General features: G+C 43.4%; 5 protein-coding genes and 1 long non-coding RNA gene across 24 annotated transcripts in view; 5 read left to right on the plus strand and 1 right to left on the minus strand.

The window, feature by feature from the left end:
* Positions 1-28436, plus strand: part of kif20ba (kinesin family member 20Ba) — a 39715-nt gene extending 11279 nt beyond the window's left edge. For 2 of the 15 annotated variants that reach the window (XM_090201819.1, XM_090201821.1), the window contains exons 20-33: positions 511-632; positions 711-760; positions 3561-3686; positions 5331-5461; positions 5810-5965; positions 6398-6574; positions 9625-9777; positions 9992-10099; positions 12879-13076; positions 17467-17523; positions 20239-20313; positions 20910-21027; positions 22515-22654; positions 23708-25937. In XM_090201819.1, coding sequence (XP_090057945.1) covers positions 511-632; positions 711-760; positions 3561-3686; positions 5331-5461; positions 5810-5965; positions 6398-6574; positions 9625-9777; positions 9992-10099; positions 12879-13076; positions 17467-17523; positions 20239-20313; positions 20910-21027; positions 22515-22654; positions 23708-23797 — 1701 coding nt within the window. In that variant the 3' untranslated portion in view covers positions 23798-25937. Of the gene's footprint in view, positions 1-510; positions 634-710; positions 761-3560; positions 3687-5330; positions 5462-5809; positions 5966-6397; positions 6575-9624; positions 9778-9991; positions 10100-12878; positions 13077-17466; positions 17524-20238; positions 20314-20909; positions 21028-22514; positions 22655-23707; positions 25938-26598 lie in introns of those variants that run through there. The other 13 variants (XM_090201820.1, XM_090201825.1, XM_090201827.1 and 10 more) reach the window with 13 other exon arrangements.
* A 42117-nt stretch (positions 28437-70553) lies between these two features.
* Positions 70554-73662, minus strand: LOC110491286 (5-hydroxytryptamine receptor 7-like). Its single transcript, XM_021564635.3, has 2 exons — positions 73139-73662; positions 70554-71379 (listed from the first exon to the last, which is right to left on the minus strand). Exons 1-2 carry the CDS (start codon positions 73660-73662, stop codon positions 70581-70583), a joined length of 1323 nt encoding a protein of 440 aa, XP_021420310.3. The 3' UTR covers positions 70554-70580.
* A 4017-nt stretch (positions 73663-77679) lies between these two features.
* On the plus strand, positions 77680-81198 carry zgc:65997 (SDR family oxidoreductase). The gene is made up of 4 exons (XM_021564636.3): positions 77680-77764; positions 78326-78687; positions 79111-79288; positions 80574-81198. Exons 2-4 carry the CDS (start codon positions 78364-78366, stop codon positions 80858-80860), a joined length of 789 nt encoding a protein of 262 aa, XP_021420311.1. The 5' UTR covers positions 77680-77764; positions 78326-78363; the 3' UTR covers positions 80861-81198.
* Positions 81199-83581: 2383 nt separating this feature from the next.
* pank1a (pantothenate kinase 1a) lies at positions 83582-109619 on the plus strand. Of its 4 annotated transcripts, none has more exons than XM_036946061.2 (8): positions 83582-84426; positions 91690-92042; positions 92439-92692; positions 97840-98016; positions 101386-101436; positions 102487-102610; positions 104673-104798; positions 104996-109619. In XM_036946061.2, the coding sequence occupies exons 1-8, from the start codon at positions 84168-84170 to the stop codon at positions 105053-105055; spliced, it is 1404 nt and encodes a 467-aa protein (XP_036801956.2). In that variant the 5' UTR covers positions 83582-84167; the 3' UTR covers positions 105056-109619. The 4 variants fall into 4 exon arrangements, with proteins under 4 accessions (XP_036801956.2, XP_036801958.2, XP_036801959.1 ...); XM_036946064.2 differs by lacking the exon at positions 83582-84426 and adding an exon at positions 85788-86031; XM_036946063.2 differs by lacking the exon at positions 101386-101436.
* Positions 98028-100757, plus strand: LOC149976528 (uncharacterized). 2 transcript variants are annotated; one of them, XR_016487106.1, is made up of 3 exons: positions 98028-99039; positions 99158-99375; positions 99465-100757. It is a non-coding gene; the product is annotated as an uncharacterized LOC149976528 (long non-coding RNA). The 2 variants fall into 2 exon arrangements; XR_016487107.1 differs by having other exon boundaries at positions 98028-98727; positions 98790-99039; positions 99158-100757.
* Positions 109620-112678: 3059 nt separating the features above from the next.
* LOC110491290 (CDGSH iron-sulfur domain-containing protein 1) lies at positions 112679-120991 on the plus strand. Its single transcript, XM_021564640.3, has 3 exons — positions 112679-112911; positions 116080-116282; positions 118183-120991. The coding sequence occupies exons 1-3, from the start codon at positions 112881-112883 to the stop codon at positions 118270-118272; spliced, it is 324 nt and encodes a 107-aa protein (XP_021420315.1). The 5' UTR covers positions 112679-112880; the 3' UTR covers positions 118273-120991.
* Positions 120992-121896: the final 905 nt, after the last annotated feature.

Here is a 121896-nt window from a genome sequence, read left to right on the forward strand (position 1 = left end):
GTATGACTCACTACTAATAATGTATGAATCACTATTAATAATGTATGACTCACTACTAATAATGTATGAATCACTACTAATAATGTATGAATCACTACTAATAACGTATGAATCACTAATGTATGAATAACTATTAATAATGTATGACTCACTACTAATAATGTATGAATCACTTTTTAAAATGTATAAATCACTATAATAACGTATGAATCACTAACGTATGAATCACTAATAATAAAGTATGATTCACTAATAACGTATGAATCACTATTAATAATGTATGAACCACTATACTAACTTATCTCTCCCTATAATAATATATGAATCACTATAATAACATATGAATCACTATTAATAACGTATGAATCACTATTCATAATGTATGAATCACTATTCATAATGTATGAACCACTATACTAATTTATCTCCCTATAATAATATATGAATCACTATTAATAACGTTTCAATCACTATTAATAACATATCGGCCCTTTTGTTTTCCTACCCAAGATCATCTCCATGCGAGAAGAGGCGAAATCTCTCAAACTTAAACTGCAGGACTTGGAGAAAGTGAAGAAACGGCAGCAGGCAGACCTGGCTAATAAAGACAGGACCATACAGCAACTGAAAACGGTATGTTGTTTAAATCTCGGTTGTTTTACTTTAAATGTGTCCTTGTTGTTGACCGGAGTTTGATCTTTCTCTTTCCGGGAACAGTCTGCTGACGAGAACCTCAAGCTCAATCCGAACGCCTGTAAAGGTACATATAAAGCCTGTTGATCCGTACTGTTCTGCTCTGTATTTCTGTGTGCCATACATAGGCTGTGTTCTTGCCTACTACTTAGTAAAATGACATACTGTGTATTTATTGTCCTACATACTGTTTGGTTCAAATGTATGCAGTAAGCAACACATATCAACATACTAGACTCCTCCCACACTGAGAATGTATCATCTAATACTAGACTCCTCCCACGCTGAGAATGTATACTCTAATACTAGACTCCTCCCACACTGAGAATGTATCATCTAATACTAGACTCCTCCCACACTGAGAATGTATACTCTAATACTAGACTCCTCCCACACTGAGAATGTATCATCTAATACTAGACTCCTCCTACACTGAGAATGTATAATCTAATACTAGACTCCTCCCACACTGAGAATGTATAATCTAATACTAGACTCCTCCCACACTGAGAATGTATACTCTAATACTAGACTCCTCCCACACTGAGAATGTATAATCTAATACTAGACTCACCCCATTCTGAGAATGTATAATCTAATACTAGACTCCTCCTACACTGAGAATGTGTAATCTAATACTAGACTCCTCCCACACTGAGAATGTATAATCTAATACTAGACTCCTCCCACACTGAGAATGTATAATCTAATACTAGACTCCTCCCACACTGAGAATGTATCATCTAATACTAGACTCCTCCCACACTGAGAATGTATACTCTAATACTAGACTCCTCCCACACTGAGAATGTATAATCTAATACTAGACTCACCCCATTCTGAGAATGTATAATCTAATACTAGACTCCTCCTACACTGAGAATGTATAATCTAATACTAGACTCCTCCCACACTGAGAATGTGTAATCTAATACTAGACTCCTCCCACACTGAGAATGTATAATCTAATACTAGACTCCCCCATACTGAGAATGTATAATCTAATACTAGACTCCTCCCACACTGAGAATGTATAATCTAATACTAGACTCCTCCCACACTGAGAATGTATCATCTAATACTAGACTCCTCCCACACTGAGAATGTATCATCTAATACTAGACTCCTCCCACACTGAGAATGTATCATCTAATACTAGACTCCTCCCACACTGAGAATGTGTAATCTAATACTAGACTCCCCCATACTGAGAATGTGTAATCTAATACTCCCCCATACTGAGAATGTATAATCTAATACTAGACTCCCCCATACTGAGAATGTATAATCTAATACTAGACTCCCCCCATACTGAGAATGTGTAATCTAATACTAGACTCCCCCATACTGAGAATTTATAATCTAATACTAGACTCCCCCATACTGAGAATGTATAATCTAATACTAGACTCCCCCATACTGAGAATGTATAATCTAATACTAGACTCCCCCATACTGAGAATGTATAATCTAATACTAGACTCCCCCATACTGAGAATGTATAATCTAATACTAGACTCACCCCATACTGAGAATGTATAATCTAATACTAGACTCCCCCATACTGAGAATGTATAATCTAATACTAGACTCCCCCATACTGAGAATGTATAATCTAATACTAGACTCACCCATACTGAGAATGTGTAATCTAATACTAGACTCCCCCATACTGAGAATGTATAATCTAATACTAGACTCACCCATACTGAGAATGTATAATCTAATACTAGACTCACCCATAATGAGAATGTGTAATCTAATACTAGACTCCCCCATACTGAGAATGTGAAATCTAATACTAGACTCCCCCATACTGAGAATGTGAAATCTAATACTAGGCTCCCCCATACTGAGAATGTGAAATCTAATACTAGGCTCCCCCCATACTGAGAATGTAGAATCTAATACTAGACTCCCCCATACTGAGAATGTGTAATCTAATACTGGACTCAAAAATACTGAGAATGTAGAATCTAATACTAGACTCCCCCCATACTGAGAATGTAGAATCTAATACTAGACTCACCCATACTGAGAATGTAGAATCTAATACTAGACTCACCCATACTGAGAATGTATAATCTAATACTAGACTCACCCCATACTGAGAATGTATAATCTAATACTAGACTCACCCCATACTGAGAATGTATAATCTAATACTAGACTCACCCATACTGAGAATGTATAATCTAATACTAGACTCACCCCGTACTGAGAATGTATAATCTAATACAATACTCAAACATACTGAGAATGTGTAATCTAATACTAGACTCCCCCATAATGAGAATGTATAGTCTAATACGGGCTGCTCTTCTCTCTGTCCTGTAATCATAGAGTTGGGCTGCTCTTCTCTCTGTCCTGTAATCATGGAGTTGGGCTGCTCTTCTCTCTGTCCTGTAATCATGGAGTTAGGCTGCTCTTCTCTCTGTCCTGTAATCATGGAGTTAGGCTGCTCTTCTCTCTGTCCTGTAATCATGGAGTTGGGCTGCTCTTCTCTCTGTCCTGTAATCATGGAGTTGGGCTGCTCTTCTCTATTTTTAATTTAAATGTAACCTTTTATTTAACTAGGCAATTCAGCTAAGAACAAATTCTTATTTACAATGACGGCCTACCCCGGTCAAACCCGGACGACGCTGAGCCAATTGTGCGCCACCCTATGGGACTCCCAATCACGGCCGGTTGTAATACATCCTGAATTTGAACCAGGGTGTCTGTAGTGACGCCTCTTGCATTGAGATGCAGTTCCTTAGACCGCTGCGCCACTCAGGAGACACAAAATGTATCTCTGTCTTGTATTCATGGGGTTAGGCTGCTCTTATCTCTGTCGTGTATTCATGGGGTTCATTGTGCTTCCCCAGACCTTCAGGCTAAGGAGCGTATGATGGAGGACATGCGTCTGGCTCTGATTGAACAGGAGGATACCCAGACCCAACAGGAGCTGGTGTTAGAGGCCAAACTGGATGAGATTGACGCCCTCGTTGAAGGTGGGATTATTTCAAGATGTAGTTTTCCATTATGGTGTATATTTGGTGTTTTAAGTTTATTTATTAGTTAGCTTTTCATAGCCGATCATTCAGAGTTAGAGACAGTAGGTGCGTTAGAGTCCAAATCAGCAGGTCTGGGACAAGGTAGCACATCCTGTGAACAGGTCAGGGTTCCATAGCCGCAGGAAGAACAATTGAAGCTGGAGCAGCAGCATGACCAGGTGGACTGGGGACAGCAATGAGTCATCCGGCCAGGTGGTCCTGAGGCATGGTCCTAGGGCTGAGAGAGAGAGAGATCCTAAAACGGAACCTTGAGGAACACTGAAATTTACAGTTGATTTGTCAGAACCAGGCCAGAACTTGTCCGTGTAGACCAATTTGGGTTTCCAATCTCTCCAAAAGAATGTGGTGATCGATGGTATCAAAAGCAGCACTAAGGTCTAGGAGCACGAGGGCAGATGCAGAGCCTTGGTAATTTACCACCTTCACGAGTGCAGTCTCAGTGCTATGATGGTGTCTGCCGCTGAAAAACATCCCCACAGCATGATGCTGCCACCACCATGCTTCACCGTAGGGAGGGTGCCAGGTTTCCGCCAGACGTGACGCTTGGCATTCAGGTCACAGAGTTAAATCTTGGTTTCATCAGACCAGAGAATCTTGTTTCTCATGGTCTGAGAGTCCTTTAGGTGCTTTTTGGCAAACTCCAAGTGGGCTGTCATGTGCCTTTTACTGAGGAGTGAATTCCATCTGACCTCTACCATAAAGGCCTGATTGGTGGAGTGCTGCAGAGATGGTTGTCCTTCTGGCATCTCCACCGAGGAACTCTGGAGCTCTGTCAGAGTGACCACTGTGTTCTTGGGGACCTTCAATGCTGCAGAAATTGTTTGCTACCTTTCCCCAAATCTGTGCCTCGACACAATCCTGTCTCGGAGCTCTAAGGACAATTCCTTCAACCTCATGGCTTGTTTTTTTTGCACTGACATGCACTGTCAACTGTGGGACCTTATATAGACAGGTGTGTGCATTTCCAAATAATGTCCAATCAATTTAATTTACCACAGGTGCACTCCAATCACAGTTGTAGAAACATCTCAAGGACCATCAATGGAAACAGGATGCACTCTTGAGTTCAATTTCGAGTCTCATTGCAAATGGTCTGAATACTTATGTCAATAAGGCATTTCTTCTTTTTTCTTAATGAATTTGCAAAAAAAAATCTAAATCGTTTTTCGGTTTGTCATGATGAGGTATTGTGTGTAGATTAGATTGATGAGGAACATTTATTTCTTTAATCCATTTTAGAGTAAGGCTATAACGTAACAAAATGTGGAAAAAGGGGGAAGGGGTCTGAATACTTTTCCAATGCACTGTAAATATGCGTGTCAATGTATTTGAAGTACTCTAAATAATATTTCACCCCAGATCTGAATGCCGTCGGCGCTGGGCTCGACTGAGATTGACATTGTCTTGAATGTATTGAGGCTCTTCTCACAGCCAAAGGAAGGGGGTGCAACTCAATATTAGGAAGGTGTTCCTAATGTTCTGATACTCGGTATATACAAAACATAGAATGGTAAGTACAACTGAACATGGTGATAGTACTCAAGTGGTGTTGTTGTTTTTTTTGTCGTCCCCCCCCCACAGAGGTGGATAAACTGAAAGGACTGTTACGTTACCAAGACAGCGGGAAAGACACTGGAGCCCTGAGAGACAGCCAATCGGACGAGGCCAAGCTAGCCATACAGGAAGCAGTTCAGGCTCAAGTGACCTTGAAGGTGGACATCTCAATATGTGACTCACCACCTGGATTTGGTCTTATGTAGCCAAATTTGAAATAGTGTTTTTTTTTATTTTTTTTAATTACATTGGATAAAAGTAGAGATTCAGAGCTACAAAATGGTATATCATAAACTGCATTTTTGAGGAACAACGAAAAAGCAATTCTGCTTTGAAAGATGAACTTCACTCTCCTATGAAGTCGCGACATACGCCTAGTTTCCTGAAACGGGTCACACACGTAGTTGTTGATAGTGTGTATTTTCTCTGTTAATTTTTTTTTTACCTTGGATTAGTCGGTGCGTGTAAGTGTACTTCCAAGTATAAGTAATCACGTGTGTTTCTAGCTGTGTACTGAGAAACACCAAGCTGACAAGAGGAAGTGGCTCGAAGAGAAGACGGTTCTGATCCGGCTGGCCAAGGAGGCCGAGGATAAGAGGAACCAGGAGATGAGGAAGTTTGCAGACGGCCGTAAGCGTCACGCCAAGCAGCAAGCCCAAGTGGTAAAACAACTCCCCCCCCCCCCCCCCCCCCCCCAGCTGTTCCACATATGAACTAATTCCACAGTTATCAAACCTAATTCAATTAATCATCAAGCCCAAGTGGTAAAACAACTCTTCCCCCCCCCCCCCCCGGGGACCCCCAGCCGTTCCACATATGAACTAATTCCACAGTTATCAAACCTGATTCAACTAATCATCAAGCCCTTTACAAGGTGAATCAGGTGAGCTAGTTCAACAACATTGTGAAACGTCTGGGGATCCCCTAGGGGAGGTTTTCCTTGGAATAAAAGCTACAATACCCTCTACAGACAGAGCCTACAAAGGCTGCATTTACACAGATCAGATCTTTTGTAATTGGTTAAAGATAATTGGTTTAAAAGGTCAGAATTGGGCTGCCTGTGTAAATGCAAACCACTGTCTGTTACCCTGTAGGAAGGTCTGGTGGCCCAGCTCAGTGAGAAGGAGCAGGACCTACTGAAGTGGAGGAAAGAGAGGGACTCCCTGGTGACAGCTCTGGAGGTCCAGCTAACCAAACTCCTCTCCAGCAACGCAGACAAGGATGAACAGATAGCCAGTCTCCGCTGCCACGCCTCCTCTCAGCCAGCAGAGGTCAGTTCAAACACGCGTTGGACTGTTTAGTCGGTTGGGACTTGGCAGACTATTTTCCTTTGGAACAAATGAGCTCTGTTAACTCCCCCAGTCCCAAAACCCCAACAGAAATGGGCTTTTCATTTATCTGACTGTCATTTATCTCCATGTCCAGCCATTATATTAAGTGTTTTAACATGTTGTTTTCAGGCAAGCAGGGCTACAAGTAGAACACATAACACTTTGACAAACCGTTGCATTCATGTTTTTAAAAAAATAATAATAATCAAATCAAATGTATTTATAAAGCCCTTCGTACATCAACTGATATCTCAAAGTGCTGTACAGAAACCCAGCCTAAAACCCCAAACAGAGAGAAAGAGAGAATTAGAGAGAGCATACTTAAATTCACACAGGACACCGGATAAGACAGGAGAAGTACTCCAGATATAACAGACTGACCCTAGCCCACCGACACATAAACTCCTGCAGCATAAATACTGGAGGCTGAGACAGGAGGGGTCAGGAGACACTGTAGCCCCATAATTTTAAAAATGTAATTAAAAAAATAAGGACTGCCAAAGCAGAAAACCTGATAAAATGTATTTGTATTTATGGGGGTCCAATACATTCATAACAGATTTCACAATATATTAAGTGTGTGTCCTCAGTCTACTACCACATATCTATAACACCATATTCATGTGTACATGTGTGCATAGTGCATATGTTATCTTGTGTTTGTATACGTGTCTATGTGTGTGTGTGTGTGTGTGTGTCATTAATATTTTCTACATTGTAGAATAATAGTGAAGACATCGACACTATAAAATAACACATATGGAATCATGTAGTAACCAAAAAAGTGTTAAACAATGTAGAAAATACTAAAATTAAATAAAAACCCTGGAATGAGTGGGTATTCTAAAACTTTAGACTGGTACTGTATGTGGCAGGGTCTACTGTACAGACTGGTACTGTATGTGGCAGGGTCTACTGTACAGACGGGTACTGTATGTGGCAGGGTCTACTGTTACAGACTGGTACTGTATGTGGCAGGGTCTACTGTTACAGACTGGTACTGTATGTGGCATGGTCTACTGTACAGACTGGTACTGTATGTGGCAGGGTCTACTGTACAGACTGGTACTATATGTGGCAGGGTCTACTGTACAGACTGGTACTGTATGTGGCAGGGTCTACTGTACAGACTGGTACTGTATGTGGCAGGGTCTACTGTACAGACTGGTACTGTATGTGGCAGGGTCTACTGTACAGACTGGTACTGTATGTGGCAGGGTCTACTGTACAGACTGGTACTGTATGTGGCAGGGTCTACTGTACAGACTGGTACTGTATGTGGCAGGGTCTACTGTTACAGACTGGTACTGTATGTGGCAGGGTCTACTGTTACAGACTGGTACTGTATGTGGCAGGGTCTACTGTACAGACTGGTACTGTATGTGGCATGGTCTACTGTACAGACTGGTACTGTATGTGGCAGGGTCTACTGTACAGACTGGTACTGTATGTGGCAGGGTCTACTGTACAGACTGGTACTGTATGTGGCAGGGTCTACTGTACAGACTGGTACTGTATGTGGCAGGGTCTACTGTACAGACTGGTACTGTATGTGGCAGGGTCTACTGTACAGACTGGTACTGTATGTGGCAGGGTCTACTGTATAGACTGGTACTGTATGTGGCAGGGTCTACTGTACAGACTGGTACTGTATGTGGCAGGGTCTACTGTACAGACTGGTACTGTATGTGGCATGGTCTACTGTTACAGACTGGTACTGTATGTGGCAGGGTCTACTGTACAGACTGGTACTGTATGTGGCAGGGTCTACTGTACAGACTGGTACTGTATGTGGCAGGGTCTACTGTTACAGACTGGTACTGTATGTGGCAGGGTCTACTGTACAGACTGGTACTGTATGTGGCAGGGTCTACTGTTACAGACTGGTACTGTATGTGGCAGGGTCTACTGTTACAGACTGGTACTGTATGTGGCAGGGTCTACTGTACAGACTGGTACTGTATGTGGCAGGGTCTACTGTTACAGACTGGTACTGTATGTGGCATGGTCTACTGTTACAGACTGGTACTGTATGTGGCAGGGTCTACTGTACAGACTGGTACTGTATGTGGCATGGTCTACTGTTACAGACTGGTACTGTATGTGGCAGGGTCTACTGTTACAGACTGGTACTGTATGTGGCAGGGTCTACTGTACAGACTGGTACTGTATGTGGCAGGGTCTACTGTACAGACTGGTACTGTATGTGGCAGGGTCTACTGTTACAGACTGGTACTGTATGTGGCAGGGTCTACTGTACAGACTGGTACTGTATGTGGCAGGGTCTACTGTTACAGACTGGTACTGTATGTGGCAGGGTCTACTGTTACAGACTGGTACTGTATGTGGCAGGGTCTACTGTTACAGACTGGTACTGTATGTGGCATGGTCTACTGTTACAGACTGGTACTGTATGTGGCAGGGTCTACTGTACAGACTGGTACTGTATGTGGCATGGTCTACTGTTACAGACTGGACCTGTACATTATCAAGCATTTCACATGTTATCCAGATAGTGACTGTTAGCACTTGATGGTCTATAGCAGCTTCCCACCAGAATGGACTTTAGGTGAGGCAGAGGAACCTGAAGCCAACATTACTTCAACAGTATTTAATATGAATATCCAATACAGGAAGTTGGTGGCACCTTAACTGGGGAGAACGGGCTCGTGGTAATGGCTGGAGCGGTATCTGTGGAATGGTATCAAACACATGGTTTCCATGGGTTGGATGCCATTCCATTCACTCCTTTCCAGCTATTATTATGAGCCGTCCTCCCCTCGGCAGCCTCCACTGATATCCAACTAGTCCGTGACAACTGTGTGGAGTTTGGAGTCTTTGACAGCAAAGGGACCATGTTGATAGATAGCATTATTGGTCCCCTGTTTCCTTACTCTTGTATCCTTCCCCCTCCCCCAGAGGGACCATGTTGATAGATAGCATTATTGGTCCCCTGTTTCCTTACTGTTGTATCCTCCCCCCTCCCCCAGGGGGACCATGGCCAGGTGGAGGTAGTGGAGCTGCAGGGCCTTCTGTCTGACAGAGACACTGAGATTCTTAACCTGAAGGAACAATTGAAAACTGCATTCAAAGCCAGCAGCGATGCCTCGGTCCCTACTAAACACAGAGAGACAGCCAATCAGGTGAGGGAGCAGTCCTCCTTCATAACGAATAAAATCTTAAGTTTATTGGTCTCGTGCAAGGGATACAGGGTGTAAACAGTACAGTGAAACGCTTACTTGCAAGCTCTCCTCAACAGTGCAGTACACATTATCCAAAAATATAACATTGTATTCAATCCCCTATCCATATGTAGTATGTTGGTCTTGTTAATACAATGGATGTTGTTCATGATAGCTCTCACAGACTGAAGCAGAGGAGTGCCCTTCCAAAGTCCGTGAGAGGACTCTCCATGACAACGGTCAACTAGTACGCGACGTAAAGACGTCGAAGAGGACCAGTCAGGTAATCTCCTTTAGACATCTCCTAAAATGTTTCAATCTCTCCGGTTTAACGCGTCTGTGCGTAACAAAACGTCAGTTTGGCATAGAGGAAGTATGTCACTTCTCTATCCGCCTGTTGCTCACGTCCCTCCGACAAAATAGTAGCTATCGAGATGGAGTTCACTGAGGTAATTTTTTTTTTTTAATGAGTGCATTTTACAAGTGGCTAGTTCGCATCAACTACCTTCGCTAAAACCACTGCAAATGTTTAGCCTGCAAACCTTGGTTTCGAGTTGCGACGTTCTGGCATGTCTGCCTCGTGGTTTGTTGGGAGTCACTGCTGTTGCCTAGGGGGTCGGGTTTCCAAGGCTAGGTTGTCATCTGCGTGTCTGCCTCGTGGTTTGTTGGGAGTCACTGCTGTTGCCTAGGGGTTCCGGTTTCCAAGGCTAGGTTCTCATCTGCATGTCTGCCTCGTGGTTTGTTGGGAGTCACTGCTGTTGCCTAGGGGGTCGGGTTTCCAAGGCTAGGTTCTCATCTGCATGTCTGCCTCGTGGTTTGTTGGGAGTCACTGCTGTTGCCTAGGGGGTCAGGTTTCCAAGGCTAGGTTCTCATCTGCATGTCTGCCTCGTGGTTTGTTGGGAGTCACTGCTGTTGCCTAGGGGGTCGGGTTTCCAAGGCTAGGTTGTCATCTGCATGTCTGCCTCGTGGTTTGTTGGGAGTCACTGCTGTTGCCTAGGGGGTCGGGTTTCCAAGGCTAGGTTCTCCTCTGCATGTCTGCCTCGTGGTTTGTTGGGAGTCACTGCTGTTGCCTAGGGGGTCGGGTTTCCAAGGCTAGGTTCTCATCTGCATGTCTGCCTCGTGGTTTGTTGGGAGTCACTGCTGTTGCCTAGGGGTTCCGGTTTCCAAGGCTAGGTTGTCATCTGCATGTCTGCCTCGTGGTTTGTTGGGAGTCACTGCTGTTGCCTAGGGGTTCCGGTTTCCAAGGCTAGGTTCTCATCTACATGTCTGCCTCGTGGTTTGTTGGGAGTCACTGCTGTTGCCTAGGGGGTCAGGTTTCCAAGGCTAGGTTCTCATCTGCATGTCTGCCTCGTGGTTTGTTTGGGAGTCACTGCTGTTGCCTAGGGGGTCGGGTTTCCAAGGCTAGGTTCTCATCTGCATGTCTGCCTCGTGGTTTGTTTGGGAGTCACTGCTGTTGCCTAGGGGTTCCGGTTTCCAAGGCTAGGTTCTCATCTGCATGTCTGCCTCGTGGTTTGTTGGGAGTCGCTGCTGTTGCCTAGGGGGTCGGGTTTCCAAGGCTAGGTTCTCATCTGCATGTCTGCCTCGTGGTTTGTTGGGAGTCACTGCTGTTGCCTAGGGGGTCGGGTTTCCAAGGCTAGGTTGTCATCTGCGTGTCTGCCTCGTGGTTTGTTGGGAGTCACTGCTGTTGCCTAGGGGGTCGGGTTTCCAAGGCTAGGTTGTCATCTGCGTGTCTGCCTCGTGGTTTGTTGGGAGTCACTGCTGTTGCCTAGGGGGTCGGGTTTCCAAGGCTAGGTTGTCATCTGCATGTCTGCCTCGTGGTTTGTTGGGAGTCACTGCTGTTGCCTAGGGGGTCGGGTTTCCAAGGCTAGGTTGTCATCTGCATGTCTGCCTCGTGGTTTGTTGGGAGTCACTGCTGTTGCCTAGGGGTTCCGGTTTCCAAGGCTAGGTTCTCATCTGCATGTCTGCCTCGTGGTTTGTTGGGAGTCACTGCTGTTGCCTAGGGGTTCCGGTTTCCAAGGCTAGGTTCTCATCTGCATGTCTGCCTCGTGGTTTGTTGGGAGTCACTGCTGTTGCCTAGGGGGTCGGGTTTCCAAGGCTAGGTTCTCATCTGCATGTCTGCCTCGTGGTTTGTTGGGAGTCACTGCTGTTGCCTAGGGGGTCGGGTTTCCAAGGCTAGGTTCTCATCTACATGTCTGCCGCGTGGTTTGTTGGGAGTCACTGCTGTTGCCTAGGGGGTCGGGTTTCCAAGGCTAGGTTGTCATCTGCATGTCTTATGTCAATTAGCGCCACGTCCGTCTTGCTCTGATGGAACTGACTAGTAGGTTAACCCAACTGACTAGTAGGTTAACCCAACTGACTAGTAGGTTAACCCAACTGACTAGTCACTCCTGTAGGTTAACCCAAATGACTAGACACTCCTGTAGGTTAACCCAACTGACTAGACACTCCTGTAGGTTAACCCAACTGACTAGTCACTCCTGTAGGTTAACCCAACTGACTAGTCACTCCTGTAGGTTAACCCAACTGACTAGTAGGTTAACCCAACTGACTAGTCACTCCTGTAGGTTAACCCAAATGACCTGACCCTCCTGTAGGTTAACCCAACTGACTAGTAGGTTAACCAAACTGACTAGACATGCCTGTAGGTTAACCCAACTGACTAGTCACTCCTGTAGGTTAACCCAACTGACTAGTAGGTTAACCCAACTGACTAGTCACTCCTGTAGGTTAACCCAACTGACTAGACACTCCTGTAGGTTAACCCAACTGACTAGTAGGTTAACCCAACTGACTAGTAGGTTAACCCAACTGACTAGTAGGTTAACCCAACTGACTAGTAGGTTAACCCAACTGACTAGTAGGTTAACCCAACTAACTAGTCACTCCTGTAGGTTAACCCAACTAACTAGTCACTCCTGTAGGTTAACCCAACTGACTAGACACTCCTGTAGGTTAACCCAACTGACTAGTCACTCCTGTAGGTTAACCCAACTGACTAGACACTCCTGTAGGTTAACTCACCGTCACTGTCATCCTGTGTACCCCTGCCTGTCTGTCTGTAGGGGTCTGGGGGCTACCCGTCGGTGCTAGACTCCTCAGAGATCTCCACAGAAGGAGGCAGGACCAGCCGCTTCCCCAAGCCTGAGCTCGAGATCTCCTTCAGCCCGCTGCAGCCCAACAGGATGGCCCTGAAACGCCAGGGAGGGGCTGTGGTCAACGTCAAAATCACCCGCAAGAGGAAGAGCTCTGAGATCGACAAGGTAGACCGTGTTCACTTGCAGTGAGGTCACGTACTGTAGGTTCAGCCCAGGGTACAACTGTGTGGTCCTTCCGCCACTGCAGACCCTGTCCATCTTGCCATTCGGGTGGTGGTCTCTCTCCTGTCAGTCATCTTAAATACATTTTACAGAGAGAGCATTAGTACTGCAACAGTTCTGTTATCCCATGTCCAAAGTCAGGAGTCACCCACCTAACTAATTGCAATGGCATAAGAAACCATGCAAGAAGCAAACATGTTTAAATAGCCCCAGATAAGCCATAATGAAGTGTTAATTAGGTTCATCTGAAGAGCAAGTTGTACAACATATTAATAGTTTACTGCTCCCATCTTACGTTATGCATTGAACTGAAAGGCTTGTGCCTCTTTTTTATGGAAGTAAATTAGTTTCCTATTACATGTGGTGGGATCTAACACACGCACGGTTGTTGTGTGAATATAATGAGTCGATGTAGTGTAGGGTCTCTGCTGCAGTTACGTAGGAGGAGGAGGGGTGGTCTCTGCTGCAGTTACGTAGGAGGAGGCGTGGTCTCTGCTGCAGCGGCGTAGGAGGAGGAGGCGTGGTCTCTGCTGCAGCGGCGTAGGAGGAGGCGTGGTCTCTGCTGCAGCAGCGTAGGAGGAGGCGTGGTCTCTGCTGCAGCGTAGGGGGAGGCGTGGTCTCTGCTGCAGCAGCGTAGGAGGAGGAGGCGTGGTCTCTGCTGCAGCGGCGTAGGAGGAGGAGGCGTGGTCTCTGCTGCAGTGACGTAGGAGGAGGCGTGGTCTCTGCTGCAGCGGCGTAGGAGGAGGCGTGGTCTCTGCTGCAGCGTAGGGGGAGGCGTGGTCTCTGCTGCAGCAGCGTAGGAGGAGGCGTGGTCTCTGCTGCTGCAGCGTAGGAGGAGGCGTGGTCTCTGCAGCGGCGTAGGAGGAGGAGGAGGCGTGGTCTCTGCTGCAGCGTAGGAGGAGGCGTGGTCTCTGCTGCAGCAGCGTAGGAGGAGGCGTGGTCTCTGCTGAAGCGTAGGAGGAGGCGTGGTCTCTGCTGCAGCGGCGTAGGAGGAGGCGGGTCTCTGCTGCAGCGTAGGAGGAGGAGGCGGGTCTCTGCTGCAGTTACGTAGGAGGAGGCGGGTCTGCTGCAGCGTAGGAGGAGGAGGAGGGTCTCTGCTGCAGCGTAGGAGGAGGAGGAGGGTCTCTGCTGCATTGACGTTGGAGGAGGAGGGTCTCTGCTGCAGTCACGTAGGAGGAGGAGGGTCTCTGCTGCAGTGACGGAGGAGGAGGAGGGTCTCTGCTGCAGTGACGGAGGAGGAGGAGGGTCTCTGCTGAAGTGACGGAGGAGGGTCTCTGCTGCAGCGACGTAGGAGGAGGAGGGTCTATGCTGCAGTCACGTAGGAGGAGGGTCTCTGCTGCAGTGACGGAGGAGGAGGAGGGTCTCTGCTGCAGTCACGTAGGAGGAGGGTCTCTGCTGCAGTGACGGAGGAGGAGGAGGGTCTCTGCTGCAGTGACGGAGGAGGAGGGTCTCTGCTGCAGGGACGTAGGAGGAGGAGGAGGGTCTCTGCTGCAGGGACGTAGGAGGAGGAGGAGGGTCTCTGCTGCAGGGACGTAGGAGGAGGAGGAGGGTCTCTGCTGCAGCATAGGAGGAGGAGGAGGAGGGTCTCTGCTGCAGCATAGGAGGAGGGGTGGTCTCTGCTGCAGAGACGTAGGAGGAGGAGGGTCTCTGCTGCAGAGACGTAGGAGGAGGAGGGTCTCTGCTGCAGCGACGTAGGAGGAGGAGGGTCTCTGCTGCAGCGTAGGAGGAGGGGTGGTCTCTGCTGCAGAGACGTAGGAGGAGGAGGGTCTCTGCTGCAGCGTAGGAGGAGGGGTGGTCTCTGCTGCAGAGTGGGAGGAGGGGGGTCTCTGCTGCAGTGACGTAGGAGGAGGGTCTCTGCTGCAGCGTAGGAGGAGGGGTGGTCTCTGCTGCAGAGTGGGAGGAGGGGGTCTCTGCTGCAGTGACGTAGGAGTGAGTAAAGGCTATGGTGCAGTATTAAGTCCATATAGGAGGAGTATTTATGGGGTTAAACCTCTGCAGTTTGAGACTAAAGTAATTCCATTACTGACTGTCCCAGAGGGGGGAGGAGAGACGACGGAGGAGAGGGGAGGAGTGAATCTGCATTGTATTTACGTGAGTCCTCACCTCCCTAAGAAGTTCTGTGGGGAGGAACTGCCTTTAAACATGGCCTGTACTTAAAAATAAAAATATATTTTATTTAATTAAATTAGGCAAGTCAGTTAAGAACAAATATTTACAATGACGTCCTAGGAACAGTGGGTTAACTGCCTTGTTCAATGACAGATTTTTACCTTGTCAGCTCGGGGATTTAATCTAACAACCTTTCGGCTACCTGCCGTCCCTACACTCTAACCACTAGGCTACCTGCCGTCCCTACACTCTAACCACTAGGCTACCTGCCGTCCCTACACTCTAACCACTAGGCTACCCTGCCGTCCCTACACTCTAACCACTAGGCTACCTGCCGTCCCTACACTCTAACCACTAGGTTACCTGCCGTCCCTACACTCTAACCACTAGGCTACCTGCCGTCCCTACACTCTAACCACTAGGCTACCTGCCGTCCCTACACTCTAACCACTAGGCTACCTGCCGTCCCTACACTCTAGCCACTAGGCTACCTGCCGTCCCTACACTCTAGCCACTAGGCTACCTGCCGTCCCTACACTCTAACCACTAGGCTAACCTGCCGTCCCTACACTCTAACCACTAGGCTACCTGCCGTCCCTACACTCTAACCACTAGTCTACCTGCCGTCCCTACACTCTAACCACTAGGCTACCTGCCGTCCCTACACTCTAACCACTAGTCTACCTGCCGCCCATACACTCTAACCACTAGGCTACCTGCCGTCCCTACACTCTAACCACTAGGCTACCTGCCGTCCCTACACTCTAACCACTATGCTACCTGCCGCCCCTACACTCTAACCACTAGGCTACCTGCCGTCCCTACACTCTAACCACTAAGCTACCTGCCGTCCCTACACTCTAACCACTAGGCTACCTGCCGTCCCTACACTCTAACCACTAGGTTACCTGCCGTCCCTACACTCTAACCACTAGGCTACCTGCCGTCCCTACACTCTAACCACTAGGCTACCTGCCGTCCCTACACTCTAACCACTAGGCTACCTGCCGTCCCTACACTCTTACCACTAGGCTACCTGCCGTCCCTACACTCTAACCACTAGGCTACCTGCCGTCCCTACACTCTAACCACTAGCCTACCTGCCGTCCCTACACTCTAACCACTAGGCTACCTGCCGCCCCTACACTCTAACCACTAGGCTACCTGCCGCCCCTACACTCTAACCACTAGGCTACCTGCCGTCCCTACACTCTAACCACTAGTCTACCTGTCGTCCCTACACTCTAACCACTAGGCTACCTGCCATCCCTACACTCTAACCACTAGGTTACCTGACGTCCCTACACTCTAACCACTAGGCAACCTGCCGCCCCTACACTCTAACCACTAGGCTACCTGCCGTCCCTACACTCTAACCACTAGGTTACCTGACGTCCCTACACTCTAACCACTAGGCAACCTGCCGCCCCTACACTCGAACCACTAGTCTACCTGCCGTCCCTACACTCTAACCACTAGTCTACCTGCCGTCCCTAGTTAACAGCACGGTAACTAACTAAAGCCCACACAACACAGCGGGGGAGTCTTTAGGAGCTCTGATGTTCCTAGTCCTAATCTTTAGTGTTACTCAGTCATTCTGGTATCTGTCACAAAAACAACTCTTTCCCTGAGGTCTGTCTCTCTGACTCCCCACTGTTTTGGAATAAAATGCCAAGCATTTTGTTGAACACGAGACATGAAGAAAGACATGTTGACAGATGACGACAAGGGAAAGTCGAGTTCAATTCAAAATATTTTTCACAATGTTTTCTATTTAGTAATAAGGTATTTTTTTAAATTAATTATGTGGGTATTGTCAGCTTTCTCTCTGCCTTCAGCAGATCCAGGCGTAAAAAAAAACAGCCTCTAAATCTTTTAGACGGTTAATTATTTTATAGAAGATTCACAACAAACACACAAACAGGGCAATGGTTTTTAGCATGAAAGATAAATGCATTTTAAGCACCAGAATTTGAAGCATCTAAACTTTTTTAAATGTGCTGTTGAAGTATTTATCTGCACATTATGACACGCCCCTGTAGCCTTTCAGTCCTGATGTAATTCACGTGTCAATATAATATCAATGTCACATTTTATAGGCGTCTTTGTGGTTGGTTAGTTACCTGGTACATGGTCGACACATATTGCCCTCGGTGTATTAGACTCGGGTTATTCTTGCTAACTTTATAACAAACCTCTTCTTTTTTTAAATATATTTTTTAAGAAGAGCGGATGGCGCAGTCCAGCTAAAAGGAGAGCAACGCATGAGCTCCCGTCTCAGGTACCTCTCCCCTCTCAGGTACCTCTCCCCTCTCAGGTACCTCTCCCCTCTCAGGTACCTCTCCCGTCTCGGGTACCTCTCCCCTCTCGGGTACCTCTCCCCTCTCGGGTACCTCTCCCCTCTCGGGTACCTCTCCCCTCTCGGCTACCTCTCCCCTCTCGGCTACCTCTCCCCTCTCGGGTACCTCTCCCCTCTCGGCTACCTCTCCCCTCTCGGCTACCTCTCCCCTCTCGGCTACCTCTCCCCTCTCGGGTACCTCTCCCCTCTCGGCTACCTCTCCCCTCTCGGCTACCTCTCCCCTCTCGGCTACCTCTCCCCTCTCGGGTACCTCTCCCCTCTCGGCTACCTCTCCCCTCTCGGCTACCTCTCCCCTCTCGGCTACCTCTCCCCTCTCAGGTACCTCTCCCCTCTCAGGTACCTCTCCCCTCTCGGCTACCTCTCCCCTCTCGGCTACCTCTCCCCTCTCGGCTACCTCTCCCCTCTCGGGTACCTCTCCCCTCTCGGGTACCTCTCCCCTCTCGGGTACCTCTCCCCTCTCGGGTACCTCTCCCCTCTCGGGTACCTCTCCCCTCTCGGGTACCTCTCCCCTCTCGGGTACCTCTCCCCTCTCGGGTACCTCTCCCCTCTCGGGTACCTCTCCCCTCTCGGGTACCTCTCCCCTCTCGGGTACCTCTCCCCTCTCGGGTACCTCTCCCCTCTCGGGTACCTCTCCCCTCTCGGGTACCTCTCCCCTCTCGGGTACCTCTCCCCTCTCGGGTACCTCTCCCGTCTCGGGTACCTCTCCCCTCTCAGGTACCTCTCCCCTCTCAAGTACTCAGGTACCTCTCCCCTCTCAGGTACCTCTCCCCTCTCAGGTACCTCTCCCCTCTCAAGTACTCAGGTACCTCTCCCCTCTCAGGTACCTCTCCCCTCTCAGGTACCTCTCCCCTCTCAGGTACCTCTCCCCTCTCAAGTACTCAGGTACCTCTCCCGTCTCGGGTACCTCTCCCGTCTCGGGTACCTCTCCCCTCTCAGGTACCTCTCCCCTCTCAGGTACCTCTCCCGTCTCGGGTACCTCTCCCGTCTCGGGTACCTCTCCCCTCTCAGGTACCTCTCCCCTCTCAGGTACCTCTCCCCTCTCAGGTACCTCTCCCCTCTCAGGTACCTCTCCCCTCTCAGGTACCTCTCCCCTCTCAGGTACCTCTCCCCTCTCAGGTACCTCTCCCCTCTCAGGTACCTCTCCCCTCTCAGGTACCTCTCCCCTCTCAGGTACCTCTCCCCTCTCAAGTACCTCTCCCGTCTCAGGTACCTCTCCCGTCTCAGGTACCTCTCCCCTCTCAGGTACCTCTCCCCTCTCAGGTACCTCTCCCCTCTTCATGCCTGTTGCCCCATCCATCGCCATCCCCTCTCAATGTTCTAATGCTTTGGTCGGTAATAGCTCGGTTGGCGTAATTACAAAGCTATGAAAGTCCTCTGAGAGACGACATGGAATGGTTGTGATTTAAAATGACAGGGTTTGTTTCAGCGTTGGGTATTTCCTGCTGTTCAGTGGTCATTTCTATAAATAATATATACCCATTGATTATTGAAGATTATAAACTGGGTGGTTCCAGCTCTGAATGCTGATTGGCTGACAGCCGTGGTATATCAGACCATATATCGCGGGTATGACAAAACATTTATTTTTACTGCTCTAATTACGTTGGTAACCAGTTTATAATATCAATAAGGTACCTCTGAGTATTGTAGTATATGGCCAATATACCACGGCTAAGGGCTGTGTCCAGGCACTCCGCGTTGCATCGTGCATAAGAATAATCCCTTAGCCGTGGTATATTGCCCATATACCACACCCCCCCATGCCTTATTGCTTAAATATAACATATAAAATACAGAAACACAAAGTCCAGAAGTTTGAAACATGCTTAATGATTCATACAGCATCCTATTTAAAAGCAAAATGCGGAGTTGGACAGATGTTACCAATAAGTTATTGAAGATGCTTTTATTTTGAAGTACACATTTAGATGAGTGTTTCTTTTGCCGTGAGCTGAACAGTTCAAACTAGATGTGTCGGGGGATGGCCTACACTGGAGCTGGGAAACATACATTGTTCATCCACATCATTGGAAACCTAGTGATTTATTCAACCTGAAAGTGCATGGGGACTTTTAAAATGTAAACTGATCTCTCAATGTCGTAACATTCATAAAACTAAATCCTCACCATGGAGTTTTAATTTCTCTTCCTGGTCTCCTCTCTCCCTGGTCTCCTAAATCTCATTTCTCTCTCCCTGGTCTCCTAAATCTCATTTCTCTCTCCCTGGTCTCCTAAATCTCATTTCTATCTCCCTGGTCTCCTAAATCTCATTTCTCTCTCCCTGGTCTCCTAAATCTCATTTATCTCCTCTCCCTGGTCTCCTCTCTCCCTGGTCTCCTAAATCTCATTTCTATCTCCCTGGTCTCCTAAATCTCATTTCTCTCTCCCTGGTCTCCTAAATCTCATTTATCTCCTCTCCCTGGTCTCCTAAATCTCATTTCTCTCTCCCTGGTCTCCTAAATCTCATCTCTCTCTCTCCCTGGTCTCCTAAATCTCATTTCTCTCTCCCTGGTCTCCTAAATCTCATTTCTCTCTCCCTGGTCTCCTAAATCTCACCTCTCTCTCTCCCTGGTCTCCTAAATCTCACCTCTCTCTCCCTGGTCTCCTAACTCTCGTCTCTGCGCTGGTGTTCCTCAGGATGAGGTGCACAAGGAGAACCATAGAAACCCCAGAACCAGACTGGCTCCTAAACTGGCTGTGCATCAAGAGGTGGTGAGACACACATCTTTTATGTTTGAACAGATACAAACATGACTTTGTCCCCCTGTCAATAAGTCTGTTAAATCCGAGGCTGATGATAATGGACTGGAGCCTGGCCTGTAGGGTAGGGTCTCATCATGTGGATGTGTCACCTCGTCACAGCCTTGCCTGGCATGAACTAATGCCAGTTTGTGTGGGTGTGGAGGGGGTGTACATTATGATGACAGTGTTAACAGTGTACGTTGTGTCAGTCGATGTGTTTATGTGGAAGCTCTGTCAGATTTCCCCTCGGGGATAATAAAGTTTATCATCTCACCTTTAGTCTTTATATTACTTATTGGTTTACTTTGGGTCTCCCGAGTGGTGCAGCGGTCTAAAGGCAATGCATCTCAGTGCTAGAGGCGTCACTACAGACCCTGGTTTGAATCCAGGCTGTATCACAACCGGCTGTGATTGGGAGTCCCACAGGGCGGCGCTCAATTGGCCCAGCATCGTCTGGGTTTGGCCTGGGGCAGGCCGTCCTTGTAAATAAGAATTAGTTCTTAACTGACTTGCCTAGTTAAGTTTTTATTTATTTATTTATGTCATGGTTTCTCCTCCATCTACAGCCGTCTCCGGCCTGGGGCAGTAAAGACCCGGGATCCATGAGGCCCCAGGACTCCCAGTCCAGCTTGCATAGCAGGAAAGAAGGAACGATGCAGAAGATCGGAGTCTTCGGTAGCAAAGGTAAGAGTTGACACTAACAGCAGCACGGAATGGCTTTGTGCAACTCTACACTGACAGCATGACCGTCTATCCCACACAGAACAGCACTGCAGAGTAGAGAGCACCGAGCACAGACTACATGATCATCATCATCATCATCATCATCATCAGATCAAAGAGCCAGAAACTGAAACCAAACTGGAGTCAAAGTAACATCTGCAGTGGAACAAAACACACCTTAATGGTCATGTTCAATATAACCGGCCACAATCCCTCTGTCCAGAACTAGTCCATGGATGCTGTCTGGTCTCTCTCAGTCCACAGTTTGTCCATGGATGCTGTCTGGTCTCTCAGTCCACAGTTAGTCCATGAATGCTGTCTGGTCTCTCTCAGTCCACAGTTAGTCCATGGATGTTGTCTGGTCTCTCAGTCCACAGTTAGTCCATGGATGCTGCCCAGTCTCTCTCTGTCCAGAACTAGTCCATGGATGCTGTCTGGTCTCTCAGTCCACAGTTAGTCCATGGATGCAGCTCGGTCTCTCAGTCCACAGTTAGTCCATGGATGCTGCCTGGTCTCTCAGTCCACAGTTAGTCCATGGATGCTGCCCGGTCTCTCAGTCCACAGTTAGTCCATGGATGCTGCCCGGTCTCTCAGTCCACAGTTAGTCCATGGATGCTGCCTGGTCTCTCAGTCCACAGTTAGTCCATGGATGCTGCCCGGTCTCTCTCAGTCCACAGTTAGTCCATGGATGCTGCCCGGTCTCTCTCAGTCCACAGTTAGTCCATGGATGCTGCCTGGTCTCTCAGTCCACAGTTAGTCCATGGATGCAGCCCGGTCTCTCAGTCCACAGTTAGTCCATGGATGCTGCCTGGTCTCTCTCAGTCCACAGTTAGTCCATGGATATTGCCTGGTCTCTCAGTCCACAGTTAGTCCATGGATGCTGCCCGGTCTCTCAGTCCACAGTTAGTCCATGGATGCTGTCTGGTCTCTCTGTCCACAGTTAGTCCATGGATGCTGCCTGGTCTCTCTGTCCACAGTTAGTCCATGGATGCTGCCTGGTCTCTCTCAGTCCACAGTTAGTCCATGGATGCTGCCTGGTCTCTCAGTCCACAGTTAGTCCATGGATGCTGCCCGGTCTCTCAGTCCACAGTTAGTCCATGGATGCTGCCTGGTCTCTCAGTCCACAGTTAGTCCATGGATGCTGCCCGGTCTCTCTGTCCACAGTTAGTCCATGGATACTGCCCGGTCTCTCAGTCCACAGTTAGTCCATGGATGCTGCCTGGTCTCTCTCAGTCCACAGTTAGTCCATGGATGCTGCCCTGTCTCTACTCCATTGTCCTTGTCAAGCATAGCAATTCCATAAGGAGTAGACAAGAGTGCGGAAACAGACTGGCACCCAGGCTAGTTTTTTCTGGCCTACAGTAATGGTTTGCTCTGGCTTTAACTTTTTAATGGCCTATGCTGCTCAGCTTTTTTAAAAGCCCTTATGTCCCTCTTTCTCTCTGCAGCTAAAAAGATAATGGGATTGGTGAGTGGGAAATCCCCAGAGACGGAAGGGGTGTCGTCCATGAGCTTTAGACCCATGAAGTCCAAGTGGAAGCTGTACAGACCAGAGATCTCTTCCGCGATAGACTTCTCCTCCCACCCGGTGAGAACCCACAGCCATCTACACGTCCGTCTGATTAGGCCTGGGTAATATGGCCAAAGTATATCACAATATTTATCTTGTTGTTGATGGTATAGCTGTATTTAATGTTTCTGAATAATACAAGTTTTAAATATGTTTTATGAGTAGCAGGGGTTGAAACCGGTTCAGGTGAACAGAACACCGGAAAATGAAATTTTTCAAGGAACAGAAACAGAACCGGGAATGAAAGTGATCCATAGTGTTCCGGAACAGAACCGTTATTTTAAAAGCATGGGAACCAGCTAATAACGTTCTTTTAGGTTACGGGCATTTTTCTATAGTTGTATCTTGCGCCATAGGCCACACTTGTCTGTCCATCATGCATGTAAACAACTAGCTTGCCTGCTCTATGAAGTCAATTAGTTAACTAAATGTAAACAACTAGCTTGCCTGCTCTATGAAGTCATTTAGTTAATTAAATGTAAACAACTGTCGATTTTTCACAGGTTAATTTAAAAAAAGGAACAGAATGGAACAATATACACCGGTACTTTTTTGGGGGGGGTTCGAACCGGTTCAGAACTTTAGTTTGCCGATTGGAACAATGGAACGGAATTTAAAAAAATAATGGTTCTGTTCAGAACGAAACGATCGGTTCCAACCCCTGATGAGTAGTGCAGGACCCCCTAGGATGGCTACAAATAAATTCTACATGGTTTTAATGAGCTTTCTCTCTTCTGATTGGTTTATACTCAACCAAAACTGACAGTGAAGTAGTCCAATTTGTAGAACTTATTTATGTAATATTGTATCAAGAAGTCGTTATAGACGCTATTGTAAAAAAAAAACATTTTTAAAACATTTATTCATCAGCAGGGTTGTTGATACCCCCCCTAAAAATGTATGTTGTTTATCACAGATGTGTACCCAAATGAAAAGGTATGCACGAAGGCAAACCAATAGGCTCAGGTCCTATCCTGCGGATAGTGATTCCCATTCATTTGAGGTTGATATGGTGGGTGTCATGTAAGAGGTACTTGTTGATTAACTTTGGTTGTAAACCTCTGTCTTCAGATCATCAGTGGAGTTCCAGATGAGAAAGAGAGTGACCGTCTCATCGTCAAGAGAGAACTCTGGACCGAAGTCAAAGACGCTGCTCTTTAATGGTACAGGGAAATGAATGAATAGATTTTTTTTTTTAATGAAGGACATCTTGAAGTTTACTTTATTGTTAAGGCCGTTTTTCTTTCCAGAAGACGTGTATTTTCTTAAGTCACTTCCTCTTCCTCTTATAGCTTCCTGTTTTCTTTCATATAGTCTTCATTCTATTGTATTTCTACATATTTACCGTTGCACATATTATGATTATTTCTCTCCATTCTGTATAATATGATTTAACAGAATATAATCAACTATTATTATTCTCAGTCCAGAACATCATCGTGGTGATGCAGTAATCTGAAGATTTAGTATAGTACTTTATAAAAACACAGTGTAGTACTTTACTGTGATAATCTCAACGATGTTCTTGTAAAAACACAGTATAGTGCTTTGTAAAAACACAGTATAGTGTTTTATAAAAACACAGTATAGTACTTTATAAAAGCACAGTATAGTACTTTACTGTGATCATCTCAACGATGTTCTTGTAAACACAGTATAGTACTTTATAAAAACACAGTATAGTACTTTATAAAAACACAGTATAGTACTTTACTGTGATCATCTCAACGATGTTCTTGTAAACACAGTATAGTACTTTATAAAAACACAGTATAGTACTTTATAAAAACACAGTATAGTACTTTATAAAAACACAGTATAGTACTTTATAAAAGCACAGTATAGTACTTTATAAAAGCACAGTATAGTACTTTATAAAAGCACAGTATAGTACTTTATAAAAGCACAGTATAGTACTTTATAAAAACACAGTATAGTACTTTATAAAAACACAGTATGGTACTTTATAAAAACACAGTATAGTACTTTATAAAAACACAGTATAGTACTTTATAAAAACACAGTATAGTACTTTATAAAAACACAGTATAGTACTTTATAAAAACACAGTATAGTACTTTATAAAAACACAGTATAGTGCCTTATAAAAACACAGTATAGTACTTTATAAAAACACAGTATAGTACTTTATAAAAACACAGTATAGTACTTTATAAAAACACAGTATAGTACTTTATAAAAACACAGTATAGTACTTTATAAAAACACAGTATAGTACTTTATAAAAACACAGTATAGTACTTTATAAAAACACAGTATAGTACTTTATAAAAACACAGTATAGTACTTTATAAAAACACAGTATAGTACTTTATAAAAACACAGTATATCACTTTACTGTGATCATCTCAGATGTTCATATGAAAAAAAACCCATCTGTATGCTGATGACACAATTATTAATTTATGCGTATCTAATATTCAGAAGGCTTTTCAGGACTTACAGTTCAGACTTTTACAGGCTTTTGATGTTATTCAAAGGCAGCTTTTCCAATTGAAACTTAATGCAAGGAAAACAAAAATGCATGGTTTTCTCTTCCCTGAAAGTTAACAGATTGAGTCAACATGCAGATTTTATCTAGAAAATTCCAGCAAATTGATAGGTTCACCTCCTATAAGTATCTTGGGATTTAGTACTTTATTGTGATCATCTCAACAATGTTCATGTATTAAAAAAAAATACACTAGTTTATTTTTGTGGAGCAGAATGAATATCTCACTAGGGACAACCACTACCAAGTCCTATTTTTGTGGTAAACGTGTTGATAAGGCTTGGTGCAACGTAGATATAGGGCCCTATTCAATCAGATCTGCTAATCAGCGTAGTATCTGAGATAAGACAGAACACCATCACAAACTGATCTTTTGGTTTAACTCAGTAAACCTTTTTTTTCTCTTTTTTTTTTACTAAATGAATCTAAATGTCTTTCCCAGTCTCCTTTTCAATACCACCGCTAACATACACCAAGATGGTTGAATAAAACACTACCATTCCTTTGTAATACTGTACTGCTAACATATACCAAGGTGGTTGAATAAAACACTACCATTCCTTTGTAATACTGTACTGCTAACATATACCAAGATGGTTTAATTAAAACACTACCATTCCTTTGTAATACTGTACTGCTAACATATACCAAGATGGTTTAATTAAAACACTACCATTCCTTTGTAATACTGTACTGCTAACATATACCAAGATGGTTGAATAAAACACTACCATTCCTTTGTAATACTGTACTGCTAACATATACCAAGATGGTTTAATTAAAACACTACCATTCCTTTGTAATACTGTACTGCTAACATATACCAAGATGGTTGAATAAAACACTACCATTCCTTTGTAATACTGTACTGCTAACATATACCAAGATGGTTGAATAAAACACTACCATTCCTTTGTAATACTGTACTGATAACATATACCAAGATGGTTGAATAAAACACTACCATTCCTTTGTAATACTGTACTGCTAACATATACCAAGATGGTTGAATAAAACACTACCATTCCTTTGTAATACTGTACTGCTAACATATACCAAGATGGTTTAATTAAAACACTACCATTCCTTTGTAATACTGTACTGCTAATATATACCAAGATGGTTTAATTAAAACACTATAACCTGGTTGAGCCATCCATTGTTTTAAGTGTTGTGCATATAAACCCTTGCCCTACTAAAATCTAACTTTCTAGTTTGCTGAATTATTGCAGTGACTGAGGCTAGCTACAGTAACTAAGTATATACCCAGTGGTGTAAAGTACTTAAGTAAAAATACTTTAAAGTACTACTTAAGTAGTTATGGGTATCTTCACTTTACTATTTATATTTTTGACAACTTCACTACATTCCTAAAGAAATAATGTACTTATTACTCCATACATTTTCCCTGACACCTAAAAGTACTTATTACATTTTGAATGCCAAGCAGGACAGGAAAATTCACGCACTTATCAAGAGAACATCCCTGGTCATCCCTACTGCCTCTGATCTGGTGGACTCACTAAAACAGAGAACATCCCTGGTCATCCCTACTGCCTCTGATCTGGAGGACTCACTAAACAGAGAACATCCCTGGTCATCCCTACTGCCTCTGATCTGGAGGACTCACTAAACAGAGAACATCCCTGGTCATCTCTACTGCCTCTGATCTGGAGGACTCACTAAAACAGAGGACATCCCTGGTCATCCCTACTGCCTCTGATCTGGAGGACTCACTAAACAGAGAACATCCCTGGTCATCCCTACTGCCTCTGATCTGGAGGACTCACTAAACAGAGAACATCCCTGGTCATCCCTACTGCCTCTGATCTGGAGGACTCACTAAACAGAGAACATTCCTGGTCATCTCTACTGCCTCTGATCTGGAGGACTCACTAAAACAGAGGACATCCCTGGTCATCCCTACTGCCTCTGATCTGGAGGACTCACTAAACAGAGAACATCCCTGGTCATCCCTACTGCCTCTGATCTGGAGGACTCACTAAACAGAGAACATCCCTGGTCATCCCTACTGCCTCTGATCTGGAGGACTCACTAAACAGAGAACATCCCTGGTCACCCCTACTGCCTCTGATCTGGAGGACTCACTAAACAGAGAACATCCCTGGTCATCCCTACTGTCTCTGATCTGGAGGACTCACTAAACAGAGAACATCCCTGGTCATCCTCTACCTCTGATCTGGAGGACTCACTAAACAGAGAACATCCCTGGTCATCCTCTACCTCTGATCTGGAGGACTCACTAAACAGAGAACATCCCTGGTCATCCTCTACCTCTGATCTGGAGGACTCACTAAAACAGAGGACATCCCTGGTCATCCCTACTGCCTCTGATCTGGAGGACTCACTAAACAGAGAACATCCCTGGTCATCCCTACTGCCTCTGATCTGGAGGACTCACTGAACAGAGAACATCCCTGGTCATCCCTACTGCCTCTGATCTGGAGGACTCACTAAACAGAGAACATTCCTGGTCATCCCTACTGCCTCTGATCTGGAGGACTCACTAAAACAGAGGACATCCCTGGTCATCCCTACTGCCTCTGATCTGGAGGACTCACTAAACAGAGAACATCCCTGGTCATCTCTACTGCCTCTGATCTGGAGGACTCACTAAACAGAGAACATCCCTGGTCATCCCTACTGCCTCTGATCTGGTGGACTCACTAAACAGAGAACAACCCTGGTCATCCCTACTGCCTCTGATCTGGAGGACTCACTAAACAGAGAACATCCCTGGTCATCTCTACTGCCTCTGATCTGGAGGACTCACTAAACAGAGAACATCCCTGGTCATCCCTACTGCCTCTGATCTGGAGGACTCACTGAACAGAGAACATCCCTGGTCGTCCCTACTGCCTCTGATCTGGAGGACTCACTAAACACACACACTGAGTTTTGCCCCTGGCTATCCGTAAAGAAAAAGGTTTCCGTCTGGTTTACTTAATATAAGGAATTTGAAATTATTTTTACTTTTCATACTTAAGTATATTTTAGCTATTGCATTTACTTTTGATACTTAAAAGTGATTTTAAAAAAACAAATATTTTATTGAAGTAGAATTTTACCGGGTGATTTTTACCCGAGTCATTTTCTATGAAAATACTTTTGCTCAAGTATGACAATTGGGTACTTTTTCCTCCACTGTATTGCATCCAAACCACTCCAAGTATTGTGACCATCTGTTTGTGTACTCTGAAATCAGCTCAGCAATCACTGTTTTGGGACATAATGGATGTTTATTTTTTTTAAATAAATATTCATAGAATATTTGAATTGCATCCGAATACGCTAAATGATTAAGAGACACATGAAGACAAGGCAGCTGCCGGGCTGGCAGTATTGAAACGTTTTTTGTTCTGGGACGGATGTCACAGTTATGGCCGTTCATCTAGCATGGACGGGGGGGGGGGGTTCTTGTGTGTTTTTTTCTTTCTCTGCTAAGCTGTAAATGTGTGGAAGTGATATAATGAGCCTGATTCTCATTCATAGCACAATCATGTTTTGAAATGAGATAGCTATGAGGAAGATAATCATTTGGCAAAAGAGTTCTGGGTTTGGCAGTTGCTTTCAGCTCAGACCCAGAGATGGGCCTTATAGTCAGCTAATTATATATTACGGCACCATCGAATCCAGCTAAAAGATTTTCAGAGTGCTTAGTGCTTCGTAAACCAGGAGAGAAGGGAAGGAGCCTTCATCCAAAGGCCTCACCAGGAAACTTTTGGTATTTTATCATTTATTAGGATCCCCCTTAGCGGTTGCAAAAGCTGCAGCTGATCTTCCTGTGGTCCACACAAAACATGAAATAATACAGAACATTAATCAACAAGAACAGCTCAGACAGAAATACATCAATTGAAATACATGTAAATAAACATATTTAAAAAAGGCACATGTAGCCTACATATCAAGACCAATACATACAAACATACTATCTAGGTCAAATAGGGGAGAGGCGTTGTGCCGTGAGGCGTTGCTTTATCTGTTTTTTTGAAACCAGGTTTGCTGTTTATTTGAGCAATGTGAGATGGGAACGGAGTTCCATGCAATAATGTCTCTCTATATAATACTGTACACTTTCTTGAATTTGTTCTGGATTTGGGGACTGTGAAAAGACCCCGTGATGGCATGTCTGGTGGGGTAACTGTGTGTCAGTTGACAATTTGGGATTTTCAACACATTCATGTTTCTTATGAAAAGAAGAAGTGATGCAGTCAGTCTCTCCTCAACTCTTAGCCAAGAGAGACTGACATGAATAGTATTTATATCAGCCCTCTGATTATGGTTCATCTTGCATTTTTTTTTTACAGAGATTTCAGAAGTTTTAAAGACACTAAAATCTATTGATATTAAGAAAGTGTCTGGTCCGGATGAATTAAACCCTTATTTTCTAAGAATTGGCACAGAGATCATTGCTGTCCCTCACTCGTATATTAAACCTTTCATTGGCGAGGAATACCATTCCTAAAGTCTGGAAAGCAGCCTACGTCACGCCTTCACATAAGGGTGACGATCCGTCCCAGTTGGATAACTGACGTTCCATATCTAAACGGTCTGCACTGGCAAAAGTTTTGGAAAACCTGGTGAACTCGCCAGTTGAAAGACTTTCTTTATAATAACTCAGTGTTATCTCGATTTTAGAGCCAAGCGTAGTACAATTACTGCAGTAAGTAAGGTTATAGGTCATATTCTAGATGCTCAGGACAAGAAAAATCACTGTGTTTCACTTTTTATTGACTTATCGAAGGCCTTTGACACGGTTGACCATGCCCTGTGGTTGTATAGACTAAAAAAAAGATTGGTTTAAGTGGTGATGCATAGGATTGGTTCCAAAACTGCCTTTCTGACAGAACACAGTGTGTAGCTCAGGAGGGTATGGAATCTGAGTTTACAAGGCTTAGAAAAGGAGTTCCCCAGGGCTCAATTTTAGGTCTGATATTTTTTACACTATGTAAATGATATAGGAAAGACTATTGACTCTGCAAATCTCCATCTGTATGCTGATGACACATTTATTTATGCGTATCTAATATTGAGAAGGCTTTTCAAGACTTACATTTGGCTTTTGATGTTATTCAAAGGCAGCCTTTCGAATTGAAACTTGTGCTTAAAATGCAAGGAAAACAAAATGTATGGTTTGAAAGAAAACCGATGGGAGTCACTTGCAGATTTGATCTATAAAATGCCAGAAAATTAATAGGGTCACCTATAACCTTGGGCTTTGGACAAATATTTTTATAGGTTAATGGTCAATAATATCAAAGGCTACACTGAAATCTAACAGTACAGCTCCCACAATCTTCTTATTATCTATTTCTTTCAACCAATCATCAGTAATTTGTGTCAGTGCAGTACATGTTGAGTGCCCTTCTCTATAAGCATGCTGAAAATCTGTTGTTAATTTACGACATGGCAGAAACTTGTGCTTAAAATGCAAGGAAAACAAAATGTATGGTTTGAAAGAAACCCGATGAACCCAAGAAATCTTAGATTTTATCTATAAAATTCCAGAAAATTAATAGGGTCACCTATAACTATCTTGGTATTTGGTAAGATGAAAAGATGACTTTTAAACAGCACATTTATAAGTGAAATTGCGTTTCTATTTTAGGCACAAATCTTGCTTTTCAATGTTAGTCAGAAAGGATAACGTTCAAGGCACTTTTGTGTACAAAACATTGATGGGACAACTCCCTTTGTATCTCTGTTCCTTACTGACCAGATCAGTCACTCAACACAGTCTTCGTTCACAGTCGCCGCTGTCCTTGTCTGTTCCTTACTGACCAGATCAGTCACTCAATACAGTCTTCGTTCACAGTCGCTGCTGTCCTTGTCTGTTCCTTACTGACCAGATCAGTCACTCAGCACAGTCTTCGTTCACAGTCGCCGCTGTCCTTGTCTGTTCTTAAGGCTAGAACTGAGATGGAGAAACAAATAATTTTCCCATAATGCCCCTTCATCCAGGAACATGTTTCAAAAGATATTAACGTTAGGTGAGTTGGTGTCCTCGCCTGTTGTTAAGACTCTGATCGACAACACAGCTGCCGTTTCGAATCTTCAACTGTATCTTTAACTTGTGCCACGCTGTCTTCTGTGTGTATTTCTGTGTTTTTCTGTAGTATTTTATGGGGCGGCAGGGTAGCCTAGTGGTTAAGAGCGTTGGACTAGTAACCGGAAGGTTGCAAGTTCAAATCCCCCCCAGCTGACAAGGTACAGATCTGTCGTTCTGCCCCTGAACAGGCAGTTAGGCCTTCGTTGAAATAAGAATTTGTTCTTAACTGACTTGCCTAGTTAAATAAAGGTTCTTGCCAGGTCGCCCTCACAAAAGACCGTTTTAACCTCAATGGGTTTTACCTGGTTAAATAAAGTTTTTTTTTTTAAACAATGAAGAGCAAAACTTGCCGCTCTGTTCTGGGCCAGCTGGGGTTTAACTAGGTCTTTCCTTGCAGCACTAGACCATATATGACCAATAATCAAGATAAGACAAAACTGGAGCCTGCGGGACTTGCTTTTTGGAATGTGGTGTCAAAAAAGCAGGGTCTCTATCTCTTTATTACTGCCAGACCTCTCCCCATATTTAATCAATTTAATCCAGATTCAGCTGAGGTCTAGAATTTAGGGAATGATTTGTACCAAATCCAATGCTCTTAGTTTTAGAGATGTTCAGGACCAGTTTATTACTGGCCACCCATTCCAAAACAGACTGCAACTCTTTGTTAAGGGTTTCAGAGACTTCATTAGCTGTGGTTGCTGATGCTTATATTGTTGAATCATCAGTATACATGGACACACATGCCTTGTTTAATGCCAGTGGCAGGTCATTGGTAAAAAATAGAAAAGTAGAGGGCCTAGAACGCTGCCCTGCGGTACCCCACACTTTACATGTTTGACATTAGAGAAGCTTCCATTAAAGAAAACCCTCTGAGTTCTATTAGATAGATAGTTGTGAATCTACGACATGGCAGAGGTTGAAAAGCCATAACACTTAAAAAAAAAATCAACAACAGGTTAATGGTCAATAATATCAAAGGCTACACTGAAATCTAATAGTACAGCTCCCACAATCTTCTTATCAATTTCTTTCAACCAATCATCAGTCATTTGTGTCAGTGCAGTACATGTTGAGTGCCCTTCTCTATAAGCATGCTGAAAATCTGTTGTTAATTTGTTTACAGAGAAATAGCATTGTATTTGGCCAAACACAATTATTTCCAACAGTTTGCTAAGAGCTGGCAGCTGATTGTTATATATAATACAAAACGAGGTGAGGGCGATGGAAATGCATTTGGCGGTTGATCTACTTCTGTTCTGTAAATGGCACTGTGTGCTCTTTTCGAAGGATGGTTCCCAGTCTTTTCAGGGCTATGGGATAAGGGGGGTCAGGGGTGGTCTGTCAGGCATTGGGATGACAACCCAACTCGGGATGAGGAGGGCTTTTAGCGGGTGGAATAGTGGGGACCAATTGGAGGTTTACTTAGTAGAAAGGCAAAGATCATGGTACAGCTACATAGACACTCAATCATCATGTTACTTTTTAATGGTACGTTTACAAACATATATTTTGATAAATAGAATTGAAAGTTGTGTCTCATTATGGTAAATGGTGAAATAAGTATAGCCAGTTACAATTGTAATGGCTTAGCAGATAAGAAAAGACGATCAGTATTTACCTGGATAAAAGAGAAGGAATATAATATATTTTGTTTACAGGAAACTCATTCAACAATTTTAGATGACGTTTTTGTGGGAAAAGGACTGGGGGGGGGGGATATATTTGTGGGGCTGGTGTGTTCAGGGTGATGAGCTGTGTTGCTTTTACGCCAAACATAACGTTTTGCATTGTTGCCAAAAAGTTCAATTTTGGTTTCATCTGACCAGAGCACCTTCTTCCACATGGTTGGTGTGTCTCCCAGGTGGCTTGTGGCAAACTTTAAACAACACTTTTTATGGATATCTTTAAGAAATGGCTTTCTTCTTGCCACTCTTCCATAAAGGCCAGATTTGTGCAATATACGACTGATTGTTGTCCTATGGACAGAGTCTCCCACCTCAGCTGTAGATCTCTGCAGTTCATCCAGAGTGATCATGGGCCTCTTGGCTGCATCTCTGATCAGTCTTCTCCTTGTATGAGCTGAAAGTTTAGAGGGACGGCCAGGTCTTGGTAGATTTGCAGTGGTCTGATACTCCTTCCATTTCAATATTATCGCTTGCACAGTGCTCCTTGGGATGTTTAAAGCTTGGGAAATCTTTTTGTATCCAAATTCGGCTTTAAACTTCTTCACAACAGTATCTCGGACCTGCCTGGTGTGTTCCTTGTTCTTCATGATGCTCTCTGCGCTTTTAACGGACCTCTGAGACTATCACAGTGCAAGTGCATTTATACGGAGACTTGATTACACACAGGTGGATTGTATTTATCATCATTAGTCATTTAGGTCAACATTGGATCATTCAGAGATCCTCACTGAACTTCTGGAGAGAGTTTGCTGCACTGAAAGTAAAGGGGCTGAATAATTTTGCACGCCCAATTTTTCAGTTTTTCATTTGTTAAAAAAGTTTGAAATATCCAATAAATGTCGTTCCACTTCATGATTGTGTCCCACTTGTTGATTCTTCACAAAAAAATACAGTTTTATATCTTCATGTTTGAAGCCTGAAATGTGGCAAAAGGTCGCAAAGTTCAAGGGGGCCGAATACTTTCGCAAGGCACTGTATGTGTATGTATGTATGCATTTGTGTATGTATATGTATATATATATTTACCCCCTCCAAAAAAATATATGGGGGATAGGAAATGATGCAGACAATTACATTGATGGAAGCAACAATCTTTCCGCAATATTAAGCTGATCCAACCCTTAAAATGTATAAAAATGTCAAATACATTTTTAAAAAACGTATAGGTCTGCTGTTAGAACCAGTAAAGTCCGCGTTACCACTCTTGGGTAGCAGAATTACTTTGGCTTCCCTCCAGGCCTGAGGACAAAGACTTTCCTCTAGGCTCAGATTAGAGATATGACAGATAGGAGTGGCTATAGAGTCAGCTACCATCCTCAGTAGCTTTCCATCTAAGTTGTCAATGCCAGGAGGTTTGTCATTATTGATCGTTAACAATAATTTTTCCACCTCTCCCACACTAACTTTACACAATTCTAATTTGCGATGCTTTTCTTTCATTATTAGATTTTTTTTATGCGTGAATACGATGACTCACTGCTCGTTGTTGGCATTTCCCACTCAAGTTTTCATGAAAATAATTGGCAATATCAAATGGTTTTGGTGATGAATAAGCCATCTGATTCAATGAAAGATGGAGTTGAATGTGTCTTTCTGCCCCATAATTTCAGTTAATGTACTCCAAAGGTTTTTTCCCCCCCCATCATTCTTCATATCATTGATCTTGGCTTCATAATACAGTTTAGTCACATCATTTCTTCATTTGCAGTAAGTCAGCCAGTCAGATGTGTTTTTAAATTCCTCATTAATCCATGGAGCTCTAACAGGTGCATGTTTATCAATAATTGGAAGAAGCCAGCTTCTGGATCCTCCTTATTATTCACAAATCAGAACAACAAATATTTTTTACATCATCCACATAAGAGTCACAGCTAAATATTTTTGTATGACTAACCACATAACGGCACATAACGGCACTGTAGAACTTAACATAACATACAGATAGGCTACAGCCCTGTAGAGCTAGAGGCTATAGCACTGTAGAGCTAGAGATAACAGATAGGCTACAGCACTGTAGAGCTAGAGATAACAGATAGGTTACAGCCCTGTAGAGCTAGAGGCTATAGCACTGTAGAGCTAGAGATAACAGATAGGCTACAGCACTGTAGAGCTAGCGATAACAGATAGGCTACAGCACTGTAGAGCTAGAGATAACAGATAGACTATAGCACTGTAGAGCTAGAGGCTATAGCACTGTAGAACTTAACATGACATACAGATAGGCTATAGCACTGTAGAGCTAGAGATAACAGATAGGCTATAGCACTGTAGAGCTGGAGATAACAGATAGGCTATAGCACTGTAGAACTTAACATAACATACAGATAGGCTATAGCACTGTAGAGCTAGAGATAACAGATAGGCTATAGCACTGTAGAGCTAGAGATAACAGATAGGCTATAGCACTGTAGAGCTAGAGGCTATAGCACAGTAGAGATAACAGATAGGCTATAGCACTGTAGAGCTAGAGATAACAGATAGGCTACATCCCTGTAGAACTAAAGATAACATACAGATAGATGTGTGACTGGAAGGCCACGCTCCTAAATCAATGTTGCTCCATCTTCCCCATATACAGTGCATTCGGAAAGTATTCTGAAAACTTGACTTTTTCCACATTTTGTTACGTTACAGCCTTATTCTAATATGGATAAAATGATTATAAAATAACAGAAACACCTTATTTACGTAAGTATTCAGACCCTTTGCTATGAGGCTCAGAATAGAGCTCAGGTGCATCACGTTTCCATTGGGATGTTTCTACAACTTGTTTGGAGTCCACCTGTGGTAAATTCAATTGATTGGACATGGGGTACCAAAACATTTCTGCAACATTGAAGGGCCCCAAGAACACAGTGGCCTCCATCATTCTTAAATGGAAGAAGTTTGGAACCACCAAGACTATTCCTAGAGTTGGCTGCCTGGCTAAACTGAGCAATTGGGGGAGAAGGGCCTTGGTCAGGGAGGTGAACAAGAACCCAATGGTCGCTCTGACAGAGCTCCAAAGTTCCTCTGTGGAGATGGGAGAATCTTCTAGAAGGACAACCCTCTCTGTAGCAATCCACCAAACAGGCCTGTATGGTAGAGTGGCCAAATGGAAGCCACTCCTCAGTAAAAGGCCCATAACAGCCCACTTGAAGTTTGCCTAAAGGCACCTAAAGGACTCTCAGACAATGAGAAACAAGATTCTCTGATCTGATGAAACCAAGATTAGACTCTTTGGCCTGAATGCCAAGCGTCACTTCTGGACAAAACCTGGCACCATCCCTATGGTGAAGCATGGTGATGGCAGCATAATGCTGTGGGGATGTTTTTCAATGGCAGGGACTGGGAGACTAGTCAGGATCGAGGGAAAGATGAATGGAGCAAAGTACAGAGAGATCCTTGATGAAAACCTGCTCCAGAGCACTTAGGACTTCACCTTCCAACAGGACAACGACCATAAGCACACAGCCAAGACAACGCAGACGTGGCTTCGGGACAAGTCTCTGAATGTCCTTGAGGGGCCCAGCCAGAGCCCAGACTTGAACCCGATCATACATCTCTGGAGAGACCTGAAAATAGCTGTGCAGCGACACTCCCCATGAAACCTGACAGAGCTTGAGAGGATCTGCATAGAAGAATAGGAGAAACTCCCCAAATACAGGTGTACCAAGCAAGCGTCATATCCAAGAAGACTCAAGGCTGTAATCGCTGCAACAAAGTACTGAGTAAATAGTTTGAATACTTATGTAAATGTGATTTCTGTTTTTTATTTGTAATACATTTTCAAAAATGTCTAAACCTGTTTTTGCTTTGTCATTCTGGGTTATTGTGTGTTGATGGTGGGAGGGGGGGGGGGGGGACTATTTAATCAATTTTAGAATAAAGGCTGTAATGAACAAAATGTGGAAAAAGTCAAGGGGTCTGAATATTTTCCGAATGCACCGTAGCCTACTCAGAGCCAAGTCAAAGTCTTCCCACACAGCTGTACCATTGTACCTTCTGAATGTCAGCTCCAGCTTCTTGTTCTCCGAAGGACAGAGTGAGAGTGTCTGTGTCACACTAGCATGATTCCAAACAGAGAAGTGAGGATAGAAGGAAGATAAGCCACTTCAGACATGTAATACATGTATCACTAGCCACTTTAAACTATGCCACTTAATATAATGTTTACATACCCTACATTATTAATCTCATATATATATATATATATACCATCTACTGCATCTTTATGTAATACATGTATCACTAGCCACTTTAAACTATGCCACTTTGTTTACATACTCATCTCATATGTATATACTGTACTCGATACCATCTACTGCATCTTGCCTATGCCGCTCTGTACCATCACTCATTCATATATCTTTATGTACATATTCTTTATCCCTTTACAGTTATGTGTATAAGGTAGTAGTTTTGGAATTGTTAGGTTAGATTACTCGTTGGTTATTACTGCATTGTCGGAACTAGAAGCACAAGCATTTCGCTACACTCGCATTAACATCTGCTAACCATGTGCATGTGACAAATAAAATTTGATTTGATTTTTTTCATTAACTTACTCACAGTGGAGATGCAGCTTCTGCTCTGAGCTCAAAAGAGGACCTAGGAAAGGAGGGGGGGGAAATCCATTCTAAAGACCATAGGATCTACTGTTATGTTTGCATGGCAGGCTGTCCTGTGTGTGTTGAATCAGAATGGGTTAAAAAGGGGTTAAAATATTTGGAGTCCCAAAATCCCAGCAGGAGATTGACATTCAAGGGCATTAAAGGAAAAATCCACCCAAAACCACTCATTCCTTTAATTTAGTGTTAAATATCACTATGTGAGAATAATATTTTGTTGTGAACAAATGTTTCATATAGGAGTTATAATAAGGTTGATATCAACATGGAAAATCATTGTGGAAACCTGTTGCACCACTAGTCGACTACAAAATCCACAATGCAATGCTCTCTCCATGGGCTTGCTGGCTCCCTAGCTAGGTAGCTAGCTAGCAAACGTAGCTACACACAATAATACCAAAGACAATATCAGCATGTAGTAGCTAGTTAGCTGTAAAATTGCCTAAACAAACTGCACTATAAATTTAGGAGTCTATAATCTCACCATGTTCAACCTGCAGATCGATGTGCCTCACAGAGTGGAGTCTGACATTCACAACAGCAAATAAACTTTTGAGGAGATGGGAAACGTTGCCCATGCTAAGGCAATGGGCCGCGCGGTGCATTCTGGGCGACTCTTGGACAAGGATTGCTCTCCTTCAAGGAGTGAACGGGATGTTTATTGGGCGCTAGCTCAGAACCCTACATTAGCACAAATTTTTGCCAACAATAAGTACAGAATTACAAATCTTTTCCGAGATCTGAGATAATTAACTTGCTATATGTAGTATCGTATAGCTTTGTAATCGTGACATTGCGTATTTTTGAGGAAAATAGGCACGTTTCTCGACATACGCTGACTTTGAGAAGGGATTGCGTGAAAATTAGCTTAGCAACCGCGTGACACAGCTGGGTGTGGCGCTATTTTAAAGTACAAATTTCTTGAGGTAGGAATATCGCAAAAATATGATCAATGGCTCATTCTAGAGAAGACAACCTATTGCGTTATGACACCGGCCAGTATTGTATTCTGACATGTATGATAGATGCTTTAACACGATCTAAAACTCGTATTCCTATACACTTCCAATGTAATGAGAGAGACTTTATCACAGTGCTACGTCATACCGGCCGGATCTCTGCCTGCTTGAACGCCAATAACTCAGATACTCATGAAAACATGAAATGACCCAGGGAATCGATAGAACATCACTCAGATACACATGAAAACATGAAATGACCCAGGGAATCGATAGAACATCACTCAGATACACATGAAAACATGAAATGACCCAGGGAATCGATAGAACATCACTCAGATACACATGAAAACATGAAATGACCCAGGGAATCGATAGAACATCACTCAGATACTCATGAAAACATGAAATGACCCATGGAATCGATAGAACATCACTCAGATACACATGAAAACATGAAATGACCCAGGGAATCGATAGAACATCACTCAGATAAACATGAAATGACCCAGGGAATCGATAGAACATCACTCAGATAAACATGAAATGACCCAGGGAATCGATATAACATCACTCAGAGATGCACAGAAACAACATAACATTCCAAATTGGGTGAAGCTTTTCTTTAAACGGGAAAGAGCGATGTCAGATTCCCTTTTCTCCTTCACTTTGTTTCAGAGTAAGCCACAGCTATCGGTAGCCATCTTTACCCTGGTCCTTTTAATATTCAAGCGTCTGGAGGTGTCTACACTGTTTCCGTAAGAACCAATGACATCCCTGGGATCGGTACCCTCGCTCTGTGTAGTTCAGTTAGTAGAGCACGGTGCTTGCAATGCTAGAGTAGTGGGTTTGATTCCCGGGACCACTCAAACATAAACAATGTATGAATGCGTTACTGTAAGCCACTTTAGAAAGAAGCGTCTACTAAATGGCATATACACGGAACTAAAATATAAACGCAACATGTAAAGTGTTGGTCCCATGTTTCATGAGCTGAAATAAAAGATCCTAGACATTTTCAATACGAACAAAAAAGCTTATTTCTCTAGAATTTCTCACAAATGTGTTTACATCCCTCTTAGTGAGCATTTATGCCTTGCCAAGATAATCCATTCACATGACAGGTGTGGCATATTAAGAAGCTGATTAAACAGCGTGATCATTTCACAGGCTGCTCTAATATTTGCAGTTTTGGCACACAACACAATGCCACAACACCAGATACTGACTGGTTTTCTGATTCACGCTACCCTACCCTTTTTTTTAAAGGTATCAGTGACCAACAGATGTATATCTTTATTCCCAGTCATGTGAAATCCAATGATTTGGGCCTAATTTATTTATTTGAATGGATTGATTTCCTAATGTGAACTGTAACTCAGTAAACTCTTTGAAATTGGTGCATGTCGCGTTTCTATTTTTTCTTTCCAGTGTATTATTGTTTTCCTCGCTCTGGTGATTAATCCACCTTTGAAATGCTTGATTTTTCTGTGCATTTCGTGACATGAGATAATTCGCACAATAGGGATAGTTTTTTTAGTGTGGGGAAAGTGAGGATGGCACCTTCATCCTGAAGAGGCAACATCCTGCTCTGATTGCATCACATTTCCATGGTAACACACCAACACAGACATCCATATGGCAGGTTGTCAACAGTGAATGCCTTTTGTAACTAGATAATGTAGATCCGCAGTGTAGCTGTAGGCCTATTGTGTCAGTAGATGGCTACAAACTGCGGGCTAATTTCACTGAAAAGACCAGAGAGAGAGAGAGAGAGACAGAAAGCAGTTCTCTGAGATGAACCGTGCGTTGGTCTGCCAGATGGCCACAAATGGGCTCTAGTTCTACCACCACAACGATGCAGTTACTGTTTTAAAGATGGATTTAACTAAAAATGACAGTTATCAACAAAAACACATTACCTCTAGCTAAATAAATGTTTTATGGTTGACGACTCTAATTGTGTTTGCATGACAACTAAACTCAATACTGGTTCTCAAGCCTACTGAGACCCGTTTTATGGTGTGTAATTTTCAATTGAATATATTTGGGTAAAAAAAAACATATACAGTAGGATGTACATTGTATTCCCAGAGGATTTTACTGGAAAGTATTCCTTAAAACACGTCTTTCCAAAGTAGTCCTCGATCTATGGTTAAAAATAAATAAAACATCTAATGATTGACAGACAAGACAAGATAACAAACAACCACATTATAATTCAAATTGTCGTACCAAAAAAAGTGCCACTATATATCTGCTGAATCTGATTAATGATAGAGACGTCCCATACACAGACACAATGCTCTCAGCCTTCTGGGTTTCTGAGTGTGATTTATTGGGGATAACACTATTTACAGGGAGGAAAATCACAATGTGTCTTATCAGTGTCCCCAGGCAGTCTGCAGATCGCCTTACAAACCCCATTCATCACACCTGAATGCTGAATACCAATAGAGCGCCTGGCACTTCGATAAATGTACCTCCCTTTTCCTGAAACACATTTTAGGCAGAAACAGAAGAGGAGATTCAGTAAAACGTTGAGTTAAGGTACAATGGGGAATTTGAACAAAGTGCTTAAATTAATGAAGGCCTATATCAGATAAGTTGCTATTTATGGCATTAGTCTCTATAATGTAGATTAGGTGCTAAGGGTAGGTAACAACACATCCGCCACACTGATCCTCACCTAGGGGGCCCCTCAGGGGTGTGTGCTCAGCCCCCTCCTGTACTCCCTGTTCACTCATTACTGCAAGGCCAGGCACGACTCCAACACAATCATTAAGTTTGCCAATGACACAACAGTGGTAGGCCTGATCACCGACACTGATGAGCCTATAGGGAGGAGGTCAGAGACCTGGCCGTGTGGTGCAAAGACAACAACCTCTCCAAATCAACTTTATTTGTCACATACACATGGTTAGCAGATGTTAATGCGAGTGTAGCGAAATGCTTGTGCTTCTAGTTCCGACAATGCAGTAATAACCAACAAGTAATCTAACTAACAATACCAAAACTACTGTCTTATACACAGTGTAGGGGGATAAAGAATATGTACATAAAGATATATGAATGAGTGATGGTACAGAACGGCATAGGCAAGATGCATTAGATGGTATCGAGTACAGTATATACATATGAGATGAGTAATGTAGGGTATGTAAACAAAGTGGCATAGTTTAAAGTGGCTAGTGATACATGTATTACATAAAGATGCAGTAGATGATATAGAGTACAGTATATACGTATGAGATAAGTCATGTAGGGTATGTAAACATTATATTAAGTAGCATTGTTTAAAGTGGCTAGTGATATATTTTACATCAATTTCCATCAATTCCCATTATTAAAGTGGCTGGAGTTGAGTCAGTGTGTTGGCAGCAGCCACTCAATGTTAGTGGTGGCTGTTTAACAGTCTGATGGCCTTGAGATAGAAGCTGTTTTTCAGTCTCTCGGTCCCTGCTTTGATGCACCTGTACTGACCTCGCCTTCTGGATGATAGCAGGGTGAACAGGCAGTGGCTCGGGTGGTCCTTGATGATCTTTATGGCCTTCCTGTGACATCGGATGGTGTAGGTGTCCTGGAGGGCAGGTAGTTTGCCCCCGGTGATGCGTTGTGCAGACCTCACTACCCTCTGGAGAGCCTTACGGTTGTGGGCGGAGCAGTTGCCGTACCAGGCGGTGATACAGCCGGACAGGATGCTCTCGATTGTGCATCTGTAGAAGTTTGTGAGTGCTTTTGGTGACAATACAAATTTCTTCAGCCTCCTGAGGTTGAAGAGGCGCTGCTGCGCCTTCTTCATGACGCTGTCTGTGTGGGTGGACCAATTCAGTTTGTCCGTGATATGTACACCGAGGAACTTAAAACTTACTACCCTCTCCACTACTGTCCATCGATGTGGATAGGGGGGTGCTCCCTCTGCTGTTTCCTGAAGTCCACAATCATCTCCTTTGTTTTGTTGACGTTGAGTGTGAGGTTATTTTCCTGACACCACACTCCGATGGCCCTCACCTCCTCCCTGTAGGCCGTCTCATCGTTGTTGGTAATCAAGCCTACCACTGTAGTGTCGTCCTCAAACTTGATGATTGAGTTGGAGGCGTGCATGGCCACGCAGTCGTGGGTGAACAGGGAGTACAGGAGAGGGCTCAGAACGCACCCTTTTGGGGCCCCAGTGTTGAGGATCAGCGGGGTGTAGATGTTGTTACCTACCCTCACTACCTGGGGGCGGCCCGTCAGGAAGTCCAGTACCCAGTTGCACAGGGCGGGGTCGAGACCCAGGGTCTCGAGCTTGATGACGAGTTTGGAGGGTACTATGGTGTTAAATGCTGAGCTGTAGTCGATGAACAGCATTCTCACATAGGTATTCCTCTTGTCCAGATGGGTTAGGGCAGTGTGCAGTGTGGTTGAGATTGCGTCATCTGTAGACTTATTTGGGCGGTAAGCAAATTGGAGTGGGTCTAGGGTGTCAGGTAGGGTGGAGGTGATATGGTCCTTGACTGGTCTCTCAAAGCACTTCATGATAACGGAAGTGAGTGCTACGGGGCGGTTGTCGTTTAGCTCAGTTACCTTAGCTTTCGTGGGAACAGGGACAATGGTGGCCCTCTTGAAGCATGTGGGAGCAGCCGACTGGGATAAGGATTGATTGAATATGTCCGTAAACACACCAGCCAGCTGGTCTGCGCATGCTCTGAGGACACGGCTGGGGATACCGTCTGGGCCTGCAGCCTTGCGAGAGTTAACACGTTTAAATGTTTTACTCACTTCGGCTGCAGTGAAGGAGAGTCTGCAGGTTTTGGTTGCGGGCTGTGTCAATGGCACTATATTGTCCTCAAAGCGGGCAAAACAGTTATTTAGTCTGCCTGGGAGCAAGACATCCTGGTCCATGACGGGGCTGGTTTTCTTTTTGTAATCCGTGATTGACTGTAGACACTGCCACATACCTCTTGTGTCTGAGCCGTTGAATTAAGATTCTACTTTGTCTCTGTACTGACGCTTAGCTTGTTTGATTGCCTTGCGGAGGGAATAGCTACACTGTTTGTATTCGGTCATGTTTCCGGTCACCTTGCCCTGGTTAAAAGCAGTGGTTTGGCTTTCAGTTTCACTCGAATGCTGCCATCAATCCACGGTTTCTGGTTTGGGAACGTTTTAATCGTTGCTATGGGAATGACATGTCAATGCACTTTCTAATGAACTCGCTCACCGAATCAGCGTATTCGTCAATGTTGTTGTTGGAAGCAATGCGGAACAACATATCCCAATCCACGTGATCGAAGCAATCTTGAAGCGTGGAATCAGATTGGTCAGACCAACGTTGAACAAACCTGAGCGTGGAAGCTTCTTGTTTTAGTTTCTATCTGTAGGCAGGGAGCAACAAAATGGAGTCGTGGTCAGCTTTTCTGAAAGGAGGGTGGGGGAGGGCCTTATATGCATTGCGGAAGTTAGAATAGCAATGATCCAAGGTTTTACCAGCCCTGGTTGCGCAATCGATATGCTGATACAATTTAGGGAGTCTTGTTTTCAGATTAGCCTTGTTAAAATCCCCAGCTACAATTAATGCAGCCTCAGGATATGTGGTTTCCAGTTTTCAAAGAGTCAAATAAAGTTCGTTCAGGGCCATCGTCATGTCTGCTTGGGGGGGAATATATACGGCTGTGATTATAATCGAAGAGAATTCTCTTGGTAGATAATGCGGTTGACATTGAGGAATTCTAAGTCAGGTGAACATGAGGACTTGAGTTCCTGTATGTTGTTGTGATCACACCATGTCTCGTTAATCATAAGGCATACGCCCCCGCCCCCTCAATTTGATCAAGACAAAGGAGATGATTGTGGACTACAGGAAAAGGAGGACCGAGCACGCCCCCATTCTCATCGACGGGGCTGTAGTGGAGCAGGTTCAGAGCTTCAAGTTCCTTGGCGTCCACATCACCAACAAACTAACATGGTCGAAGCACACCAAGCCAGTCGTGAAGAGGGCACGACAAACCTATTCCCCCTCAGGAGACTGAAAAGATTTGGCATGGGTCCTCAGATCCTCAAAAGGTTCTACAGCAGCACCATCGAGAGCATTCTGACGGGTTGCATCACTGCCTGGTACGGCAACTGCTCGGCCTCTGACCGCAAGGCACTACAGAAGGTAGTGCGTACGGCCCAGTACATCACCGGGGCCAAGCTTTCTGCTATCCAAGACCTCTATACCAGGCGGTGTCAGAGGAAGACCCTAAAAATTGTCAAAGACTCCAGCCACCCTAGTCATAGACTGTTCTCTCTGCTACCGCACGGCAAGCGGTACCGGAGCGCCAAGTCTAGCTCCTAGAGGTACCCCCTGTATATAGACCCACTATTGTTATTTACTGCTGTGCCAGGGAAAGAGTCCAAACCCCTCCTCTTGTCCTCTGGTGTACATAATCAGAATTATTCTTGTTGAATCACACAAAATGTTAATAATTATTTTTAGTTTTATGACATGTGGTATGTAGGTTTAAGTGGAAGATTGACATCTCCTCTCCAACTTTACACGTACAGTATGTCTCCCTGGATACGTGTTGCCATGTCGACGTCACTGGTGGTTGAATCTGCATAGCTGACGTCAGACAGACTCTTAACTCTTCCCTTACCTTTACGTTAACTCCCACTGTGGAGGTTGTGGTTTGCACCTTGGGCATAATAATCACTACCCACTGGGCACATACTGTACATCAATTCAACGTCTAATCCACTTTGGTTCAACGTAATTTCATTGAAATGTGACGTGGAAACAATGTTTATTCAACCAGTGGTCAGAGTTAACAATTTGTACAAAATATAAAACTAATAGCTTGATGAGTTGTTTTTGTTGTTCCAGCCGTGCGGGACTTTTCGGGCACTCAGTTGAGGTTAAGTGTGCAAAGGGATTTTTTGTTATTGCTGAGCCTCCCCTTCATTTGCCATGCTCTACCGAGCGTGAATGGGGATACCTATTCGATTACAGACCAGTAAAAGGCTATTTATGCCCTTATATGGTGTTTTCTTAAGGTCAAACCGTAAAAAGCTCATATGGAATTCCTGATATAAGGGGAAGGGCTTAAGGTGCAGACAGGAAGGGGGAGGTGGGGTTGGACTGCACCATGGCAACAGACGTGGGGTCAAAAATGCCCTGTGATATTGCAAACTTCAATTAAATTTGGTTCACTTTTCAAGTGTGATGGTTTTCACGACACTATTGTCACCGCTCTCTTTGCAAAGGCAATAAAACCTCTTAAACCAACCCTCAAAGAAAGCCTTGGTCAACAATGGCAAGGATATCTCATCTAATGAACAGAATAATATATTTTCTCTAACGAATAGAATAATATATCTCATCTAATGAATACAATAGTATATATCCTCTAATGAATAGAAAGGGGGCTCTTGTCTTTGAGTGCTGACAAGAGAACAGGTCCATGAATGTTAAAGGAGATTTTCAGGTGTTGGCTTTTAAGTCATTAACTTCCAGACAGCCACAGCATTCATCCTGCTGTGAAGACTGGAAATTTAATTCTGCACAAGAATCGATATAATATCATTTTAATGCTTAATTGTGTCAAATAAATAAGCTCTTTGTAAATTATCTTTGAACATTTTGCTATTGCAGTCACATCCCCCTTCTGACATATTGGAGAAATAGCCTATTATTGTGCATCGCTTAGCAAACCCACCAACACTTAGCAAACCCACCAACACTTAGCAAACCCACCAACACTTAGCAGACCCATCATCACTTAGCAAACCCACCAACACTTAGCAAACCCACCAACCCTTAGCAAACCCACCAACCCTTAGCAAACCCATCATCACTTAGCAAACCCACCAACCCTTAGCAAACCCACCAACACTTAGCAAACCCACCAACCCTTAGCAAACCCATCATCACTTAGCAAACCCACCATCACTTAGCAAACCCACCAACACTTAGCAGACCCATCATCACTTAGCAAACCCACCAACACCTAGCAAACCCATCATCACTTAGCAAACCCACCATCACTTACCAAACCCACCAACCTTTAGCAAACCCACCAACCTTTAGCAAACCCACCATCACTTAGCAAACCCACCAACACTTAGCAGACCCATCATCACTTAGCAAACCCACCAACACCTAGCAAACCCATCATCACTTAGCAAACCCACCATCACTTACCAAACCCACCAACCTTTAGCAAACCCACCAACCTTTAGCAAACCCACCATCACTTAGCAAACCCACCATCACTTACCAAATCCTCCATCACTTCGCAAACCTACCATCACTTAGCAAACCCACCAACACTTAGCAACCCCACCATCACTTAGCAAACCCACCATCAGTTAGCAAACCCACCATCACTTACCAAATCCACCATCACTTAGCAAACCCACCATCACTTAGCAAACCTACCATCACTTACCAAACCCACCAACCCTTAGCAAACTCACCATCACTTAGCAAACCCACCATCACTTACCAAATCCACCATCACTTAGCAAACCTACCATCACTTAGCAAACCTACCATCACTTAGCAAACCCACCAATCACTTAGCAAACCCACCATCACTTAGCAAACCCACCAACACCTAGCAAACCCACCAACATTTATATTCTTATGTGGATGATGTTAAAAATATTTGTTGGTGTGATGTGATTAATGAGGAGCATCCAGATGCTGCACTTGATGAATTCATGAAATTGCTTCTTCCAATTATTGATAAACATGCACCTGTTAAAAAAAAATGACTTTTAGAACTGTTAAGGCTCCATGGATTGATAAGGAATTGAAAAACTGTATGGTTGAAAGAGATGGGGCAAAAGGAGTGGCTAATAAGTCTGGCTTGCACATCTGACTTACTGCAAATTGAGAAATTATGTGACTAAACTCAACAAAAGGAAGAAGAAACTGTATTATGAAGCCAAGATCAATTATATAAAGAATGATGGAAAAAAAAACTTTGCAGTACTTTAAATGAAATTATGGACAGAAAGACAAATTCAACTCCCATCTTTCAACGAATCAGATGGTTTATTCGTCACAAAACCATTTGATGTTGCCAATTATTTTCATGATTATTTCATAGGCAAAGTGGGCAAACTTAGGCAGGAAATGCCCACGACAAACAATGAGCAATTACATGAATGTATAAAAAAAATCTAATAATGAAAAGAAAATGCAGTGCAAGTTTGAATTTTGTAAAGTTAGTGTGGGAGAGGTGGAAAAATGTGTGTTAACGATCAATAATGACAAACTTCCTGGCATTGACAACTTAGATGGAAAGGTACTGAGGATGGTAGCTGACTCTATAGCCACTCCTATCTGTCATATATTTAATCTGAGCCTAGAGGAAAGTCTTTGTCCTCAGGTCTGGAGGGAAGCCAAAGTCATTCTGCTACTCAAGAGTGGTAAAGCGAACTTGACTGGTTCTAACAGCAGACCTATCAGCATGCTGCCAGCTCTTAGCAAACTGTTGGAAAATATGGTGTTTGACCAAACACAATGCTATTTCTCTGTAAACAAATTAACAACAGATTTTCAGCATGCTTATTGAGAAGGGCGCTCAACATGTACTGCACTGACACAAATGACTGATGATTGGTTGAAAGAAATTGATACTAAGAAGATTGTGGGAGCTGTACTGTTAGATTTCAGTGCAGCCTTTGATATTATTGACCATAACTTGCTGTTGAAAAAACTTAAGTGCTATTGCTTTTCAACCTCTGCCATATCGTGGATTCAGAGCTATCTATCTAATAGAACTCAAAGGGTTTTCTTTAATGGATGCGTCTCTAATGTCAAACATGTAAAGTGTGGTGTACCGCAGGGCAGTTTTCTAGGCCCTCTACTCTTTTCTATTTTTACCAATGACCTGCCACTGGCATTAAACAAAGCATGTGTGTCCATGTATGATGATTCAACCATATACGCATCAGCAACCACAGCTAATGAAGTCACTGAAACCCTTAAAAGAGTTGCAGTCTGTTTTGGAATGGGTGGCCAGTAATAAACTGGCCTTGAACATATCTAAAACTAAGAGCATTGGATTTGGTACAAATCATTCCTTAAGTGCTAGACCTCAGCTGAATCTGGTAATGAATGGTGTGGCTGTTGAACAAGTTGAGGAGACTAAATTACTTGCCGTTACCTTAGATTGTAAACTGTCATGGTCAAAACATATAGAATGAATGGTTGTAAAGATGGGGAGAGGTCTGTCCGTCTTAAAGAGATGCTTTGCTTTTTTGACACCACACTCCAAAAAGCAAGTTCTGCAGGCTTTAGTTTTGTTTAATCTTGATTATTGTCCAGTCGTGTGGTCCAGTGGTGCAAGGAAAGACGTAGTTAAGCTGCAGCTGGCCCAGAACAGAGCGGTACATTTTGCTCTTCATTGTAATCAGAGAGCTAATATTAATACTATTGATGCCAGTTTCTCTTGGCTAAGAGTTGAGGAGAGACCGAGTGCATCACTTCTTCTTTTTAGAAGAAACATTGATGTGTTGAAAATCCCAAACTGTTTACATAGTCAACTTACACACAGCTCTGACACACTTATCCCACCAGACATGCCACCTGGGGTCTTTTCATAGACCCAAATCCAGAAAAGATTCAAGAAAGCGTACAGTATTATATAGAGCCCTTATTGCATGGAACTTCCTTCCATCTCATATTGCTCAGATAAACAGCAAACCTGGTTTCAAAAAACAGATAAAGCAACATGTCACGGTCGTCCTCCTCTTCATCTGAAGAGGAGAGGCGAGAAGGATCAGAGGACCAAAACGCGGCGTGGTATGTGTTCATGGTGAATATTTAATAAAGAAAGTACTGAACACTGCATACAAAACAATAAACAAATTAGACCTGTGCTGCTGACACAAGCCACTAACATAGACAATCACCCACAAACAAACAGTGGCAACCCAGGCTACCTAAGTATGATTCTCAATCAGAGACAACTAATGACACCTGCCTCTGATTGAGAACCATACTAGGCCGAAACATAGAAATGCCCCAAAACATAGAAAAACAAACATAGACTGCCCACCCCAACTCACACCCTGACCATACTAAATACATACAAATCAAAGGAAATAAAGGTCAGAACATGACACAACACCTCACGGCACAACGCCTCTCCCCTAGACCTAGATAGTTTGTGTGTATGCATCAATATGTAGGCTACTTGTGCCTTTTTAAAAATGTATGTAGTTCTGTCCTCGAGCTGTTCTTGTCTAATGATGTTCTGTATTATGTTTCATGTTTTGTGTTGGACCCCAGGAAGTGTAGCTGCTGCTTTTGCATCAGCTAATGGCGATCCTAATAAAATACCAAACACTTAGCAAAACCACCATCACTTAGCACACCCACCAACTCTTAGCAAACCCACAATCACCTAGCAAACCCACCAACACCTAGCAAACCCAGCAAAATGCAAACATAACAAAAGTAAGACCCATGACATAGACGGACCAGGTGAATCCAGGTAAAAGATATGATCCCTTATTGATGTCACTTGTTAAACCCACTTCAATCAGTGTAGATGAAGGGGAAGAGACAGGTTAAAGAGGTTAAATGGGGAAGACAAACCATTGAAGTGCCTTTGAACGGGGGTATGGTAGTAGGTGCCAGGTGCACCGGTTTGTTTCAAGAACTGCATCGCAGCTGGGTTTTTCACGTTCAAAAGTTTCCCGTGTTTATCGAGAATGGTCCACCACCCAAAGGACATCCAGCCAACTTGACACAACTGTGGGAAGCATTGGAGTCCACAATGGCCAGAATCCCTTTGGAACGTAGACTCCAATGCCCTGACAAATTGAGGCTGTTCTGAGGGCAAAAGGGAGGTGTGCAACTCAATATTATAAAGGTGCTCCTAATGTTTTGTACACTCAGTGTATAGGCTACATATAAAATATTATTGAAAGAATTTCCTATCATGTTCCCACTAGCAAGAGTTTCCGATATGGCGGTGGGGTGATGTGTGTACGCTTAGATAAAATATTATAGCGGTGAACAAACCTACGCTGTTATTGGTAATGGTGTGATGTCAGCAGGTTTTTAAGGGTATGATATTTGTGCATCTGTCACTTTCTCACTCATCATTATTCACAATTAATTTATGATTAAAACTTTTTGAAAAAATTGAAACTGTCATGTACTGTCATGTTGTCTTGTCTCTGTCCTTTCCCTTCACCCTGTCTCCCTCTGCTGGTCGTGTTAGGTTACCTTTTCTCCCCCGCTTTCCCCCAGCTGTCCCTTGTTTCCTCTAACTACCCATTCACCCCGTTCCCCACCTGTTCCCTTTTTTCCCTCTGATTAGGTCCCAATATCTCTCTCTGTTTCTGCTCCTGTCCTTGTCGGATTCTTGTTTGTTTGTGTCATTCATGCCTGAACCAGACTGTCGTCATGTTTGCTGTAACCTTGTCCTGTCCTGTCGGAATCTGCCGGTCCATCTGAGCCTACCTATGTTTGGTAATTAAAGAAGCTCTGTTTAAGTTGATTCGCTTTTGGGTCCTCATTCACGCACCGTAACAGAAGAATCCGACCAAGAATGGACCCAGCGACTTCGGATCCTCTCCACTCAGCCGTCGAGATCCAGGGAGCGATGCTAGGCAGACACAAGCAGGAATTGTCTGCTGCTCGACATGCCGTTGAGACCCTGGCCACCCAAGTCTCCAACCTCACAGAACAGGTTCACCATCTCCGCCTCGATCCACCGGCCACTTCCAGGGCTTTCGAATCTCCGGAGCCCAGAATCAATAACCCGCCGTGTTACTCTGGGGAGCCCACTGAATGCCGCTCGTTCCTCACCCAGTGTGATATTGTGTTTTCTCTCCAGCCCAACACTTACTCCAGGAGCACTGCTCGTGTCGCCTACGTCATATCTCTCCTTATTGGACGGGCTCGTGAGTGGGGCACGGCAATCTGGGAGGCAAGGGCTGAGTGTACTAACCAGTATCAAGACTTTAAGGAGGAGATGATACGGGTTTTTGATCGATCTGTTTTTGGGGAGGAGGCTTCCAGGGCCCTGTCTTCCCTATGTCAAGGCAATCGATCCATAACAGACTACTCTATTGAGTTTCGCACTCTTGCTGTCTCCAGTGGCTGGAACGAGCCGGCCTTGCTCGCTCGTCTTCTGGAGGGTTTCCGCGCAGAGGTAAAGGATGAGATTCTCTCCCGGGAGGTTCCTTCCAGCGTGGATTCCTTGATTGAACTCGCTATTCGCATTGAGCGACGGGTTGATCTTCGTCACCGAGCTCGTGGAAAGGAGCTCGCGCTCTCCGTCGCCTCCCTCTCCGCATCACTACCATCTTCCTCTGCCGGCTCGGGTGCTGAGCCCATGCAGCTGGGAGGTATCCGCATCTCGACTGAGGAGAGGGAACGGAGAATCACCAACCGCCTCTGTCTCTATTGCGGTTCCGCTGGTCATTTTGTCACTTCATGTCCAGTAAAAGGCCAGAGCTCGTCAGTAAGCGGAGGGCTACTGGTGAGCGCTACTACTCCTGTCTCTCCTTCAAGATCCTGCACTACCTTGTCGGTCCATCTACGCTGGACCGGTTCGTCAGCTTCCTGCAGTGCCTTAATAGACTCTGGGGCGGAGGGCTGTTTTATGGACGAGACCTGGGCTCGGGAACATGACATTCCTCTCAGACAGTTAAAGGAGCCCACGGCCTTGTTCGCCCTGGATGGTAGTCCTCTCCCCAGGATTCAGCGTGAGACGCTACCTTTAACCCTCACTGTTTCTGGTAATCATAGTGAAACCATTTCTTTTTTAATTTTTCGTTCACCTTTTACACCTGTTGTTTTGGGCCATCCCTGGCTAGTTTGTCATAATCCTTCCATTAATTGGTCTAGTAATTCTATCCTCTCCTGGAACGTCTCTTGTCATGTGAAATGTTTAATGTCTGCTATCCCTCCTGTTTCCTCTGTCTCTTCTTCACAGGAGGAGCCTGGTGATTTGACAGGGGTGCCGGAGGAATATCACGATCTGCGCACGGTGTTCAGTCGGTCCAGGGCCACCTCTCTTCCTCCACACCGGTCGTATGATTCTCCGAACGTAAGGCTCTCGAAGATTATTTGTCTGTAGCTCTTGACGCCGGTACCATAGTCCCCTCCTCCTCTCCCGCCGGAGCGGGGTTTTTTTTTGTCAAGAAGAAGGACGGGTCTCTGCGCCCCTGCATAGATTATCGAGGGCTGAATGACATAACAGTGAAGAATCGTTATCCGCTTCCTCTTATGTCTTCAGCCTTCGAGATCCTGCAGGGAGCCAGGTTTTTCACTAAGTTGGACCTTCGTAACGCTTACCATCTCGTGCGCATCAGGGAGGGGGACGAGTGGAAGACGGCGTTTAACACTCCGTTAGGGCACTTTGAATACCGGGTTCTTCCTTTCGGCCTCGCTAACGCTCCAGCTGTCTTTCAGGCATTAGTCAATGATGTCCTGAGAGACATGCTGAACATCTTTGTTTTCGTTTACCTTGACGATATCCTGATTTTTTCACCGTCACTCCAGATTCATGTTCAGCACGTTCGACGTGTCCTCCAGCGCCTTTTAGAGAATTGTCTTTTTGTGAAGGCTGAGAAGTGCACTTTTCATGCCTCCTCCGTCACATTTCTCGGTTCTGTTATTTCCGCTGAAGGCATTAAGATGGATCCCGCTAAGGTCCAAGCTGTCATTGATTGGCCCGTCCCTAAGTCACGCGTCGAGCTGCAGCGCTTTCTCGGCTTCGCGAACTTCTATCGTCGTTTCATCCGTAATTTCGGTCAGGTGGCAGCTCCTCTCACAGCCCTTACTTCTGTCAAGACGTGCTTTAAGTGGTCCGTTTCCGCCCAGGGAGCTTTTGATCTCCTCAAGAATCGTTTTACATCCGCTCCTATCCTTGTTACACCTGACGTCTCTAGACAGTTCGTTGTCGAGGTTGACGCGTCAGAGGTGGGAGTGGGAGCCATCCTTTCTCAGCGCTCCCTCTCTGACGACAAGGTCCACCCATGCGCGTATTTTTCTCATCGCCTGTCGCCGTCGGAACGTAACTATGATGTGGGTAACCGCGAACTGCTCGCCATCCGGTTAGCCCTAGGCGAATGGCGACAGTGGTTGGAGGGGGCGACCGTTCCTTTTGTCGTTTGGACTGACCATAGGAACCTTGAGTACATCCGTTCTGCCAAACGACTTAATGCGCGTCAGGCGCGTTGGGCGCTGTTTTTCGCTCGTTTCGAGTTCGTGATTTCTTATCGTCCGGGCTCTAAGAACACCAAGCCTGATGCTTTGTCTCGTCTCTTCAGTTCTTCAGTAGCCTCCACTGACCCCGAGGGGATTCTCCCTGAGGGGCGTGTTGTCGGGTTGACTGTCTGGGGAATTGAGAGGCAGGTAAAGCAAGCACTCACTCAAACTCCGTCGCCGCGCGCTTGTCCTAGGAACCTTCTTTTCGTTCCCGTTCCTACTCGTCTGGCCGTTCTTCAGTGGGCTCACTCTGCCAAGTTAGCCGGCCACCCTGGCGTTCGGGGTACGCTTGCTTCCATTCGCCAGCGTTTCTGGTGGCCCACCCGGGAGCATGACACGCGTCGTTTCGTGGCTGCTTGTTCGGTCTGCGCGCAGACTAAGTCCGGTAACTCTCCTCCTGCCGGCAGTCTCAGGCCGCTTCCTATTCCCTCTCGACCGTGGTCTCACATCGCCTTAGATTTTGTCACCGGACTGCCTTCGTCAGCGGGGAAGACTGTTATTCTTACGGTTGTCGATAGGTTCTCTAAGGCGGCTCATTTCATTCCCCTTGCTAAGCTTCCTTCTGCTAAAGAGACGGCACAAATCATCATCGAGAATGTTTTCAGAATTCATGGCCTTCCGTCAGACGTCGTTTCGGACAGAGGTCCGCAATTCACGTCTCAATTTTGGAGGGAGTTTTGCCGTTTGATTGGGGCTTCCGTCAGTCTCTCTTCCGGCTTTCACCCCCAGTCTAACGGTCAAGCAGAACGGGCCAATCAGACTATTGGTCGCATCTTACGCAGTCTTTCTTTTCGCAACCCTGCGTCTTGGTCAGAACAGCTCCCCTGGGCAGAATACGCCCACAACTCGCTTCCTTCGTCTGCGACCGGGCTATCTCCTTTTCAGAGTAGCCTCGGGTACCAGCCTCCGTTGTTCTCATCTCAGTTCGCCGAGTCCAGCGTCCCCTCCGCTCAGGCTTTTGTCCAACGTTGCGAGCGCACCTGGAAGAGGGTCAGGTCTGCACTTTGCCGTTATAGGGCGCAGACTGTGAGAGCTGCTAATAAGCGTAGAACTAAGAGCCCTAGATATTGTCGCGGTCAGAGAGTTTGGCTCTCCACTCAGAACCTTCCCCTTAAGACGGCTTCTCGCAAGTTGACCCCGCGGTTCATTGGTCCATTCCGTATCTCTCAGGTCATTAATCCTGTCGCAGTGCGACTTCTTCTTCCGCGATATCTTCGTCGCGTCCACCCGGTCTTCCATGTCTCCTGTGTTAAGCCCGTTCTTCGCGCCCCCGCTCGTCTCCCCCCCCCCCCCCATCCTTGTCGAGGGCGCACCTATCTACAGGGTCCGTAAAATCTTGGACATGCGTCCTCGGGGCCGTGGTCATCAGTACCTAGTTGACTGGGAGGGGTACGGTCCTGAGGAGAGGAGTTGGGTTCCCTCTCGGGACGTGCTGGACCGTGCGCTGATTGATGATTTCCTCCGTTGCCGCCAGGTTTCCTCCTCGAGTGCGCCAGGAGGCGCTCGGTGAGTGGGGGGGTACTGTCATGTACTGTCATGTTGTCTTGTCTCTGTCCTTTCCCTTCACCCTGTCTCCCTCTGCTGGTCGTGTTAGGTTACCTTTTCTCCCCCGCTTTCCCCCAGCTGTCCCTTGTTTCCTCTAACTACCCATTCACCCCGTTCCCCACCTGTTCCCTTTTTTCCCTCTGATTAGGTCCCAATATCTCTCTCTGTTTCTGCTCCTGTCCTTGTCGGATTCTTGTTTGTTTGTGTCATTCATGCCTGAACCAGACTGTCGTCATGTTTGCTGTAACCTTGTCCTGTCCTGTCGGAATCTGCCGGTCCATCTGAGCCTACCTATGTTTGGTAATTAAAGAAGCTCTGTTTAAGTTGATTCGCTTTTGGGTCCTCATTCACGCACCGTAACAGAAACAATATGTTTACAATAAAAGGGACTCGGAAATGACACAATACATTATTTATCATCCATTTCTATTGGGCACAAAATAATCTGAAACTCAAATCAAAACAAAATGCAGATGCAATCGGATCCAACAAGTTTATAGAGTCACATGCTTGATGTATTTGGATGTAGTTGCGTGCTTGGAATATGGGACCGAATTCTTAACTTCTGACTAAATTAAATACTATAACTATAAGTGAATTTGTCCAAGTACTATTGACACTTTCATATGAGGAGACTAGATACATAAAGTATCTAAATAAATTCATTTCTAAACGGTAAACAGATATGCATGAAAATACTCTCAAATAAAAGTTGACATTCTGTACTGTGGCCTCATATAAAACATTTGATCTCAAATCCAAAATGCAGGAGTATAGAGCTAAATGAAATGTTTTAGCACTGTCCAAATAAATACGTAGGGGAGTAGATACAGCACCAGTCAAAGGTTTGGACACACCTATTCATTCCAGGGTTTTTCTTTATTTTTACTATTTTCTACATTGTAGAATAATAGTGAAGACATCAAAACTTTGAAATAACACATATGGAATCATGTAGGTCATTGTCCTGTTGAAAACCAAATGATAGTCCCACTAAGCACAAACCAGATGGGATGGCGTATCGCTGCAGAATGCTGTGGTAGCATTGCTGGTTAAGTATGCCTTGAATTCTAAATAAATCACTGACAGTGTCACCAGCAAAGCACCCCAACACCATCACACCGCCTCCTCCATGCTTCACGGTGGGAACCACACATGCAGAGGTAATCCATTCACCTACTCTGTGTCTCACAAAGACACGGCAGTTGGAACCAAAAATCTCAAATTTGGACTCATCAGACCAAAGGACAGATTTCCACCGGTCTATTGTCCATTGCTCATGTTTCTTGGCCCAAGCAAGTCTCTTCTTCATATTGGTGTAGTAGTGGTTGATGTTGAGATGTGTCTGTTACTTGAACTCTGTGAAGCATTTATTTGGGCTGCAATCTGAGGTGAAGTTAATTGCTGATATCCGAGGCTGGAAACTCTAATGAACTTATCCTCTGCAGCAGAGGTAACTCTGGGTCTTCCTTTCCTGTGGCGGTTCTCATGAGAGCCAGTTTCATCATAGCGCTTGATGGTTTTTGCGACTGCACTTGAAGAAACTTTTTCCGGATTGACTGACCTTCATGTCTTAAAGTAATGATGGACTGTCGTTTCTCTTTGCTTATTTGAGCTGTTCCTGCCACAATATGCACTTGGTCTTTTACCAAATAGGGCTGTCTTCTGTATACCACCCCTACCCTGTCACAACACAACTGATTGGCTCAAACGCATTAAGAAGGAAATAAATTTCACAAATGAACTTTTAACAAGGCACACCTGTTAATTGAAATGCATTCCAGGTGACTAGCTCATGAAGCTGGTTGAGAGAATGCAAAAAGTGTGCAACGCTGTTATCAAGGCAAGGGTGGCAACGTTGAAGAATCTGAAATGTAAAATATTTTTTGATTTGTTTATTTGTTTCATTGTTCTGACACCATTGTTCCAAACACCAAGTAAACTAAAACATTTTGGTTTGAAGTGTTGAAGTGTTGTCAAGCTTGACATTAATAAAAAAACAAATCTGTGTTAGTCATCAACATGGTGCTAATTAAGTTAATAGTTTGCCACACAGCTTGACATAGTGCTGCTTCAATCATTTTTACATGGTCCTACTCTAAACTAATGTCCGTCTGGATATAAAACATTCTGATATTGTCAGCCAGTTCCACAGAATCCGAATGTCTCACCTCTTCGCATGGAGTTTGATTCATTATTTATTGTAGCAGTTTACTGTGTGCTAAAAGCACCATTAGAAAATTGGAAAACAATTTCATAACTCTTCCAGAAAAAAAATGAGATCCACCGTGGTTTTTCCATAACCTCTGAATGGATGCCTGATTGAATTACATTTAACTGAATATTCACTTTTGATTTGTGTTGGAGAGTTTCCACCTAGTATACACTGTCTGTACAGAAGACTGCCCCAGGTCTTCCCTATACAACACTCTCCTCATCAGACAACCTGAGTAATGAAAGGGAGGAAATAACTTTTATTGATTGCCTTATTGATTGTCTTGTTGATTGTCTTATTGTCTTATTGGTTGTATTATTGATTGTCTTATTGATTGTCGTATTGTCTTATTGAGTGTCTTATTGATTGTCGTATTGATTGTCTTATTGTCTTATTGATTGCCTTATTGATTGTCTTATTGTCTTATTGAGTGTCTTATTGATTGTCATATTGATTGTCTTATTGTCTTATTGATTGCCTTATTGATTGTCTTGTTGATTGTCTTGTTGATTGTCTTGTTGATTGTCTTATTGTCTTATTGGTTGTATTATTGATTGTCTTATTGATTGTCTTATTGATTGTCGTATTGTCTTATTGAGTGTCTTATTGATTGTCGTATTGATTGTCTTATTGTCTTATTGATTGCCTTATTGATTGTCTTATTGTCTTATTGAGTGTCTTATTGATTGTCATATTGATTGTCTTATTGTCTTATTGTCTTATTGATTGCCTTATTGATTGTCTTGTTGGTTGTCTTATTGTCTTATTGGTTGTATTATTGATTGTCTTATTGATTGTCTTATTGATTGTCGTATTGTCTTATTGAGTGTCTTATTGATTGTCGTATTGATTGTCTTATTGTCTTATTGATTGCCTTATTGATTGTCTTGTTGATTGTCTTGTTGATTGTCTTGTTGATTGTCTTATTGTCTTATTGGTTGTATTATTGATTGTCTTATTGATTGTCTTATTGATTGTCGTATTGTCTTATTGAGTGTCTTATTGATTGTCGTATTGATTGTCTTATTGTCTTATTGATTGCCTTATTGATTGTCTTATTGTCTTATTGAGTGTCTTATTGATTGTCATATTGATTGTCTTATTGTCTTATTGTCTTATTGATTGCCTTATTGATTGTCTTGTTGGTTGTCTTATTGTCTTATTGGTTGTATTATTGATTGTCTTATTGATTGTCTTATTGATTGTCGTATTGTCTTATTGAGTGTCTTATTGATTGTCATATTGATTGTCTTATTGTCTTATTGATTGCCTTATTGATTGTCTTGTTGATTGTCTTGTTGATTGTCTTGTTGATTGTCTTATTGTCTTATTGGTTGTATTATTGATTGTCTTATTGATTGTCTTATTGATTGTCGTATTGTCTTATTGAGTGTCTTATTGATTGTCGTATTGATTGTCTTATTGTCTTATTGATTGCCTTATTGATTGTCTTATTGTCTTATTGAGTGTCTTATTGATTGTCATATTGATTGTCTTATTGTCTTATTGTCTTATTGATTGCCTTATTGATTGTCTTGTTGGTTGTCTTATTGTCTTATTGGTTGTATTATTGATTGTCTTATTGATTGTCTTATTGATTGTCGTATTGTCTTATTGAGTGTCTTATTGATTGTCGTATTGATTGTCTTATTGTCTTATTGATTGCCTTATTGATTGTCTTGTTGATTGTCTTGTTGATTATCTTGTTGATTGTTTTATTGTCTTATTGTCTTATTGATTGCCTTATTGATTGTCTTGTTGGTTGTCTTATTGTCTTATTGGTTGTCTTATTGATTGTCGTATTGTCTCTGTCTTATTTATGATCTTAGTCTTGTTTATTGTCTTATTTATTTATTGTCTATGTCTTATTGTCTTATTTATCTTATTTATTATCTTATTTATTATCTTATTTATTATCTTATTTATTATCTTATTTATTATCTTATTTATTGTCTATGTCTTATTGTCTTATTTATCTTATTTATTATCTTATTTATTATCTTATTTATTATCTTATTTATTATCTTATTTATTATCTTATTTATTGTCTATGTCTTATTGTCTTATTTATTGTCTATGTCTTATTGTCTTATTTATTGTCGTATCCCTGTCAAGTTTTTAAATGTATGTTCTGTTTGTATATGTACTTTTTTAGACTGTCAAATCAAATACAATCAATCAAAATTTGAGAAAACAACAGACCTGGGTTCAAATACTATTTAAGGTATTTCAAATACTTTGAAAGACATTGACACGTGTGTATGTATACACGGAGTATACCAAACATTAGGAACACCTTTATAATATTGAGTTGCCCCCCCCCCCCCCTTCTGCCCTCAGAACAGCCTCAATCCATTGGGACATGGACTCTACAATGTGTTGATAGCGTTCTACAGGGATGCTGGCCCATCTTGACTCCAATGCTTCCCACAGTTGTGTCAAGTTGGCTGGATGTCCCTTGGGTGGTGGATCATTCTTGATACACACGGGAAGCTGTTGAGCGTGAAAAACCCAGCAGCTTTGTAGTTCTTGACACAAACCGGTGAGCCTGGCACCTACTACCATACCCAGTTCAAAGGCACTAAAATATATTTTCTTGCCCATTCACCCTCTGATTGGCACACATACACAATCCATATCTCAATTGTCTCAAAGCTTAAAAATATATTTTTAACCTGTCTCCTCCCCTTCATCTACACTGATTGAAGTGGATTTAACAAGTTACATTAATAAGGGATCATAGCTTTCACCTGGATTCACCTGGTCCGTCTATGTCATGGAAAGAGCAGGTGTTCTTAATGTTTTGTACACTCAGTCTGTGTGTCATGGAAAGAGCAGGCGTTCTTAATTTTTTGTACACTCAGTCTGTGTGTCATGGAAAGAGCAGGCGTTCTTAATGTTTTGTACACTCAGTCTGTGTGTCATGGAAAGAGCAGGCGTTCTTAATTTTTTGTACACTCAGTCTGTGTGTCATGGAAAGAGCAGGCGTTCTTAATGTTTTGTACACTCAGTCTGTGTGTCATGGAAAGAGCAGGCGTTCTTAATGTTTTGTACACTCAGTCTGTGTGTCATGGAAAGAGCAGGCGTTCTTAATGTTTTGTACACTCAGTCTGTGTGTCATGGAAAGAGCAGGCGTTCTTAATGTTTTGTACACTCAGTCTGTGTGTCATGGAAAGAGCAGGCGTTCTTAATGTTTTGTCCACTCAGTCTGTGTGTCATGGAAAGAGCAGGCGTTCTTAATGTTTTGTACACTCAGTCTGTGTGTCATGGAAAGAGCAGGCGTTCTTAATGTTTTGTCCACTCAGTCTGTGTGTCATGGAAAGAGCAGGCGTTCTTAATGTTTTGTACACTCAGTCTGTGTGTCATGGAAAGAGCAGGCGTTCTTAATGTTTTGTCCACTCAGTGTACATGAAATGTTTTTGAACGCGTCTGACAGTATCCCCCAGTCTGGTCCTCTAATGCAGGGAGGATCCTACTTTTGTATCTTCAAATCTGTTGTATTAATTTTATTCTGTCCTAGCAGAAGAGTCCCCTACTTTAAGCTTAGCAGATAGATAAACCCGGTACAGCTACTGTTGTGTTGAAGGATCATGAATTGCCACCACTTTGTAGGTACAGTACTAGTGACTGAAATGAGTAAAACTGAAATATAGACAGAAAAGAGCAATGAGTATGACTTATTGTAATTCTAGCTGAATACTAGGTTTCATTCTCAATAATAACACAACATGTATTTGTATACACGTTCATAAACACAGAAATATGCAGCATTATGCATTAAATCGGATGTTTATAATTCCCTTATACATGACAAGATCAAATGCACGGATCAGATATCCATATGGTTATCAAGAAGATTCATAAATCTCATTAAAATTATAATCTGTACAAAAATATCATCATGTAATGCCAAATATGTTAATATATGTTAATATGTTATGATTAATTTGACTTACAGACAATACTTCTACAAAATTATAGCAAGAATTGATGGAGTTTGATAACGTCTGAAGCTCCACTGTGTGAATTTCATCATTTTGGAATGTGACAATTATTCGACAGGATTTAGCACATTAAACGAACAACACACATCAACACAGGACAGTGGCCCCCAAGTGGTCAATAATGGAATTACAAGACAGCCTAATAGAACTCGAACCCAACTACAGGAGCCAGAACACTCCCCACCTGGTATCTGTAAGGATGCCACCATTAAGACTATGCAGGTTAGAACTGCAATGTTACTTATCAGTCCCAGGAGAGAGGAGTAAGATTGTCTCTGAGAATGGACACAGGAAGGTCTTGCGTGACCCCTCTCTTGCTGTCTTGACTTTGACCTTTCTCACCTTTCCATCTCTGCCGGAAAAGGTCTTTGTGACGATGCCCATGGGCCAGTCGTTTTTTTTTTATTTGGCTGTCTTTCAGCACCACAATGTCTCCTGGCTGAAGGTTGAGCTTCTCATTTTGCCACTTTCGACAACTCTACATGGAAGGAAGGTATTATTTCTTCCAACGGTGCCAGAAGGTGTCGGCAAGGCTACGTAAATGCCTCCATTGACGGCTCCATTCTTTGATCTTCTCTTCTGGGAGAGGAGTGTCCCAATCGCAGGGCTCCATTGCAAGCTCTTCCTTGAATGCTTCAATGCTGGAGCGTAAAATCCAAGTGGATCGAACAGGCTGTTGATCATTGACAAGACTCAGAACTTTGAGGCTGAGGGGTATGGCTGAAGCTCTCCTTGACATGGAAGATGCTGAGACATGGACTCATGAGGCTGGGGTGTCCAATCTCAAGAATGTTTGTCTTGAAGGCATTGACTGGTAAAGGCTTGTGTGCCCCTCCGAGACAGACATCTCCCACTATCACCCAGCCGAGGGTTATAGCGCTGTGCGAAGGGGGAGTGCAGGGGACCGTTGCTCTGCTCTAGCACCTTGTGGACCTGGATGATGTCTCTCCCTAGTAGTAGCAGGATCTCAACCTGAGGTTCCAGGGAAGGTATCTTGGTGTCTAAGAACTTTAGGAGAGGGTGATACCTTGCAGCATCTGGTGTAGGGATTTCTGCCCTATTGTTTGGGAAGCTCATTGCACACGATGAGTGTGGGAAGAGGCAAAAAAGGCCTCTCCATCAGCTGATTCCACAATGAAGCCTCTCGCCCCCCTGGTACATGGTCTCAGACACCTGCAGACATTTGAATGATGTAAGGTGAGGTGTCGTCGGCTACGTTGAACATCTTGAAGAAGACTGATCTGGCTAAGGACTTTTATTACTTTGGTTGTCCAGAATGGCATACGTTTTTATCTTCTTCTTAGGCTGACCCTCTGGGTAGACATTAACAAGACAGATCTTGGAGCAAGATTTTCCCTGAGCATTGTCCCCACAGACCTCAGTGCAGGTGGAAGTGCCAACTGGAGAGGATGGAGACTCGTCTTCCTCCCTGCCATGCTGTGTGGAGGAGCTTCTTTCTGAGACCAAGAGGCAGGACCCACGTGAAGAGCTGCAATGTGTCTGTCGTGTCCACACTCTGAGCACTGGAAGACAGCTTTACAGGTCTTCATCTGGTGTGCGGTTGAGGAGACACACACAGAAAGCATACAGAGTTCTCTTTAAGGAAAGTTTTCCTCTCTTCAAGGAGTTTTTCCCTTAATCTTCTACACTTTGCGTGTGACTTTTTGTGTATAGAGCACTGTTTCATCTTTCTGGATGGCAATGTCTACTTCCGTCTTGTACACTGTGATTGGGGCTATTGCCATTCTCATTGGGATGAGAGAGATAAGGAGGATGGCTGGGTGGTTCTGGGATGAGAGCGATAAGGAGAACTGGGTGAGTTTGGGATGAGAGAGATAAGGAGGATGGCTGGGTGGTTCTGGGATGAGGGAGATAAGGAGAGCTTGGTGAGTTTGGGATGAGAGAGATACGAAGAGCTGGGTGAGCTTGGGATGAGAGAGATAAGGAGGATGGCTGGGTGGTTCTGGGATGAGAGAGATAAGGAGAGCTGGGTGGATTTGGGATGAGAGAGATAAGGAGAGCTGGGTGAGCTTGGGATGAGAGAGATAAGGAGGATGGCTGGGTGGTTCTGGGATGAGAGAGATAAGGAGAGCTGGGTGGATTTGGTACGAGAGAGATAAGGAGAGTTGGGCTTTAGATAAGGAAGACCGTAAGCTGTGACAGGTATTGATATAAGGCCTCTGCGTCCATACAAAATAGGCCAGGGGTATTCAAATCTTACCTAAAACAGGTTTCCCCTAAATTAAATGTCCATTAATTATAATCCACATAATAATTCACATTTACTGTTGATGCAGGATTATTTTACTGCTGTAAAATTAAAATCCTTCATCTGTACACTGTTTAATTAAATAATAAGGCATGTATGCTAAATGAATGAGCCAAAGACAGCCCTTCACCAGACAGCAGATTGGAGAAGGTAGTGTGGCCAGCCAAAAGAAACCTGGTGAAGACCCATGGAGAAGGAAATGAAAAAGGCAGAAAATCGGCAGCAGTGCTGCTCTCTCGTGAAAGCATTCGGTTCCACGTAGGAACGAAGAGGACCAAGTAAGTAACTAGATACTAAAGGAATAAACATTTTCTAAGTAAATTATCATTGAATTTATGAAGAACAGAATTCATGAATAACAGGACACAAACTATTTTTTGATTAAGATGTGTGTGTTGATGCTTGTTTAATTAAGAAGGGTGTATTGACAGGCCAGGATGCTTGTTTAATTAAGAAGGGTGTATTGATAGGCCATGTGTAATGGGGTGCGTGTTTGTGGCAGGGACGTTAGGCACAGGAGAACGAAATTGGTATAAACGTAGTTATTTAATAAATGCTTACAAACTCAGAAAACCAACACAAAATAAAGAAAGTGGGTAAAAACCCGTCGCACACCATAACATACTTGGCACCAATGTGTGTGTGTGTGTGTGTGTGTGTGTGTGCGTGCGTGTGTGCGTGCGTGTGTGCGTGTGTGTGTTGTATGTGTGTGTGTGTGTGTGTGTGTGTGTGTTGTATGTGTGTGCGTGTGCGTGCGTGCGTGTGTGTGTGTGTGTGTTGGGAGCTGTGGGGACTGGTCAGGGAGGATGGAGATAGATATGAAATGTATTTAATTCTGATAGAGACTTAAGGAACGCTACAAACAGGAAAGACCCTACTGCTACAGTTACAATAAACTTTTGAGGACAGACAATTTATAATGTCCGTTTTTATATAGAGCTAACTGGGATAACGTGTTTTCCCATAATGTGTTGATTTCTATTACAACCAATCCTCTATGGCCCATAGTGTTTCTTATGTTTTTTTTTTCTCCAACTTTTGCCAAGTGAGTGACTGGCTAAAAATGTTGGATTTAGATCAGGAACAGGAAGTCAGTCCCCTTTCCTCCTTCAGATGTCTTGACTTTGACTCATAATCAGACATGAAGATGCCTTTGTGACGTATGATGATTCAGCGGTGTTAATAAGTGCGTATGACTGCCTACACCCACCCCTACGCTTTCCTGTACTTTTCATGTAACATATGACTGAGAGAATACTGACACTTTAGTCAAGAAAACACAAATTATGACAACTGTAAATATTTAATAAATTATTATGTAAAAAAAAAAGATTCGTAATGCTATGTAAATTAAACAATGTTATCGCCGTTCTATAAAAACAATTAATGGTCAACAGATTAGATTTACACTTTGAATCTTTATACCATTATTATCAAAACCATGCAAATTCTGTCTGTTTAATCTTTTAATATATATTTATTTTTTAAAAGTACATTAATGACATGTCAATCACTTTTATATGCTGCCATTCAACAAACATACGTTGAACACACATCAACAGAGATTGAAAAAAAGGTCTATACACTTGAATGGGCAGCATCCCAGTAAGTAGCATATCAGGTGTAGGTTGTTTTGTCCATTGGTTATGACCCATCTCCCAACACATCACAATTAAACATTTGCATTTAGAGTTATTAATTATCTGTAATTAAAAAGACAATTAAGAGTTATTAATTAACTGTAATTAAAAAGACAATTAAGAGTTATTAATTAACTGTCATTAAAAAGACAATTAAGAGTTATTAATTAACTGTAATTAAAAAGACAATTAAGAGTTATTAATTAACTGTAATTAAAAAGACAAAAAGACATCTGAAGGTCAAATGCATAAACACCGAGCCACCAAATTGTTGCAGTGACATTCAGAAAATGTTCATTTCCAACTCTTGAAGGGGGAAATCTGCCATTTTAACATCAACAAATCTCACCCCGCCACGTTCTAATAAACAGCTGAGGGAATGGGTTTGGAGAAAATGTAACCACTCTCAAATTCGTAGACAGAGCTATGGATACAATCCATTATGTCAACATTTGTTTTAAACTGTGTTTTGGGACTAAATAGGGTTTGTTTACATTTACTTTGTGGACAAAAATTGGACCAAAAAAATATTATATTTCTGGTTCTCATGGTGTGTGACAGTTGAACTAAACTCATGATGGATTTCTAAGTTATATATTTCAAGAATCAATGTTGTATATCTGTAATTTAAGTACAACAATGGATGTAGCAACTGCTGATTGCCCTTTTAATCAACACCTAACCATCATTCATCGTTCTGAGGGGTCATGTTTGGGCAACCATAGCACAACAAGCATAACCATAGAACAAACCTTCAGACGAGCTTCTCTGCCATCCGACTCTCCTTCCGTGGCCTCCATCTCCATCTGCTCTTAAATACAAGTCAAACTAAATGGTTTGGACACTGTGTTAACAAACCTCCAGATGAGCTTCAATGCCATCCAACTCTCCTTCCGTGACCTCCATCTGCTCTTAAATGCAAGTAAAACTAAATGCATGCTCTTCAACCGATCGCTGCCCACACCTGCCCGCCCGTCCAGCATCACTACTCTGAACGGTTATGACTACTCTATGACTACATCACTACTCTGTTATGACTACATCACTACTCTGAACGGTTATGAATATGTGGACAACTACAAATACCTGGGTGTCTGGTTAGACTGTAAACTCCAGACTCACATTAAGGATCTCCAATCCAAAATTAAAGCTAGAATCGGCTTCCTATTTCGCAACAAAGCATCCTTCACTCATGCTGCCAAACATACCCTCGTAAAACTGACCATCCTACCGATCCTTGACTTTGGCGATGTCATTTACAAAATAGCCTCCAACACTCTACTCAGAAAATTGGATGCAGTCTATCATAGTGCCATCTGTTTTGTCATCAAAGCCTCATATACTACCCACCACTGCGACCTGTACGCTCTCGTTGGCTGGCCCTCGCTTCATATTCAAACCCACTGGCTCCAGGTCATCTATAAGTCTTTGCTAAGTAAAGCCCCGCCTTATCTCAGCTCTCTGGTCACCATAGCAGCACCCACCTGTAGCTCGCGCTCCAGCAGGTATATTTCACTGGTCACCCCCAAAGCCTCTCCTTCCAGTTTTCTGCTGCCAATGACTGGAACGAACTGCAAAAATCACTGAAGCTGGAGACTCATATCTCCCTCACTAGCTTTAAGCACCAGCTGTCAGAGCAGCTCACAGATCAATGCACCTGTACATAGCCCATCTGTAAATAGCCCATCCAACTACCTCATCCCCATACTGTTATTTATTTTGCTCCTTTGCACCCCAGTATCTCTACTTGCACGTGCATCTTCTGCACATCTACCACTCCAGTGTTTAATTGCTAAATTGTAATTATTTCACCACTATGGTCTATTTATTGCCTTACTTCCCTTATCCTACCTCATTTGCATATGCTGTATATATACTAACCTATTGTATTATTGATTGTATGTTTGTTTATTCCATGTGTGACTCTGTGTTGTTGTTTGTGACTCACTGCTTTGCTTTATCTTGGCCAGGTCGCTGTTGTAAATGAGAACTTGTTCTCAACTAGCCTACCTGGTTAAATAAAGGTGTTCTCAACTAGCCTACCTGGTTAAATAAAGGTGTTCTCAACTAGCCTACCTGGTTAAATAAAGGTGTTCTCAACTGGCCTACCTGGTTAAATAAAGGTGAGAAAAAAAAACAGGAAAATGCAACACCCCATAGTTGATTGTTGACAGAGCCACACCATTGTTGCAGTGACATTCTGTACAGAAAATGTTTTGTTCCATGCAACAGCTAACCATAATTGATTGCCGTGAGACGTCATCACAAGTAGCACAACTGGGAAAAGCCCAGGGGAAGAAACCATAAAGGCACGGACACAAAGCCAGTGACCATGGACTCACATTCAGATGGAAGGATTGCTTCATATTTGTTTCATAATCAGACCTCTCCAATACCGTACCAGGGCTCTCCAACAAAGATCCTGGAGAGCTGTGGGTTTTTAACTCCAACCCCAGTTGTAACTAACCTGATTCAGCTTTTTAACCAGCTAATTATTACAATCAGGTGGCTAGATTACGGTTGGAGCGAAAACCTACAGGAGGGTTACCCTCCAGTAACAGGGTTGGAGTTAAAACCTACAGGAGGGTGACTCTCCAGGAACAGGGCTGGAGTTAAAACCTACAGGAGGGTATCTCTCCAGGACCAGGGTTGGAGTTGAAACCTACAGGAGGGTGTCTCTCCAGGAACAGGGTTGGAGTTAAAACCTACAGGAGGGTAGCTCTCCAGGAACAGGGTTGGAGTTAAAACCTACAGGAGGGTGACTCTCCAGGAACAGGGTTGGAGTTAAAACCTACAGGAGGGTGACTCTCCAGGAACAGGGTTGGAGTTAAAACCTACAGGAGGGTGACTCTCCAGGAACAGGGTTGGAGTTAAAACCTACAGGAGGGTAGCTCTCCAGGAACAGGGTTGGAGCGAAAACCTACAGGAGGGTGTCTCTCCAGGAACAGGGTTGGAGTTCAAACCTACAGGAGGGTGACTCTCCAGGAACAGGGCTGGAGTTAAAACCTAAAGGAGGGTAGCTCTCCAGGAACAGGGTAGAGTTAAAACCTACAGGAGGGTGATTCTCCAGGAACAGGGTTGGAGTTAAAACCTACAGGAGGATGACTCTCCAGGCGGGACTAGGTGTGTGAGGAAGAATCAGGCGCTGAGAGCAGAGAGTTCCACAGGAAGAGGTGCACTTTACTATGGCACAAAGAGCAATGCTCACAACACAGGGACCAACCCACAACACAGGGACCAACCCACAACACAGGGACCAACCCACAACACAGGGACCAACCCACAACACAGGGACCAACCCACAACACAGGGTACCAACCCACAACACAGGGTACCAACCCACAACACAGGGACCAACCCACAACACAGGGACCAACCCACAACACAGGGACCAACCCACAACACAGGGACCAACCCACAACACAGGGTACCAACCCACAACACAGGGACCAACCCACAACACAGGGACCAATCCACAACACAGGGACCAACCCACAACACAGGGACCAACCCACAACACAGGGTACCAACCCACAACACAGGGTACCAACCCACAACACAGGGTACCAACCCACAACACAGGGTACCAACCCACAACACAGGGACCAACCCACAACACAGGGTACCAGGTCCAGAACACGAACACACCTAAATAACACAAGAGTAATCCCGCACAAAACAAGGGCGGGTATACGCACTTTAAATAAGGAAGCCCATCAAGCATACACAAATAGACACAGGTGCAACTAATAAGACAAAACAAACAGAAAACGAAAAAGGGATCGGTAGTGGCTAGTAGGACGGTGACGACGACCGCCGAGCGCCGCCCGAACAGGCAGGGGAGCCAACTTCGGCGGAAGTCGTGACAGAGCCCTGCAAGATCTTGAGTAGAGGACCAGGCAAGCAGATACCATTGACCTAAAACTTTCTCAGTGTGGCAACTCCCACAAAACCACAACAATAACACCATTTAGATGGCAACTCCCACAAAACCACAGCAATAACACCATTTAGATGGCAACTCCCACAAAACCACAACAATAACACCATTTAGATGGCAACTCCCACAAAACCACAACAATAACACCATTTAGATGGCAACTCCCACAAAACCACAACAATAACACCATTTAGATGGCAACTCCCACAAAAACACAACAATAACACAATTTAGACGGCAACTCCCACAAAACCACAACAATAACACCATTTAGATGGCAACTCCCACAAAACCACAACAATAACACCATTTAGATAGCAGCTTCCACAAAACCACAACAATAACACCATTTAGATGGCAACTCCCACAAAACCACAACAATAACACCATTTAGATGGCAACTCCCACAAAACCACAACAATAACACCATTTAGATGGCAACTCCCACAAAACCACAACAATAACACCATTTAGATGGCAACTCCCACAAAACCACAACAATAACACCATTTAGATGGCAACTCCCACAAAACCACAACAATAACACCATTTAGATGGCAACTCCCACAAAACCACAACAATAACACCATTTAGATGGCAACTCCCACAAACCCACAACGATAACACCATTTAGATAGCAGCTGCCACAAAACCACAAGGACCAGGCAAGCAGATACCATTGACCTAAAACTTTCTCAGTGTGGCAACTCCCACAAAACCACAACAATAACACCATTTAGATGGCCACTCCCACAAAACCACAACAATAACACCATTTAGATGGCAACTCCCACAAAACCACAACAATAACACCATTTAGATGGCAACTCCCACAAAACCACAACAATAACACCATTTAGATGGCAACTCCCACAAAACCACAACAATAACACCATTTAGATGGCAACTCCCACAAACCCACAACAATAACACCATTTAGATAGCAGCTGCCACAAAACCACAAGGACCAGGCAAGCAGATACCATTGACCTAAAACTTTCTCAGTGTGGCAACTCCCACAAAACCACAACAATAACACCATTTAGATGGCAACTCCCACAAAACCACAGCAATAACACCATTTAGATGGCAACTCCCACAATACCACAACAATAACACCATTTAGATGGCAACTCCCACAATACCACAACAATAACACCATTTAGATGGCAACTCCCACAATACCACAACAATAACACCATTTAGATGGCAACTCCCACAAAACCACAACAATAACACCATTTAGATAGCAGCTGCCACAAAACCACAACAATAACACCATGGTCACATTTAGATAACAGAGTGAGTCTTTTCAACCAGTTTGAGGGCCTGGTGCATCCCGACGGCGGACAGCTTGCGGTTGATGTTGCGATAACGACAACGCAGCAGGTTGCGGTAGGTGGTCCTCAGGTCCCTGTTGAAGAAGGCGTAGATGAAAGGGTTGAGGAGGGAGTTGGCATAGCCCAGCCACAACAGGGTCCTCTCCACCCACAAGGGCACACAGCTAGGGCAGTCCGCCCTGCAGATGAAGGGTCTGGCCGTGGACAGTAAGAAGAAAGGCATCCAGCAGACACTGAAGGCCCCTACCACGATCCCCAGGGTGGCTGCTGCCTTCTGCTCCCGCTTGAAGATGGACATGTTCCTCCGGTTGCTCCTCACGAGCCGGGAGAATCGCGTGCACTCCTCCACCTCCCTGTGGAGCCTCAGAGCGGCCGACACACAGTCCACGCTGTCCTCCTCCTGTTCCTCCATGGCCTCCTCTCCCCCCCGCGCCGCCTCCTCCCCGACCCGCGGGAAGCCCGTGATGGTGTGCTTGGCGGCGCTGAGCTTGGCGGCGCGGTAGATGCGGTAGTACATAATGAGCATGACGGATACGGGGATGTAGAACGCCACTGAGGTGGAGTAGATGGTGTAACCAAAGTCCTGGCTGATCAGACACACCTTGTTGTCATTTACGTTCTGGGCCCAGCCGAAGAGGGGGGGCAGGGTGATGGAGGCGGAGAGGAGCCACACGGACAGCACCATCTTGGCCATGCAACAGCCATTCTGCCTCATAGGGTAGGTCAGAGGCTTGGTTATGCCCAGGTACCTCAGAACAAACAACAAAAAATACATATCATTAATTAGCTGATAAACATAAACTGTTTATACATATAGAACATACTACTGTAAATACATTACAAGAACAGAAAACATAAACTGGGGAGTTATTCACCCCAAATGAACTATAGCGATTATAATAAGATACTGTATAACAATGTTATTATAATGTAGCCTACTACAGCTGGGCTATACTTTTGAGAATGGAATTCTGAACTCCTTACGAGCTTGAGTTACTATTATTACAACAGGATAGGAGCAGAAGCAGGGAGACAGAGTAGAGGGAGCAGCGGGGAGACAGAGTAGAGGGAGCAGCAGAGACAGAGTAGAGGGAGCAGCAGGGACAGAGTAGAGGGAGCAGCAGGGACAGAGTAGAGGGAGCAGCAGGGAGACAGAGTAGAGGGAGCAGCAGGGAGACAGAGTAGAGGGAGCAGCAGAGACAGAGTAGAGGGAGCAGCAGAGACAGAGTAGAGGGAGCAGCAGAGAGACAGAGTAGAGGGAGAAGCAGAGACAGAGTAGAGGGAGCAGCAGAGACAGAGTAGAGGGTGCAGCAGAGACAGAGTAGAGGGAGCAGCAGGGAGACAGAGTAGAGGGAGCAGCAGAGACAGAGTAGAGGGAGCAGCAGGGACAGAATAGAAGGAGCAGCAGGGACAGAGTAGAGGGAGCAGCAGGGACAGAGTAGAGGGAGCAGCCGGGACAGAGTAGAGGGAGCAGCAGAGACAGAGTAGAGGGAGAAGCAGAGAGACAGAGTAGAGGGAACAGCAGGGACATAAAGAGCTCGATCCAGCTGCAGGGGGAAAATATAGTTCTGGAGGTGAAAGTGTTACCCACTCAATATACTATGTAAATATGTATGATAGATTTTTTGAATATATATTTTTAATTTAGTTGACCAACTGGTGCACGGGAATATATGTATGGGAATATTAACACACAATTTCATCAAGTAGCCGATGTGTGCACAAAATACAAACCACCATTTTTATTTAACAAATTAAATGCAATTAACAATTAAATGCATACTTAACAATCATAACCAAACGTATTTAATAACCTTGTAAAACAACACAAACAATACACTTGTCCTTCTATGTAGGTAATAGCAGTGTTCACCAGAGCTGGAGCTGAGTACCGCACTTCGAATGTTCTACTGCTTGAGATCCTGTTCCTCTTATAGAATATTATCTCAAAAGTATTGCGGAGCTCCTGCACCTAAATATAAACAGTATTGGCACCAAAATGAGTACCGGTGTTATGCCGAAAATCTTCCCCTGCCAGAACCCCCCCCCCCCCCCCCCTTCATTGCTGCTACTTGCTTGCTAGTCGAGATTTATGCTCTTCACTCCGTTGTCAGTTTAACCTACATTTCACTGATCTTAGAAGCAGAAAGCATTTTTGTCTGCAGTTTTCGGTTTGGCTATTTGTTTCAATATGGCGCCCCCCCCCCCCCCCGCCCCCCCAGCACCCGCCCGCACCCGGGGGCGTCCAGTCCCATAGTTGTTCTGAAATGTTTATTGCTTACCAACATTTTACTCCCTCCTCTATGTTTAATATAACACACATGCATTAATTATTAATCTCAGTTGCCTATGAGGTTTGTTCTATAGAAAGTATTTGACTCTAGCCACAAAATTAAGGAAATTAGAAGGGGAGAGGGGATTCTGTCATGGGGGAGATTTTCGGCACAACGCCGGCACCTAATTTCAGTTCGTCAATCACTGGGAAATAGGAGTTGGAAGGGCACTTACCTGTCTATGCTAATTACGCACAGCGTCATTATGGATGCAGTGCAACACATCACGTCCATGGCAATAAAAACATTGCAGAAGACTTGGCCAAAAACCCATTGCCCCCCAATAAGGTCCGTTATACTGACAAACGGCATAACTGCCAGCGCGATTGAAAGGTCGGCAACCGCCAGAGACACGATCAGATAGTTGGACGGCTGCCGCAACTTTTTCACGAAGCACACCGAAATCACCACCAGCAAGTTCCCGCAGATAGTAAACAGCGTGAGCGTGGTGAGGATCGCTCCAATAAATACTTTCTCCACCTTGTCGTAGTTCCGAATTTGTTCCCCGCACCTGGTGCCATTCTCCATCAGCAGAGTTGAAGACTGCGAAGTGGGGGACGCCGCCTCTTGTACAATCTTCAGCAAGTGTGGAACGAGCGCCTCCGAAATCATGTTAGTTGCGTCAGGCTCTTCCGCTCTCTCTGTCGCGTAAGATCTCATGTTGCTGTGGTTGAAAGTTACATTTGTATCCACGACCATGCTGGTTGGTTTTAATCCATGAACATGCAACCCCGAAAAAGGCCTACCCACAGACGTGCATGTGGGCATGTGTGATGTAAATGACTAATCTGCATCGTCCGCCCAGAGCGCACATTCATAGTAACCAAGTCCAAGTCAGAAACACGCTCTATTTTATGGACATTACTCAAAACGCACGGCGGAAAAAATGTATAGAAAATATTTCTGCGGACATCTCGCACCTCTGGACGCCACCTAGAAATAACAGCTCCTGAGGGCATGTCAGCGCAATTATATCTGGGTAACAAATGACATCCGAAACACCCGGAATATTGGAGTACTAGCAAATATATTTAAAACCATTTCAAATCTATCAATGATTTATTCAAGACATTAAATAAATATGTCATTGTCTGAATAGTCAACCAATCCAATGCGGCCACGGACAATTACGCATGGAGACACGGGGAGCTGTATCCAAATACCTCCTTTTATTGGCTGTAATAGAGTTTCAAAGTAGGCCAAATAAATGTGTAGGCTGCAATATGGCCACAAGAAATGCATATATAGCCTACTGTAGCAACTTATTGGAGCTGTCGTGGTTAAGCAGGTCTGGGTTCTGGGAGACCCTGGATCGAGACCCCCGGCGTTACACTGTCGCTGTTCGCATATAATCGCTACGTTGGTGTCAGAAGTAGGATGGAGCCCGTGAGGCCATGGTATGTACACGTCCATTTGAATTCGGATCACTTTTTGATAGCACCCCTTTTCATTTGAACCAAACCTTCCGTACACATGTGCCCATTGTAGAAGTGGTGACTTTTTGTACGGCAAAACATTCAACAGATAAATGTGTTCAAAGTTGACTTATTTTGAAAACTCCACCTTTAAAAACATATACATTTCCTTATTGTATTATTATTTTTTTTTATTTACCTTAAAACGTCAATTAGGCCTATCTAAAAAACGCGCAAACTCAGTTATTTTTTTCATATTCGCAAATGTAGCTTAAACCCTATTTTACACCATCTGATGTTTTTCTGTCGTGCCCGACATCGGTTGAGACATACAGGGTGGGTGTCATATTCTAACTGATAAATGTATACATTCAAATGTGGCCTTTCAAATGGTACCACAAAGATGGTTGGAGGTTCATGTTTCAGTATGATATGTTGGATAAAGGAATAAAGACAGACACCAATGTCAGGTTCAATAGCCTTGTTTGTGCATTGTACAAATCCCTACACATGGAGTCCGGGGAACAGTCCGGCTAGTCGAATACCTATCAACTAGACTCCGTAACAGTTCACACATCAGAGAATGTTGACATGAATGGGAAAATATGTTGTTCTAAATCATACTGTCAATCCGCTGTTCCCAGGCTGTGAGGTTGGGTACTGGAACAGCAAAATAAATCATATTCGTGGTTATCAAGGGGCAAAGTATTGACACATTATTTTGAATTGAGAGACGAGTTTAAAGTTTTCTTTACTGACCATAATTTTCATTTGTCTCAACACTTGCATGATGACAAGTTTCTCACACGACTGGCCTATCTGGGTGATGTTTTTTCTCGTCTGAATGACTTGAATCTAGGATTACAGGTGTAACAGGGTTATATTGGTGATTCCCCTTGCCACTTCATTGTTAAGCCAATGGGTTTTTGGTTTGAGTTTGTCTTGCCTTCCCCTACTCAACATGGCATCTTATTGGCTGGTTTGCGTAGCTTGCTTACGAGGGGGGGGATGTTCCAGTTAGAATCGTCCCAGTGAACAAGCACCAAACCAGCGGTAAATTGTTGGTTGCAAAGCACTGTACGTCAAAAGTGATTTTTATACTCCCAAGTGATGATTTAAATGTAGAATTTATATAAATTTGTCTGTAAATGTTATTCAAACATCGCACATAAGATGAGGCTATGATTAACAAGTTGGAGCTCTTCACTGTCTGCATTAACAAGGACAACACACAGGTCTTTCCATCATTGTATGATTTTTTGTGTGTGCAAATGAACTCAAGCTTACGGACAATGTTAAAAGCGAAGCACCTGAGTGAGTTGGGTGTCAATTACGCAGGTACTTTCCCGAAACGGATGACTCAAACAACTGGATTTGTTATCCCTTTTATGCCCTGCCTCCAGTCCCTTTCATGCCCTGCCTCCAGTCCACTTACCCATATCTGAACAAGAGAGCCTCATCAAATTGCAACAAGTGGTTCTGTGAAAATTTAATTTAACCAGAAGCCACTGCCAGATTTCTGGATTGGGCTGCGCTCAGAGTATCCTGCCTTGGCAAATCACGCTGTTAAGACACTGATGCCCTTTGCAACCACGTACCTATGTGAGAGAGGATTCTCGGCCCTCACTAGCATGAAAACTAAATACAGGCACAGACTGTGTGTGGAAAATGATTTAAGACTGAGACTCTCTCCAATATAACCCAACATTGCAGAGTTATGTGCATCCTTTCAAGCACACCCTTCTCATTAACCTGTGGTGAGTTATTCACTATTTTCGATTAACAAACAAGGTTTTATATGTAAGATGGTTAAATAAAGAGCAAAATTACTGATTATTATAATATTATTATTTGTGCCCTGGTCCTATAAGACCTCTTTGTCACTTCCCACGAGCCGGGTTGTGACAAAAACTCACACTCATTCTTATGTTTAATAAATGTATCGTATAGTGTGTGTGTGTGTGTGTGTGTGTGCGTGTGTGTGTGTGTGTGTGGCAGGCTTACAATGATGGCAAAAAACAACATTTGAGAGTGCGCTGACCCTGGTGCCAGAGGGGGTACGGCAGCTGGACGTTGAATGTTTGAAGGGGTACAGGACTATAAAAAGTTTGGGAGTGTTGGAGGCTATTTTATAGATGACATCACCGAAGTCGAGGATCGGTAGGATGGTCAGTTTTACGAGGGTATTTTTGACAGCATGAGTGAACGATGCTTTGTTGCGATATAGGAAGCCAATTCTAGATTTAATTTTGGATTGTAGATGCTTAATGTGAGTCTGGAAGGAGAGTTTACAGTCTAACCAGTCTAATCATGCATCAAAGCTGGAACCGAGAGAGTGAAAAACAACTTATTTCTCAAGGCCATCAGACTGTTAATAGCCATCACTAGCCGGTTCCACCTGGTTACTCAACCCTGCACCTTAGAGGCTGCTGCTCTATATACATAGACATGGAATCACTGGTCACATTAATAATGGAACACTAGTCACTTTAATAATATTTACATACTGTATTATATTCTACTGTATTTTAGTCAATGCCACTCCGACATTGATCGTTCTAATATTTATATATTTCTTAATTACATTGTTTTACTTTTAGATGTGTGTGTATTGTTATGAATTGTTAGATATTGCAATAACATCTGCTAAATGTGTGTATGTGACCAATAGCATTTCATTTGATTTAGGCGGAAATTTACATTTTGGCGGAATTCTACGTTTAAGATGTTTAAAGGGTATGATGACGAAACATTATATTAAACAGAACATTCATACGCGCCTTAAAATCCAATTGTATTCCAAAAGTAGTGTTAAATGCACTCATAAGCAACATATAAATCGAGACTTTTTTTTGCTGGCGTTCTTAAAAGAACTCCACCTTGTTCCTCCACTCATTTGCGCGCATCGCATGTGCATTGCATGGTGCAGATGCCAGAGATATTATAGAAAGGAGATAAGAATCCAATGAATATTTGGAATTGTAACGCGCTACCCAGCAGACTGTTGACCAATTGGGTTGACGTTGTCATGGTGCGTCAGGCGGTTGCTAAACTAGTCGTCACCCAATCCCTTCTCAAAGTCAGTGTATATGTCGAGAAACGTGCCTATTCTTCTCGCAAATACGTTTTCTCACGATTTCTAAGCTATACGATACCACAGTTAGCAAGTTAATTATATTTGTACTTCTTGTTGACGAAATGTGTGCTTATGTTGGGGTTTTTGAGCTAGCGCCCAATAGACTCCCGTTCACTCCTTCAAGGAGAGTTGTCCCATGATCGCCCAGAATGCACCGTGTCTCCTCAAAAGTATATATATAACGTTTCCTATCTCCTCAAAAGTGTATCTGCCGTTGCGAACGTCAAACTCAATCTGCAGATTGAACATGGTGAGATTGTATACGCCTAAATGAATAGTGCAGTTTGTTTAGGACAGTTTAAGTCTAACGAGCTACGTTACATGCTGATATTGTCTTTGGTATTATTGTGTGTAGCTACGTCTGCTAGCCAGCCAGCCCATTGCATTGTGGATGTTGTAGTCGACTTGACCTGTAACAGATTTACACAATGATTTTCCATGTTGATACCAACCTCATTCTAACTCCTAAATGAAACATTTGTTCACAAAAAAAATATTGTTCTCACATATTGTTATTGAACACTGTAAATTAAAGGGATTTTGTGGTTCTGGGTGGATTTTTCATTTAATGGTTGTGTTAACATTGACTATATGAAATACAGTTTCGTGATATTAGAAGAGTATAGAATGTTAAGGTCACACAGGGCCTAGATCTCATTAATTCACCAGTGATATCTTTGCTATTCAAATTAATGGCAGAGAGTTGACATGACAGCGCTAACAGAAAGGCGCTCAGTCTAGCCAGACTGAGTGTTTGTTACAAAACAAAATACATTGGGGTTGTGTAAGTTGATTTCTCTACGCCCCACAGAGGGCGTTGCTGTGGCTTCGTCGCATTCACGTCTTGTCATGGCTGCCGTAGCACTGGTACAGGGTGCGAGTAGGGGACTGGGACTCGAATTTTGCAGAAATATCTTAATAAACAAAGCCCCAGGAGCATTGATCGCGACATGCAGAAATCCGGACAATGCCGCGGAGTTGATGAGCTTAGTTGCGCAACATCCGGGGAAAATGACAGTTCTGAAATTGGACGTAAACAGAGAAGATGACATCCAACGCGCGGCTGAACATGTTAAAAAGGTATTCGGCAAAGTTGACCTGATCATCAACTCCTCAGCGATGCTTCATCCCTCTGGCAAAGGTGAGACCAGCCTGAAGGATGTTTCTGCACAGGTAAGCTAGCTAAATCGAGTCATACGACGATCAGTGATGGAACTAGTGAAAACTAAAACAATCGGCTTGTTGAACAGTTAAAGCTACATCTGTGATTGGTTAATAGCTGGGCTATATTGGTAAATACATTTTTGAGAATTTGAAATCAATGACAGGTATTTTGTTGATGAAAATGTTACAACTTGAATAGCCCCTCAGAACCCGTACTATATTTACTTATTGATTGTAAACGATGTCATTCAACATTCTTCACAACATGGTTAAAACTATCATGTGGATGTCATGGACTGGCAGTCCTTATATTGAGAATACTGTCTATGGATTTGAGAGGTGATACATTTTTTTCCCTAGCCCCATCCCTCAACTGTATACTAAAACGAGTGGTTTTTCAAATGTCAGACTCATTCATTGTTGTGTTTTTAGGGAATAATCTCAACGTTGACAACAAACACTGTGGGACCATTGGTGATGGCCAAGTACTTCGCTCCGCTGTTGCAGAAGGGTAGTGGTGCATTTGGCCAGCAGCCGCCAGAGAAAGCCAAACAGCATAGTGGGATCATTGTCAACATCACTGCAAAAGTCGGATCCATTGGTGATAACGGTAGGCATCAAATGTATCATTTTTGGAAGTCAATCCCATCAATCATAGAATCATCTTAATTGATCGAATTGTTAAAATATTAGACAAATCATATTCAAATCGAAAATCAAATGTTATTTGTCACATGCTCGGAATACAACAGGTCTACCTGTTGTGACAAATTACATTTGATTTTTGATTTGTATTTAATTTGTTTAATATTTTAACAATTTGATCAATTAATAACAACCTTACAGTGAAATGCTTACTTACAAGCCCTTAACTAACAATGCACTTTTAAGAAAATCCCTAAAGAAGTAAGAGATAAGAATAACAAATGAATTAAAGAGCAGCAGTAAATAACAATAGTGGGGCTATATACAGGGGGTACCGGAACCGAGGCAATGTGTCAATGTGCGGGGGGCACCGGTGTTGAGGTAATTTTGTACATATAGGTAGAGTTATTAAAGTGGCTATGCATAGATAATAACAGAGAGTAGCAGCAGCGTATAAGAGGGGGAGGGGCAATGCAAATAGTCTGGGTAGCCATTTGATTAGCTGTTCAGGAGTCTTATGGCTTGGGAGTAAAAGCTGTTTAGAAGCCTCTTGGACCTAGACTTGGCGCTCTGGTACTGCTTGCCGTGCGGTAGCAGAGACAACAGTCTATGTCTAGGGTGGCTGGAGTCTTTGACCATTTTTAGGGCCTTCCCCTGACACCGCCTGGTATAGAGGTCCTGTATGGCAGGAAGCTTGGACCCGGTGATTTACTGGGCCGTACGCACTACCCTCTGTAGTGCCTTGCGGTCAGAGGCCGAGCAGTTCCCATACCAGGCAGTGATGCAACCCGTCAGGATGCTCTCTCTGGTGCAGCTGTAAAACCTTTTGAGGATCTGAGGCCCCACGCCAAATCTTTTCAGTCTCCCGAGGGGGAATAGGTTTTGTCTTGCCCTCTTCATGACTGTCTTTGTGTGCTGTCTTGGAAGCTCTCAACCTGATCCACTACAGCCCCGTCGATGAGAATGGGGGCGTGCTCCGTCCTTCTTTTCCTTATGACTCATCCTTATGAACGATCACGTGTCTAAGGGCGTCTATTTGACTTTCACATTGGACCATTTCAAATAGAGTGCATTGATGTAGGCTAATATAATTTGACCGTTTTATCGACTTACGTTTGTGGTTACACATTCACACATCAAGCAGTCTATACGTTTTTAAAAGCGAGGGACATTATGTGACCTGCGTATGGGCGTGGCTATTCAACTTGTAAGTTGAACCATTTCAGAATTAAGTCTGTCTGTCTATCTAGGTCTTGGCGGGTGGTACAGCTATAGGATGTCCAAAGCAGCACTCAACATGGCCACGCGTAACCTGTCCATTGAACTGGGGAGGAGCAGGCCCAGAGTGGTGTGCGTGTCCATGCATCCCGGCACAGTGAATACGGATTTGTCTCGTCCCTATCACAAGAATGTGCCCAAGGACAAGCTCTTCAGCACGGGCCACTCCGTGCACTGCCTCATGAGCATTATAGATAGCCTGAATATTGACAAAACAGGGAAAGCCTACAACTGGAATGGTTCAGAACTGCCCTGGTAAAAAATAACAACACTACACATATTCCTCGACAAAGCATACCAACCTCAGTCAACTCAGGTTTATCTTATATTCTGACCGACTGTACCAACTGTTAAATAAAGTTTAATTGTAAAAATCTAAATAAACTGTACCAAAAATAATGAGTTTCTGCGTATGGGGCTTTCGATGAATGATGGTGGTATATTGTGTCCTAGAAGCTGGCATGAGAAAATAGATACTTTAGTGCTCTTGTCTTACTTATATTAAAATTGAATTATCTGTGTAAGATTGTTGGTAAAAGAGTGAGAGTTTTTTTTTTTTTGAAACAACGAAAGCAATAAAGAGAAATGTTAAAAGAGTAACTGTCAAATCTTATTGAAAAAGTGACACTTTGGAATAGCTTCTTTCTTTAGTTCTGTGAGTTTGTTCAGGAGCTGCTGGTTCTGAGGGTAAATAAAACATCAAAGACAACATATCCTACTTGTTCCAAATATTAAAGAGCAGGTCAGTTGTTCTGAGGTATCTCTACTACTTCATGCTTCTGGCCACTAGATGGTATTAATATTCCAGATTCTCCCAACACAAGTCACAATTCAGTGTACCAGGTGAAAGCCTACTCTACACACCAAAGCCTATTTGATACTCCAATCCTCATAGGCTACATGCTTAATGAGTCTCATTCACAAGACATTTGTGACGCAAATACGACAGCAACAGCACATACTGGTGGACATGTACACTACCGTTCAAAAGTTTGGGGTCACTAAAAAATGTCTTTGTTTTTGATAGAAAAGCACTTATTTTTGTCCATTACAATAACATCAAACTGTTCAGAAATAAAGTGTAGACCTTGTTAATGTTCTAAATGACTTTTGTAGCTGTAAGTATGTACGTTTGTAAGTGACCCCAAACTTTCGAACGGTAGTGTAAATCCCTCAAAGATTACGGCCATGGACAAGACAAGGATAAAATCTCTCCTAGGGTGAAAGCGTTTGATTAGAGTAAAAACACACTTTTTGATTTCAGCAGACACAAATAATATCCTTTCAGGCACTTGTTACAGAGTGCAGACAGAGAAATCCGATTATCACACACTGGTGTGCATATAGGTCGAGGGTCATTATAGCTTTTTAAAAAAAAAATGTGGACTCAATGTCCACGCCCCCGTGAAAATTAAATTAGCATAATAAAACATCCCCATTAAAAAATCAGTCAGTTTAAGCTAGAGATGAGCCCTATCTGCAGTGAAAGACAGAGTTAGATCAGTGTTTGTCAGACCAGTAGGCATCCCGAAAATCGGTTTTCTCACGAAAAAGGTCTATCGTTTAACATTAATATGACCTTGCTATGGAAAGACGAGACTGTCAAGAACACGGCGATGTTCTCCGTTTTGATCTACGACCTCCACAAGTGTCAGGAGACTCTTCTGAAGTCGCCGATCTGCCAACCTCTGTCTGTAGTGTCCCAACAGTTTGGGCTACACACTAATTTGTCCCCTCTGTGGAAAGGTGAGACTCTAGAATGTCCACGGGCCTCACAAGACTCTGAAAGTCCCGCCCCCCACCAGTTGTAAAAATAAACGGAAGTATATAATGGAGACTGTATAAGGGGTTAAATACATGTAAAAAAAATTATATAAAAAAAATAAATCCTGATCTTTCTTATATCTCTCAGATATTGGACAGACACCAGAACAAACTTCCTTTTGATTTTTTTTTTTGGGGGGGGGACTATCTGTTGTTCCATACAGTGAATCTGTTATTCAATGTGTTTGTATGGGCTAATAGCAGTAAAGTCATTTTTCATCAAATAATTGTTATGGGTTTTAAAGTCAATGTTCCCACGTTTCAGAGTAAACGTTGTAGTGTAGCCAAGGCTATATGTCGGCTCAATCGGAAATTGCCTTTAAAAACCTCAATGCCCATAATCTGTGATTGGATTAAAACCTGGCCCTTGTTTGGTTTGGTTATTTCGTTTTAGTAGTCTACACAATTGTCGCTAAAAGCTTCATTTGTAGGCAGTAGGCCTACAAAACATTTATAGTCTGCTAAATAAACAAACAACTGATTGAAATAGTAAATGAACACTACTTTAAAATACATATTTTAACTACACAGTAATTAATCAGTCTCACAAACTACTGAAACTAGGGTATAGAGAGCTTTAGGACTTGGAACAGTTTCACTCATGAACCTGAGTAGCCTGTCCTCGGTAGCCTAGTTCTAATCATGACGCAAGTATATGAACAACAGGTTGGTCTGCAAGGCTATTACGCAACCATTTCCACTCGGAATATTTGACTGTACCGTCTGTTCATAGTAGACCTACGGCAAAATAATATAACGTTTTATAGATAGATATTCTGAAAATCATATCAACCTCACCAGACCAAATGTTAGTGTGTGCCTAGATAAGAACCACTTAAAAAATTAATGTGAGGAGCAATCCCATCAGTTTGTCCTAGGATAGTTTGTGCCAGATCAAAACAGAAGGTAATGATGGCAACACCCAAAGATACACTCTGATAGTTTCGTCACTATATAGGTTACAACGTATCAATAACTCACCATTTACCTCTGACCCACAGAGATGCACCGGTGTAAACAAAGCTTCATAATCACATGTGAAAAGCAAGGTTTGGGAAAAAACGACATGACATAGCGAGAAGTTAACAGCTTCTCCATCTGAGTCAGTTTTGACACGTATAGGAAAATGTTCATCTCAGCCGGTCATGCCCTCCGCTTGGCTGTGTTTGTGTGTTATAAATCATGTCAACATTACTGTCTAGGCTACTAACAGCACGCATGACCATTGCTTAATGCATACCTATAAATATGGCAGAGCCACGGCTGAACGTTGCCTCCATTGCCTAGGCGACTTTTCTACTTTTTAGGCATGTAAACCTAAATGCTTGGTTGTATTTTCTGTATAGAAGAGGAGCGCATTGCCTGTGTCCCCTGGAGAGGGTAAACGGGTTCTAAGGAGCCATTGTGTGTGACGTAACTAGCTAGCTAACAACCTGGCAGTTCGACTCCGGCGGCGGACTGTAAAGTGCGATAATGACCGACAGTGACCTCGACCAAACCGTGTTTTAGCGGATAGGTCTTCACACTTTTTAAATCAACAGAATAAAAGTTATCGGTACCAAGAGCGGATACATATTTTCTACCATTTAAGAGCAATTTCATATGAAACACATTTTTTTGTATTGAGCGTGCGCGTAGGGTTGCATTTTATTTGCATGAGCTAATGTCAGCTATAGTGATAGCAGCTCGTTTCCTTTAGCTTGGTACCATCTTAAATCATATGTAGCTAGTTAGCTGCAACAATGGATAAAGGCAAATCAATTACCGACAAAAAAGGGTCGGGATCGTGTTATGCCAATGGACTGCAAAGAGGGTTTCATTCTCAGGCTAGCAACGGTGGGTGCAATGCATTCAATTCAAGTGGAAACTGTAGTGGCGGTACTAGCAACGTTGAACACTTCCATTATCTGCATACCGATGACGTCGAAGCCAATGGGTCCTCCCCTGCGAAAAGATGCAGGTTACGAAGAAGAGTTGAATCACTGAAGAGGAACAGACCACGTAAGTTCCGCCGTCAGTGGGTTTTGCAGGTGTAGATTTTGCATTTAGTAATTTATGGGTTTACTCATCAAATGACACAATATGTTACATTAGGCTACATCAGGGGGTTTTCAAACATTTTCCTCGGTGATGGAATATTCCATCTATTTCAACTCTTCCACTGCTATCACATTCACACCTGATGCAACTTGTCAACTACTCAGCAAGCACTTAAATAGGTGAGCTAGTTCAGGGCTATAACATTGTGAAACTCCTGGGTATCCCGGGGAGATGTTTGAAAACCACTAGGTTACATAGGGGTGGGTATAATTGGTGGAACGTTCCAACAATGTATGTAAAAGTAGCCTGATCAATTCACATAGTTGACGAATAGACACCAACTCACCTCGTAGCTTATTCTTAATGTTTGTCCATAGGACACCAGAGTGAAGACAGACATTTTTTTCGGATTAAACGTGTGGAATGAAAAACTTAACCAAATTGCCCACTCCCCGGTATCTTATTCTGCCGCTATACAACCTTGTATGCGTTGCTTGTTGGCAACGTTGATACTTATACCGTTTTTGGAAGAGATTCCTGATGGGACGTTCCACAAATTATACCCACCCGGTTACATGCACGCTGCAGGTAGTTGAATGTAGAGAAGTTGCATAAATCAGCATGGAAGATAGTGACATCTTGCATAATCATATGGGTTTGCAAGGCAGCCACGGTGTGTTGTACAGTATATACTGTAGGCCTATATTTTGTCTATCGCTAGGTGGTTGATGGAATCAAACGGTTTCCATCATCAGCTATAGCCTACATTGCTGGCAGTGTAACCGATGTGAAATGACTAGCTAGTTAGCGGTCACTCGCTCTGAGACCTTGAAGTAGTTGTTCCCCTTGTTCTGCATGGGCCGCGGCTTTTGTGGAGCGATGGGTAACGATGTTTCGTGGGTGGCTGGTTCGAGCCCAGGTAGGGGCGAGGAGAGGGACTGTTATGGCAGCGCAAATTAACCAAGTCAAATTCCTGGTAGGCACTTCTGTGTCATTGTAAATGTGCTTGGCGAATAAAGGCGATTCTGATTCAAGGGACTGCGAACTATCATGACTGCTTTTGTCTGTCAGCAAACGATTCTATTAAACTTTTTTCTCATAATCTTAAGGATATTGTCCTGGATATTAGCTATTGTTAGTTCCAGCTACGTTGTTTTAGAAACTATGTGACTCCTTTTGTTTTTGCAATGGGTGCACCGTGATTGGTGTCTTCTCAGTCAGAAGTTGTGCTGAAATCGCTCCTGATAAGAAGGCTTGGCGTACTTCGGCCAATTAGCGGCCGCCCTCTGTCTCCGCAAGGCTGGGTTAAAGAGCCAGGACACCGCCCCCAAATGTACAAAATTCCCTTTCCCTGGTTTCTAGGATGCTGTTAAAGAAGTTCGAACTTTTAGTCGAAGTCACAGTGCAAAAAAGTTGCGTTTTCTTCGCTGTATTAACTGGGGAATCTTAAATAATTGTTAACACTGATCTTAACTTTCCATGCTTGTATTTCTTTCGGGTATTAATAAGTGTTTTTGAATGCACCTGAGTGCATCACTATGAAGCTGAGAAATGTGAAGAAGCCAGGTAAGTTGTTTGCTATTGTTTACATGACAGTGGAATGTCAGACTCACGAAACTAGAACATTTGACGGGAATCGGGTAAAGTGTTAATTTGTCAGCGTTGATTACACTTGTTGTCACAAACAGGGCACTTCTGAACTGCCATTATTGAACAACAATCTCTGTGACATTGTGAAACAGTCTCTTCGGTGTTGTTGAGCTGAGTTTCTTTCTAGAAAAGACCTAGGGCAAGTTCAGCGGTCCACTGGCTTAGCATGCTAGTCGGCATTCCTCTGCTCCATCTCTAATTGTGTTAGACCTGAGAGAGAGAATTGTCTGCTGTGCCCGAGTTGTCGCGCCAGCCTGGTCTCATAGACTAGACGTAACATAGTACATTTAAATCCGGGATACTCAAATGAGTATAATATGTTACCTTTACATAAGACAAAAGGTTAATTAAGGAAAAAAGGAAAGTAGGGTGGTTGGTCGAGAAGGGTGCAATTGCGGCGCCCAATTCGAGGCATTCCTGCATTTGCAGCAACCCCTCATTATACTTTAATTGATCCATTTTTAAGTTAGGACAGGTGGGATGTGGGGGTGCTCCAGTAAAGTAGGGGTCATTAATGCACAATCATGTTGAATGCCAGCTGTCAATAAACTCCACAGAAGAATGTGCGGGGGTGACAACGGTAGCTAGCCCTACACTGGTAGACCGTGTCCTTCACACCTGACTGTCGGGTAATGTTTTCCCGCAATTCTCTTAACAGTGATGGCAGGCGTTTGGCAGGCGGGAGCAAATTACACAGTGTGTTAGCTTAACTTAACTATCAAGCTAGCTAGTACACCGTGTCGCTAACTATCAAGTGAGGGAAAGCATTGTGTCGCTAGCTAGCACACAGTGTCGCTAATGATCAAGATAGCTATCACACAGTGTTGCTAATGATCAAGCTAGCTGTCACACAGTGTTGCTAATGATCAAGCTAGCTGTCACACAGTGTTGCTAATGATCAAGCTAGCTGTCACACTGTGTCGCTAACTATGAAGCCAGCTATCATACTGTGTCGCTAACTATGAAGCCAGCTAGCATACTGTCACCCTTGCCTCCCGTCTGCTGTGGTATTGGGAAGGGGGGGACAATGGGGTGCTCGGGGGGGGGGGGGGGGGGGAAATTGGGTGCTCCTGGGGGCGGGGCATTCATGCAGGAACCAATGGGATGCTCGAAGGGGTGGAGGGGTGTTCTTGAAGGAACCAATGGGATGCACGAGAGTATTCCTTCAGATGCTTGATGTCCACATGCAGGAACGCCCTGAATTGCGGGCTGCAGTTGCACACAATTGGGTTGGTCAGGAGTATAACGCGAACGTCTAGCAACCCAAAGGTTGCATGTTTGCGTCTCATCATGGGGAAATTTAGGATTTTAACTGATTAATAACTTTGCAACTACTTTTGAGCTACTTTGCAAATACTTAGCATGTTAGCTAACCCTTCCCCAAACCTTAACACTTTAGCCTAACTCTAACCTTAACCCCTAGCCTAGCTAATGTTAGCCTCCTAGCTAACATCAAATTAGAATTTGTAACATATCATGCATTTTGCAAATTCGTAGCATATTAATACATACCATATGAATTGTATCATATCATACTAATTGGAGTATCTCGAATTTACATTTATTATGTTATGTTTACCCCTGAGTCCAGGTTGGTTGCACGTCCCCCCCCTCTGTTTTAGAGGAGGGGTTCCCAAACTTCCCAAGCCTTCTAGCATTAGAAAACATCCCGTGTCCCATGTCTATTTCTATGGGCACAAGCACTGTTCATGACACAAACTATTACCACCTGTCTTGTTGGCGGATAATTTTTTTTTGCAGGTTTTCAAGCTTATTTTCTGCAATTCTACACATTTTGTCATAAGGTGCAGAGAACATTTAGCAGTTTTAAAGCTAATGTTGTTACAATTCTATACATTTTGCCAATGTGTATTATGTGATATTTGAGTGACTCAAACATTACAACAAAATCTATGGTCTAAAAAACATTAGCTGACATTGGCTAGTTTATTTTTGGTAAGTTATACATAGCTCTCTAAGGTATGCAATGACTGACAAGAGGATTCTACCATTACAACTTTCAAGTGTAAATTGAAAACCAGACTGAGTTCAATAATGGGCGCGCACCACAGTTTGGGAACCACTATTTTAGTGGTACCTCAAAAGTGGATTTCAAGTGGAAGCTCCCATCCACACCAGCAGTTAATGTCTTGGGTCTTTTCCAGTGTATTATGGTATCAGTATTCCGATAGTTTTTTTGGAAAGAGCCCAATGTTCACAACAAAGCCTATATGTTTTGTTAATAATTAATCCGGTGTTTCAAATCTCAATGGTGATCTTTGGTGCCATTTCATGGGTCTGACCCTGAGATTTTTCACATGCTGATGTTACAAACTGAGGCTATAGATGAGCATATCCGTAACACAAAATGTACCTGACTGGTGTGATCAATATCAGTGTAATTTATAGAGATTTCAAATCAGCCCCGATTTGATCTGAAGTGGTGTAGCCTATTGCACAAGATAAATATTGCACATTCAGCTTGGCAATGCCCTCAACATTCTTGCTGAGCTGTGATTTGGATAACCTCAAGTCTAACATTTACCTTTTGATTATTTTAGCTATAGGTTATGTACCCAGGGATATTGCATCAATTGGTGAAATAAAACACTCTTTCAATGTTCCTACATCTCAGTTGGCAATGAATTGAACAATAAGCTACTAAAATATTCTGTAACTTTTTAGTATCAATTAATCATAACACCACAGCAGGTTATTTGGCAGCCACTGCAGAAAATTCAAAATTCTACTCGTATCGAAAAAAAAAAGTTTGGCTATAACCACAGCGTAGACTAACCAATATAAAGCCTTTCTATAGAGCATCCAGGGAGTAGTGTGAAGTTGACACTGATCAGTTTAGCATTTTCCACACTAATGGGTAAGGTTAGGATTGGGTTTGGGGAAGCTGATCCTAGATCTGTACCTAGGGGAAACTTCACCCAGGAGCGTGTATCTGACACAGTCAGTGAAGGAAGTGGGGGGGGAACAGCCAATTTTGAAAGTGTGGTTATCTTTGTTTGCACAGAACAGCTCTCATAAAGAGAGATCCCAGATTAGAGACCAGGTACCATCGGTCAGGTACATTTTCTACCACGAGTTGCAGTTCACAGATGATTAACATGTTTTGTGGACACTGACACAGGTTTCACTGCTATGTGTAGGTCAATTTTACTTATAATTTTTAAATGTAACCTTTATTCACCAGGAAAAGCCCATTGAGAGGCACTGTTTTGAGACCTGTCCAAGAAGGCATTAGCAATCAAAACAACATTACACAATACAATCAACACAACATTTCACAATACAATCAACACAACAATACACAATACAATCAACACAACAATACACAATACAATCAACACAACATTACACAATACAATCAACACAACAATACGATCCAATGAAGGTTGGGTTCTGGTTTCCTTGGTTTATAATGGAAATCAAGAGAAAGGTTGGAGTGTGGTAGACTACACAAGGGTTGAACTCCATACCATTTCAATTCGTCAATTAAGAAAGTAAACCAAATTCCAACTCTATTCTCATTCAGCCACTCACACAAAACTCCTACAGCTGGACAGGGCAGGAGTCTCACTGGTGGGGTGACTTTCATGTGCTCCCTGAAAAATAATGATTCTACTACCCCATCTGCCCCTAACCCTGCTCCCTCATAAAGAATGATTCTACTACCCCACCTGCCCCTAGCCCTGCTCCCTCCTAAAGAATGATTCTACTACCCCATCTGCCCCTAGCCCTGCTCCCTCATAAAGAATGATTCTACTACCCCACCTGCCCCTAGCCCTGCTCCCTCATGAAGAATGATTCTACTACCCCACCTGCCCCTAGCCCTGCTCCCTCATAAAGAATGATTCTACTACCCCACATGCACCTAGCCCTGCTCCCTCATAAAGAATGATTCAACTACCCCACATGCACCTAGCCCTGCTCCCTCATAAAGAATGATTCTACTACCCCACCTGCCCCTAGCCCTGCTCCCTCATAAAGAATGATTCTACTACCCCACCTGCCCCTAGCCCTGCTCCCTCATAAAGATTGATTCCTCTACTCAGAAGGCTGGTTTGCCTCTCATCTAGTAATCCTTCAACCTCAGGAAAGCTTGGAACGGTAGGCCCTGGTCTCATTCAGTCAGTTGTTAGGGTTAGGTCCTTCAACCTCAGGAAAGCTTGGAACGGTAGGCCCTGGTCTCATTCAGTCAGTTGTTAGGGTTAGGTCCTTCAACCTCAGGAAATCTTGGAACGGTAGGCCCTGGTCTCATTCAGTCAGTTGTTAGGGTTAGGTCCTTCAAGCTAAGGAAAGGTTGTAGCAGTAGACCTTGGTGTCACTATCAGTTGAGGGTTCACTTCCCAGTCTATTTTCATGGAATCCTATCAGGTATGGTATAACCAGTTCTGGCAGATTGTTATATAATCACTTTATAGAAGTCTTGCACACTAATAAACTCTGGGAGTCATAATCTCAACGTGGACTTTGCTTCTTGTCAGGCAGTGACTCTCCTAAACCTAGATATGACATCTGATCAGCAAAGAGGCCTCAGTCTATGATGCATCTCAATGAATGTTAGTCCCTGAAATATAAGTGACCCTGTAATGCCACCCCCCCCCCCCCCCCCAAAAGAAAAACACCACCACTTCAGGCAAAATAGAAAATATTCATCTTGAAATCAGGTTTCCATGGAAACTTGAGCTCTGTAGCTGTGGAACCTACAGTGGTTGGGTAGGCTACTGTTTAAAAAAATATATATATATTTACTCCACCTATCTGCCTGGTCTGCATGTGTATGCGAACAGATGTACAAATAAAAACTACTTAAAATGGCACCACCAGCCACTAAAATATCTCAAATATTTTTATTTAACCAGGCAAGTCAGTTAAGAACAAATTCTTATTTTCAATGACGGCCTGGGAACAGTGCCTGTTCAGGGGCAGAATGACAGATTTGTACCTTGTCAGCTCGGGGGTTTGAACTCACAACCTTCCGGTTACTAGTCCAACGCTCTAACCACTAGGCTACCCTGCCGCCCCATATAAGATGACGGGACACAATGTAGAGGCAAACTTTAAAAAAAATACTGTCGCTGTCTTGCTTTCCAACTAAGTACAAGGACAATTGGCGCAAACCTGGGCCTATCTATACCCTAGGGCCTTTGTCACAGTAAAGCTAATAATATTGATGATAGATCTAAGGCTAACCTAGAAGACAGATATTGGACCCATTCCACCACCATGACTGGACTTACCAGGAACAAGGAAATCTTCTTTCTGTCTTACGCAGAACTAGTTCACATCAGTCACATGGCCGTCTGACCTGTGCAATAGGCCGGGTCACAGCTTCCTTGTGAGAGTGACATTGGAAAGGGAAATCCCAAGTGTGTTCCTATGACAACAGTTGTCCTATTATTGCGCGGTATTTTTAGCTGACATTTAAATGCAGACCGACGGGTTATTGGCTGATGACTGGGTTGGTGCTTTGACTCTTGACAGCACTTCAGTTTGCTGAAACCAACGTGGTAATAACACCTTCGATTTGATTATGTATCTCACGCTTTGCGTTGACAGCCTTCCCCTGGTTCGGGATGGACATCGGCGGTACTCTGGTGAAGCTGGTCTACTTCGAGCCCAAGGACATTACGGCGGAGGAGGAACAGGAAGAGGTGGAAAACCTGAAGAGCATCCGCCGCTACTTGACCTCCAACACGGCGTACGGGAAGACGGGCGTCCGAGACGTTCACCTGGAACTGAAGAACCTGACCATGTGCGGCCGGACGGGCAACCTGCACTTCATCCGCTTCCCCACGCAGGCCATGCACCGCTTCATCCAGATGGGCAGCGACAAGAACTTCTCCAGCCTCCACACCACGCTCTGCGCCACTGGCGGAGGGGCCTACAAGTTTGAGAACGACTTCAGAACGGTGAGTGATCGGGAGAATCTCCTTTTGGGCAAAAGACCGTCCTCGAATTCTCTGTTCTCTCTCTCCTCCGTGACCCGGAGACTGGTAAGTGGTCAAGGAGAGCGTCAATACGTTAGTTTTTTCAATTTTTTAAAACAGTGGGATCTGGACTTTTTGAGCCCTGTGCTTTGACTGTACCAGTGTTGCGAAAACATGGTGTGCTGTCATAAACTTCACTGTGGTTCACTGTGCTTCTCTGTGGCCCCACACCTGCTTTCTTATATAACCAGTCATTAACCCTGACTGCTGTTTGCTTTTATACACATGCTGAGATTTTACTCTGCATGATTTGCCTCACGCCACTTTCTGTCTTTCTGTCACTCTCCCTACCATACCCCCCCCCCCCTCTCTCTACAGATGGCTGATTTAGAGCTGTTGAAGTTGGATGAGCTTGACTGTCTGATTCACGGCCTGCTCTATGTGGACTCCGTGAGCTTCAACGGCCACCCTCAGTGTTACTACTTGGAGAACCCGTCAGACACCCAGAACAGCGTGAAGACACCGTGCAGTCTGGCCGACCCGTTCCCTATGCTGCTGGTCAACATTGGATCTGGGGTCAGCATCCTGGCTGTGTACTCCAAAGACGACTACAAACGGGTCACCGGTACCAGGTAAAGAACAGAGCAAAAAAAACGGAAAAGGGATTATATTTGATGTTTTTAAAAGCCTTGAAGGTCAACATTTTATGGTAGTGTTTAAAATCTGAAATGTTTAGGCTATTATAAGGACAGTGCTGTTCACCAGTGCCAATTCAAAATCAGTTTTTTTTTAATCAGCAGTGAACTGGGTTTTCCCAGGTGAATGACCCAAATTAATAGTTTTATAGCATTGGCGGGTGTCATTGCACAGAAAGGAACTGTGGTCTTCTTCATAAGAAGAGAGACTCGTCCTACGTTGTCATGTCAACAGAGATTACAGAGGAAAAGCAATCATTTACAACTGCTGTTTGTCGTTCCCTTTAAGCTGTATTTTTTTTTGTAGTTGCATTGTGACTCACAATTAATAATAGTTAGTCCGCTTTATTGTTATTAGCAAGGCAGGTTGAACAACGTCTACGACAGAATAGGAAGTGCTGTATGTGCACCGTGTTCCCTAGACAGTAGGCACTGTCTTGTCTGTCTGCTCGTTGCACAAGGACAGTCTATATTTACACCGGTTCAACCTTGGAACGTCTCTAAATAGAACACGGCACTGGGGTGAAACGGAGCTCATGCCGGTGTTTACAGTGCCTACAGACAATATTCATACCCCTTGACTTATTCCACATTTTGTTGTGTTACAGCCTTACCCATCTACACACAAATACCCCATAATAACAGTGAAAACAAGTTTTTCGATAAAAAAAAAAAAATAAAAAAATGAAATACAGATTATTCAACACCCCTGAGTCAATACTTTGAGTCGTCTTGGTTGTGTCTGCATCAGCTTTGCGCACATCTGGATTTGGGGTTTTGTCCCATTCGTCTTTGCAGATTTGCACAATTTCTGTTAAATTAGATGGGGAGCGATGGGGAGTGGTGGCGAACAGCAATCTTTAAGTCTTTCCAAAGGATTTTTTTTAGCTTTCAATGGACTTATTCCACGTTTTGTTACAGACATTTTGTATTCAAAATGGATTAAATATATTTTTGTAAATCTCACCCATCTACACACAATACCCCATAATGAGTAAGTGAAAACATGTTTTAACAATGAAATATCTCATTTAAATATGTATTATTTTACACACCGCTGAGTCAATACTTTGTAGAAGCACCTTTTGACAGTGATTTCAGCTGTGCGTCTTTCTGGGTAAGTTTCTAAGAGCTTTGCACACCTGGGTTGTGCAACATTTGCCCATTTTGTCTTTTCAAAATTCCTCAAGCTCTTTCAAATTGGTTGTTGATCATTGCTAGACAACCATTTCCAGGTCTTGCCATAGATCGAAGTAATTGAAGTCAAAACTGTAACTCGAACGCTCAGGACCATTCACTGTCATCTTGTAGATTTGGCCTTGTGTTTTAGGTTATTTTCCTGCTGAAAGGTGAATTCATCTCCCAGTGTCTGGTGGAAAGCAGACGGAACCAGGTTTTCCTCTAGGATTTAGCCTGTGCTTAGCTCCATTCCTTTTCTTTTTGATCCTGAAAAACTCCCAAGTCCTTAAAGATTATAAGCATACCCATAACATGATGCCACCACCACTATGGAGATGTGGCTCTCGGTAATGTGTTTTGGGGGATTTGCCCCAAACATAACACTTTGTATTCAGGACAAAAAGTTAGTTGTTTTTACACATTTTCTTGCAGTATTATTTTAGTGCCTTGTTTGCAAATAGGATGCACTTTTTTAAAAAATATTTGTTTTCTATACAGGTTTCCTTTTCACTCTTTCATTTAGGTTAATATTGTGGAGTAACTACAATATTGTTGATCCATCCTCAGTTTTCTCCTATCACAGCCATTAAACTCTAACTTTCTTTTTTTTTAAGGCACCATTGGCCTCATGGTGAAATCCCTGAGCGGTTTCCTTCCTCTCCGGCAACTGAGTTAGAAAGGATGCCTGTATCTTTATAGTGACTGGGTGTATTGATTAGGGATGCAACGGTACAGTGGGCACACGGTTCGGTATGTATCATGGTTTGTGGGCCACAGTACGGTTTCGGTATCTTTATATTTAAGAAAAGTTTGCGCTTGTATGACTCTCATACAGGGGACGAGTTTGCAACACATCGCTCTTCATCTCCCGACCCAGTACATAGTGAACCGTCACAGAGAGGTAGCTTCCAGAACACAGTGAACCAGAGGTAGCTTCCAGAACATAGTGAACCGTCACAGTGAGGTAGCTTCCAGAACATAGTGAACCGTCACAGAGGTAGCTTCCAGAACAGTAAACCGTCATAGTGAGGTAGCTTCCAGAACATAGTGAACCGTCAGAGGGGTAGCTTCCAGAACATAGTGAACCGTCACAGTGAGGTAGCTTCCAGAACATAGTGAACCGTCAGAGGGGTAGCTTCCAGAACATAGTGAACCGTCACAGTGAGATAGCTTCCAGAACATAGTGAACCGTCACAGTGAGGTACCGTCCAGAACATAGTGAACCGTCACAGTGAGGTAGCGTCCAGAACATGGTGAACCGTCACAGAGAGGTAGCTTCCAGAACAGTAAACCTTCACAGAGGGGTAGCTTCCAGAACATAGTGAACCGTCACAGAGAGGTAGCTTCCAGAACATGGTGAACCGTCACAGAGAGGTAGCTTCCAGAACATGGTGAACCGTCACAGAGAGGTAGCTTCCAGAACATAGTGAACCTTCAGAGGTAGCTTTGAGTTGCTCTGGAGGTCCAACTATCAGTGGAGAGAGCTAGAAAGGGTGTCTGTGTCAATTCCTTTTTCAACGTCTCTCTGTGATGTTTCATAGAGTTTGGGAATTACTTTGCTGCTGAATTGTGTGCGGGAGGGGACATTGTAACCCGGTTCCAAAATTTGTTTTTCATCGGGTGACGAAATCCCGAGTCAGTAACCACCGAACAAATCTGCTATGTTTACTCCCACTGCTTTCGCTTATTTCTTTGTTTTTCTGAATTTGTCGTAAATTGTTGGACGGCAGCAAGGGAGAGATTGTTGTGTTTTCGCTAACGAGTGATCTCGCCTTGCTCCATCTGCAAGGGATACGGCCGGGTGATGGCCACGTAAATGACATGCTAAACGTGTTTCCACTCGAGAAGCCGACAGTGGCAAAGCAACGCTTGCAGACTGTACTTTGTTTGCTTACGGTCTTCGTACCCTCGTCGTCGTAATGAACGCTGAACCCAAAATGTTCCCACACAGTGGATTTTGAAAGACGCCGGTGACTCTTCAAATGCGCTTCTCTCTGTCTCATTAGCGCTCGCCATTGTCGCGTTGGAGCTGAGAAAATACTTGTTTTTAGTTTATTCATGGGGCCCCTTTAGGGAGGTTTCCTCGTGAGATGTCATTGCAAATCGTCCATTGGTTTTTTAAGGGGGAAGGCGGAAGGGGTTGCGGTCACTGTGGTTGCCACATTTTGAGACATTGCTGTGGAGTAAAGTTTGTCAGCACTCGGGAGAAACGGTCTGGGGCTCCAAGCAGTTGCCTGCCAAGCCTGTTCACAAGCTGCGCGTCTGGTTCTGTGGATCTGAATGTACAACGTGCGTGTGGTCTGCAGCGCAATAAGCAAGTTTAGGAAATGATAGGAAAATGACAGGCATATCGTAATTCCGTGGTTCACGTATGCGTTTTGAACCGTAGGGGGCGTACCGACCGGTTCGACAACATACTGTGTACCGTTGCATCTCTAGTCTTGATACACCATCCAAAGTGTAACTTCACCATACTCAAATTAATATTCAATGTCTACTTTTTATTTTATTTTTTACCCATTTACCAATAGGTGCCCTTCTTTTCTAGACATTGGAAAACCTCCCTGGTCTTTGTGGTTGAATCTGTTTGAAATTCACTGCTCGACTGAGGGACCGTACAGATAATTGTGGGGTACAGAGATGAGGTAGTCATTCAAAAATCATGTTAAACACTATTCATGCACACAGTGTCCATGCAACTAATTATGTGACTTGTTAAACACATTTGTACTCCTGAACTTATGAAGGCTCTCTTTTAACTTTAGGGGTTGAATACTTATTGACTCAAGACATTTCAGCTTTCCATTTGTAAAAGACTTCCACTTGGACATTATGGGGTATTGTGTGTAGGCCAGTGATGACACATTCTCAATTTAATCCATTTTAAATCCCGGCTGTAACACAACAAAATGTGGAAAATCTTTTCTGAATGCACTGTAGCTCTTTCAAAGAAGGATAACTTGGCTGTATTGGTAAAAGTGTTTGGGTAACCAAGGAGAGCCGACCCAGGTCATTGTGACCGTTCCTGGTGGCCTTGTGACCGTTCCCCATGGCCTTGTGACCGTTCCCCATGGCCTTGTGACCGTTCCCCACGGCCTTGTGACCGTTCCTGAGGTCTTGGGTTCAGCTTACAGTTTTTATGGGACCTGTTCTACCTACCCCCACTAACTCTCCCTGTCTCAGGCTGAGAAGAGACTCCTTTTTAGGCCTCTGCTGTAAATTTTAATTTAGGACCCCTTTCAATAACCCTTCCCCAGCATAAGGGATGAAACCCTAACTTTTAAGCACGCATGGGTGTAACTACAAAATGTCACACATTTCCCATTGATGTCAATGCATTCAAGTATAATGTGCATGTCTCAGGTTAGGTTTCAACCCTGAGTGGAAAAATAAGATACTTCCTGTATCGTTCCTGGGCCTGATCCCTTCCTCTGTGTCCTCCTCTCTGTCTTGGTGGGGGTACGTTCCTGGGCCTGATCCCTCCTCTCTGTCTTGGTGGGGGTACGTTCCTGGGCCTGATTCCTCCTCTCTGTCTTGGTGGGGGTACGTTCCTGGGCCTGATTCCTCCTCTCTGTCTTGGTGGGGGTACGTTCCTGGGCCTGATTCCTCCTCTCTGTCTTGGTGGGGGTACGTTCCTGGGCCTGATTCCTCCTCTCTGTCTTGGTGGGGGTACGTTCCTGGGCCTGATTCCTCCTCTCTGTCTTGGTGGGGGTATGTTCCTGGGCCTGATTCCTCCTCTCTGTCTTGGTGGGGGTACGTTCCTGGGCCTGATCCATTCTCTGTGTCCTCCTCTCTGTCTTGGTGGGGGTACTTTCCTGGGCCTGATCCATTCTCTGTGTCCTCCTCTCTGTCTTGGTGGGGGTACGTTCCTGGGCCTGATCCCTTCCTCTGTGTCCTCCTCTCAGTCTTGGTGGGGGTACGTTCCTGGGCCTGTGCTGCTTGCTGACGGGGTGTGAGACGTTTGAAGAGGCGCTGGATATGGCTAGCAGAGGGGACAGCAGCAATGTGGACAAGCTGGTGAAGGATATCTACGGAGGAGACTATGAGCGTTTCAGCCTCCAAGGATCTGCTGTGGCCTCCAGGTGAGCAAAGGACCACTCAGTACTGGGACATTATACTGGATATACCATGATAATATATATATATACCATTCTATCTACCATGATAATAATACACTGAGTGTGCAAAACATTAAGAACACCTGCTCTTTCCATAAGACTGACTAGGTGAATCCAGGTGAACGCTATGATCCCTTATTGATGTGTACTTGTTAAATCCACTTTAAATCAGTGTAGATGAAGGGGAGGAGACGGGTTAAGGAAGGATTGTTACGTTTTAAGACCTTTGAGACATGCATGTGTGCCATTCAGAGGTTAATGGGCAAGGTAAAACATATAAGTGGTATGTATGGTAGTGTTATGTTAGTGGTGGTATGTATGTTAGTGGTGGTATGTATGGTAGTGGTGGTATGTATGGTAGTGGTGGTATGTATGGTAGTGGTGGTATGTATGGTAGTGGTGGTATGTATGTATGGTAGTGGTGGTATGTATGTATGGTAGCGGTGGTATGTATGGTAGTGTTATGGTAGTGGTGGTATGTATGGTAGTGGTGGTATGTATGGTAGTAGTGGTGGTATGTATGGTGGTGGTATGTATGGTAGTAGGTGGTATGGTAGCGGTGGTATGTATGGTAGCGGGTGGTATGGTAGCAGGTGGTATGTATGGTAGTAGGTGGTATGTATGGTAGTGGTATGGTAGTAGGTGGTATGTATGGTAGTAGGTGGTATGGTAGCGGTGGTATGTATGGTAGTAGGTGGTATGTATGGTAGTAGGTGGTATGTGTGGTATGGTAGTAGGTGGTATGTATGGTAGTAGGTGGTATGTATGGTAGTAGGTGGTATGTGTGGTATGGTAGTAGGTGGTATGGTAGTAGGTGGTATGTATGGTAGCGGTGGTAGGTATGGTAGTAGGTGGTATGTGTGGTAGTGGTATGGTAGTAGGTGGTATGTGTGGTATGGTAGTAGGTGGTTTGGTAGTAGGTGGTATGTATGGTAGCGGTGGTAGGTATGGTAGTAGGTGGTATGTATGGTAGTGGTATGGTAGTAGGTGGTATGTGTGGTATGGTAGTGGTGGTATGTATGGTAGCGGGTGGTATGGTAGCGGGTGGTATGTATGGTAGTGGTGGTATGTATGGTAGTAGGTGGTATGTGTGGTATGGTAGTAGGTGGTATGTATGGTAGTGGTATGGTAGTAGGTGGTATGTGTGGTATGGTAGTAGGTGGTATGGTAGTAGGTGGTATGTATGGTAGTGGTATGGTAGTAGGTGGTATGTATGGTAGTAGGTGGTATGTATGGTAGTGGTATGGTAGTAGGTGGTATGTGTGGTATGTGTAGTAGGTGGTATGGTAGTAGGTGGTATGTATGGTAGTGGTATGGTAGTAGGTGGTATGTGTGGTATGTGTAGTAGGTGGTATGGTAGTAGGTGGTATGTATGGTAGTGGTATGGTAGTAGGTGGTATGTATGGTAGTAGGTGCCAGTCGCACTGGTTCGTGTCAAGAGCTGTAACGCTGCTGGGCTTTTCCATGTTCATCAGTTTCCTGTGTATCAAGAATGGTCCACCACCCAAAGGACATCCAGCCAACTGTGGGAAGTGTTGGAGTCAACATGGGCCAGCATCCCTGTGGAACGTTTTCAACACCTTGTAGAGTCCATGCCCTGACAAATTGAGGCTGTTCTGAGGGCAAAAGGGAAGGGTGCAACTCAATACTAGGAAGGTGTTCTTAATGTTTTGTACACTCAATGAATGATGAGCTATATCTACCACTTAATATACACTTGGTGGCCAGTTTATTAGGTACACCCATCTAGTACCGGGTCCTGTAGCCATGAAAGGCTACAGCTGGTCAGAAACAATGTTCAGAAACTCTATGGCGTTCAAACGTTGCTCAATTGATATCAAGGGACCTAACTTGTGCCAGGAAAACATTCCCCACACCATTACACCAACACTACCAGCCTGTACCGTTGACACCAGTCAGGCTGGGTCCATGGACTCAGCGCTGCTTACGCCAAATCCTGACTCTGTCATCAGCATGACGCAACAGGAACCATGACGCAACAGGAACCATGACGCAACAGGAACCATGACGCAACAGGAACCATGACGCAACAGGAACCATGACGCAACAGGAACCATGACGCAACAGGAACCGGGATTCAATGGACCAGGCGACTTGTTTTTCCTCTCCTCAATTGTCCAGTGTTGGTGATCGTGATGCCCACTGGAGCCTCTTCTTGTTTTAAGCTGATAGGAGTGGAACCCAGTCGTCTGCTGTAATAGCCCATCCGTGACAAGGACCGACAAGTTGTGCGTTCCGAAATGCCGTTTTTTTTTTTCACACCACTGTTGTACTGCGCCGTTATTTTCCTGTTTGTTTGTGGCCCGCCTCTTAGCTTGCATGATTCTTGCCATTCTTCTCATCAACGAGCTGTTTTTCGCTCACACTGACTGGATGTTTTTTGTTTGTCGCGTCATTCTCAGGAAACCCCAGACACTGTCGTGCGTGAAAATCCCAGGATGCCGTCCGTTTCTGAGATACTGAAACCGTCACGTGACGATCATACCACGCTCAAAGTTGCTTAGGTCACTCGTTTTCCCCACTCTAACATTCAGTGTAACAGTAACTGAATGCCTCGATGCCCGTCTGCCTGCTTTATATAGCAAGCCACGTGACTCACTGTCTGTAGGAGTGAACCATTTCCATGAACGGGGTGGTGTAGATGATAAACTGCTCACTGAGTGTGTGTGTGTGTGTGTGTGTGTGTGTGTATATATATATATATATATATATATATATATATATATATATATATATATATATATATATATATATATATATATATATATATATATATTACACACACACAAAGCAGGCAGACAGGCATGAAGTCATTCAGTTACGTTAGGTCCATTGATACCATTTGTGGAATGTTTCTATGCCTTGAAGAATTGTCTGTTCTGGAGGCAAAGGGTGTCTGACCCGGTACTAGCCCCTGAGTGTGTATACCATTTATATCTACTATGATAATATATGTTGGGCTTAATTCCATTTTAAATTCCAGTAAATTCAGGTAATACACTGAAATTCCACTTCTCTTCAATGTGGTATTGGAATTTGGTTTACTTTCTGAATTTAAATGGGATTGAAATGTAATTGACCCCTAACTTTGATATTAACCATCAGGCCATATATCTACCATGATAAACCGTCCGGCCACGCCTTCATATTTATGTGGAATTACGTAGGCTTTTATTCGTAAGAGGATGGCACGTGAAACACACTTTGTAATATCATTTTCAAGAGCTCATTCTGAAAATATGCCATACTGAGATTGTTTTTTTTTTTTTAAATATATATACTTATTTGGATATTTAAATTCTTGTTTCTTAGAAATGCAGGGGTATTTTCTAATGAAGCACCGAAGAGCTCTGAGGAAGAAAGGTGTTGCTACTCAGTCGCAATAGTAATTCTGCAACTAATCCTGAATTAATTCTTAATCGTTGGTAATAATTCAGTATGTGACAAATCTCCGTGTAATTAATTACCAATGGTTACCCGGTATTAAGTGGGTTTATTATGGTAGTTTATGAACTGTAAAAGCAGGTACACAGATGTAAGGCGCAGTGTACAGGTAACTGTCAAAATAATGGACGCACTTGAGTAAATGAGGGATCGGGGAAAGCAGGTGCTTCCACACAGGTGTGATTCCTGAGTTAAACAATTTGCATCCCATCATGCTTAGGGTCACGTGTAAAAATGCTGGGCTGCCCATTATTTTTGGCTACCATGGTCATGCCCTCATAGGATGACAATCCACAGGGCACGAGTGGTCACTGAATGGTTTGTTGAGCATGAAAAAAACGATGTGAACCATATGCCACGGCCGTCTCGGTCGCCACATCTCAACCCTTCTGGAGCGGCGTCTGAGACAACCATCCACCACCGTCAATAAAACACCAAACTATGGCATTTCTGGTGGAAGAATGGTGTTGCATCCCTCCCAATAGAGTTTCAGACACTTGTAGAATCTATGCCAAGGTGTCTTGGAAGAAGTTCTGTCTTGTGGAGGCCCAACACCCTATTCAGACACCTGACGTTGGTGTTTCCTTTATCTAGGCAGTTACCTGTAGGTGCAGTAACACAACAGTGTCCTTGTCCCAGAAGTGATCTTTATCACTATCCTCGGCCTTATGGTCGATTTGTTCAATTCCCTTCCATTTTTAACACAACAATCTGATTTGGTATTAGGGTTGCAAAATTCCTTGAACTTCCAATAAATTCCCTGGTTTTCCAGAAATGCTGGTCAGAGGATTCTAGATTTGCTGCTTATTCCCTCTTGATTCTGGGAATCTTCCACCTGTGAAACCCTAATTGGTATTGTTTAAATATTTGTCGGTTTTCATGTAAGCACCTTTTTTAATTTTTTTAATAAGAGTCTCCTTTTTGATTCTTCTGTTGTGTTTCTGTTCTGGGGTGATCTTTAACATACAGCTTTGGCCACATGATGAGCAAAGAGAAACGAGACTCCATTAGCAAAGAGGACCTGGCCCGGGCTATGCTGGTTACCATCACCAATAACATAGGCTCCATCGCACGCATGTGTGCCGTCAACGAGGTAATCACGCACACATTCTCCATACAGTTTGCATAATTACATATTAACATTCATTCACTCATTTACACTAAATATACACACGTATGTGGACACCCCTTCAAATTAGTGGATATGGCTATTTCAGTCACACCCGTTGTTGACAGGTGTATAAAATTGACCACACCGCCATGCAATCTCCATAGACAAACTTTATCAGTAGAATGGCCTTACTGAAGAGCTCAGTGACTTTCAACCTGGCACTGTCATAGGATGCCACCTTTCCAACAAGTCAGTTTGTCAAATTTCTGCCCTGCTAGAGCTGCCCCGGTCAACTGTAAGTGCTGTTATTGATAAAGTGGAAATGTCTAAGAGCAACAACGGCTCAGCCCTGAAGTGGTAGGCCACACAAGTTCACAGAACGGGACCGCTGAGTGCTGAAGCATGTGAAAATCGTCTGTCCTCGGTTGCAACACTCACTACCGAGTTCCAAACTGCCTCTGGAAGCAACGTCAGTACGATAACTGTTCTTCGGGAGCTTCATAAAATGGGTTTCCATGGCTGAGCAGCAGCACACAAGCCTAAGATCACCATGTGCAATACCAAGCCTTGGCTGCTGTGGTATAAAGCTCGCCACCATTGGTCTCTGGAGGAGTGGAAACAGGTTCTCTGGAGTGATGAATCATGCTTCATCTGGCAGTCAGACAAACAAATCTGGCTTTGGCAGATGCAAGGAGAATGCTACCTGTCCTAAGGCATAGGCCGACTGTAAAGTTTGGTGGAGGAGGAATAATGGTCTGGGACTGCTTTTCATGGATCGGGCCCCTTAGTTCCATTGAAGGGAAATCTTAACGCTACATCATACAATGACATTCCAGATGATTCTCTGTTTCCAACTTTGTGGCAACAGTTTGTGGAATGCCCTTTCCTGTTTCAGCAGGACAATGCCCCCGTGCGTGCACAAAGCGAGGTCCATACAGAAATGGTTTGTCAAGAAACCTTTGGGATGAATTGGGAACACTGACTGCGAGCCAGGCCTAATTGCCAAACATCACTGCCCAACCTCACTAATGTTCTTGTGGCTGAATGGAAGCAAGTCCCCGCAGCAATGTTCCAACATCTAGTGGAAAGCCTTCCCAGAAGAGTGGAGGCTGTTATAACAGCAATGGGGGGGGGACCAACAACATATTAATGCCCATGATTCTGGAATGAGATGTTGGCCGAGCAGGTGTCGACCTACTTTTGGTCATGTAGTGTATGTTTTCACGAGAAGTAGTTGTCTAAGGGGCTTTATTCAAATTTCCATGTTTAGTCAATTAGCAGACGCTCTTAACCCAGAGCAACTTAAAAGTTAGTGTATTAATCTTAAAGTAGCTAGGTGAGACGACCATACATGCATGCATACATACATACATACATACATTTGGGTGGTTTTCTGTATGCCCTCGGCTTCTTCAGTGTTGCCTTGTGGCATGGTGATCAAGCAGCATTGTACAGAGCTATCAAAGAGCACAGATCTTCAGCAAACGCCACCAACTGGCCCCATAGACCTTTCCCCAAAGCATGAACTACAGAATAGAATACTTCATTGCCAAACAACAATGGTTGATAGGAACTTGTTTTTAGCGTCACTGATAGTACTGACAGGACAATCAGTACATGGCAGCTTAGTTCGACAGGGACACAGCCTGTAGATATAATGTATGTAGCATTTCAAGGTCCAACTGACTTCTCAGCTCTGCAGTTCTTTGTGAATTGATTCACATTGAGTACAGGGCCGACGACATACAACAGACTCCTTGTCTTTTAGCTCTACCTTGTGGTCATAATGAGTATTTTCCTTGCCATGCTGCCATGTGTATGTACTTCTCTGTGTGTTTTTTGTAATATCAGTTTGTCAAAATAACTTGAATCATCTCTAAGAAAACACGTTAAAATGTTGACCGTTCCTGTTGTTATGATTCCGAACTGTTAATCTGTGTTTTTGCAGGATTATTGGTTTTATAAATGGGCTTCTTAGTGGAAAACAAAATGTTAAATTGGATATACGAGAACTATTTTACTACCATGATCTTTTCGCTTTCAGAAAATCGAGAGAGTTGTGTTTGTTGGAAATTTCTTACGGATCAACACCGTGTCTACTAAGCTGCTGGCCTACGCAATGGACTTCTGGTCCAAGGGACAACTGAAGGCCCTGTTCCTAGAGCACGAGGTACAACGCTTTGATTTGAGTTGAACTTAAGACATTCTGTCAGACTGGATGTAAACAAAGCTGTCAACTCTACCCCCAATAGCGCCCAGAATCCATAATCAATTTCCTTGATTCCATTAATGAGTATTGTAATAGTACTCGTACTGTATTTTGAGTGTTCGTAATAATACTGTATTTACCACGTATGTTTTCTGTAGGGCTATTTTGGAGCGGTTGGGGCATTACTGGAGCTGTTAAAGTCGTCCGAGGAGCCATGAAGACATGCCCATGTCGTCTGTATAGAAGCTGCTGAAAGGTTTTCACGGAAGCCACCACAAGAAACTGGGAAAAAACTGGGAACAGCCATTTAATAATTGAACTGTAAATATCCTTTCACTCCCTCCCCTAAAATCCCCTCCGAATAGAGGTTTTAATATAACTAATGTCATGTCCCATGTCATGAACCCTGGGTGGCAGGTAAATGCTAAGGATCACAGAAACTGTGTTTGTTTTTGGTACTGTGTGTAAATACCTATTTGTGTAGTAGTTCTAGGGTGCACTAAAGCCAAAACCTGCTGAGATTGGACTTGTGTTGACAGTCCAGTTATGTCTGAGGTATAGAGGAAAATTTGCTTAGTTAGTTTCATTCGTATCACATGAAGGGACCAAGATGCTGTTTCATCGTCATGGACTGGCCCTTTTAATTCAGTGTGTCACATCAAGGGTCCACTCTCCGTTCGCCTGTGGCACACCCATCATCATAGCTTTATTATCAGAGCATGGTTAACAGCATGGTCAAACTCTCTTTTTAGTGATGAAGTTCTGTGATCTGCTAGTATGTCAGTCACTTTTGAAAGATATGCCTTGATCTTGGTACGTTGGTTGTTTTTCGAAGATGCTACACTACAGAGATGAATTATGAGTCTGCCTTTCCTCACTAAGAAAGTGCCTCATCCTCTCCTATACCTGGCCCATGACGACACCCACTCTACAGACAGTCTGTAGAATTGCCTTGTGTTTGATTTGCCTAGTAAGGACTTGTTGGTGTTTGTATCTGTTGTAAGAAAGGTACATAACTACTGCCAGCAGTTAGTTTATATAGGGATTTAAGAGATTTGTCTTCCTGTGTCTGTGGGAGTTCCTCACCCAGTGCAAAGGGTCCATTACCTGCAGTTTGGACAGGAAGTCTCTCATTTGGCCCCCAAAGTAATTCTCATAGCTGCTATTCGTTTTCTTGTTCTAGTCATCAGTTAACACTATTCAATGTGAATGTGCTTGTAACTAAAAGATTGAAGGACCACCACAAGACATGTATTATCGGTTGGTCTAGGTATTTCAAACGGCAGCATTAACAGTGTTGTCCGGGTTTGGGCCGGGGGTAGGCCGTCATTGTAAATAAGAATTTGTTCTTAACTGACTTGCCAAGTTAAATAAAAATTAACTGAGCGTCAAGTATTCAAAATAAACATATCAATGTATTTCATCCATCAACTTCTTCTAAATTGCTTTGTTAGAATAACACTGTTGCATCCAATGTCTCAACCTTTGGCATTATGACGTCACACAATGTTCTGTCGTTCCTTTTCGTTCCTTCGCTCCATGTTGGTTAGTGGCTTCATCCTGTCAGGTGCCACTCTGTTGTTAAACCGGGTAGCCATTCACTTACTGGCTACTCTGTGCCATCCTCTTCTCAACTCAACCCTATGTGTTGCCTTTGTGTTGTTTTTAGTGGAAATAAACTGAACGAAAATATATAAAACGCAACATCCAGGCTGTATCACAGTTGGCCCAGCGTTTTCCGGGTTTGGCCAGTGTAGGCCGTCATTGTATGTAAGAATTTGTCCTTAACTGACTTGCCTAGTTAAATAAAGGTTAAATAATAATAAGTAGTGTTGAGCTAATTTCATTTATTTCATGAGCTGAAATAAAAGATCCTAGAAATTTTCCGTACGCACAAAAGGATTACATTTTGTGAACAAATTTGTTTACATCCCTGTTAGTGAGCATTTCTCCTTTTGCCAAGATAATCCATCCACCTGACAGATGTGGCATATCAAGAAGCTGATCAAACTCCATGCTCATTACACAGGTGCACCTTGTGCTGGGGACAATAAACCGCCACTCTAAAATGTGCAGTTTTGTCGCACAACACAATGCCACAGATGTCTCAAATTTTGAGGGAGCTTGCAATTGGTATGCTGACTGTAAGACTGTCCACCAGAGCTGTTTCCAGATAATTTAATGTTAATTTCTCTACCATAAGCTGCCTCCAACGTCGTTGTAGAGAATTTGGCCTCTCAACCCAAGACCACATGTATGACGTAGTGTGGGCAATGAGTTTGCTGATGTCAACGTTGTGAACGGAGTGCCCCATAGTGGCGGTGGGGTTATGGTATGGGCAGGCATAAGCTACAGACAACGAATACATTTTCATTTTTATCAATTAAAATGTGAATGCACAGAGATACAGTGACTAGATCCTGAGGTCCATTGTCGTGCCAATCATCCGCCGCCATCACCTCATGTTTCAGCATGATAATGCACTGTCCAATGTCGCAAGGATCTGTACACAATTCCTGGAAGCTGAAAATGTCCCAGTTCTTCTATGGCCTGCATATTCACCAGACATGTCACCCATTGATCATGTTTGGGATGCCCTGGATCGACGTAAGAAAATCGTGTTCCAGTTCCCGGCAATATCCAACAACTTTTCACAACATTCGGTGATCACACCAGGTTTTCTGATCCATGCCCCTACTTTTTTTTCTTTTAAAGACCCAACAGATTCAAATCTGTATTCCCAGTCATTGCGAAATCCATAGATTAGGGCCTAATGATTTTATTTCAATTGACTGATTTTCCTTACATGAACTGTAGCTCAGTAAAGTGGTAGAAATTTGTTGCGTTTTATATCTTTGTTCAGTGTACATGTGTGTGCCATACATTTTCTTCATTTTTTGTTGTTGTTGGTGTTTTCATATAAAGTGCTCACGCATCAGTGTAGCTGTTTGTGAAGGCTCCAGTTAGGCCTATTGTAAAATCAGAGCGCCACTGCAGCCAGCTGCCACATGGTGTTCAGCCAGGTCAGTACATTTCATTCATCAGCATGGGTATTCTGACTTCTTTTTTCTTTTTATTTTTTTCACACAAAAAATCACAACAATCCATTTTTATTTTTTTGATTCTTTTTTTTAAAGATTGATTTTTGTGCTTGTATGTATTTGTTGTTCTATAGCCAGTCTGCTCTGAGAGTTATTCCAACTACGCACTGTTCCCAAACTTTACATGTGTGTTCTTATGATTGGATTAGACCTTACATTAATTAGCCCCTGGTACTAGTCTGGATCAATGGCTAAACCTTGGATTACCATTTCGTTATTTATTACCCCCAATATAACTTTTAAAAATACATTTGAAAAGCATTTCCCAATTTTACATGTGTGTATCACAACTACTGATAAGATGAAATGATGACTCCTCAAGTCTCTAAACCAAGGGTGTCAAACTCATTCCACGGAGGTCCTAGTGTCTTCTGGTTTTTCCTTTTTAAACTAAGACCCAGACAACCCAGGTGAGGGGAGTTCATTACTAATTAGTGACCTTAATTCATCAATCAAGTACGAGGGAGGAGGGGAAAACCCCGCAGACACTCGGCCCGCGGTGGAATGAGTTTTGACACGTGCTCTAAACAATGTCCTGGAAAGATGTCAGTGACCGATGTCCCTGTGCTGTGAGAAGGCAATATTGGGAAATGACGTTTCTCTCTGCTTCCAAAGCTCTAATTTCCTGGCCAGTGAAATTGTTGAGTCTAGTTTAAATCTAAAGTATTATTCCTTTTGCAGTGGTCCATATGTTATATCCACGTATTCGTCACACCTGAAGACCACCTACAAGTCTAGCATTGAAGCATTGTGACTACGTGACGACCCTTCAAGTCAGTGTTTTAGTATGTAAAGTCTGGCTCAATTACGAAGCTCCTCTTCCTCAGTGTTTACACACTGTGTTTGCGTATCATGAATTTGAGCCATCAAAACTGTGTTACGTAAGACCTCTGTTTGCACAGTATTGTGTACAGAGATATTGCTTGCCACAGCACAAGGACAGCAGTTACTTCATGCACCCGCTTTAAGCCCATACTAAAGCGCCATTGAGTGATTTGGTATTAAAGCAGAAGTCTTAGTTTTCCCCTACCCTCTCATTACAGTGTTAATGAACAGGAGTCTAAATCTCTGATAACAGAGAACATGCTATGCAGTAGCTTCGGTGTTGATCTCTTCGGTATAATGTCCTAGCAATGCTGCAAACTCTGCCAATAACCCAAAATGAGTAAGTGGTTGTTCAAAGCTGTTTTGTATTGTTAAGAATTATGCAACATCTGCTCTGAGAATCCGTTTTTTTTTTATCTTGAGTGAGATTTTTCCGCTCCAGTCCTGCTGAATTTGACATAAAACAATACTTTTATTCTGGAAGGTTTTAGAGGATGGACCTTCTAATCATCGATCTGAATGTACACGGAGACCTATAAATATATCCACCAGCAATCTCTGCTAATGAAATGTCTAACCTGATAGTTATTTACGGTGTGTAAGGCTGCGTTTATACAGGCAGCCCAATTCTGATCTTTTGCCCAATTATGGGCAAAAGAGCTGATCTGATTGGTCAAAAGACCAATTTTAGTGGAAAATGATCAGAATTGGGCTGCCTGTGTAAATGCAGGCTTAGTGCTTAACTCTTTTGCTTAAGAAAAATTACAAGAAAAGGAACACAAAATATTCTGTGTGCAATGTGTGCGTACTGAAATTGACATTTTGTTTCTGAAAGGAATAAAATTGTACAGCTATAGAGAAGTGTCAATTGGTGATTCTTGATGCTGTCAGGGGGGGGGGGGGTTGTGATTATTGATGCTGTCAGGGAGAGGGGGGGTTTGTGATTATTGATGCTGTCAGGGAGAGGGGGGGTTTGTGATTATTGATGCTGTCAGGGAGAGGGGGGGTTTGTGATTATTGATGCTGTCAGGGAGAGGGGGGGGTTGTGATTATTGATGCTGTCAGGGAGAGGGGGGGGTTGTGATTATTGATGCTGTCAGGGAGAGGGGGGGTTTGTGATTATTGATGCTGTCAGGGAGAGGGGGGGGGGGGGGGGTTGTGATTCTTGATGCTGTCAGGGAGAGGGGGGGGGGGTTTGTGATTCTTGATGCTGTCAGGGGGGGGGGGGGTTGTGATTATTGATGCTGTCAGGGAGAGGGGGGGTTTGTGATTATTGATGCTGTCAGGGAGAGGGGGGGGGGGGGGGGTTGTGATTCTTGATGCTGTCAGGGAGAGGGGGGGGGGGTTTGTGATTCTTGATGCTGTCAGGGAGAGGGGGGGGGGTTGTGATTCTTGATGCTGTCAGGGAGGGGGGGGTTGTGATTCTTGATGCTGTCAGGGAGGGGGGGGTTGGGATTCTTGATGCTGTCAGGGAGAGGGGGGGTTGTGATTCTTGATGCTGTCAGGGAGAGGGGGGGGGTTGTGATTCTTGATGCTGTCAGGGAGGGGGGGGGTTGTGATTCTTGATGCTGTCAGGGAGGGGGGGGTTGTGATTCTTGATGCTGTCAGGGAGAGGGGGGTTTTGTGATTCTTGATGCTGTCAGGGAGAGGGGGGTTTTGTGATTCTTGATGCTGTCAGGGAGAGGGGGGGTTGTGTGATTCTTGATGCTGTCAGGGAGAGGGGGGGTTGTGTGATTCTTGATGCTGTCAGGGAGAGGGGGGTTTGTGTGATTCTTGATGCTGTCAGGGAGAGGGGGGTTTGTGTGATTCTTGATGCTGTCAGGGAGAGGGGGGGTTTTGTGATTCTTGATGCTGTCAGGGAGAGGGGGGTTTGTGTGATTCTTGATGCTGTCAGGGAGAGGGGGGGGTTGTGTGATTCTTGATGCTGTCAGGGAGAGGGGGGGTTGTGTGATTCTTGATGCTGTCAGGGAGAGGGGGGGTTTTGTGATTCTTGATGCTGTCAGGGAGAGGGGGGGTTGTGTGATTCTTGATGCTGTCAGGGAGAGGGGGGTTTTGTGATTCTTGATGCTGTCAGGGAGAGGGGGGGTTTGTGATTCTTGATGCTGTCAGGGAGAGGGGGGTTTGTGTGATTCTTGATGCTGTCAGGGAGAGGGGGGGTTTGTGATTCTTGATGCTGTCAGGGAGAGGGGGGTTTGTGATTCTTGATGCTGTCAGGGAGAGGGGGGTTTGTGATTTTTGATGCTGTCAGGGAGAGGGGGGTTTGTGATTCTTGATGCTGTCAGGGAGGGGGGGTTTGTGATTCTTGATGCTGTCAGGGAGAGGGGGGTTTTGTGATTCTTGATGCTTTCAGGGAGAGGGGGGTTTTGTGATTCTTGATGCTGTCAGGGAGAGGGGGGTTTTGTGATTCTTGATGCTTTCAGGGAGAGGGGGGTTTTGTGATTCTTGATGCTGTCAGGGAGAGGGGGGTTTGTGTGATTCTTGATGCTGTCAGGGAGAGGGGGGTTTGTTCAGATGGGAAAACATTTGTGGAGATAATAGGGGTTGGTTGCAACCTATAAGCATAATCACATTTCTCAGAGTATCAAAAAATATATCGTTTCTTGCTTCAGTATTTCTACATTTTTGTTTTGTAGTGTTCGAGAAGTATGTTTATTTTGGGGAAATCTAGTTTCACGGTTTTGTACAAGTGAATTCAGAAAGAGTGGGACATCACAAACTGGGACAGCTTAATCCTGGTGGGTTTATTTCTGAATAGTTTACGCAGGGCTCTTGGTTCTTGTAGTACTGTTACTAGTGAATTTCTGTCTTCTGAGTGACATCTATCCAACATACTAGCCCAAAACATGATGGCCCAACACACATACTAGCCCAACACATGATGGCCCAACACACACACTAGCCCAACACATGATGGCCCAACACACACACTAGCCCAACACATGGTGGCCCAACACACATACTAGCACAACACATGATGCATTTCTGAAATCCTCAGATGTTTCCTAATCACACAAAAGTGTATTGAATTGCCATTGGAATACAATTAGGACTATAATAATGGTGTCCCAGTTTATGTAAGCTGCTGTCCCAGTTTACCAAATGCAAACTGAAAATATGGATTGTGACTCGGTGTACACAAATAGGTGTGTCGTGCCTCCTGTGAATACGATAACATTATTTTTTGTGTGATTATAGGAAACATATAATGAACTACTCGTTTCGAATTCTGCCACAACATCTTAATTGGGATTAGGTCTGGAATTTTACTAGGCTATTCCAAAACTTCATGCGTTACTTTTTAAAAATGTTCATGTAGTCTTGATTGTGTGTTTGGATCATTGTCTTGCTGCATGACCCAGCTGCACTTCAGCTTCAGCTCCCTGATGGATGGCCTGACATTCTCCTGTAGAATTCTGATACAGAGCAGAATTCATGGTTCCTTCTATTAAGGCAAGTTGTCCAGGTCCTGATGCAGCAAAGCATCCACAAACCATCACACTACCACCACCATGCTTCACCGTTTGTATGAGGTTCTTACTCTGGAATGCAGTGTTTGGTTTTCGCCATTAATGGGACACATGTCATCCAAAAAGTTATACTTTTGAATCATCTTCCCTTAGAACCTTCTTCCAAGAGTCTTGATGAACATCCAGGTGCTTGCTCTAGCACTAGATCAATAGGGTTTGTAGAATATTGTTTTTGTTTTTTACATAAATTTACTTTAAGCACCATTTCTCAATGTGCTCCACCTTATCTATTTTGTATAAAGTAGCAATTTTCTTTAACTTAGATTCTTCCCCTGATGTAGTTATAATTTTGTGACATTATTTTGACATTATGCACTCTGCAAAGCTGTAAAAATGATTGATTTCGTCTCATATACGCATAGCGTTTTACCACAGACTTTTATTTTGAAGGCAAAATCGGAAATCCGGTAATCTTAATGTTGCTGCTGGGACACTAATGCTGCTGCCATAACGCTAATATAGTTAGCTGCGTGTTCACATTTTCTAATTAATCTAAAATATGTGCCAGTTACTACGCAGGATTTGAGCCATACCGATAGTTTGCTACACCTTCTCCACAAAACTGCCTTGGATCAATCGTATTACAAACCATGAGTTCCAACAACGTTTCCCTGTCAAAAGGTAAATATTCCATGCTAACTAGCAAACAAGTTGAAGCTAGTTTGACAGCTATAGCTAGCTAACTTTACGTACTTAGCTACGAAAACTGTTGTTATTTAGCAATGTTTTCCCCCAAAAAATGGAGCTAGTTTATGACATTGGTTAATGTAATCTGTAAAAGTTTAGTACGATGGCATAATAGTTTGCATGCCTGTCATTTCGTAAGACTGCGACCTTGACTTGTTGCCTCCTGTTTTTTTTTGCTCAGCCAAGCAGTTACTAAAGAGTTCACAAAACCCCTTTCCCATGAAATAAATTATTATGATGCGTGTCAAGAAATAACTGCGACAAAACGACCTGGGAAAACTGTTTATTAAATTGACTTTAGGTGAACTCGCTCGGAAGAGGTGGTTTTAACTAAATAATAATTTTATTTCGACTTTGTTTATGGGAAACCGTATCAAGCGAGTTATTAAGAGTTTTGCTCTGTTGTTAATTATCGAGAGCTGCGCGATTGGATATTTGAAGTGGAAGTTATGAAACTCCGTCTTGTGCTTCTATTATGGAGAAAAGTTCACAATGAAACGGACATTAAATAGGGGCATTGATACATTTGCATCTGGCCATCACATTAATTTCGATGCCATTCTAGGCTACTATAGCCTGCATTTTATCAAATAAATATTTTTTAATGGCGAAATCACCAGTCATTCATTGCAAATCAATTTGTGGCACTTGTGTATCCTACCTGGAGCTGGCAAAGGATTTAATAAATAGCCTATAACTTCAGTTTATTGCTTATTGCTGCTGTAGCCTTCTGTTATTATGCGATTATTAATGCCCAAGTTTAGTTAATTAATTTGGAAATGATCAATTGTGATCATGGTCACATCTCGCCTCTATTGCAATTTGCCGAACAGCTGTTTGAATGGTTGCATTAGATTGACAGAAACAAGTCAGGCTAAAGTAAAAAGCCAAACACTGGTTGTTGTTGACAAGTTTATTCAGCTCATATTCATATGATTCATATTTGATTCATTCAGTGATTTGAAATGAAGTCCCCATCATCAGTAGCCTATTCCAGCATTCATTTATAGGCTATTAGGCAATACAAGCACTTCCTACCTTGAAATCGCCTTGCTATTCAGGTTGAATAAATTAGTCTGTCAATTTGATACATTTTTCAGTTTAGTTAACATCTTGCCAATACTATTGTAGGCGAGATCCTCTATCCTGAGAGACACAAACTCATCACTAAAACTCTCCTGTCGGATGTATTTATAGTTATGCGCAAAAATGATGACAGTTAAATCGACATCCATTGATGGAAAATGATGTGGCGAATGATCTTTTTCTCCTGCAACATTTAACATTTAGCATTATGTCGCTACAGGTCACGTCGACATTCCTTCTTAATTTGGCTCGATAACGTTATAGAAAAAGGGTTCATAAATGAGGCCGAGAAAAGTATTTCTCTGTAAGGCAGCGTTTCCCAAGCTAGGGGTCATGACTTGATTTGAAATATGGTCGCGAGAGAAAATGTGTGCACGGTTCATAGAACCGGGCTTATGCCGGTATCCTGTAGCTTCTATATGCGGTTGTAATAAACAGAGCGGTTTTCTTCCAACAAATGTGTCTCTTTTGAATGGTTTATGCTACAAAATATTATGACCCCTTTACTGAAAGGTAAGACTCTCAGGAACACACTCTACTATGCCGACAACTCATTAGAACTGAGTCGACAAGACCAGGCAATAAATCAGACTGGGGGGAAATATATCTTCTACACAGAAGATCTTACCACATCATCTTCTGAACTTCCCAATACCTTTCAGGTGCATTTCAGTCACTTCAAACCATACCTCCTTCAGATTGAAATACTACAGTCAATAATACCAGGAGCCTGCCTCCCGAGTGGCGCAGCGGTCTAAGACACTGCACCGCGGTGCTTGAGGCGTCACTACAGACCCGGGTTTGATCCCAGCCTGTGTCGTGACCGGGAGACCCATGAGGCGGCGCACAATTGGCCCAGCGTCGTCCGGGTTAGGGGAGGGTTTGACCGGCCCGGGATGTCCTTGTCACATCAAGCTCTAGCAGCTGGCTTCCGAGTTAAGCGAGCAGTGTGTCAAGAAGCAGTGCGGCGAGGTAGGGTCGTGTTTCCGAGGACACAGGTCTCTCGACATTCGCCTCTCCCGAGTCTGTACTGTAGTTGCAGCAATGGGACAAGACTGTAACTACCAATTGGATGTCACGAAATTGGGAAGAAAAATGGGTAATAAAATATAAATACCAGTAGCCACAGCAACCATTATGGAATGGCACAATGTGTTGAACAAAGGAGCTGATTGGCTGACCCTGACATTCCAAAATGGCTGCGGTGGCAACTGGTAACTAGCATGAGGATGAAAAGGGCAGTTTTCCAGGAAAACGAGCAGTATTTCAATCTTCTCGATGTATCAGTGTGGATAAAGATAAAATGTGGAGTACAATGGCATGTCCCATCCCTGCATTGAGGTTTTTTTTCGACCCCCTATCTCGCACCGGCTCCACGGTGTCCTAATGATTGCGTTCGGACCTCCCGTGCATCTCAGTGTAAACAAGCGTAACGGAAGGGTGGGTATCTTCTGGCAAGCAGCCACCATCCCATTCCATTAAATGTATCAACGTTACAGCAACAAAATGTGACAACTGCAAGGTATGGATTCTTTACAGAGGTTGGAGCCCTACCTGAACTAGATACTGGATCAAGTATTATTTTTTGTATTTTTTTTACATTTATTTAACTAGGCAAGTCGGTTAAGAACAAATGTATTATTTATAATGACGGCCAACCAAAAGGTCTCCTGCGGGACGGGGGCAGGGATCAAAAATAAAAATATAGGACAAAACACACATCACGACAAGAGAGACAACACAACACTACAAAAAGAGAGAGCTAAGACAAAAACACAGCATGGCAGCAACACATGACAACATAGCATGGTAGCAACACATGACAACATAGCATGGTAGCAACACATGACAACAACACGGTAGCAACACAACATGGCAGCAGAACAACATGGTAGCAACACAAAACATGGTACAAACATTATTGGACACAGACAACAGCACAAAGGGCACGAAGGTAGAGACACCAAAACATCACGCAAAGCAGCCTGTCTTAAGTGTCTGTTTTTTGTTTTACAGCTGAATTGGTGGCAGCCATCGGCGTGACTGCAGGAGCTACAGCTGCGGGCATCCTCCTCTTCCAGTACCTCTCCAAGGGGTCAGGGGTCAAGCCCAAGGTCAACCTGGACCTGCAGAAAGACGACCCTAAAGTGGTGCATGCTTTTGACATCGAAGAACTCGGGGACAAGGCAGTATACTGCAGGTGTTGGAGGTCCAAGAAGGTAGTGCTCGCTGTCGATCTGATACTCTGATACTTGCTGTCGATCTGATACTCTGATACTTTCTGTCGATCTGATACTCTGATACTCGCTGTCGATCTGATACTCTGATACTCGCTGTCGATCTGATACTCTGATACTCGCTGTCGATCTGATACTCGCTGTCGATCTGATACTCTGATACTCGCTGTTGATCTGATACTCTGATACTCGCTGTCGATCTGATACTCTGATACTCGCTGTCGATCTGATACTCGCTGTCGATCTGATACTCTGATACTCGCTGTTGATCTGATACTCTAATACTCGCTGTCGATCTGATACTCGCTGTCGATCTGATACTCTGATACTCGCTGTTGATCTGATACTCTGATACTCGCTGTCGTTCTGATACTCTGATACTCGCTGTTGATCTGATACTTGCTGTCGATCTGATACTCTGATACTCGCTGTCGATCTGATACTTGCTGTCGATCTGATACTCTGATACTCGTTGTCGATCTGATACTCTGATACTCGCTGTCGATCTGATACTCTGATACTCGTTGTCGATCTGATACTCTGATACTCGTTGTCGATCTGATACTCTGATACTCGCTGTCGATCTGATACTCTGATACTTGCTGTCGATCTGATACTCTGATACTCGCTGTCGATCTGATACGCTGATACTTGCTGTCGATCTGATACTCTGATACTTTCTGTTGATCTGATACTCTGATACTCGCTGTCGATCTGATACTCTGATACTCGCTGTTGATCTGATACTCTGATACTCGCTGTCGATCTGATACTCTGATACTCGCTGTCGATCTGATACTCTGATACTCGCTGTCGATCTGATACTCGCTGTCGATCTGATACTCTGATACTCGCTGTTGATCTGATACTCTGATACTCGCTGTCGATCTGATACTCTGATACTCGCTGTCGATCTGATACTCGCTGTCGATCTGATACTCTGATACTCGCTGTTGATCTGATACTCTAATACTCGCTGTCGATCTGATACTCGCTGTCGATCTGATACTCTGATACTCGCTGTTGATCTGATACTCTGATACTCGCTGTCGTTCTGATACTCTGATACTCGCTGTTGATCTGATACTTGCTGTCGATCTGATACTCTGATACTCGCTGTCGATCTGATACTTGCTGTCGATCTGATACTCTGATACTCGTTGTCGATCTGATACTCTGATACTCGCTGTCGATCTGATACTCTGATACTCGTTGTCGATCTGATACTCTGATACTCGTTGTCGATCTGATACTCTGATACTCGCTGTCGATCTGATACTCTGATACTTGCTGTCGATCTGATACTCTGATACTCGCTGTCGATCTGATACTCTGATACTTGCTGTCGATCTGATACTCTGATACTTTCTGTTGATCTGATACTCTGATACTCGCTGTCGATCTGATACTCTGATACTCGCTGTTGATCTGATACTCTGATACTCGCTGTCGATCTGATACTCTGATACTCGCTGTCGATCTGATACTTGCTGTCGATCTGATACTCTGATACTCGCTGTCGATCTGATACTTGCTGTCGATCTGATACTCTGATACTCGCTGTCGATCTGATACTCTGATACTTGCTGTCGATCTGATACTCGCTGTCGATCTGATACTCTGATACTCGCTGTTGATCTGATACTCTGATACTCGCTGTCGATCTGATAGTCTGATACTCGCTGTCGAACTGATACTCTGATACTCTGATACTCACTGGCATGAGCCATGTCTCAACCCCTAGAAATACATAGACACAGCATGGAAAGATGTGGTTGTGAGGAATCGGCCAACTGAAACAGACTGGAGGCTATTAAGGCAATGTCATCACTTGGAATTTTGATATGTATTTACTGCATTCTAACAACTTTTCTGGCCCTAGTTTCCCTACTGCGACGGCGCTCATGCTAAACACAACGAGGAGACGGGGGATAACGTTGGTCCCCTCATCATGAAGAGAAAGGAGGCCTGAACAATCAATCATCCATCCATCCATCCATCCATTTTGATTCCCATGACTGCCGCTGCTAACATACGGACGCCAACAAGTGCTCTTCACTACAGAAAGGATGGTAGAGGTTGACTCGACACGTGTACACCTGGTATTTACTCCAAAATTGGACGGTAACACTCTGTGTTAATAAGCAAATAATCACTTTTTTTTGGTTGTAATTTATTGATTGATCGAAGCAACACTTATCACAGGACCAAACGGTTATAAAATATTGTTGAAATTAGTTGTAATAATATCTAGAATGATGGTAGATAATTTCAGTGTGATTATCGAGGAAACGGGGGGCTGTGGAAGTACTGTAAAATAAAGTGCAGGGCTGGTTGTATTTATTTAATTGAGCTTTGGTCTCTGTACGTTAAGTGATTTTCAGAATGCAAAAGACTTGCTTGTATGTTTGATCAATGTCTGCCCTCCAATTTTTTTGTTTTTTGTTTTGATACCATAGAGATGTAAAGACATCACAACGTTGTATATGGTCCCAGTATGGTGTCTGTGAACACACGGGCAGCGCCATTGAGGCCATCTCCATTTTGAAGTAGTTAATTTTCGTCTTCTACTACTTCTATGAGTTGGTAAACAAACTGAAAGGGTGTATACTCCCATCTGGAGTGTGTTGTTTAAACCCAGGTTGGTGATTGTACTGCCATCTGCAGTGATGGAGTGTTTACTCCTGAGTATAATTCATTGGCTGACTCTTCCTCATGACTTGGATGGAATTATGTGATCCTTCCTTTATCCCATAGGAAGTCGACTACTTCAAAATGGTGAAAGTCCTCAATGGCGCTGCCCATGCTAAAACAGGCTTTTGGGATACCAGAGTCCTCTATATCATTCTCTATGGTTGATACTCGGGGAGTTTTTCCTGACCACGGGACCTGATCAGGGATATCTCTGGACCTTTTTATTGGAAGCCATGACTAGGTACTTTACATAGTTATAGTCCATAAAACCATAACTAGGACCCAGAGTTTTTCCATGGTCAGGTCATGTGGTTAGGAAAAACGTCTGGTTCTACTGAAGCGTTGTCAAGGAAACGGTGAGGTTTGATTTGATCGTTTTCGATTCAACTTGTGAAATCAAATTGTGTAAATGGTGTCAATGTTCTGCAGGTTTCTTAGTTGGAGATGAATCGTCGGGAAGGATTGCTTCGTTGCCCTAAGTTTGTTTACGGGGAAGCAACAAGTCTAAACTTGTTCTATACTACATACCAATTGGATTCCTGGGTTGTGTTTAGTAGGCAAGAAACATTTGTGGAATGTAGTGAAACGAGGAGGTAGCCGACTCGAACATGATAAATACTCGTTTTTTTTGTTGTTTTTTTAAAAGGTTTTGCTACGGTTTACCCTATGGATCACAGCCCTGTACTAAACCCGTTTTAGTAGCTGGATCTGAACTTTTCATGCAGCACTTCTGCCAAGCAGCTTATTCGTTCACACCCAAGGAGTGCACATTTTGGTTTTTTGCCCTAGCATTGCACAGCTGAATCAAATAATGAATTTAACAATCAAGCTTAGATTATTTGTATAAGCTGTGTATTGCCAGGGCAAAAAAGTAAATGTGCACCCCTGGGGAGGGGGGGGGCTAAGAATGTGTAGGTAGTGTCTACTGTCTGTGTGACCTCTGATTTCCACAATATGTCATTCCATCCAAATCCATCACTTATTTATCAATAATAAAAAAAAAAACATATCGATGTTCCTCTAGTGCTAGACCGTGTGTTATTTCCAAATGCTGTGAGCCAGTTCACACCCAAAGTAATGTATTAGATTGAACCTTACCAATTAAAAATCAATGAAAGGGATTTAATGGAAGGAATATAAAGCATATTTCCTCTCCCCGAAAGGTGTGCTCATTCAGAACTTCGTCTCTGGCTGATGTGTAGGCATAGGTGATGCAGTCCTGGATCAAATTCGTTCAAATGTGCCACACTTTATTAGGTATGCCTTGGTAGCCTACAGTCATTACAATGGAAATAGATGTGCAAGTGGAGTCTTGTCTTGACGACCAGTTTCAAAACCAAGGACGGCAACAATTTCTTTTGACCTATGATTTGAAACTTATTGATTCACTTTTAAATGTGTCTATTTCTGTGTGTGTGCGATTGTGGGCATGGCATTGCATGGGTAAATCTGAACGCTGTCTTTTATTTAATTTTTAATTATTTTTTACAGTTGGTGCAAGTTTAAATATAATTAATGGTTAATGATAACTACAGATGGAGTTAATTCAAGGGTCTCTATATCCAACCCTTAATGGTGCCCCTCTTAGATAATAATTTAAGATAAGATAATTTAGATAACCAAATATTTTTACATTTTATTTAGCCTTTTATTTAACTAGGCAAGTCCAGTTAAGAACACATTCTTATTTACAATGACCGCCTACCGGGGAACGACAGATTTTTTTTTTTACCTTGTCAGCTCGGGGATTCGATCTAGCAACCTTTCGGTTACTGGCCCAAAGCTCTAACCATTAGGCTACCTAAATCAGATCAATGAATTATTCTAGTAAATGATCTTGAATATTAATTAGCCAAAAGTCACAACGTCGTTGCGTTGTCGACAAGGAACCTGCAAGTAAGCATTTCGCTGGACAATGTATACCATGCATATCCCGTACATATGACTAGTACAACTTGAAACTTGAATTAAAGGGTAACTACACTCAAAAATCAAAATGCCTTAGATTTTTTTTGCCCAGACCTCAAACGTGGTCTGCTGATGTGATTTAAGGGGGGGGGGGGGGGGGTCAGAAACCTATGAATTTCTGACTCAGTTGACAGGGTAATTTATCTATTTTTTCAGTAGTAGGTTTACTGTTAGCCTACTGCACAGTACAGCTTGAGTTGGCCTGACTGAAAGACCAACATGGGATTGATAATTTTAGGTCATCAGAGTGTGTGTCTCCACTTCAATAAGCCTCTAGTCATAACCAAACAATCAGTAAAGAAAATGACATCTAAATGATAATGACATTGCCCATCTTATTTTTAGGCGCAGTCTCCTTAAAGACCCAGTGCAGTAAACATTACATTTATCCTGTGTTTATATCATATCGTACGACAGCTGATGAAACTACACTGTAAAAGTGTGACAACGTACATCTTGGCCATGTTCTGTTATAATCTCCACCCGGCACAGCCAGAAGAGGACTGGCCACCCCACATAGCCTAGTTCCTCTCTAGGTTTCTTCCTAGGTTTTGGCCTTTTCTAGGGAGTTTTTCCTAGCCACTGTGCTTCTACACCTGCATTGCTTGCTGTTTGGGGTTTTAGGCTGGGTTTCTGTACAGCACTTTGAGATATCAGCTGATGTACGAAGGGCTATATAAATACATTTGATTTGATTTGATATTTCCTTATAGTTGCTGGTTGAAAGTTCAATCTACACAGGAACTTCTAAACAACAGGTTCACGTGGCCGGGAGTTTCGGCTTTCCATGGTGACATCACCAACCCATGCTGTAAATTGGTTAATAGACCAATAAGAAAGAGAGTTCTAAACCTCTCTGCCAATAACAGCTAGTTTTCAAGTTTTCCCCTCTCCACTCCTAGACAATCTTAGCAACATTTTTGCTTGAGAAATT

This window comes from Oncorhynchus mykiss, chromosome 16 (assembly GCF_057628025.1).
Source record: "Oncorhynchus mykiss isolate SJ-2025 chromosome 16, ASM5762802v1, whole genome shotgun sequence".
Classification (NCBI taxonomy): Eukaryota; Metazoa; Chordata; class Actinopteri; order Salmoniformes; family Salmonidae; genus Oncorhynchus; species Oncorhynchus mykiss.

Excerpts from the sequence above, each read along its gene's own strand:
- LOC110491286 (XM_021564635.3), bottom strand. The coding sequence starts at position 73,662 with ATGGTCGTGGATACAAATGTAACTTTCAACCACAGCAACATGAGATCT. Across the intron at positions 71,380-73,138 it reads TGCGTAATTAGCATAGACAG|GTACCTGGGCATAACCAAGC; the intron begins GTAAGTGCCCTT and ends GTTTGTTCTGAG.
- zgc:65997 (XM_021564636.3), top strand. The coding sequence starts at position 78,364 with ATGGCTGCCGTAGCACTGGTACAGGGTGCGAGTAGGGGACTGGGACTC. Across the intron at positions 78,688-79,110 it reads TGAAGGATGTTTCTGCACAG|GGAATAATCTCAACGTTGAC; the intron begins GTAAGCTAGCTA and ends TTGTGTTTTTAG. Across the intron at positions 79,289-80,573 it reads CGGATCCATTGGTGATAACG|GTCTTGGCGGGTGGTACAGC; the intron begins GTAGGCATCAAA and ends CTGTCTATCTAG.
- pank1a (XM_036946061.2), top strand. The coding sequence starts at position 84,168 with ATGGATAAAGGCAAATCAATTACCGACAAAAAAGGGTCGGGATCGTGT. Across the intron at positions 92,693-97,839 it reads AAACGGGTCACCGGTACCAG|TCTTGGTGGGGGTACGTTCC; the intron begins GTAAAGAACAGA and ends TCCTCCTCTCAG. Across the intron at positions 98,017-101,385 it reads GGATCTGCTGTGGCCTCCAG|AAATGCAGGGGTATTTTCTA; the intron begins GTGAGCAAAGGA and ends CTTGTTTCTTAG.
- LOC110491290 (XM_021564640.3), top strand. The coding sequence starts at position 112,881 with ATGAGTTCCAACAACGTTTCCCTGTCAAAAG. Across the intron at positions 112,912-116,079 it reads CAACGTTTCCCTGTCAAAAG|CTGAATTGGTGGCAGCCATC; the intron begins GTAAATATTCCA and ends TTTGTTTTACAG. Across the intron at positions 116,283-118,182 it reads GGTGTTGGAGGTCCAAGAAG|TTTCCCTACTGCGACGGCGC; the intron begins GTAGTGCTCGCT and ends TTCTGGCCCTAG.